At 46.3% G+C, this 112,094-nt stretch overlaps 3 protein-coding genes and 2 pseudogenes across 24 annotated transcripts; 2 read left to right on the top strand and 3 right to left on the bottom strand.

Annotated features, from left to right (window-relative positions):
• Window positions 1-4,458: 4,458 nt before the first annotated feature.
• FTSJ1 (FtsJ RNA 2'-O-methyltransferase 1) lies at window positions 4,459-21,367 on the bottom strand. Of its 15 annotated transcripts, none has more exons than XR_005018393.1 (15): window positions 21,095-21,350; window positions 19,381-19,550; window positions 19,036-19,105; window positions 18,847-18,937; window positions 18,422-18,500; window positions 16,956-17,008; window positions 16,817-16,870; window positions 16,628-16,730; window positions 16,442-16,525; window positions 15,636-15,739; window positions 15,349-15,546; window positions 15,091-15,132; window positions 10,137-10,190; window positions 5,136-5,293; window positions 4,459-4,693 (listed from the first exon to the last, which is right to left on the bottom strand). XR_005018393.1 is itself a non-coding variant. In XM_036840502.1 (13 exons), the coding sequence occupies exons 1-12, from the start codon at window positions 21,232-21,234 to the stop codon at window positions 15,100-15,102; spliced, it is 1,179 nt and encodes a 392-aa protein (XP_036696397.1). In that variant the 5' UTR covers window positions 21,235-21,350; the 3' UTR covers window positions 13,088-13,655; window positions 15,091-15,099. The 15 variants fall into 15 exon arrangements, 11 of the variants coding, with proteins under 11 accessions (XP_036696397.1, XP_036696398.1, XP_036696399.1 ...); XR_005018392.1 differs by having other exon boundaries at window positions 5,136-5,288; XR_005018391.1 differs by having other exon boundaries at window positions 5,136-5,253.
• Window positions 21,368-27,391: 6,024 nt separating this feature from the next.
• Window positions 27,392-36,841, top strand: SLC38A5 (solute carrier family 38 member 5). Of its 8 annotated transcripts, none has more exons than XM_036841087.1 (16): window positions 27,392-27,505; window positions 28,938-28,991; window positions 29,047-29,146; window positions 29,421-29,605; window positions 29,696-29,769; window positions 30,339-30,431; window positions 30,558-30,636; window positions 32,357-32,439; window positions 32,745-32,803; window positions 32,905-33,027; window positions 33,239-33,318; window positions 33,983-34,083; window positions 34,358-34,473; window positions 35,281-35,425; window positions 35,519-35,622; window positions 36,122-36,841. In XM_036841087.1, the coding sequence occupies exons 2-16, from the start codon at window positions 28,939-28,941 to the stop codon at window positions 36,221-36,223; spliced, it is 1,497 nt and encodes a 498-aa protein (XP_036696982.1). In that variant the 5' UTR covers window positions 27,392-27,505; window position 28,938; the 3' UTR covers window positions 36,224-36,841. The 8 variants fall into 8 exon arrangements, with proteins under 8 accessions (XP_036696982.1, XP_036696984.1, XP_036696988.1 ...); XM_036841089.1 differs by having other exon boundaries at window positions 27,394-27,505; window positions 29,071-29,146; window positions 36,122-36,838; XM_036841093.1 differs by having other exon boundaries at window positions 27,400-27,505; window positions 29,071-29,146; window positions 29,490-29,605; window positions 36,122-36,597.
• An 18,330-nt stretch (window positions 36,842-55,171) lies between these two features.
• On the bottom strand, window positions 55,172-61,322 carry LOC118888279 (putative protein SSX9). Its single transcript, XM_036839269.1, has 5 exons — window positions 61,257-61,322; window positions 60,698-60,812; window positions 58,399-58,448; window positions 56,271-56,409; window positions 55,172-55,272 (listed from the first exon to the last, which is right to left on the bottom strand). The coding sequence occupies exons 1-5, from the start codon at window positions 61,320-61,322 to the stop codon at window positions 55,172-55,174; spliced, it is 471 nt and encodes a 156-aa protein (XP_036695164.1).
• A 12,068-nt stretch (window positions 61,323-73,390) lies between these two features.
• On the bottom strand, window positions 73,391-74,338 carry LOC118889161 (annotated as a pseudogene).
• A 17,609-nt stretch (window positions 74,339-91,947) lies between these two features.
• Window positions 91,948-96,880, top strand: LOC118888773 (annotated as a pseudogene).
• Window positions 96,881-112,094: the final 15,214 nt, after the last annotated feature.

Below are 112,094 nucleotides of genomic sequence, written 5' to 3'. Positions count from 1 at the left end.
AGCAGCCAATTCCCAATTCCAACGTGCCCATTGTGCAGATGGAGAAACCAAGGCCCCAAGAGGTGACTTCCCCCAGGGAGCCCCACAGTCACCTGATGGGAATTCATCTTTCCTTGTGCTCCTCCCCGCTTTGTCCTCTGGGCCCCAGGATCCCCTGGGTGGTAGCCACAGGGGTTCCAGAGAGAGTGAGCCAGACACATCCTCACTGGCCAGGGATCTGACTCACTGATCCATCACCCAGGGAGCACTTGCTAGGTGTCTTAGCCCAGGATGGAGAAGCTGGGCCCTGCTAGGCCAGCATCTGGAAGGGGTCCCAAGCATCCTTTCTAAGATGTTTGCCATTGGAAGTTCTGCAAACAAACAGACCTAATGACTGGCAGCTGACATTTATTTAGTCCTTGCTCTGTGCTGGACTATTTAAAGAGCTTCTCATTCATTATCTCGGTTAATCTGCTCCGCACCACTGTAAGGCAGGAACCATAATTACCTGCATTTCATCGATAAGGCAGCTGAGACTCAGCTGTTGAAACAACCTGCCTGAGAATAAAGCCCTTCCCACTGGTGTCACCAGCCCAGCAGCCCAGGATGGCAAGGGGGCATTTCAGCACCTGTGTGTCCTGAATAAGTCCAACACAACTGGCACTGTCCAGGACGGGGATGGGGAGCTGGCTGTGCCTTAGATCTGAATCAGGGCACAGCACTGAAGGTGGGAACCAACAGGGGGGCCCTCACCCCAGAGGGTCATTCCACATCCTCAGGGTTGGGGGGTGTTACAGCCCCCCTTTTCCACACCCTGTGCAAAGCACAGCCCCTCCCCCTCCAGGAGCAGGGCAGAGCCCAGGATGGCCTGGATTCAGCTGTCTCCCCACCCCAGCCCCTGAGGCTCCCTTCACGCAAGACCCTTCCCCTCTCACCTCTGTACCTTATGTGTACTATGACCTGGCAGATGCGGTTAAAGAAAAAGTTCCAAAATGGTAATGTCACGACTCATACACATATAAAGTAAACACACGTCAAAGATTTTACTTAGGGCTTTTAGTAATGAGAACTGCTAAGACGTTACAATCAGCTCAAAGGAGAATCCGCAGAATAGATATATATAGATGAATTTGCCAACTGATGCCCTAGGATATTTGGAGTCATCCTTTCTACAGGGTAGAAAGCACTCGTATCTTGACAGGACAAAATTCACTTGCATGTTTAATAATGGGACTTCTCAGTTCTGCGCATGTTAACTACTGTCTCTATAGAGTTTCAAAATGGCCCAGCCAGAGACAAGGGTGCTGCCCCTGTGGATCAGATAAGCCATAAATGTCCCCTAGACACACGAGTGTTCCATTGAAACGACACCTGGGAATAGTTCTGCCCATTTAAAAGCCTCCCACAGTTTTTCCTGACAATGTATAGCACTGAACTAGACATTGGCTGAGACTTTTTGCAGCTCAGAGGCCTTCTTGGGTTAAGGCATGCCCAGCCCCTGTGGTTATATCCGCTTTCTGACTCATCTATCTCCTCACTTCTTTGCTTTTGAGACCTGGACGCTGAGGGGCGCCACTAGCTCACCTAGGACGTTTGTGAACTTCAGGAAAGGACGCCCCTTCCTCCTGACGGACATGGCCCCAGGTCAGGACCCAGGGATGCAAGAGGAGCCCAGGCCGCATCTCCGTCCCCACTTGCCTCCTTGGCCGGGTGTCCCTGGTCAGGGCACAGCCTGCCCAGCTGTGCACGGTGGCCTGCTGCCCCAATATTATACAGTCAGTAGTAGCGACCCCCTTACTAAAAGGATCTAGAAGAAAGCGATCAGCTTGGGGTTGAGGTGGGGGCCCTGACACTACACCTGAGGGGCTTTTTTGGGGTGAAGGGCTAGGGTGCTGAGACTAGAAGGGAGACCTCTCTGCTCTCTGCAAACCTGCTGTACACTTGGGCCAGCCTTGGAATTCAGGAGCAGCAGTCCCCCTGCCCAGCCAGAGCCAGGAGGAGGGTTGGGGGTCCCTGTGCCTCCCCCTCTCTGTCTGGGCAAGTTGGTGGGGGACTGGGGCTGGCGGTGGAGCTGCCCCCTCCTAGCCCAGGGTGGCTGGCCCGCCAGGCCTGGCCTCCCCACTGCTGACAGGCCAGCGGGCATGGCTCCCTCAGCCCATTTCCGAGCCTTGCCCCATGAGGAAGGGTGTGAAGACTCAAAGGTAGCAGAGGAGCAGGACAGGGGCCCAATGCTGGGGAGCCGCTCTTCTGCCCGCTCACTGTCCGTGGGCTACTCTTTCAGGCTAAATGCTTCCCTGGGCCTGGGCTGCAAGCAGGCAAGCCATTTGACAGCAAAGAATACTGAGGCCCGGGAAGGATGGTGGCTTACCTGGGCCCCAGTGGCCCTGGGAACCCTAAACAGCTTCCTAAGTGTAAGCTGCCCATTCCAGGGACAGATCAACAACTCCCCCACCTACCAACCTTAATCCATCTCTAGGCCCCTCCCAGGCCTGGCCTCTGGGTCTCCTACAAGCGATGAGAGAGCCAGATGCGGCTTCCTGACCGAGTGAACACTGCCTTCCTGCTCCTAGGCCTTGGCCTTCTGAGTCAAGGCCTTTGCCTTGACTTCTGTCTCCCTTTTCCTGTCCCTGCATGTCCAGGCCCTCCCTTGCCCTGGGCCCTCTTCCCTGCACCTTCCTACCCCACCCTCTAGGAAGCCTTACCTGAGTCTCTGCTCCCTGATCTGAGCAGCTTGCTGGCACTTCTGCTTTGTATCATGGAGGCTTATAAGCATTGCTCATCTTTCCTGGAGTCTGGAGTTTGGTCACATCGTCTCCAGGGTGCCAGAGCCCACCACTGTGCTCAACTCGGCTGAATGAAGGAAGGGGCGGTTTCCCAGCTCTAGCTTTGTCCCAAGTAACAAGGTTGGAGAAAAGCAAAACGGTCCTGAATTCCACTCCCCGGCCTCTGCCAAAACCTGGATTCCTAGAGAAAGCACATTTCTTGGTTTCTCTTACAATCCCCAGCCGGGTGTAGGTGGAAGGGAAGCAGCACGCCCGTCCCCCACACAGATGCCATAAGTGTGCCCCCAAGGAGACATGTGCACAGACACCAAGATCCAAGCTCATGGGCACATCTGAACACCTGAGCACATGCCATGCATGGGCCCCTAGGGATACACGTATACACATGCCCTTACCCAGGCCCATGTCCACACATGAAACCATGCACACACATGTGCATGGGCCCCCAGAGTTGTACATGCACAGACAGTGAGGCCCAGGACTGTGGGCACACCTGCACCCATCCACACACACACAGGCACATTTATACAGGGCCCATGGACCAATATGCACCTGTGTACACACACATTTATGGGTGCCCGGGGTACGCGTGCACAGACATCACAGTCCAGGCTCCTGGGCACTTGTGAGTCCATACAAACACAGATGTGCCTTCACGAACCCCCCCAGGGGACATGAGCACAGACGGCCAGGCCCAGGCCGATGGAAATAACTCCAGCCATGCCTACACACATGCCCAGGCCCAGGCTCTCAGCGGTACGTGCTTACTGACACCCAGGCCCAGCCCCATGTGTGCACCTGGTCAATCACACTGGCAAATGCACCGGCACCCGGGGTACACAAGCACAGACACTACACACACAAGCCTGGGCCAATGGGCTCCTCTGTACCTGTGCACTTACACACAGCCACGCATGTGCACCCTAGGGTACGCCCATACACACACAGACACAAACACTCAGGCTTGCGCCCATGGTAATAGGGGTTTGAACACGAAATCTCCTGCATGAGCACATCCCGGTGTGTGTACACTAGTGCTATTCACATGCACCCTGATCAGGGTACAGGCCCCCGTGTCCCTGCTGGGCTCATCTGCACCCTAGCATCTCCACAGGTGCACACTCGCACCTGTGTAATGCACGTACACACCTGCACCCAAACCAGCAAAGCCTGAATGCACATGCATGTACCACATATGCGTGCACGTGTGAACACTGTAAATGTGCACACACAGACATAAGCACACCAGGCACGCATGCAAATAATTTCACACGTGCTGGAATGCACACTGTGCACACACACGTCCATGTGGGCGTGCACACCCAATCACCCTTGGAAGCTTTCAATCACCAACTCTGCCTGGCTGGTAATTGCTTTCAGCTCCTGCGTCTGGCAGAACCTTCTTGTGAGATGCGGTCTGTGATCTATGATCCACCCCAGCTTTCCCCAGCCCCTGCCACCTAGAGAGATTCAGACATTTGTCCCTAACCTTGGGCTGCCACCAAGCCTGAGACGACACCATTACAGCTACTCTCCCAAACCACGGCACCAGTGCCTCTGAACTGCATACGTGTTATGTGGGAGAACAGCCTGGCGTGAACCAGGTTTGGGTGGGGCTTTAGAAGGAGGCTTAGGGCGGTTCTGAAAACTCCCCAAACAATTCTTTTTTAAAAAATTTTTTTATTACCCCCAACAATTCTTACTCATCTTGCAGTGTGGCTGAGGAGGTCCTGTGGATACAGCCCCCAGAATCCGATCTGTGGGAGTGCTGTGGATTTCACCCTGCGTTTCTCTGGCTACACATCCCCTCTCTGAGCTTCAGAGCCCCGTTCAACTAGACAGGGAGACCGTGCTGAATTTTCGTTCTTTCACTTGAATGCCCGCTGTCCTCAGACATGGCCAAGATGAGTCTCCTGGAGTCAGATCTGAAACTGAGAGGCAAAGTATTAGTTTGCTCAATGTATTAGGGCTGCCATAACAAAATACCACTGACTGGGTGGCTTAAACAACAGACACATTTCCTCAAAGTTCTGGAGGCTGGAAGTCCAAGATCAAGGTGCCATTCGAGTTGGTTTCTGGTGAGGCATCTCTTCCTGGCTTGCAGATGGCCACCTTCTCACTGTGTCCTCACATGGCCTTTCCTTTGTGCACGTATGCATGGAAAGAGCTCGCTGGTGTCTCTTCCTCTTCTTATAAGACTCCCCCCAGTCCTATTGGATTAGGACCAACTCCTATGACCTCATTCCTCATTTAATTATGACCTCCTTAAAGCCCCCATCTTCAAAAACAGTCACACTGAGCGTTAGGCCTTCAACACATGAATCTGTAGGGGGACACAGTTCAGGTCCTAACAGTCAACAAACAAAGCGCTACCTTGAGCTGTGGCAGGATGGCTACGGCTCCTCCTCTTCCTCAGATGCGTTCCTGAGACGTGTCTGTGCAGAAACCAGATGGAGAGGAGGAGTAACAACAGGCACGATCACAGCCCGTCCTGTAGCCATAGAATTCCTTACTGCTTGCAAAGTACTGCACTTAAAAAAAAGTCATATTTACTGAGGTATATTTTACATACAGTAAAATGTCTCCTTTGTAGCATATAGTTCTCTGAGGCTTGACAAACGAAACTAGTTGGTTAACTGCCACTAGTAGGAGAGAAGTTCTCTCACTTCAAAATAGTTCTTTGTGTGGCCACGCTGAAGTCAGCCCCTCCCTCCACCCCTAACCCCTCCCTGGCAACCACTGATCTGTGTGCTATCCCCCCAGTTTTGCTTTTTTCCAGAACGCCATATAGGTGGAATCGGACAGTATGTAGCCTTGTTATTCAGGCTCCTAGTGCATTTGAGGGTCATCTATGTTGGATGCATCAGTAGTTTGCTTTTCATTGCTGAGTAGTAAGTGAGGATGTATCAGTTTCTTTATTTATTTGCCAGCAGTTGAAAGACACGTGGGTTGTTTCCAGGTTGGGGTGATTGCAAACAAAGCTGTTACGGATATTTGTGTATAGGTTTTTGTATAAACATAAGTTTTCATTTTCTTGGATAAATACCTATGAGTGGGATTGCTGGGTTGTGTGGTAGGTGTATGCTTCACTTTATAAGAAACTGCCAAACTGTTTTCCAAAGTAACTTAACCATTTAACATCCCTACCAGCACCATAGGAGAGTTTCAGCCTCGTCAACACTTAGTATGGTCAGTCTTTTTAAGTTTCACCATTCTAATAAGTGTATAATGATATCTCATTGTGGTTTTAATTTGCATTTCTCTAATGATTAATGATGTTGAGCGTCTTGTCACATGTTTCTTTTTTTTTAAAATTCAAAGTTGGAGAATTCCCTGGTGGCCCAGTGGTTAGGGCTCTGCGCTTCCACTGCAGGGAGCACGGGTTCACTCCCTGGTGGGGGAACTAAGATCCTACATGCTGTGCAGCATGGCCAATAAATAAAATAGGCTTTAAAAAAATTGAAAGTTGTTTCCTCTCCTATCCCATGAGCATCCATCCAGCTGCCTGTCAACTGTTAAGATGCATGACTGCGGGCTTCCCTGGTGGCGCAGTGGTTGAGAATCTGCCTGCTAATGCAGGGGACATGGGTTCGCGCCCTGGTCTGGGAAGATCCCACATGCCGCGGAGCAACTAGACCCGTGAGCCACAACTACTGAGCCTGCGCGTCTGGAGCCTGTGCTCCACAACAAGAGAGGCCACGATAGTGAGAGGCCCGCGCACTGCGATGAAGAGTGGCCCCCGCTTGCCGCAAATAGAGAAAGCCCTAGCACAGAAACGAAGACCCAACATAGCAATCAAGCAATCAAGCAATCAATAAATTAAAAAACTTAAAAAAAAAAAAAAGAAAAGAAAAAAAAAAAGCTCCAAACTTTATAAAAAAAAAAAAAAAAAAAAAAAAGATGCATGACTGCTGTCATAAACGCCCATATATAAGAGAGACTGACTGACCTTGACATCTTCAGGGTAACGCATTTGCCTTTGCTTAAAACTTCTTGCTCCCTGCGCTGTAGCCAGTACCTCTCTTGACACCTTTATATAAAAGATCTCCAAAATTTGCACCCCAAGCAAGCCACCCATGGATAAAAAACGTGTACCCAGGATCAAAAAGTTGGCCCGGACGGGTCAAGGATTCAAGTCCACCCCTTCAACTTTCAGCTTAGTGCCTACATAGTGCTTAACTTCCTGCATAGTGCCTGTTTGCCCATGGATACAGCATTAAGCTTGTGCTTTAAGACCCCAGCAGCGGTTCTCATCCCTTTGGTACACAACTGTCCACCAGAAGCCATCAAAAGCCACATTGCATTCATGCCTGGCACCCATGCCAAGAGCTGTCTCGTACCTTCTAAAGACCTCACATGTTTATTTGCCATCTGTATTTCCTCTTTGGTGCAGGATCTGTTCAAATCTCTTGCCCATTTTTTAATTGGGTTGTTGGTTTTCTTATTATTGAATTGTGGGAATTCTTTATATATTCTGGATACTGGTCCTTTGTCAGGTAATGCATTTTGAAAATATTTTCTCCCAGCCTGTGGCTCATCCTTTCACTTTTGCATTATACATTTATATCTATTATTTTGATTCATTTATACTTTCAGCAAGTATTTATTAAGTGTGCCATGCACTGCTCTAGGTACTAAAAACACAGAAGAGAACACAACAGGCACAAACACCTGTCTTCAGGGACCTCCCATGCTCAGTATTATTCAGTAGGCAATGGAAAACACTAAACTAACATGTTGGATATTCTACTTGTCCCCTCACCCCCGGCAATCCATTCTCCCTCCTTCCCCGTCCTGCCCTGTGTCCCCGTGTGGACTTCATCAGCCATGCTCTGCCCCACCTGGCTTCCAGCTGGGTTGGCCAATGAGAGACCCCGGTAGGTGACTGGACAACACAAGGACAGAGAAAGCCAGGTGTTCACTGGCTGGGGCTGGGTTCCAGCTTCTCCTGGGTTTCGGGAACACTGTTCCCTTTCCTGCCCCTTCAGGCCTAGGAATGGTGGCAGCACCCCTCTGATGCCAGTCCCTGGGTAGCTCAGCAACCTTACTGGTCTCCTGAACTCTCTGCACCTCCGTAATGGTCCCTTCATTCAGGTCTCTTCGAAATTCCACCTGTGTGTGCTTTGTGTCCCTCCACCCCCACTGCAGGGCCCTGGCTGACTCAACAAGTAGATATATAACATACTATTAGGATGTACTAAGTGCTATGAAGAAAAACAAAGCAGGATGCAGGGATACAGAGGTGCTATTTTGGGTAGTCAGGGAAGGCTTCCTAAGGAGATGATCTTTAAGCAGAGAAAAGAAAACGAAGGGGGAAGCCATGAAGCTGTGAACGATGTACATATCTTGGGACGAGTGTTCAAGCAGAGGGGAAACAGCAGGCGCATAGGCCCTGAAGTGGGAATAATGCTTTGGTGTGTTTGAGGAACATCAAGGAGGCTAGTGTGGTTGGAGAGAATAGGTGAGTAGAGATGCTGGAGAGATTGGCAGGGCAAGAATTATTATACTCATCTGCCAAAGGCGGAAACCCAGGGCCCAGGGAAAGGCAAGGCTGGCCTGAGGTCCCACAGTGAGGTCATCTTCATTCAATCCCCATGACTTCTCCCCAATATATCCTGTGTTTCTGGGGAACAGGAGGAGGGCTACCATATGCCCCAGAGAGAATGTACAGCCCCCTGGGGAGGCCTGTCAAGTGGTTATGGTCCTGGCTCCTGGGGCCCCTGCCCTCCATGGCTCAGCCTGATCTCTGGTCTGACTTAAGGACTCCAGTCTGTCCTCACAGCAGCCAGAGGGTCCTTTTACAACCCAAGTCAGCCCACGGCTCTGCTCAGACCCCTGCTCTGAGATCTCTCTCAGAAAAAAAGCCAAAGTCCTCCCCGTGGCCAGAGAGGCCCTACAGAACCAGGCCCCGTAACCTCTCCGACCTCACCTCCTGCCACTCGCGCCTCGCTCACTCTACTCCCGCTCCACTGGTCTCCTCACTCTACCTCAAATGTGCCAGGTATGCTCCTGCCTCAGGGCCTTTGCACAGGCTTTTCCCCTTTGTCTGGATTACTCTTTCTCTAGATGTAACCCCTCCTGGGGTCACACTGACTGGTGTATGGATCCTCCCAGGGTCACGTAGCCTGGGGTGTGGCCACTCCTGGGATCAAACAGATGACGGTGTAGACATTCATGAGGTCACTAGACTTGGGTGTAAGCAATCCTGGGGTCACACTGATTGGGATGTGGACCTCCTGGGGTCACACACTCGGGTGTGGAGGCTCTAGGGGGTCACACAGCCTGGTGTGTGGTCACACAGGATGGGGCGTGGCCACTCCTGAAGTCTCATGGGCTGGGATGTGTTCTCCTAGATTCCTACAGATTGGTGGGTGGACACTCCTGGAGTCACATGGACTATGATCTGGTACCTTCTCACACAGGCTCAACTTCGGGCACCATCCGAGTCACAAACTTTGGGGTGTGGACCACAGGCTGGGACAACGACATGACTGAGGACACATACACTGGGGAGCCACTGTAGTCAAAGGACTGTGGCGTGGACACTGCTGGAGTATCACAGGCAGGCGTGTCCATGCCCCAGTGTATGGAACACCAGGAGGACCCCCAGTCAGCCTGTGTTTATCCAGAAGGAGACCTCTGTAGTCATGCTGCTTGCCGTGTGCCCTCTGCTGGGATCACACCAACCGCAGCAGAGATGCCTCTCAGGACAGGCAGATGGGGGTGGACAGTGGTGTGATCACACCGAATTTGCTGTGGGCATTCCTCTAGTCACACTGAATGGGTCACAGACACTGGAGCGTGGAGACTCCTTTGGTCACACAGATGGGGGGTATCCTCCCCTGGGTCACCCAGACTGGAGTGTAGACCCACCAGCAGTCACAGGCATGGGACGTTCATACTCCTGTGGTCACCCTGATGGGAGCACACCCTCCTGAGGCCACAGGCACTGGGTACAGACACGCTGTGCCAGCAACTGTGGGGTCTGGACAATACTGGGTCACATACACTTGAGATTGGACATTGCTTCTGTCACAGGAACTTAGGTGTGGACATTCCTGGGCCACGGAGACTGGAGTGTGGACACCTCTGTGATCACACAGTTTGAGATAAGCACACTCACGGTGCCACTCAGACTGTGCTGTGGAACCTCCCAAAGTCACCCAGACTAAGCCGTTGCCACTTCTGGACTCTGACTGTGGGGTGGACACTCCTGGGGGTCACAAAGGCTGGGCTGTGGACATTTCTGTAGTCAAACATTGGGATGTGGACACAGCCAGGGTAAAACCCACCGGACCCATCTGGGGTCACAAAGACAAGGGGAGGACATGTTTGTGGTCACACGCACTCAAGTGTAGACACCCCTCTGCTCACCTTGTTTGGGATGTGGACGCTTGTGGCATCACGCAGACCGGAGTTCAGCTACTCCTAGGGTGACAGGGATGACGTAGTAAATGAGCCTGTGGGGCCACAGAGACTGAGGTGGGGACACTCCTCGCTCCCACACAGGGTAGAAAGCTCTGGAGTTGCAGGCTGGGGAGTGACACCCTGGTGGTCACAGAACCCAGAGCATAGAGACTTCACTGATCACACAGCCAAGGGTGTACCATCCTAGGGACACGTGGACTGGGTGGTGGCCACTCCTGTGGTCACACAGAAAGCTGATCATCCTGGGGTCATGCAGACTATTGTGTAGACCCTTCTGGAGAAACACAGGCTGACTGTGGGTGCTCCTGGGGTTACATACACTGGGGTGTGGACACTCCTGGTGTTTCAAGCGCTGAGGAATGATCACTCCTAGGGGACACTGACTGGCAGGTGGAAAGGCAACAGTGACAGACTGGGGTGTAAACAAACAATGCTTTCGCAACACAGACCAGGGGTGTGCTTCCCTCAGGACACACATTGGCGTCTGGAGACTCCTGGGGTCAGACAGAGGGGGTGGACATTTCTATGGTGACAAAACCTGACATATGACATTGGTGAGGTCACCCAGACTGGGACGTGGGCACTGCTGCTGACTGACATACTTTGCAGTGGGCACCCCTGTGGTCAAATAGACTGGAGTTTTTACAACACTGCGGTCAGAAGCTTTGGGATATGCACGCTTATGGGGTCACACAGACTATATTTTGATTACTCCAGGTGTCACACAGACTGGAGTGTATACCCTCCTGTGGTGACACAGACTACACTGCAGACACCCTTGGGGGGTGACAATGACTGAGGTGTGGTAACCCTGGGGGTTACAGCGATAGGGGAATGGACACCCATTGTTGTTACACAGTCTTAGCAATTGACAAGCCTGCAGTCATCTGACCAGGGTGTGTACACTTTGGGGGTAACACAGGCTGTGTTGCGGAAAGCCTGGGGTCACAAAGGCTGGAGAATAAACATTCCTGTCATCACAGACTGGGGTGGAAACACTCCAGGAGTCACTCAGACTAAAGTAAGTACCCCACTGGGGACACACGGGCTGGGACGGATGTACCTCTGGTTACAAACTGACTTTGGCGTGGAAAATTCTGGGGTCACACTGAGGGGCGTGGACACTCCTGGAGTCGCAAGACTAGGGCCACACAGGTGGAGAGTGGGCACTCCCGAGCTCAGACAGCAGGCCTAGGCCGGGTGGGCCCCTCCTCGGCCACACACTTGGGGGTGTGGACTCCACTGGTTTGCACAGACTGGGAATTAGACACTGCTCTGTCAGAGACTTTCGGTGTATACTTCTGACGTTACACAGATGGGGGTGGACACCAGGGACACACAGCCCGAGGTGAGTATGCCCACAGGGTCCCAAAGGCTGGTGTGTTTACGCTCCTGGGAATTGAGACGAGGATACTCCTGGGATTATACAAACTGGGCTGTCCACACTCCTGGGGCGTCACTGACTCTAGTGTGGACACTGCTGAATTTACATGGTGATGGGTGTGGACACACCACCTTTTGTGTGGATACTTCTGTTTTACATTCCTGGAGTCACACAGACTGGGGTGTGGACATTCCTGCGGTCATACTGACGTCGGTGATAAGACTCCTGGGTTAACAAGCTGTGGTGTGGGCCCCCTGGGGTTAGACTCAGTATGGACACTCCCAGGGTCTCAAAGTCAGGTACAGAAACACCTGGGGTCACAGACTGGGATGTCAGTAGTCCTGAGGTCAATGGATGGTGTGTGGACAAAGAACAGTGATTTTCTAAAGATAAGCGAGTAAGCTGCGGAAACCGGGTCTGCCCATGTAGCTGGTGTTTGTCAGCTCCTGTTCGCTAAAATATAGAAATTCAGGACTGCAGTCATGGCAGACTTTCTGATATTCCTTTAAGAGAGGAGTTCTTAACGTAAAAAATTTGTTCTGGGGAGTTCCCTGGTGGCCTAGTGGTTAGGATTCTGGGCTTTCACTGCCGTGGTCTGGGTTCAATCCCTGATCGGGGAACTGAGATCCCACAAGCCACGCAGCACAGCTAAAAAAAAAAAAAATTTGTCTGGGGAACCCTTTGGCATCTGATCTGATCAAGTCTGTGGACCCCTTCACAGAGTATTTTTGAAAGCATGTGTGTGCATGTGCATACACACACACACACACACACACACATACACTCAAATACACAGGATTATGGAAACTAAATAAACAGCATGGAGGTTCCTCAAAAAATTAAATAGAACTACCATATGATCCAGTATTCCCCGTATCCCAAATATATACTTCTGGGTATATATCCAAAGGAGATGGAATCACTGCCTCAAAGAGCTATCTGCACCCCAATGTTCATTGCAGTATTATCCACAATAGCGAAGATGTGGAAACAACCTAGGGATCTGTTGACAGATGAATGAATAAAGAAAATGTGGTATATGCATATGATAGAATATTATTCAGCCATAAAAAAGGAAACGCGCCATTTGTGACTATGTGGACAGACCTTGAGGGTATTATGCTAAATGAAATTAGTCAGAGAAACACAAATACTGTGTGATCTCACTTATATGTGGAATCTAAAAATGGGTGAAGGTGGTCAAAAGGTACAACACTTCTAGTTATAAATAAGTTCTGGGGATGTAATATACAGCATAGTGACTATACTTATCAATATTATATTGTATATTTGAAAGTTGCTAAGAGAGCAAATCTTAAAACTTCCCATCACAAGAAAAAAAAACTGTAACTATGTGAGGTGATAGATGTTAATTAAACCCACGGTAGTCATCTTGCAATATATACATATATCACATCATTATGTTGTACACTTCCAACTTATACATTATATCAATTATATTTCAATAAAACTAGAAAAATAGTTACCATGTTAAAATGAAACAACATTGGGATGCTATATGAACTTTTTTTTATTAATTCATCAAATTTTAAGATCTTATTCAAAGTAGTGACCAATGTGAACAATATTTTAAGATGCCTGCAACGACTGTAACATAACATAAAAAAGTAACTGTGATCTGTATTGGTGGAAGTTGCAGGCACTGCTTTTACTATTGTGATTTGATGCCAGCATTCAGATCCGGGAGTATAGCTAAAATTTCACTTATATTAGTGAAAATAAAGATGTAATGTTTCCCTCCATCAAATCCACACATAACCCTGACTTCTACCCAGGTTAAGAACCCCCGCTCTCAGGGTAAATTCTGGACATAATCAGGACACGGCTGGAAAGATTTAGAGAAGAGGCAAGACCCCACTCAAGAATCCCCTCTGCAGTGCAGACGGACATTCCGTGATGCTTCTTTCCTCGCTGTGTTCCTGGTGGTTGCTGCAGGTTCCCACTCGGAGCTTGTATGTTCAGGACCGGTTGATGAGATATTTGAAAACAAGTTCATCAACTCAAGTTCTGGTTTTCCTGACAGCAAACAGCTTCCGAGTCCTTATCAGATTGCCAGCTAACTAAAGGTCAAAGTAAAAGGAAGTTTTAAACCAAAATGTTTCCCCACTGTCTTCTACTATAATCATTGTTTGCTCAGCTACTAACATTTTTTTGAAGTTTTTCCCTTTACTTTCATTGTGAACCATAACACACAGAAAAATGCATAAAACATATAACGTTCATTCTCTTTGTTGTGTAGCTCTCCACTGCGAATAAACCAGGATTTAACGATCCATTCTACAGCTGATGGATATTTGGGCTGTATCTAGTCTGGGGGTACTACAAATAGTGCTGGCTAGGAACATTCTAGTACTCACTTCTTAGGAGTGGAACTGGCACACATGCAGCTTTAGCAGATAATGCCTCACAATTTTCCAGTGGCTACACCATTATATGCTGCCATGGGCGTCTTCAAGAGTTCCAATTGCTGCACATCCTTCCAGACGCTTAGTATTGTCAATCTTTTTAGTTCTAGCCTGCATTTCCCTGATGAGCAGCTTTTCATGTGCTTACTGGCCATTCTCATATTTTCTTTTCCTTACTGATTTATAGCAGTTTTTTAAATATCAAGGATACTATATATAGGGATTATAAATATCTCTTCCCATTGTGATTTGCCATTTCATTTTTTAAAAGATGTCTTTTTTACTTCTTATTTTAATGGAAGGCTTGGTCTGAATAACCTGCAAAGCCATTGCCAGACAGGGATGTCCTCTGATGTGGTATCCTGAGGATGAGAAGCCCTCCAGCACTGATAGGTTTAGCCCAGACTGTTCCAGGCAAACTGGCTCCTCACTGCTCCCTCACATACCAGGCAGGGTTCCACCTCAGGGCCTTTTTATTTGCTATTTCCTCTCCCTGGAATGCTCTTCCCCTAGATAAACACACGATTCCCTCCTTCATCTTCTTCAGGTCTCTGCTCAAACATTACCTCAGTGAGACCTTCCATGATAACCTTTTTAAAAACTGCAAACTGCCATCCCCTAGAATTCTTGATCTCTTTACCCTGCTTTAAAAATTTCTTCATATCCCATATTACTTTTACATTTTATGTGTGTGTGTGTGTGTGTGTGTATACATATATAGAGAGATCAAGATAAATAGTTTGTGTATGTGTGGGTGGAAACTCCTGCATTTAGACTGTGTTATTGCTTATCACCTCTTTCCCAAACTAGAAGCTCTGAGGGCCAGGATATTCGCCTGTGTTGTTCCCCACTCTATCTTCAAACCTAGAACAATGCCCAGCACACAGCATGTGCTCAATAAATGTTTACCGAGTGCCTCAATATGTAAAATCCTTAAAGCAGTTCCTGGCACATAAGATCAGGTGTTTTAGTAAAGGTTTGCTGACTGAAATCTTACCAGTTGATGTAAAAGTTTCAAAGGTGAAATTTTACTCAGTTTTTTCTTAAAGGTGCCATTTACTCAAATTCTTAGACAAAAAGGCAAATTTACCTTAACATCTTAAGGCGAACGGTTCATTTCACTGTCTTCCACCTACCCAAGAAAAAAAGAAGGGACTCAGATACTTGGCTAAGCTTTTCCGTTCACTGTACTTGGTTTTACCCATTGATTTTTATAGCTATTGGGAGGCAGGGAAGAGAAGTTTGTCCCAGAAACCACGTGATTTGGGGCAGAAGGAGGCACACGAGGAGGGGGTCACTGTGGGCACAGAGAAAGGGCATTAAGGGCTCTGGGCCCATGTTTCCAGACCTCAGAGGCCAGCAGGGTGTGGCGCTGTGGGGCGGCCAGGGACTGGGGCAACGTGTCCACTGTGCTGATGGGGCAGTCCTGGGGGCGGATCTCCTTGGCCAGCCGCCCCTTCTTCTTCAAGGTGCAGGCCTCCTGGTACGGTGGTGAGATGGGGGGCTGCGTGGGCGGAGTATACTTGTATTCTGAGCCGTCCTCTAGCTGCAGGGACACATGTCGGCAGGGGGTGGTGAGGACCTGGGAACCTAGGACAGCACCCCCCGTCCACCCACTGTTGGCTGGGCGCTTACATCCAGTGGGTAACTGCGGTCCGAATCATAGGCGCTCAGGTCCCCACAGGTCACAAATGGTACAATGATGCGGGTGGGACCATCTAATTGGTTGAAATCTGGATCTGACAAGCAGGGAGAGATGAGGCAGGACAGGGCTGGGGTGTCTGGGACCAGTCGTGACTCAGGCTGCACCCAGGATGGATACCGAGGCCTCCCCAACGTATCCACCAGCTACTCTTGCCCTCCTTTATCAGAAATCCTTCATTTGGTTCAGATCACTTCCTCAGGGAAGCCCTCCATGATCACCTGTTCTAAAACACACCACCCCCCGCAACCCACTTTTCTCCAACTGCACTTATGCCCACCTGCCATATACTGTCTGGACTTTGTCTCACTCAAGTGTGCCTGCCACAAGAGCCGCTCTGTGCTTTTTCCCTCTAGGGGCCAGTCTGAAGGCCCTCACAGGATGAAATTCCCACACAGGGGTGGGGTTTCCACCTGGGGCGTGACTGAGTCTTCTTAGTCTAGAATCTCCGCAAGCAAGTGGAGTCTCCCTTGGGGTAGGACGCAGGATCCTCCCAAGACAGAATTTTCACCAGGTCCAAGAGTTACCACTAGGCCACTGGGCTAAAGATCCTCCTGGAACAAAATATCCATACAGGGGTGGAATTTCCAGAGGGTGGGGCTGAGGATCCTTTTGGGACAGAATTCCCCTAAGGGGCAGAGTTTCCACCAGGGGGTGGGGCTGAAGGCCCTCCTGGAACATAAATTCCATTGGTGGACAGACTCTCCCCAGGGATGGGGCCCAGGGCTCTGGCTCTCACCGTAAGAGTGGTCCAGCAGGGGTTTGGTCAGGTCCGGCAGGAAGCCCTCAGGGGGGTCATAACCCTTACAGACAGCAAAGGCCTCTGTGGGGATAAGGTAGAGTGAGGGGCGACTGCCACCACCACCCTGTGTGGATGGGTCCCTGAGATGCGCACCCCCCAGCCTGGCCCCTCCACCCCACTGACCAATGCTGGAGTTCCGGCTGCTCTTGGGCTTGGCACAGAGCACGGTGGAGAAGAAGACACGCAGCTGACTGTAGATCAGTGTCACATCCCGGCCTCGGAAGATCTGCAGGGTGGGGAGGCAGAGATGGAGGCATGAAGATGACCTTTGGAGACCCCTCTCTACCCCCTACCAGGTTCCCCGAGCCTTACCTTGGCCACAAAGCAGCCCCCTGGCTTCAAGACATGTGTAGCAATGTTCAGAGCCTATAGGCAGGACAGATGGCTAAGGGTGAGGTGGAGACAGCCAGGAGGGGGCCAAACCGAGGCAGGGGCAGCCAGGGTTACTCACGGCTAGGAGGAGCTGGGCCTGCATATACTCATCAACATCATGGAGGCCGGTTACTGCAGCAAGAGAATAGTGTTAGGGGGCCATCCAGTCTAGCTATGCTCCCATTCTAACCTCCCAGAGGTTAGAGCGCTAAAAACATTTCCTAGGCTCTCTTACTGCTAAGGTTCTGCATGCAAATACTATCTGCCAACTAGATGCGTACTCTGAGCTCCTAACCCTTAGGCACTCATTTTCATTCTCAAAACAACCTCAGGCGCGAATACTGTTATCATCATTTCTATCTCCAGTCCAGACTGTTCCTCTTAACTCCAGACTCAGATCAGAACGAACATCTCAGACTCAATACATCCAAAAACAAACTCCCGATCTCCCTGCCCAAACCTGCTCCTCCCATCATCTTTCCCATCTCATCTGATCCTTCCAGTTGTTCAAGCCAAAAACCTTCAGAGTTACCTTTGACACACACCCACCCACCACTCTCTCCTCACACCCACATTTAAGCCATTAGCAAATCTTCTCAACTCCACCTGGACGACTGCAGCGGCCTCCCCTCCCCAGGTCTCACCCCTCACACTGCTCACAGCAGCCAGAGGGATCCTGTCACAACCCAAGTCAGGCACGGCCCTCCTCTGCTCACAACCCTCTCATGGTTTTCCCCACGCTCTCATCTCAGTGAAGAAGCCAAAGTCACCACTGTGGCCCAGAAAGATCCACACAAGGATCTGTTCTCACCTCCTACAACTCTCCTGCTCACTCACTCCAATCCAGCCACACTGATCTCGCTATTCCTCACACATGCCAAGCACCCTCCTACCTCAGGGCCTTTGCATAGGCCAATTCCTTTACCTGGATTGTCCTTCCTCCAGACGTGCCCCTGGTCCACTCCCTTGACTCCTTTAGGTTTTTGTGCTAAAGCCAATGAGGCCTTCCAAGCTTTATTTAAAATTCCTACAGGTACTCCCCTCTTCCCTCTCCTTTTCATTGACATCCCCATGGTACCTATCACCTTTTGACAGGCTACATAGCTCAATCACTTGTTTCTCTTCTGTCTGCTCCCACTAGAACACCAGCTCTATAAGATCAGAGATTAGTAGAATTTTATTCACAAATATTTTCCCAACATGTACAACAGTGCCTGACACAAAACAGGTGCTCAGTAAATGTGCTGAATGGATGGATGGCTGACTGAAAAAAAAAAGAAAAAGAGTGAACACTAAGATGGAATTGGACAGTTGCAGAGAGGTGAGCAATAAGAAGATGAAAGGGTGGACAAAACCCAAATGGTAGAGTATGGGGAGGGAGAAGACAGAGGCAGAGAATAGGAAACAGAAGTAGGGAGAAGTTGCTAGATGTAGGAACAGCTGACAGTGGAGAGGAGAGGCAGTAAAAGAAGCCAACAGAGGCGGGACATACAGAGAAGGACACACATAGGGCCCCCGCCTGGCCCCCCAATCCCTGCTGTTTACCATCAGGAGCCCCGTCACACACCACTAGGTCGGCGGGGCAGCCCTCAAAGTGCTGGATGATCTCCTTGGCAGTGGACAGCTATGGAAGAGAGGGAGGATGAGTGGCCCCAAGGCACCCCCTCCACAGCCCTCTAACCCCACCTGCCCTTGGCCCTGGCCCGCAGCCCCTGGGTCAGCCAAATTCTCAGGCTTTGCCTAAGACCAGGCTCCATCTCTGGGATCATTTTTTGCTGTCTCTCTGTGATGACGACAGGCTGGCTCTGTTTCTCTGCTGTTACACTCTCTTGGGTTCTCTCGGTTACTCTATCTCTGTCTGTCTTTCTCAGTCTGTTTGTCTTTCTCTTTCTCTCTTCCACTTGCCGTAGCCCCCAGGTTGGGGGGCCTTTGCCAAGGATACACCCCAACACCCCAAGCCATGCTCTCACCTGGGTGATATCCCCCTGGATCTGTAACACACCTGGTAGTGGAGCCATAGCCTGAAGATCCACGGCCACGACGTGGCCGGACCCCTGGCCCCTGTGGACAACACGGTCCATGTCAGCCCAGTTATCACTCCTGGTCCACCCTCCATCTAACCTGCCCTCCCACCCTCCCATCTGGGACTCCACACTCACCCAATCTTCTGGCTCAGCACCTGGCTCCAGCTGCCCGGGGCCGCACACAGGTCAACTGCCCGCGTCACACCTGAGCACACACAGGAAGGTGTAGTGGTCAGCTGCACCCACCTCTCCAACCTGGGACCCTGCAGAGTTCACCCCTTTCCCCTGGGCAGCACTCGTATCTGTCTGCTGCCTAGATGCCCAGCTCCTTTCGCGTACCTGCCCATCTTCCTGCCTGGCCCCTGCCCCACAGACCCTCCAAGTCGGCCCACCTACCACAGGGAGCTCTGTAGACCTAGCCCACTTGTCTATTCCCTTCGCCCACCCCATCCCCCAGTGACTCGCCCGCCAAGTGGGGACCTTGGAAGAGTTGGAATTCCTCGTCAAGTTGTAGCAGCTTGAAGGCACTGCGGGCACGCCAGCCATTCTCCTTGGCTAGGCGGTAGTAGACATCCCGCTTGTCCTTTGACGTCCGTCCCATCTCACACACTGTTTGCCCAGGGACCTGCCAACAGCAAGCTGACGCCGCCCTATATCAGTAAGTGGGCCATCACCTACCTCTGCAGGGCAGCGAGAACCACAAAAACTAAACCGGGCTCATCTGACCCGTGTGACAGCTCACTCAACAGGTGGGAAGGCTGGAGCCCCGTCACTAACCCCAATGACCTCACTGAGCCTGAAGGACCCCACCACTGAGCTCTCAGGCTCCATCACTAACCCCACAGATCTCCCCCAAAGAGCCCACAAACCCAACCCTTATCTCATAGATGACCTATTACTGACCCTGTCCACCTCCCACTCACACACCACATATTAAACCCCACTACCAACCCTTCTCTGCCCACCTTATCCCCAATAACATCTCACTGTCTTCCCAGCTCTCCTCATTGCCCCTAGAGTCATACAGCCCTACTAGCCCCCCATTAATCCCTTGCTTTCACCCCATTATCCTCATACTACCTCACTGCACTCCCCACCTCCTTCATCTCTCTTCCCTGAAGAGATTAGGCCCCCAATAATTCCTTTATTACTACATCTTTATCACCACCCCCCCATTAATGCCTGGAGAATCATGGCCTATTAGTCCCCCATCGAGCTCTCAATTACTATGATTTATCAGTCCCCATTAACCTGGCCCTCCAACTGATCCTTCATAGATCACACCACTAGCCCCCCTGTAACCCTTCCCTACCACACATTCATGTTAATCCCTGATAATCATACATCAGTTCCACATTCTCCCCTCACTGCCCACCTTTCTCCCCACCCAACAATCACTTGATGATCACACCCAACAGCTTACTATTACCCCCTCTTTGCTCACTCTGCTCCTATTAATTCTTCAATGATCATACCATCATCACCCACTAAAATCTTTTGATTACAACACCCCTTCAGCCTCTCATTCTCTCTTCTTTGATCACTACTCCCATTAGTTCCTTGATCATGACTTTTACCGGCCTCTATTATTCCCTCCACAGCCGCACCATTATCCTTTCAATCACTATGCCCCACCACTCTTTATTAACCCGTTGAATATCATACCTCCATCAGTCCCTCAAGGATCACACTCCTACCTGCCTCCCATTATCTTCTAGTTGCCCACTCTACCATCCCCTCATTAATTAACGAACACATCCCACTGGCCCCCTTGAACACATCGACTAAAACACGCCTTTTAGCCCTCACTGATTCCCCAATAACACTCCCACCAGACCTCTATTACACCCACGCAGCCCACCAAACCTCCACACCCACCCATTAACAGCCCTCTGGCTACACCGCCGGTCCCTCCTCATCATTACCTGAAAGCCCAAGTCCCCACTGGGACCACAAGACCGGCTCCGCCGGTATCTGGACCTCTGCGCTCCCCGCCCACCCCCAGACCATCCCGCATGAGTGGGCCCCTTCTCCAGACAAACCTTGGGTCTGGAGCCTACCTGGTGCCAGCTGCCCGGACTACGCAGCTGCAGCGCCGAGGGCGAACTTGCCTCCTTCCCTCACCGGCGGGACAGCGCAGGCATGCCTCAACCGTCTTGGCCGGGACCCAAGTCCTCCGCGCCCCAGGGCCTACCTTAAACTTTCGGAGTGGGGAGAAGCGGAACGAAGGAGGCCGGTCCTCAAGCAGCCCGAGCCTCGGCGAGAGCGCAAACCGGTGAGAAGTCGTAGGGCTTCAGTTTGTATTCTTAGTTGATCCGAATGTCTGTCGCGCATGCCTAAGGGCGACCGGAGCGTGGAAAGCCTGTCATCGTGGGACGCGGTGACTCGCGCGAAGCGGGGACCCGACCTGATCGTACCACGTGAGTTCCGGCATCTCGCGCCGACGTAGCCGGTCGGGCGAACTGCCGTTCCCAGCATGCAACGGGCGCGAGTAAAGCCGCCGAAGTCGCGCAAGGCATGGCCGAAACGTCGCGAGGCACGAGAACTGACTTTGTTCTTTTGTTACAAGGCGAAAATCGACGTACTCTCCGCCCCTCCCTTCTTGTACAATAGTATTCCTTGAGCCTGTGGACTACATTTCCCAAGATACAACGCGCACGGCGGCACGTATTTATTTTTCGCGCGCCGCGAAGTGCAATTACCTCTGGCGTAGCGAATTTGAGAGGAAGGAGAGTGCGTTAATTAAGTGCGCGAGCGCGCAGAAGCTGCTCGGCTGCAATTTCAAATCCCACTTCTGCTAATTGATAGCGCCTTCTGACTGTTACCGTCTCAGAACTGCGGTTTCTTCTTCTGTAAAATGGGGGTAACAAGTAGTACAGGCTCCACAGAGAGTCATTGGCAGGATTAAACAGGTGTAGTTCCGCACACTGTCTGTAATTCTGTGTTCTTCAAACACTTTTAACTCGGACCTAGAAAAAAAGACTGCATCTCGACCCAGTGCACAAGCAAATATAGTAATGGAAACATTTATTATAGCGTTTACCATGTGCCAGGCACTCTTCTGAGTGCTCTCAGTGGTGTGCTGGTAAATGGTTAACAATTAGCTCTTTAGGTGGAGAGGGAGAGGAAGCCCTGATTTCTAACATTTGCCAGTTTCCATGGTTTACATACTATCATCTTGTCAGATTTCAACTTACCAAGGTGTAGTCACGGAACACAGAGTCTGGAAGAGATGCACTAGTGCACCATTGTGTATTATTTCTACAGTACAATTAAACTAGGGATGAATGATCTCAGGAGCATAGAAATAATGAAATGTAGTAAAATAATAATTAAGAAGTGATGAGTTTTGAGTATTTATCACCTTTTAAAATCTAATTTAGTTAATTATAAGTTTACATAATTTCATTTTTAATAATAGCTGTGTTTTCCCCAGTTTACAGATGAGGAAAAGGAGGCAAAGGAGAATATATATATATATATATTAGATGTGTAAACATATGCCATTTACTGCATATGTGATGATATAGAAATATATAGTGATGTCTAATATTTACTAGTATGTAAATTACATATTAGCAAATAAATATAATAAATATAAATATGTCATTATGTGGAAATATATAATATATATTTATGCTTTTTTGTATAGTTTATGTATAAAATATACATATCTGATATAAATGTATATGCTGATATATATATATATAAATCTGCTAGTATCTATATATATCTACTTACTAAAGTAACTACTAAATGTAAATATACTATTAAGTATATAAATATGTTATGTCAGGTGGTGATAAAAGCTATGAAGGATAATAAAGGAGGGTGAAAGGACTGGAGAGTAACAGGCGTTGAATTGCTATTTTAGACAGTGTGGTCAGGGAAGGCTTTCTGACGAGGTGACATTTGAGCTGAGACCTGAAGGGGGGCACACCCTAGGAATGTTTGGAAGAAGAGCATTCCAGGCAGAGGGAACACCAAGTGCAAAGACCCTGAAGTGGGAATGAGCTTGGCGAGTATTCAAACAACTGAACGATAGATTCATCATTCCTTAGAAATGTGAGCTTCGCTAGGCAGGGGTTTCTGTTGTTTTGTTCACTGCTGCCTCCCTGGCGCCTAGAGTAGGGCCCGGCACACAGGTGGTGTTCAATAGATGTTTGCTGAATTCACCCTTTTGTTGCTTTGTTCCTTCACTCTTTCCGTAGTGGTGTGCTCTGCATTTATGTGGGGCCCTGGGAGGAGGTGTAGACAGCCGCGCAGAGACCCTGGAGAGCCAGGGAGGAAGCCAGAGCTTGTCAGCGGAGTTCAAGGGCATTGTGGGGGGCGGTGGGAACATGGCTCCCCTGCAGAGGTGAGCAAGTGTGAGGAAGCAAGGGTTCAAGCCACCAGGCGCTGCTCCACAGAGAGGAGGGGGTGCCAGGCATTGGGGGCCCATGTTCACCCTGTGGGACGCTTCCTGTTTTCTTGCCTCTCACAAAGAGGATGTTTAATTTTTTGCAAAGAAACTTGCTTCCTCCAGCAGGGCTGGGGGGATTGGGGGACAGGAGCCAGGCTCTGAACTCCCCAGGCTCTTCCCGAAGTGGGGTGTCCGCCTGCAGCTCCCACCCAGCACCCCACTGAGTGTAAAGGTGTCCTCCCCTCAGCCTCCTGAAAAGGTCAAGGAGAGGGGAGCTGCCAGGCCGGCCCTGTGCCGGAGGGCATCTTACCACGTGAAGGAAAGACGGGGGTGGTCCAGGCGCAGGGGACCAGACAGTGACTCAAAAAGCCTTGCAGTCCAGGGGCTGCTTTGAGGGACGGAAGAGTTATCCGTGGGGAGCCTGCATGAAAGGAGAGATTAGAATCCAAACCCAGCTCAGTGGGGGGATGCCTTCACTGGCAGAGAAGAATTCATTAATTCCTTTCACAAAGATGTTATTGAGCGATTACTGTATGTCAAGCATTGTTCTTAGTGCTTTACCTGTATTCATTCATTCAATCTTCCCCATGGCCCTGAGTTAGGCAGTAGTAAGCCCTGCGGGAAGCTGAAACAGTGAGGTTTCGAAACTTGCTCCTGGCCGCACAGCTCCTAAGTGGCAGAGCTGGGAAAGCTCGCGCTGTTAACTGCTTTGCTCCGTGGCTCCCTCCCCTGAAGACTGCTGAGTAGTGTTTTAATGAAAAGCAGAGGTCTGCTTAGAAGAACTGACAAGATCCTAAACTGACTTTTAATAGATTCGATAGGAATCCCAAATGTCCCACGAGGGTCTGCTTTAATGAACCAACAAAAGCCTTAAATGACCCTGAGAAAGGGCCCTACTTTGATGAACGAACAAAGCGTTCTTATCCCTGGCACGGCCTCAAGGCCTCGGTCAAGCTTAAAGACATCTGTTCCTTCTAAAGCAGGCTGCCTCTGCAGCCAGATTTCACTTTCCCTTTGTTTTTCCTCCTACCAGCATATGTGGAACACCTGCTATTTCCAATGCCCTGAAACTTAGCTGAGCTATGGGGTGCAGAGCTGGATGAAGGTTTGCCCCTCCCCTAGAAGAGTTCACTCGGCAGAAATAAAAATAATGATGATAATATGACACTTGATAAGTAGCATTCATTGACCTCCAGCTGTGTGCCCAGGTGGCCTTGTGCTGGGCAACGCGGGAGGGCAGGGCTGGCCCTTGGAGGGGAAGACAATGATCAGAGGAAGCTGCTGCTGGGAGGTGGTGGGTGAGGGCATCTGTTTTTTGTTGAAGTTTCACTAGTTCTTTGGATGGGACACTTCAAACTTTTCTTGAAGTCTAGACACCTGCCTAGCCAGTCCCCGTCCCCCCGCCCCTTAGTCATTTGGGCCAAGGCCTCTGCTGACAGGTGTCTCTTTCCCTGGCTGGCCTGGAGCACAGATGTTTAATGGCTCTCAGGGGGGAAGAGGAGAGAGATGAGAGATCACGGAGTAGGCCGGGATAGACGGGGGAGTGGTGTGTGTGTGTGTGCGTGTGTGTGTGTGTGCTCCTGCCGGCTTGCGCCCGCGCGCCTGTGTATGAATACCCTGAGGGTATCTCAGCTACCTGTACATGTTCCCAGCAACAAACACACGTATGTGAGTTCCACGTGTGTCTTACTATGTTACTTGCCTGGTTGTGTCTTATGTCTGTCGCTGCCTATCCAACTTGTGTGTTTCCTTTTTGACAACTGTGTGTTGGTCCCATCTGCTTGCACAGTTCATCTACATGGGGCTTGTGTGTGTGTTCCCTGGGTGCTTATGTGTCTCCTTTGTAATGCTCGTGGGTGAGAAGTGTGTTAATCTGTCTCTCCTCTGTGTGTGTGTCTCCGATGTCTGTGTGTCTTTCTTCTCTGGCACCATGTTTGCATCTCTCCTTGGTGAGTGGCTATAGGTGTGTGCTCCCTAAGGGCATTTCTTTTGGTGGCAGTGTATGTTCCCTTGTTTCCTCTTCATGCAGCTTTAGGTGTATTTTCTGCATTTCGTCTTTGTAATGATAGTAAGTGTACTCTCTGCATCCCTGTTTTTCCAGTTTGTGCGCCTATATATGCTTTCCCTGTGCATGTCTTCCCTGACTTGATTTGTGTGAATAGCTGTGTATACACGGCTGTGTGCACCTGTCTGCTTGAATGCAGTTGTGCATGTGTCTGTAACTGCGGCTTCTCTGTCTGTACAATCGTGTCTGCCTGCGGGTGCCTCTCTCTCTGTGACCAGAGCTGTATGTGGTCACAAGTTCATACACAAATTCACATGCACAGAGGTATCATGATAGAGGCTGAACCTGGACGTTGGCCTCCAGGGCCATCTGAACCTGGAATCGTGTGTGTGGGAGATGCTGGGCCTGTGTATGATGTTGTCGGCTCTGTGGAATCATATTTGTCTGTGTGCTCTGGCTCTGTGTGTGGTTGTGAGTCTGTGTGTGATTTGCCTGTTGGTTCTCTTTGGTGTGGCTGTGAGTCCGTGGGTGATGATGTCTGTGAGTCTGTAGTGGCTGTAAAGCAGTGTGAGCCTATCCTTGCATCCGTCTGTGATCTCTGTGTGCGGCTCAGTGGGTGATGATACTTATAAGACTAAGTCACCCTGTGTGGCTATACGTGGCTGTCCCATGGCCTGGGCTCTCCGTGTGCCGTCTGCGCGTGTTCGTATTGGTCAGCCTGTATTCTGTGTGTGTGGCTGGGAGTCTGCATGCGAGTTTGTACCTCTGTGGGTGATGGCGAGCCCGCCTCCATCTCTAAGCCCCTGGATGGGGCTGCGATCTCTGAGTGTGTGGGAGTCTCTCTCCTGCTGTGCGGAAGTGAACGCCCCATCCCACCCTCCTCCCACTGCGAGTGGGGTGGGAGCCTCCAGGCTAGCTTTGAAGTCCCAGCCAGCCCCTGGCCTTTCCGGGAATTCTGTGCTCCCTGTGGGGGGCGGGCAGGTGGGTGGAGGGGCCGGGACAGAGGCCTCTTGTCCACCTGGGCCTCAAACAGCCCAGTTGAGTTGGGCCTGGACCCCATGTCCACCCCGCCTGACTTCCTGCAGGAGACGCAGACATGCCTGTCACATGCCCGAATGGAGTCAACTGACAGACCCCTATTTAAGAGAGACAGGCAGACAGACAGTGGGGCTCCTCCGTTAGGGTGTGGACAGGCTCCACCCAATGCCTAGGCTGGGGTCCAGGACTTCAGGGTGTGCCTAGTTTGCAGACAGTGTGTATCCACACTCCCCGCCCAACTACAAGTGCCCTCCCTGCCTCCCTCTGGGGACCCCCCCCAAGATCTAGGGTCCTCTCTCGGCTGGGCTGTCTGTCTGAGGTCAGCCTCTGGTGGCCTGGCCGTGCCTCTCCCTGCACCTGTCCCACTGCTGTCCCCAGGTCTGTCTGCTCCTCTGCCTGAATCTGACTTTCTCTGCCTGTTGCCACCTGCCCCTCCGTGTGTCTCTCTGCCTCAGCCACTTGCTCTGTCCCTTTGAGCCAATGTGTCTGTTCCTAACCTCTGTTTGGGGATGTGTCTGGCGGTGTCCACCTGTCCATCTGCATTCATCCAGGAGCTTGCGAGAGCCTCTCCTTGCCCACCGTTTCTGAGTCTCTTTCTTTGCTGACTGTCCCTCTGCCTGTCTACCACTCCCTCACACCCTGTCTTTCTGTCCCCTCCTGTTGTCTGTCCTTGTGCTGTTTCTTCTGCCTGCCTGTCTCTATTTGGGATTGTTTCTCTTCCTATCTCTGTCTCTCCTCCTGCCATCCATCCCATCCCACTGTATGTCTGACCCCTGAGTCAGTTCTGTCTGTCTGTCCCTCTCTCTAGGAGTGGATCTACTCCCTTGATCTTTCAGCCCATCTCCCTCACCTCCCCCGAAACCTCTGTTTCCCTCCATGTGGGTTCAGATGAAGGGAGGCACACCCCCGCCACGACTTCCCCCTGCCCAGAACCAGAAGAGGGAAACTGAATTAAAGTTAAAACTTTACAGGAAAAAAAATCCGCCTGCCAGATGGGGCCCGGGCAGTGCTGATTAGCCGCCGAGCAAGCCCGGCGGAGTTGATTGGTCAGAGGGCAGGCGAAGGCAGGGTCTGGCTGAGCGGGAGCCCTGCCGCCCGGCGGGGTCCCAGAGCCCTAGTTCTGAGTTGCTGCCGCTTCAGGAGCTGAGAGGAGCAGGGAGGTGAGGAGGGGGTGCTGGCCATCGAGGGGGGCTCCTGAGTCCCCAAGGCACGAATGGGGGTCCTGGGAGAGGGCTCAGGGGTTCCCTGGAGGCATTTTTAGCACTAGTACAGAATTGAATGGGAGGGGGAATCCTTTTGGTACCCTGATCCCAGGAAATGAATTCAGGAGTGGGTGGGAGGCTCCAGAGGGTGCTCATGGCTGACGATGGGGCTCCTTGAGAGCCTTCCCTGACCCAGGAAGGGGATTCAGGGCTTGGGTAGGGGGTTTCCTGGAGGGAGTTTTAGTCATGATGGGGACCTTGAATGGGGGTTTCTGAGATACGGCATTCCCAGGAAGTGAGTTCAGGGCTGGGGGCTTCTTCAGAGACACTCCATCCAGAAGAGGGAGGCTCCAGGCTTGCGTGGGGATTGCAGAGACACCCCACCCCAGGAAACACATCAGGCCCTGGGAGGGGGCTTTTGATGATTGTCTCAGAGACAGCTTCTCTTCAGGAGGGGAAATTAGGGCTTGGCCATGTTCCTGAGACACCCCAAGCCCAGAAAGGATCTCAAGTCTGGAAGTGTCTCTAAAGTGACTTCTACTGGAATAGGAGTGTTTAAGACTTGACAAGGGTCCCAGAAAATACCTCTCTAGTCCCTAGAAGGGGGATTAAATGAGGGTCCCTGGGTCACTTCTATCCCTGGAGGGGGGTTCAGTTTGGAGAATTGCTTTTGGCCTCTAGTGAGAATATTCAGAGTTGTGGCAGAGAGCAGTTTGCCGCGTCCAGGGGGTGGGGGGCTGGGGTCGCTGAGCCCGCCTCCCATCCTCAGCCCCTCCAACAGGTTGCATCAGCTCTGGGCTCAGGCTGGCGGCCCAGGCGGGGAGGAGGGGGGTAGGGGGCGTTAGGAGGGGTGGGGCAGTCAGGCGGACACGTGTCCCTGTAAGGAGTGAGAGGCATGACCACGCGGTGAGGGTGGAGGGAAGAGGGGGGTGCGCGGGGGACCGGGGAAGGGAAGAGACAGACAGCAAGAGAGAGTGAGTCTGGGGTCTGGGAGGAGAGGCTATCCCAGCTCCAAATGGCCATCTCATCTGCTGAGGGGTCGGTATCTCTCTCTTTCTGTCTCTGTCTCTACCCCTCTATCTCTTGCTGCCCTCTTTTTCTCCATGTCTCAGTGAGTAACTGTTGGCGTCTCTCCCCTGAGTCCCTCTCTCTCTCTCTCTCATCTCTTTCTTTGTCGGCCTCTCCCTCTTGTCTCCAATTATCTCCACTTATCTCCCTGTCTCTCTAATCCCTCTGTTCCTGTTCCCCTCACCTCATCTTTGTGTCTCTGTTTCTATATCTATCTGTCCGTCGCTATCGGACCCCCCCGACCCCCTTCATCTAGTTCTCCCCACCTTGTAAGTCCCCCTGCTCCATCTCTGAGCCCCCCACCCCATTTCTCTGCCCACAGGATGGAACTGCAGGATCCAAAGATGAACGGAGCCCTCCCTGGGGGTGCTGTGGAGTGAGTCGGGGACCCAAGGGGTTGAGGTCAGGGATCAGAATTACCTTCTCATCAGCCTCAATTTCCCTGCCTATTCTAGCTACAGGCAGGAGCACGAGGGCTTCCTGCCCAGCCATAGTCCTTCTCCTGGGAGGAAGCCAGCCCAGTTCATGGATGTGAGTGACCCCACAGGATCTGTCCCAGCTGCACCTTGCCCAGCTCAGCCCCTCCCCTACTGCTCCCTCTTCCCGGTTATTCCCTTCAGCTGTTTTGCCTCTGGTCGCTGCCCCACCCTTCCCTGTTCCTCTCCACTTCCAGCTGCTCCCCTCTAAAATCTCACCTAGCCTTTCCCTTCCCAGCTCTCCTTGTCTTCAAATCTTTTTCCTTCCTCTGATGGCCCTTCCTGGGCTTCTCCTCTGCCCCAGTCACTTCTTCCCTAGTCTTTCCCAGGCCCCGGCACTGGTCTCCTTCCCTGGTCCCCCTCCCCATGTGTGCCCGGGCCTTGCCCCTTACCCGCAGTTCGAGGGGAAGACATCGTTTGGAATGTCAGTGTTCAACCTCAGCAACGCCATCATGGGCAGCGGCATCCTGGGGCTGGCCTATGCCATGGCCCACACAGGGGTCCTCTTCTTCTTGTGAGTCCTAGGCAGTCTGGGGTGGGGGAGGGGTGTGGTGGGCAGGCGGGAGGCCTGGGGGCCAAGTCCAAGCAGTGCCATCTGCCACAGGGCCCTGCTGCTCTGCATCGCTCTTCTGTCTTCGTACTCCATCCATCTCCTGCTGACCTGTGCTGGTGTTGTAGGTGAGACCCAGAGCTCAGCCTAGACCTTGGACCCCAGATCCTGGATCCAGGACCCCAGACACCACGCTCAGCTCTCTGGGCTCCAGACCTCAGAGGGCACCCTGGCCCTCAGACCTCATCTGGGCTCCCAGATTCCCAGCTCCCAATCCGCAACCCTCAGCCCTCAGTCTGGCCATCAAACCAGACCCCCTACCCCAGACCACTCCACTCCACTTCTAGCCCCCACCCCTCAGTCTCCAGCACACGTATCCATGGAAGCCAGCCCCGCAACCCTGAGACTGCCGGTCCTCAGCCCCCAGCTCTCAGACTTCACTCCTGCCATGCCTCAGTCCATATCCTGCCCCAAGACCCCAACTACCCACATCCGGCCCCCAACCTTCTCCCTGGTCACAGATCCACCTACCAGACTCCAACCCCAACTGCTTAGCCCTCACCTCCAGCTCCCAGCAATGAGGCCCAATTAGCCCAAACCCCAGCTCCCCAGCTCCCAGACTCTCTGGCCTCCAACTCACCCCTGGCCTGGCCTCCTCGACCCACAACCTGTTCCTTTCTGGTCCCCTCCCCTCCAGGCATCCGAGCCTATGAACAGCTGGGACAGAGGGCGCTGGGGCCTGTGGGGAAGGTAGTGGTGGCCGCGGTCATCTGTCTGCACAATGTTGGGGGTGAGGACTCTGGGAGGTGGGGGTCAGCTTGTGGGAAGAGGGTGGGCTGAGGTGGGCTTCCCCAGGCTGGGGTGGGAGGGAGATGAGAGGGATCCTTCTGCTTACACCTCCCCCCACCTGCACCAGCCATGTCCAGTTACCTGTTCATCATCAAATCCGAACTCCCCCTGGTTATCGGCACTTTCCTGGACATGGACCCTGAGGGGTGAGTGTGCAACACCCCTTGGCTCTGGCCCACAGACCACTGATTCTGCCCATGAGGTCTGGCTACTAGCTTCAACTGTGTGTCCAGCTGACCCCCAGGTCTTCCATTTTGAGACATTTGGGCAGGCCAGTTTGTTCAGACTGCGATTCCTGTGTGTTGTGATGCCAGTAGTATGTGTGACTCTTGCTCTGGCTGTAGGAGTCCAATAAGACCATGTGTTGATTTTTGTGACTGTTCTGGCTGACTCTGTGTGTTCAGTGTACTCTGATGTTGACCGTGTGGCTGTACCTATCCAGTTGACCTAAACTCTGTCCGTGGGTTTGATTCTGTGACTCTTATACTGGCAGGTTCTCTGGCCATCTGTATGCTAGCTGACTACAGCTGTGTCCTGTATACTGTGGCTCCAACCATGTGTGTTTGACATTTGCTTACTCTGACTTTCTCTGTCCAGTGGATTCTGTTTGATTCTGGGTCCATTAGGCTGACTGAATCTGTCTAGCTATAAGTGTATGGTCACTGACTCCAAGAGAGTATGTGCACGTGTGTGTGCAGTGTACCGTGGTGCCAGCTAAGTATATGTGATTTGTGTTTAACTTTCTGTGTTTAACTTGGTGACCATCGTTCTGGCAAATTCTTTCTGGCTGTTTGTGTGTGATCCTCAACTACAACTGTATATGCCTTCTGTATTATGGTTCTAGCCATGTATGTTTGCCTGTTGTTCTGAGTATGTATCCAGCTGACTGTGTGTTTAATTCTGTATCCATCTGCTGGCTGAATCTTTTCAATTGTTTGTATATGATAGCTGATTCTGTGTATCCTGTTAGATCTTTGGTTTGATCCTGAAACCATCCAGGTAGCTGACAGTCTACGTGACTAGGTGTGTCTAACTATTATAATTAGCTCCCACTGTATGGGGAGCACCCCAATGCACCCCAATGGTGCTTTGTTAGTTTAGGTCTGTGTAACTGTGTGTCTAAGGTAGAAAGAGAATGTGTGAATACCTGGAGCATAGTAAGCACTTAATAAAATTCTTTTGAATAAATGAGCAGTTGTTCAGCCAATTCTGTAGTAACAGACTATCTTGCCTGGGCACCTCCCTCCAATCTCTGTACAGATCCTGCTCTTTCTTTGAGCTTGGTTCCAACTGAGTGGTCAGCTGGCTGATTCTGTCTCTATTTCCATCTTTGACTGTGTGGCCAAATCGGCCCAGCCACTTTCAGGTGCTCAACAAACCTTGAGTTGTTCAAACAACCACACATGTGTGTTTCTGACTTTTTGTCTGACTCTGCATTGTTGCCTGCCTACCAGATCATCAGACTGGTGTTCTACCTATCAGACATACCAGGGTCATGACTCTCTCTGTGTCTGGTACCTTGTGTTGGACTATGTGAGTCTGGCTGATGTGGGGTATTGTTTGCTCATCTGCTTGTATGTCCATCTGAGGTCTGATGGCACACTTTTGTCCAGCTGTGTGTGTGTTTCCAGCTATATCCCTCTGACTGTGTGTGACTGACAGTCCGATAATCCGTCTGGCTGTTTCCGTCAATCATTTTGTGCCATTTGTCTCTGTAACCACCTGGATGACTTCTCATAGCTGAAGGGTCAGCCCATCTCTCCTGACTGCATGCAGAAACCTCTCTGTCCAGCTGTCTTCTATGAGCGTCTGCCTGACAGTTTTCTTTGATAGGCAGCTAGTCACTATGTTTACCTGTCTCCTTAGGGACTGGTTCTTGAAGGGAAACCTCCTCATCATCATTGTCAGTGTGTTAATCATCCTGCCACTGGCCCTCATGAGACACTTGGGTAAGAGGCTTCCTGCGTTGGTCATTGGATGGTGGAATTAGAGAAGGGGAGCCAGATTCAAAGAATCTCCACTTTCAAGGGCTATGGAATACCAGAGGAGAGCTTGTTTGGTGTGGGGTTTTAACAGATGAATAAGAGTTTGCTAAGTGTGTGTGTGTGTGGGGGGGTGGTCCAGGTAGAAGTAGAAGTTTGTGCAAAGTGTGGCAAAATTGGGGTGAGGGGGCCTTGAAGGCCAGCCTGGGGGGTTGATATTTGCTCTGGGGGGATCCCTTGATTTCTGAGGCTCCATATATTGCCCCTTGCAGGCTACCTGGGGTATACCAGTGGTCTCTCTCTGACCTGTATGCTATTTTTCCTCATTTCGGTGAGTCTGAGGGAGAAGGACATGAAAAAGTGTGGAGGGAGTTTGGGGCATTGGGACATAGCCTTCCCCATGACCTCACTTCCACACCCTCCCTCCCCCAGGTCATCTATAAGAAGTTCCAGCTTGGCTGTGCTATAGGCCACAATGAGACAGCAGTGGAGAGGAAGAGCCCCCCAAGCCTCAACACAAGCTGTGAGGCCCAGATGTTCACAGCTGACTCACAGGTTGGTGTGCAGGCATATGTCTATGCCTTGCACCGCACTCAGGTCCTCTGGTTCTGTCACACAGTGCACTCTGCTCAGAGTGGAGCCAGGTATCAGACACTGGGGGCTTCCATGTGTCTGATATGGAGGGCAGTGGTGGGGCTGGGGGGATGGGGAGGAGAGGATTGAACCCTGCAGGCTCTAATCTCTTGTACTTGGGCCACTCCCCCAGATGTTCTACACAGTGCCCATTATGGCTTTTGCTTTTGTCTGCCACCCTGAGGTGCTGCCCATCTACACAGAACTCTGCCGGTGAGTGGGCAGGCAAGTGGGCATGCGTGATGGGGCAGCAGGTGGGGTGATAGTCATAATGTCTGATAAGCCCTACAACAGTCCTTGTGCTGTAGCTTGATTGTGGCTAGATTGTGCCAAGGGAGGTGTTTGAGGTGGCCAGGAGGCCTTGGGAAACGCAGGGCAGTGACTGTTTACTAATTGGGACTTTTAAGTATTCTACTCTTTTAACATCCAGTACAAGTATGAATGGACAAGTGGGGAGGCTGAGAAGATGAGATGGAGGGGTGGCATACGTGGATGGGATGCGGAGATGGAGATGGTCAGATGGAGAGGGATATGGATGGACAAAGGGAGGGCAGGGATGATATGATAGGGGGATGTATGGATGATCAGTCAGAGGGACAGCATGGATGATCAGAATGGAGAGGCTGTGACAGTCTAATGGAAGAGAGAGGCAGAGATGGGCGGAGAGATAGGCCAAGATGGTCATATGGGGTAAGATGGATGGACAGAGAAGGGAGGCGTGGCTAGTACAAGGGAGGCAGAGATGGGCATCCCAGTGTGTACTAGCTGAACATCAGCTCTGGGAGGAGGGGACTCTGGAGGATGGGGGCTGGTTTTGAGGGGCCTGGACCAAGTCCAGGGGTCTGGGCATGACAGTTCTATGACCTCTATACCTCAGGCCCTCCAAGCGCAGAATGCAGGCCGTGGCCAATGTGTCCATTGGGGCCATGTTCTGCATGTATGCACTCACAGCGACCTTTGGCTACCTGACCTTCTACAGTGAGTGGGGCTGGGGCCAGGGTTGGGTAGGGAGCTGGGGTGGGGACTGGGCAGACTGCTGGGCAGGAACCTGAGCACTTTCCCTCCATGCCCTCAGACCTATCAGTTTCAAAAGGGACTTTACGCATCACACATGGAGATTTTGTCACCGTCTGTGTGTGTGTGTGTGTGTGTGTGTGTGTGTGTGCGCGTGCGCGTGTGCACACGTATATGTTTCTGGGACACTGGTCCTGGTGCTCCAGTCACATCCCGTATCCCATGTTCCATGTCCCAGGCAGCGTGGAGGCTGAGATGCTGCACATGTACAGCCAGCAGGATCTGCTCATCCTCTGTGTGCGCCTAGCCGTGCTGCTTGCGGTGACTCTCACTGTGCCAGTTGTGCTGTTCCCTGTGCGTTGGGGGCGAGGGTGGGCCCATGGAGCAGAGGGACATGGATGGATGGGTAGGGGGCATAGACAGGAATGTTTGGATGGACAGTAGAGATGGGAGTGGATGGATGGATGGATAGAGGAGGTTGGGACGGACAGACAGGGAAGGCAGAGTTGTCAAATGGACAGAGAGGGCAAAAATAGATGGTCAGACACAAGGTGGACATAGATGGCAGAGCAGAAAGAATCAGGAGGACAGGGGCAGTCAGTTGGAGGGAGGAGGCACAGATGTCTGGCTAGACAGAAGAGGGAGGCAGGAATGGTCAGACAGGGAAGAGGCACAGATAGACATTCAGGATGGAGAAATAGGGATGGCCAGAAAAAGGGTGGAGGCAGGAGTAGTGAGGTGTAGGAGGGACAAGGCTCTCAGACGGAGAGGTGGGATGACTAGACAGAGGGGGGAGATATGGGGGTTGTCAGATGGAGAGAGAGGGACAGGGATCTCAGGGTGAAAGCACAAGTGGGTGGTCAGACAGGAGGAGGCAGAGATAGTTGGATAGAGGAGGAGGACAAGATTTCAGACAGTGAGTGGAGGAATAGATGGATGATCAGACAGAAGGAAGAGTCATGGGTTGTCAGACAGAAGGGAGGCAGGATGCTCATTCAGAAGGTGGAAACATAGAAGGATGGTCAGACAGGGTGGAGAGACAGTCAGGTGGAGGGGAAATCAGGGATCACAGACTGAGGGCGGTGTTAAAGACAGATGACTACATGGAAGGGGAGGTAGTGCTTGAGCCCTGACCTGTGTCCTACCCTACTCTGGTCACAGATCCGCCGGGCTCTGCAGCAGCTGCTCTTCCCAAGCAAGGCCTTCAGCTGGCCACGCCATGTGGCCATAGCCCTGATCCTCCTTGTCTTGGTCAATGTCCTCGTCATCTGCGTGCCAACTATCCGGGATATCTTTGGGGTTATCGGTCAGTACCCCCAACCCCAGTCCCAGACCCCACCTAATATGGGCCTTGTACCCCAAACTTACATTGATTCTGTCCCTCCTGCTTGTCCTTCAGGGTCCACCTCAGCCCCCAGCCTCATTTTCATCCTTCCCAGCGTCTTCTACCTCCGCATTGTACCCTCTGAGGTGGAGCCCCTCTACTCCTGGCCCAAGATCCAGGTGAGCATTCCAGGGGAGGGCTGGGGAAAGAGGGAGCATTCTGAGGAGGGAGCACTCCAGGATGGCTAGAAGTTGAAGGAACATTTTCAAGAGGAGGCTTGGCGGGGAGGGGGGCAGATGGTCTGGAAGAATGAAGGAGATTGTCATAGGAAGGGCCTGAGCAGACAGAGCACAAGAAGGGTCTAAGAAGACAGGAAGCACTCAAAAGGGGGCTGGCTTAGAGGAAGCATTCTTCAGACAGATGGAAGGAGCACTCTCAGAAGAGGGTTGGAACGTTTTCAAGGAGGATGTGGGAGAGTACTCCCTGAAGGGTTCTAGGAAGATGGAAGGAGGATTCACAGGAAGGCACTGGTTTTAAGGAAGGAGAGGGAGCAGGAAAGGAGGGTCATGAATGAACGGGGCACTCTCTGGAGGGGATGGAGGGCTTGAGGAACATCCTTTGGAGGAGCTTGGGTGTAGGTACCCAACCAGCTCCATCTTTTCTCCCTCACATCCACAGGCTCTGTGTTTTGGTATCCTGGGGGTCCTCTTCATGGCGATCAGTCTAGGTTTCATGTTTGCCAACTGGGCCACAGGCCAGAGCCATGTATCTGGACACTGACCAAGCCCTGCTCCACCTGGGCCCCCGTGTGCATGTGCCTGTGCACGTGGAGTAAGATGGGGCTGCTCTCCCGGGTCCCTCCTGCCTGGAGTGTGGAGGTGGCTGGTTCCCATCAACGTGGCTGTTTCCCATCAACATGGCTGTTGGAGGTAGGGGGCTACAGAGGCTGAAGAGTGGTCCTCTCCCTTCCTCCCCAGGGGATGCCGAGCTTGGATCATGGCCCTAACCCCAACTCCAGCCCCACGGGAGGAGGGGGAGGCCAGGTCCTTGGGGAGCCCCTGCACAACCCAGTCTTTTCTGCCTCCTCCTGGCAGAAGCTGTTTGTCAGGATCACCCTCGAGCTAAAGGGGAAGAATAAAGATGCTGAACTGCAACTCTGGCTTCAGTTTTTTGATCTCTTTCTAGGACTTCTTGGGGGACCTTTCCTAGGTTCACACAGGGGTAAATTGAGGCCCCAAGAGTAGGACTGCCAGCTCTCATCTGTTCACCCATATCTCCACAGTTCAGTAGCTCGCTACCCAACTCATAGATCTGTTCACTTGCTCACTCAGGAAATACCTCTTGAGAGCCTACTGGCTGCCAGGCACTGCTCTAGGTGCTGGGGATATAGCAATGTATCAAGCAGACAATAACCCCTGAAGATGATGTTCTAACACAAGAAAGGGCAAACTATTGCCTGCAGGCAAAATTCAGCCCACTGCCTTCTTGTATGTCCCCCAAGCTAAGAATGGTTTGCACATTTCTAAATGATTGAAAAAAAATAAAAAGAAGAATAATTTGTGACCCTTGAAAATTAATATGAAATTAAATTTCAGTGTCTGCAAATAAAGTCTTATTAAAACACAGTCACGCTCATTCATTTACACATTGTTGATGGTTCTTTAGTGCTACAGCAGCGGAACTGAGGAGTTGCAACAGAGACCATAGGGCTCACAAAGCCCAACCTATTTATTATCTGGCCCTTTTCAGGAAAAAATTGCTGATCTCTGATCTAGTAGGAGAGAGGAAAACAGATAATCATTCCTGATAAAGATAAGCACTATGAGGAAAATGGGTGATGACTGTGATGCCGGGGGCAGTGGCGGGGGGTGGGGGCAGTCAGGGAGACCTCACTGAGGAAAGGACAAGAAGCTGGGTCCTCGATTGGCTAGAAGGAGCAAGTCCCATGGTTATTTAGACAAAGTTCCAGACAGAGGCAGCAGCAAGTGCAGAGGGCCTGAGGTAGGAGCAAGCATAACAGGTCCAAGGAGGAGCCAGGGTGGCCATTTTGCTCTCCCATCAGCCAATTATACCACAGCCTTGCCAACAGCCTAAGTTATGAAACATGGAATTTTGCCCCCCAATAGGTGAAAATGGTATTGCTGTTCAAATTCACATGTGTTTCTTTATGAAAGAAGTTTTCAAGTGTTTAAGAGACATTCATTTGTCTTCTCAGATAATTTTTTTTTAAAGATTTTTTTTTTTAAAAGAGATTGGAGTTTATTTATTTATTTATTTATTTATTTATTTATTTATTTATTTATGGCTGTGTTGGGTCTTCGTTTCTGTGCGAGGGCTTTCTCCAGTTGCGGCAAGCGGGGGCCACTCTTCATCGCGGTGCGCGGGCCTCTCACTATCGCGGCCTCTCTTGTTGCGGAGCACAGGCTCCAGACGCGCAGGCTCAGTAGTTGTGGCTCACGGGCACAGCCGCTCCGCGGCATGTGGGATCCTCCCAGCCCAGGGCTCGAACCCGTGTCCCCTGCATTGGCAGGCAGATTCTCAACCACTGCGCCACCAGGGAAGCCCCTCAGATAATTTTTATGCATATATAAGCCACTACAGTTATATAATCTTTTTTCTCCTCTCCATATTTAGAAATGGGGCAGTTGGCTAGAGTTGATTACTTCTGTATACTCCTTGTTTCACTGTTCCTTCCTTACTGCCACTAAAGTTAAGCACAACAAGCTTGCTTTTTTAAAAAAAAATTTACTTATTTTTAAAATTTATTTATTTTTTGACTGCATTGGGTCTTCATTGCTGTGCACGGGCTTTCTCTAGTTGTGGCGAGCGGGGGCTACTCTTTGTTGCGGTGCGTGGGCTTCTCACTGCGGTGGCTTCTCATTGTGGAGCATGGGCTCTAGGTGCGGGGACTCAGTAGTTGTGGCTCGCGGGCTCTAGGGCGCAGGCTCAGCAGTTGTGGTTCATGGGCTTAGTTGCTCTGCAGCATGTGGGATCTTCCCGGACCAGGGCTCGAACCTGTGTCCCCTGCATTGGCAGGTGGATTCTTAGCCACTGTGCCACAAGGGAAGCCCAACAGGCTTGCTTTTTAATAATAAATGCTAACTTGAAATTCAGTGCCTGGCCTTAAAAATGTAAATCTTCATATTGAACACCACCCAAAGAGATCATCCTCTCAACAGGGTCTCTTGCAGAGTGAAACTTAAATTTTGATGAAGTCTAATTTATCTTTTTTTTTTTTAATGGGTTGTGCTTTTTGTGTCATGTTTAAGAACTCTTCATCATACTTAAGTTTTAAATTTTTATGTTTTACATTTAAATCTATGATCCATTTGAATTAACTTTTATATTAGGTATGAGGTTTAGGTCAGTGTTCTTTTTGGAGAGCCTATGGATATCCAGTTGCTCCAGCACCATTTCTTAAGAAGATAATCCTTCTTCCACTGAATTACTTTTGTAATTTTGTAAAAAAAAATCAGTGTGCAACTATTTCTGGGTTTTCTATTTTGTTCCATTGATCTATGTGTCTATTTTCTCCCCAACATCACAGTTCTGATTCCTTGAAATTTGGTAGGGTGATTCCTTCCACTTTATTCTTTTTCAAAATTGTTTTTAGTTATTCTAGTTCCTTTGCCTTTCCATATAAACTTTAGAATAATCTTGTCTATAGCTACTATATTGCTGGAATTTTGATAAGAATTGCATTAAGTCTGTATATCAAAGTGTGGAAAACTGACACCTTTGCTATGTTGAGTCTTCTCTGGTTCTTTTCCTCAATGTTTTGTAGTTTTCAGCATACAAGTTCTATACATGTTTTCTTAGATTTATACCTAAGTATTTCATTTTCTTTGCAGCAATTGTAAATGGTATTATGTTTTAAATCTCAGTCCTCATGTGTTCATTGCCCACTATTCCCACTATTAATAAATATTCGTCAATATTGATCTGGACATGATGCCCAGTGCAATAAGAGGGGTAAGTATTTTGAAATGATGGTAAATATAATATTTTTTTCAGATGATGAGATTATCTACTTAGGAGGTCCAAGAAAATCAACAGAAGTATTAGAATTAGAAAAAGAATTCAGTAAGTTGGCATGGACACAAAATAAATATCCAAAAATCAACTTGTATTCCTACCTCTTGGCAATAATCAGATAGAAATTATAACGGGGGAAAATATTCCACTTACAACAACAATAAAATGGTAAAAAAAAAAACTCACTAAGAATAAACTGAATCAGAAATATGCATGACTGTAGTAACAACACTATAAAACTGAACTCAAGAATAGAAAAGAAAATAGGAATAAATTTGCAGAAATATTCTATTCCTGGATGAGGAGATTCAATATTGTACAGATATCATTTCTTTTTTTTTTTAGTTAATTAATTTATTTATTTATTTTTGGCTGCATTGGGTCTTCGTTGCTGTGCGGGCTTTCTCTAGTTGCGGTGAGCGGGGGTTACTCTTCGTTGTGGTGTGTGGGCTTCTCATTGCAGTGGCTTCTCTTGTTGCAGAGCACGGGCTCTAGGCATGCGGGCTTCAGTAGTTGTGGCACATGGGCTCAGTAGTTGTGGCTTGCGGGCTCTAGAGCTCAGGCTCAGTAGTTATGATGCACGAGCTTAGTTACTCCACTGCATGTGGGATCCTCCCGGACTAGGGCTCGAACCCGTGTCCCCAGCATTGGCAGGCAGATTCTTAACCACTGCGCCACCAGGGAAGTCCCCAGACGTCATTTCTGATATCTATTTTATACAATTTCTATGTACTGCAATTTTCTACTTAATGCAATTCCTAAACAAAATCCAGGTGGGATTTTCTTTGGATTATGACTGGGTTTTTTTGGATTATACCATATTGATTCTAAAGTTTGCCAGTGGAAAACCAAGTGGCAGAAGAATAAATATATGGGAACAACCAAGAATTATTTTTAGTTTTTATGAATTATTTGAAGTTTAGACAATTATGAAACATTTTTATTTATTCTTTTGAGAAAATACTCAGATGTACAAGCCTGAATTTTTTTTAATTGTGATATAATTGACATATAACATTATATTAGTTTCAGGTGTACAACATAATGATTCAATGTTGGTATATACTGTGAAATGATCACCACAATAAGTCAAGTTAACATCCATTACCACACATAGTTACACATTTTTTTTCTTGTGATGAGAACTTTTAAGATCAGTTCTCTTAAGCCCCACGCGCAGCAATAAAGACCCAACACAGCCAAAAATAAATAAACAAATAAAATTTATTTAAAAAAAAATCAATTCTCTTAGCAACTTTCAAATATACAGTATAGTATTATTAACTATAGTCACCATGCTGTACATTACATCACCAGGATTTATTTATTTTATAACTAAGATTTTTTTGCAAAAGAATAGTAGGGTATTCTTGCCTTAACAAATGCTGAGATGTACTTAAAAATCAGTAAGGGGCCTGGAATAGTACCTCTTCCTACAGAGGTGTCCATATCCTTATCCCCAGAACCTGTGAATATGTTGTTATATGTAAAGGGGAATTAAAATTGCAGGTGGAATTAAGGTTGCTAAACTTTTAAAATAGATTATCCTGGATTATCTGGGTGGGTCTAAGGTAATCACAAGGGACTTTATAAGTGGAAGATGGAAGCAGGAGTCAGAGAAAGAGATGTGATGACAGAAGCAGGGTCAGAGAGATGTTGTGTGTTGGCTTCATGGATGGTGGAAAGGGGGCCATGAGTCAAGGAATGTGAGCAGCCTCTAGAAGCTGGAAAAAGCCAGAAAATGGTTTCTTTTCTGGAGCCTCCAGAAAGGAACACAGCCCTGGGAACACCTTGATTTTAGCCCAGTGAGACTCATTTTGAATTTCTGACCTACAGAGGTATAAGATAATAAATTTGTGTTGTTTTAAGCCACTAAGTATGTGGTAATTTGTTATAACAGCAAGAGAAAACTAATACAGAGAAACAATTAGTGAAACAAAATAGAAAGATGATAAAATAAGCTGACCTATATACAAAACTTTAACATGCATTTCCAAACAGTGGGCAAAAGACAGATTGTATAGTAAATGATAGTTTGACAAATGTCCATCCATTTGGAAAAAATAAAGATTAAATTCTTACCTTTACCACATAAAATAATAAATTCAAGAAAAATTAGAGATTTAAATGTGAAAATTTGAAGTCATAAAGAACTAGAAGAAAATTTAGGAAAATATTATGATAAATCTTGAGGTGGCATGGCATTTCTTGTCATTACACCAAGGGTAAGAGCAACAAATCTGACATATTTAAGATGTAAAAATTAAAGTGTTACCTAAGTCAAAAGACATCATAGACAACCATCTGAAAAGCAAATCTGCAGGAAAATGTTGAAACGTTGTAGGGGAGGAAAAAGATCTTTTCCTTCTACCATTCTAGGTTCTTAGTTGGGGCTCTGTAACAAAAGACATTAATAAGAGAAAAACAAGTGGAAGTTTATTAATATGTGTAAATCGTATACAGATGGGAGAGACTCAGGGATGAGTAACTCAAAGCGATGGCTAGAGCTTGGATTCACATAGCAACTTGTCTTAAAACAAAGGAAAAAGGGGTTTGGGGCTTCCGGTTGAGAGGCAAGGTATGGGAAAATGACCAGGTCAAGTATGGTAAACAAGGATAAGATTTGTTATGCAGATTTAAGTCAATGCTTTCTTCATGGATAAGAGTTTCTTGTGATTTACAGTCATCCTTCTCTTCCTAGCACAGAGAAGGTGACAGTCTTACAAATGGAGATTTCCTTTATAAATGTAAATTTCCCTTACAAAAGAGTAACTTCTCTCCTTCTAGAACTTCTCCAGTGTCCGCTGTTTCTCAGAATAATCAGCTTAATCTTTATGCCAGAGAGGCATATTTTAGGGTGGCATATTCTATTCTCCTACAGTATGCAACAAATTAAAAGCAACTATCGTTAATATATAACAAAGCTTTTACAAATCAGTAAGAGAAATTGGAGCAAACCAATGAAAAAAATGTGTTCGGGTAATGGCATTACTTCACAGTATGGCACAAATGGATTAAGAAGTAGAATGTATGAAAGGAAAAAAAATAAGGGAAATGGAGAATAGATGCCAGAAGTTTCAACATTCATCTAATAGGAGTTCCAGACATAGAGAATAGAAAGACTGGAGAGAAGGCAATACATGAAGAAATAATGTTCTAGAATTTTCTAAGCTGAAGAGAGAAATGAATCTTCAAACTGAAAAGAGACACTAAATTCTGACCATGACTCAAACACACACACACATACACATACACACACGAAATAAAAATTTTAGGTTAAAGATAAAAACCCAGAAGATAAAGGGAAAATCCTGAAAGTTTCCAGGGAGAAAAGGGAGAGAATATAATGGAAAAGTTCTTCAAAGAGCTGATGAGAAATAACTTTGAACCTAGATTTCTAGATTCAGCCAAAATAATCCAGACGAGAGCAAAAATATTTCAGAAAGTTCATCATACACATACCCTTTCTGAAAGTATGATTAAGGTATGTGATCCAGCAAGAAGAAAAAAAAATGGATTTAGGAGGAAGGAGGGGGTTCCAGTAAAGCAATGCTGACGGGGAAAACAATAAAATTTATTGAAAAATCTAAATAAGTTTGATTGTAAATTTTAAAAATTACTATCTTGGGACTTCCCTGGTGGCACAGTGGTTAAGAATCCACCTGCCAGTGCAGAGGACACGGGTTTGATCCCTGGTCCAGGAAGATCCCACATGCCTCGGAGTAACTAAGCCCGTGTGCCACAACTACTGAAGCCCACACGCCTAGAGTCCGTGCTCTGCAACAAGAGAAGCCACCGCAATGAGAAACCCGTGCACGGCAACGAAGAGTAGCCCCCACTCGCCGCAACTAGAGAAAGCCCGCGTGCAGCAATGAAGACCCGACGCAGCCAAAAAATAACAAATAAAAAAAAATAAAAATAAGAAAAGTAAAAAATTACAATCTTGAACTACAATTTCAGGTAATATAAGCATGGAAGATGAGGGGAGGGACAAGAAAGAAAAGAGAAGTTCTTGTGTTGTTTAAGGGATGGATAGAGATGCTAATTAATGGTTGAATTATAGAATAATTAAGAGCATTAGCCTTTTAGAGTGCAAACTCTGAAGCCAGAACTTATGGGTTCAAATTCTGGCTTCGCACGCAACTTACCAGCTGTGTGACCTTGAAGAGGTGAGAAGGTGGTTGGATTTCAGAACAGCTCCCAGCAGCAAAACTCTTGATGGTTTGTGGGAAAAGGCCAGAGGCCACAGATGGAGGATAAGCTGAGATGGAGCTTTCTAATTGCATCCCTTTTTCTCCTCATATTTTCTAGAAGGCTCATTACCTGTCCTTTAAACACCACAGAGCAGAAAAGTGGCTGGGCTGGTCCAGTGCCAGTCCAAAGTGGCATGGTCACATCAAGGCATAGTGGGGTTGGAAAGCTCATAGAATAAGTGCAGTCAGGCTTACTGGTAAATAACCATTCCTTCCCTAGCACTCCCTCCACCCACTGGGCTAGGCAATTCTAACAAATAACAGCCCCACCCCTATCCCCCCTCTACATACCCCTAGACACTGTGAAATGTAAAATTATGAAAGATAAGCAAAAATTGTTTTTAAAACTTTCAGAGAGAAAGAGTAGCTTACTTACAAAGGAAAAATAATTAAACTGACATCAGATCTCTCAGACACCACCGTGGAGGCAAGGAGACAGTGGTGTAGTAACTCCAAAGAGTTGAAAGAAAGGAACTTTTATATTGGGCGGAATAAAAACAGTCTCAGGCACGCAGAGTCTCGGAAGGTTTAAGACAGAGAAAGCACAAGCATTAAAGACAGCACAGCAGTACAATTAATGTATGATGAAGGAGAATTTTTGCACATTTGCTCAATAAAGAATCTGCATTAACCATTCATCATTTGTATGACATATTTAAGGTTTTTTTTTCTCCCAAGGTGAGTATTATCTTAAACTTTAAAATTCATTCTATTGTATTTCTGATGATTGCTTTACTTTGTGTCTTGCTGTGGACTTACTGGATATTTAGGCACTGTAAACTATCCAGAGAAAGGCAGAAATGGCAATGGAGATAATTAAAGAATACTAGTGTAACTATAAAAGAATAACCAAAGGGGAAAATTGTTAGGGTAAATAAACACAAAATTGAATTTTCCCTGTTGTCAAAAGGGAAAGACACTTCCCCTTCATTTTTCATCAAGCATTTCCTTGAGAAACCTAGTATTTGTGAATACTTCCTCTTCCCCTTTGATATGTATGTACATATTTTTAAAAGCTAAATAAGCCTCTTGCCAGCCCATAAGCCAGGAATGTTTTTCTTAAAAGCCTTGGAGCCATCTCTTTGAAATGTGGATGTTGAGGGAGATAAGCGCCCTGGCTCCCTGTCACCTGAGAGTTTAGCCTAGGCGCCTGGCTCCAGGCTGTAAGCACCTGCTAGTCTTAGAGACAGGAGTTTTAATCTTTCCTTCGGATACAGGCAATTAGCTAGCACAGATGGCTTACTCCAACTGCCAGGTGAATTTAGGACTTGCCTGGGAGTATTTAGCTCTCACCCTTAAATGCCATTGCAAAGCCAAGCAAATGAGCAGCACGCCTGGACTTTCTGGCCCCTCCCACCACTTTTGGCTCCTCCCACCACTTTTGGATTGTATGAAACACTACACCTCAAAGTGTGAGATCTGGCTTCCCAAACAGCTGCCCAAGTGGCCAGATGATGCAAGTGTGGGGGAGTTAATGGCTATGGGGTACATTTTGATCTATAAGAAAAGAAACTGGGAGTGAGCCAGGCAGTTAAATTCTCCTTTCTTCCTCTCTCTCACGCACTGTTCCAAGCAGGGTTTCTATGTATAGTCTGTCTGGAGATGTCCTATATGGCCCAAAGGCTGTTTCCTTGGGAACCTGAGCTAAAACAAGAGCATTTAAGACAGTGTTAAGTGTTGAGTGTGGAGGACCCAGGTCTGGAGAGAGTAAAATTGTCCCAATAAGAAAATGGACGTTTTGAGGATTGGGGATAGAAGAAAGCAATAGAAGAACCCAGTTGTAGAATAACTAAGGGTGATATTTTTGGACAAAAAGGAAGTTCAGGTGATTTTTGCAGTGAACTGCTTAGCTTTGTAAAATATATACTTCCTTCACTTCTACCAGTCTTCCCTATGAAATCTTCAATAAAGTATCCTTCTGTAACCATTGCCTTGTGAAATGAATTTTATTTGGAGAATAAAACAGATTGAGTCCTGCACCAAACTTGGTGCAAGGGAACCTGCAGAGCAGAGCCTGGGGAAGCAGCAGGTCTCAGAGGACCTAAGCCTGCTACGTGAAGAAGCCCAGGCTGGCCTGTTGGAGGATAAGACCACAAGAAGCAAGGACTCATCCTAGCTGAGGCCTCAACCCACCTGCCAGCTGACTGTAGTTATATCAGTGATCCCAGGCAAGACCAGCAGAAAAACCACCTGGCCCAGCCCAAATAGCTGACCCACAGGATCCTGAGCAAATCAAATGTTTCTTGTTATAGGTAATAATAATAATAATAATAATAATAATAATAATAATAACCATTTAGAAAATAAAATGGAGAAAAATTACATTCATATAGTGACACAACACACCTAAAAAGAGACAATTGGAGCAAGGTGACAGACACAGCTCATATGCCCACCTCACATCCCATCCAACATCCCATTGATTTGGGAGGAAAAGTGTTTTTAAGGATAAATTCTTAACAGTCCAGGAAAACAGGAAACGGTGCTTGTGGGCACCAGAAATACTGAGGCACTCCTGGGAGATAGAAAGAAGGTGGGATCAGACTTGTAGAGAAATCTGAGGAGATGATATCGCAACTCAAATCACCAGAGGCAAGAGCTGTGCTTTGTAACCAAGCCTCTGAAAAACTCCAAACTTAGAATCAAAAGGGAGAAACAGCAGGAGTGGGCCTTAGAATAATCAGGTTAAGTTAATTTAAAGGTTCATTTGTAGACTCCCCTCCCACACCTCACAGATTGGCTGGTATCAATCACTTTCGTCTCTAAGATGAAACTCCAAGAATTGCTTATTAAAGAAAGTGAAAAATCTGCCCAACCTTCTGTATAATACCCATAATAGGCCATAAATACAATCTTGATAAATTCCACCACCACCAGCACCACTCCTGGCAAAATGTAGAAGAATACAAGGGACATTCTCTGAACACAATGTAATAAAACGAAACCCACTTTTGCTCTAGGAACTTTAAAAAACACCCTTAAAGACTATCTGAAGATGGCTGTTCAAGCAAACTTGTCTACCTCCCCACTGCTCCACTGAAATGATGGAAAAATTTCTTAAAGTACTGGAAAAGAAGAAAGGTGCCATCCAGGAACCAGAAATTGTGAAGAATTCCTAAAAAGAGAAAGCAGTTCAGATAAGATTTACAAGGGTGAAGAGAACCAGAAGCCAAAAGGAGCGGGCAGAAATAACTAAGAAGGTTAAGAGTATATCCAGAGAAACTGTAGGTGGAGGGTAAACGGATAGAAAGAGCAAGAACTACCCCCAGAACTACAGGGCTAGTTGGGTCCTCGACACCCTTACGCGGGGTGGACGGCACTTTAATGACTTCTAATGACAGTGAAATCCCTACCTGCTACCTGGGAAGGGCCCCGAGGATAGGTGTGGGGAATGCTGAGAAAGAAGCAAATTAGAGCCTGAGGTACCTTCAGCCTCCACAGTAATAATGAAAGAGAGAAACACATTTGTAGAGAGGGGACCGCTTCCAGCCTGTTTGTTCCATGGCTAATCACCCCAAAGCCAACAGGATACTCAGATGTCCTACCCACTTATGAAGAGTCTGAACGGGTGATACCTTGATCCATGCATTTTATGAACATAATATTCAGATAAAACTGTAAAACACATAAAATGTTGTCCAAAGCATCATTGGCCTATGTCATGGGCTCAAAAACTGTGTTCCTACAAGACCATGTGTCTCCCTAAGGGAGAATAAATCTTAATTTATTAAGTCAACAAAATAAAGTGAACTGGACTAAATCCAAAGTAATATTATGAAGCCAGTGTAGTTTTCTCATTGTCTCTCAGTCTCCTTTCTGCCTCTGTCCCCCACCCAGTACCTTCCAGATTTCTAAAGTCTAGTGTTGCATTGAAAGTAGAAATATGATTACTGTGGTTCCCATAGAATTTCTTCTACAGTGTGGTTGGTCGGCTGACTTTCAGTGCAAATGGCATCTGCCCCCAGCAGCACACCCCAAGCCCTCTGTCTCTAATGGAAGAATAAATCTGTCCTCTTTTACAGTTCCTTCAGTTGTGAACTGGAGAGTGGGGTCTGGCCACTTCTCTGAATAGAGACAATAACAGAAAATAAATCTAACCAAAAATGTGCGAACTGTGGATGCAATAAATTATAAAACTTTATGGAAGACTTAAGAAAGTTCTTAAAAATGGAGACAAAACCCAGGTTCTTAGGTGGGAAGACTCAACAGCATAAAGATGTCATTAACCCCCAAGTTGATCGACAAATTCAATGAAATTCCAGTCAGAATCCCAACAGGGACCCTTTTTTTCAATCCTGGAACTTGACCGGCAGATTCTAAAATGTACCTGTATGTGCAAAGGACCTAAAGAAGGACAAAGAGGAAGGACTTGCCTTCTGAACAGCCAGTAATATTGTGGGGCTACGGTCCCTGACATAGGGCGGTGCTGGCACAGGGATCAATAGATTGACTGCGGGACAGAAAAGAGAGCTGAGAAACAGATCCATAAGCAGACACCCTTGACATTAAGCTGAGATGGCCCTCAGAGCAGTGGGAACAAGAGGACACATTCACCATCAACTTTCTCCCTTAGGATGACGACAGGAACCCGTCTCTTACCTTGTCAGCCTTTCCCACAGAGTTCTGTACACAGTCAAGGCCTAATAAGTGCCTTGTGATAAATTGACTGACTGAGAAAAACTGTACCATTCTCGTTCTTGCCTACCCTCGCTGAGAGATCGCCTCTGTCTAATGCCTGAAATCTTTCCATTTAAATAGCATTCCTTTAGCCAGGGGTTTCAACCTTGGCACCATTGACATTTGGGGCTGGATAATTTTTCTTGGGGTGGGGGACGACACTGTCCTCTGCGTTGTAAGATGTTTAGCAGCATCCTTGACCTCTACCCACTAGATGCCAGTAACCTTCCCCCCATCAAGTTATGACAACCAAAACTGTTTCCAGACGTTGTCGAATGTCCCCTAGGGGACAAGATCCACACCGGCTCTCCCCCATTGAGAACCACTGGGTTAGGCAGTTCTCCCACACCACACTCTTTTATATGTCACACCCACCTTGTGGCTGACTTTAGAATGTTCACAAATATCCTAGCTCTCTCTGCTCCCAGAGGACCGCACTCTCTCACCCCTTCGAGGGTCAGACTTGACCATTTGATGAGACAGTTCATGCTTAGCCACTCTCTTGTCTCTGCCGGGCCACCCACGTGGCTTCTCTGTGTCCCTGGGACCTAGCATGAGGGTGTTGATAATGTGGAGAAGAGCCCCAGTCTATCTGCGGTGGGCAGGCAGCATGAGTGAGAAATAAACTCTGATTGTCTGTCATTTCTTTTTTTTTCTTTTTTTAAAGTTTTATTTATTTATTTATTTTTGGTTGTGTTGGGTCTTCGTTTCTGTGCGAGGGCTTTCTCCAGTTGGGGCAAGCGGGGGCCACTCTTCATCGCGGTGCGTGGGCCTCTCACTATCGCGGCCTCTCTTGTTGCGGAGCACAGGCTCCAGATGCGCAGGCTCAGAAATTGTGGCTCACGGGCCCAGTTGCTCCGCGGCATGTGGGATCTTCCCGGACCAGGGCTCGAACCCGTGTCCCCTGCATTGGCAGGCAGATTCTCAACCATTGCGCCAACAGGGAAGCCCTGTCATTTCTTTATAACCCAATCTACTCTGAGCTGGTATCCCTCCCCACCAAAAGGATGATGCCTGCTTTGAAATAACAGAAAAAATATATATTGGTCTCTGCCCCTGATTCCTGGCACAGAGCCCCTAAAACCCACATAATTTCCTATGTGATAAGAGCACTAGCAGCACCTTTTGTCCTCATGAGGCGACTCTGGGTGGGCTCCTGGTCACCAGAAAGACCAAGCTATGATTTCAAGCTTGGAATTTTCAGCCCCAGGCCCCCATCCTCCAGAGGAGGGAAAGGGCTGGAAATGGAGTTAATAATTGATCATGCCTATGTGAGGAAGCCTCCATAAAATCCCAATAGCATGGAGTTCCGGAAGCTTCCAGGTGGGTGAACACATCCATGCTGGGAGACTGGGCACCCCAATGCCACAGGGACAGAAGCTGTTGTGCCCCGAACCCTTCCGGACCTCGCCCCAGGTATTTCTTCACCTGGCTGTTCATCTGTATCCTTTATCATGTCCTTTATTATATAATAAACCAGTAAATGTAAGTAAGTGTTTCCCTGAGTTCTGTGAGCTATTCTAGCAAATGACTGAATTCGAGAAGGGGGTCATGGGAACCTCTGATGTGTAGCTGGTTGGTCAGAAGTACAGGTGACAACCTGGGACTATCAGTTGGCATCTGAGCTGGAAGGGGCAGTCTTGTGGGACTGAGCTCTTAACCTGTTGGGTCTGTGCTAACTCCCATTAGTGTCAGGATTGAATTGAATTGTAGGACACCCAGCTGATGACACAGAGAATTGCTTTGGTATGGGGAAAACCCCCACACGTCCCAGAAGTGTTGTGGGTGTGGTAGTACTGTGAGAGTAAAAAAGAGACATAGGAGTGTTTTTCCCAGACATCTGGGATGGCCTACCCCTCCATACACCCCTCCCCCGGTCAGGCCTGTGCCAGGGGAGCAGGAAGCCTCCAGGTCAGCACCTTTCAGGGGACCCTGGATTAGAGGGACATCATGAGGCTTCCTTGAACCTTCCCTGCAGGACCCGGAGCAGCAAGTCACCTGGTGGACACACACTGGGACCCTGGAGAAAGACTTTCCAAAGGTTGTGACTCATGGTCAAGAAAATATTTTATGGATCCTGAATAGAATTGCACATTTTATTTACTTATTTATTTATTTATTTTTGGCTGTGTTGGGTCTTCGTTGCTGTGCACAGGCTTTCTCTAGTTGCGGCGAGCAGGGGCTACTCTTCATTGTGGTGCGCGGGCTTCTCATTGTGGTGGCTTCTCTTGTTGCAGAGCACGGGCTCTAGTTGCACAGGCTTCAGTAGTTGTGGTGCGCAGGCTCAGTAGTTTGGCTTGCGGGCTCTAGAGCGCAGGCTCAGTAGTTGTGGTGCACGGGCTTAGTTGCTCCGAGGCATGTGGGATCTTCCCGGACCAGGGCTCGAACCCGTGTCCCCTGCATTGGCAGGCGGATTCTTAACCACTGCGCCACCAAGGAAGCCCAGAATTGCACATTTTAAATGAATTAGAATGAAATAACATAGCACATCATAAAACAGAATAGAAAATATTGGAGAGTATCACATATTAAGGGTCAGTATTGTTCTGTGAAGCATTTGTTTTAGAGTCACTTGTAAAATGTGTTCTTTACTGTGGGTCTTGGTGAATAAAGCTCAGAACTGTTTTCTTGTGATGGATGTACTGTTCTCTCTCACATGTCCTTGCATTTTCCCAGTTCTCTACTATGAATAGGATTTTTTGTTTGGCTGCGCTGTGCGGCTTGTGGGATCTTAGTTCCCCAACCAGGGATTGAACCTGGGCCCTCAGCAGTGAAAGCGCAGAGTCCTAACCACTGGACCGTCAGGGAATTCCCAGGATTTTGCTTTAGAACCAGTTTTAAAAATTACTGAAAGAGAAACAAAACAGAGACTGGAAATTTAATAAAAAAGTCATTTTGGACCCTCATCATAAGAGCACGTGTGTCCACACTGGGCCCCAGGCTTGATGTGGGGAGGAGGCTGATTGGGGGTGTACTTGGGGGCCACATACAGGCTGACTTCTAGGGTTGGGCAAAACCATAGTCTCCCTGCATCTCAAAATTTGGATCTGTCACATGGAGGAGGAGGAGGAGGAGGGGGAGGAGGAGGGGGAGGAGGAGGGGGGGGAGGAGGAGAGGAAGGGAAAAGGGGAGGGAGGAAGGAAGGGAGGGAGGAAGGAAGGGAGGAAGGAAGGAGCTGTATCTACCTAGGGAACCTAAGGGAAAATGCTCCCTGTCATGACCCCAGAGTGTTTTCAAGCCATCCTTCCCTGTACCCGTCTCCTGTGCTGAGGAATCCAGCTCGTGGATCCCATCTTCCTTGGGAGAAAGAAAAATCAAATCCTTCTGTATCTCTTTTGGATGTCCTCTTCCGTATTTGCACAGAGAATAAGGTATGCAATGTCTATTAGCAGAATATTAAATTTGAGTAAAGAAGAACAGTACTGGGGTAAAATAGAATTTGTTTCCTCTGAGGCACAGGTAGAGTGACCTCACTGACCTGGGCAGCACCCACCTCTCCCTGCAGCACCAGGCAGGGTGTCCTCACAGTTCTGGGGAACCTCTGACCCCAGCCAGCTGACCCCTCATGCCCTCCTTCCTGGCACCCTCTCCCGCCGAAGGCTGTGATAACCCACACTTGGCCCTGGGTCTCCCTTGCCTCTCTGCCAGCCCCTCTTCCACCCACCCTGTGTATCTCTGTCCTCCCCTGCCCTCACTACCACCAAACCTGCCTCTCCCTCTGGACACGCTCCACCTCTAGGGTTCCTTGTCTTGGAAAAATGACTCCACATTCTTCACCCTGAGATTTGGGGCAGAACTCAGAGCTCATTCAAGCCTCTCCACCCCCCAAATACATACCTATCTTCCTTAGTGTCTCTGAAGTCACGGTGAGTTCCAAACTCAGCTCTTCCTGCACATGCCAGCTGTAGGAACTCTGGCAAGAAGCTGGACGTCTGTCTGTGTCTCCATCTCTCATTACAATCTCTCTCTCTAGCTATATGTAACATCTATAGTATCATAATGATGATAGTGTCTGTGCTCAGAGGTTGGTTGTGGAGATAAACAGGAGAATCCATACGAGATGCTTAGCATCAGCCCAGGCACTTTGCAAACATAAGATGATTATTAATTGTACTTTCTATGGTTATTATGGAAGGTGGGCTGAGAGGGGGAGACCCCAGTGGACCACACCTCCCTCATTCCTGCAGATGTTGTTCCTGGCCTGGGATGCAGACTCCTGGGCCTGGGACCCATCTCATGCAAAGGTATGATCCTGAGTGGCAAGACATTATTATTCTTGGAGGAGTAGGTGGGGACTCAGGTAAACTGGGATGCCCTCACCATGCAGCCCCCAGGAGCTGGCTCTGCGGGGAGGGTCACCCCTGTGAGGAAGGCTGTGCCTCAGAACATGGTGGTCAGGGAGGGTTTATGCGGGTGTCCACATCCGTCCATACCCCTGGCCACGCCTCCTTTCCCACCTGTCTGTCACAGTCGATGCCAACTCCCAGGTCTAGAGCTCCACAGAGTGGTGATTCTCTGAGGATCTTCTCAGTCTCCCAGAGCAAGGTCCTCTCGGGCAGGGTCCCCCATCCCTGAGGTCTTTAGGAGACCCAGACCCAGGCCCGGCCCCAGGGCTGCTGTGTGGACAGCAACCTGCGACCCTGCAGCTATCATAGAGTGTTTGTGGGAGGGGGTAGACCCAATTCTGGTCCAGCAACCATGGCTCCAACCTGAGTCACAGTGACCAGAGTCCAAGGAGAGGCTTGATCCTTGCCCTTCTCCAGGAGCCCCTTATCTGCTGGCTTACGGTTCCTCCCGCCTTTGATTCAAATCTGTTGGGGTGAGGGGATGGGTCCAGTGGTGGGATGAAGGCGGAGGTAGGGGAGATGGAGGCCTCAGCAGGAGAGTGGAGACCTTCCAAGGCTGGATGAGAGCCAGGAGGCTGAGGTGATGGGCAGTGGATGGTCAAAATGGTGCAACACTGCCTCCATCTGGGGCTGGTGTTTGATGTCCCATGTAAGTCACCTTGGATCTCCGTTGGTAGCCTTAATGTCCCCCAACACACACAATGGTTTGTTCTAAAATAGACTCCTCTCTTCCCTTCCCCAGAGCCGACTGTTCCAGCTCTGTGGCCTGCAACGGTTCGTTTGGGACAGGACTATCCCATTCTCAGCACTTGACCCCTATCCCAGCTCCCAAGCCCTTGGTTGTGAGATGGGCAATTTCATGCCTTTGTCCAGTGGACTTTTCCATCTGTTGCTCCCCTGAATCATGACTAAGTGGACTCTTCCATTCCTGTCCACCATGGTCCTCACAATGGACCTCTCCTTCCCTATTCCTCCATGTTCCCCAGTTGACAGTTTCATCTCTGTCTCCTCCCACATACTCCCAAATGGATCGTCCCAGCCCCATGACCCTGAAGATCTTAGAAAGAGCAAAGGCCAAGGTGTCCAACCACCTGCAGAATCCTGCCCCAGGACTGGGGTGTATAGCATCCATCAGAATAAAAACTAGCAACATCCCCCACTAGACTGTCACCTCCACATGGGCAGGGACAGTTGTTTATCTTGTTCCCAGACATCTCTCCAGCACCTAGGATGGCCCTTAGTACACAGTACAAACCCATTAGGTGTTGGATGAATGAACCCTTTGACACAGCAATTCCACTTCTAAGAACGTGTCCTAAAGAAACACTCACACAGGTGCACAGGGTTGTGTGCACAAGAACGGGAGGAGCAAACAACTGGGAAAAACTTGTAAATGTTTATTAATTGTCAGTGATTGATGCAGGGTAAATGAATAATGGAGGTTTGTAGCATGGAGCACATAGTGAACAGGAAACAGAGTGAGACAGACTTGTCCAGGACACGCTGCTAGTGGGGAAAAGCAGGTCAGAGATGCTCATAGTGGTACCCTGTGTGTGTGTGTGTGTGTGTGTGTGTGTGTGTTTGTGTGTAAATGCAGAGAAAAACATCTGGAATCAAACACTCAGAACTGCTCTCAGTAGTTGCATCTGGAGAGAGGGAGGTTAGTGTCGTTTTGTACAAAGAATACTTGACAATACTTGTTTTTTTAAGGTAGATGCATGGGTACACAGAGAGAAATACACATTAGGTATATGTCTTGCTCATCAACGCAACTCTAACATCTAGCAACGTTTGGCACATAGTAAGAAAAATCATGTTTAACTTTTCACTGTTGTGAACTCTTTCTTTCACTTGCTATACAGCTGATGGCTAGGAGTTCACAGCCATGCCCATGTTCATGAAAGGCCACCAGGTTCTGCTTCTTATCATGGGCACTTGTCACATCCCCGAGGCTGAGGCACGGAAAGGGAAGACAAGTAAGTGGCGGTGAGCTCCCATTGACTGAAAAATCACTACTTAACTCTGACCTACATAGCCTTGTGCACGCCAATTCCACCTTGCCTTGTGGTCTATGCGCTTCTCCCGCTGCTCCTAAAGACCAAACATCTGCGCAGGCTACAGCGACTCCCTCATCTGTCCTATGAGTTTCTAGGCTAGAGGAAGGTGTGGCCTACACGCCAGTAGCTGACCTGAGGTTTGGGAGCCCACAGCATCCTGGGGAGGGAAGATCTCTGGATATACAGAGCAGGGAGTAGAAAAAGCAAGGGAAACCTCCTCATTTAGCCTCAGAGCTGCACCCCAAGGGACAGGGAGAAAGGAATGATTTGGGAACAAGCAACAAGATGGGATACAAGTACCATAAGAGAACAGTGCATTTTGCAGGGATGTGGGGATGGACTGAAAGGTCACTTACAGAGTTAGTCGTCTTCCTTGGGGTCACTGATCTCTTCATAGATCACCACGTTCTTTCTTTCCCGCAGTCTGTGGGTCCAGACATTAATCTTCCTTCCCTTGGGTCCTGTGGTGGAGAAGAGTTGGTAAATGGGGGTTGGGTGGGTTAGGGAGTGTTGGGCCCTGTTTTGTCAGATAAGGAGATGCCTCCTCCCTCCCAAGTGACCACAGGCCTTTTACATAGTCTTTTTTCCACACCTTCTGGCTCAGAGAGGCTGAGATACTAAACCCGCACCAATACACACCAAACGCCAGTTAGAGTTTTAGCTTCTGGCTCCTTCCATTGTCAGGTTTAGATTCCCAACCTCTTTACTCACCAGAACATTTATTCCGACCTTCTTTCATTCAGCATGTATTTGTTAAGGGCATATTGTGTGCCAGGCATTGAGCTGAAGGTGGGGATAAAACTCCAAGTAAGATATGTTCCCAGGTTATCACAGACGGAATAATGACCTGAGCACCTTTCATGGCGTCAGGGCTTGTAGACTGAATCGAACACTTCTTTTTTTGGTTGCTCTGTGCGTGGCATGCAGGATCTCCACCAGGGATGGAAACCGTGCCCCCTGCAGTGGAAGCGCGGAGTCTTAACCACTGGGCCGCCAGGGAAGTCCCTTGAATTGAACACCTTTGAATAACCTGTGATCTCTGGTTCTTTATTTCCGTTTTATGGACTAGGAACTGGAGCTCAGAGAATTTGGAAGGCTTGCCCCAAGTTACACAGCTTTCATATCGATGAAACTCAAGTCTGTGACGCTGGAAGTCAGTTTTTTTTTTGTCTTGTTTTGTTTTTTTTTAAATTTTTGGCTGTGCCATGCGGCTTGTGGGATCTTAGTTCCCCGACCAGGGATCGAACCTGGGTCCCGGCAGTGAAAGCGCCAAGTCCTAACCACTGAACCACCAGGAAATTCCCTGGAAGTCAGTTCTAATGTTTCAGCTGGAGCTGGGTGAGCTCCTCAGCCCAGCCTGGCCCCAGGCCTGTCCAGGATCCATCTCCCACACCTAGCCCATGCACTTGAACATGGCCAGGGAAGCCAGAGGAGTTGTTCCCAAAGAGTTTCCTCTTACCTGATGTTTTCTTACTCTGCTGACCAGAGGTATCTGCTTTTTCCGGGGAGCGCAGCTGTTTCTGAGCCTGCTCTGAGCCTGATGTTGCTGGTACTAACTTCGAAGGATTTTTTTTCTTTTCGGGTTTCTTGGGCATCACCTTTTTAATGTGAAGGTCACATACAAAGAGTATCAATGGCATTTCTCGAGTGCTTTAGAGCTTACAAAGTGTCTTTGTGCGCAGTACCTTAATTAAAGTTCTCAACAAGTCTGGGAGATCATTATATTACCTGTACCTAAACTACGAGGAACCTGGGAAGTTAGAAGGAAAAGGAATGGTCTACATGAAGGGTGTTTCCAGGACTAGAACGCTTGTCTTCACACTCTTTCCAGACTGACACTCTCGCCAAGAGAAGTCTCCATGTGAGCAGGAGTGTGGTACACGGAAGATTTGGGGAAGCAGAGCACACTAACAATTCACGAGGTCTGTGAAAGTGAGGAGGGGCTTCTATAAAATATAAGGGATCGAATATAAGCTAGTAGACAGCTGCTGGGAGAGTAAATGGAACAATGTACAGAAGGGACAAAACACTGCTGGCAAATGGTGTGGGGGGATGAATATAGGGAAGGGAGAAGAAAGGAGTGGTTCGTGGAAATTCATGTAGGCAGCCAAGAAGGTGGTGCCAGATGTGACATCCTGTCCTACCCTGGCAAGAACATTTCAGGTGGAATTAAGCGAGGTGGTTCCTCTACCAATTCTACTGGTGTCAGGGTGTGTCACTGACCAACAACCTTAAGCTAACCTTCATTCAGCTCCTTTGTTTATGAAACAGTGAGCAATAACAGTGTAACCAGCTCCCTCATTTATGAATCAGTGAACAATGACTGTAAAACAAGCTAAGTGAAAGAACTTTCTGAGCTTACAAATGCTGTTTAAACGTGGTAATAATGAAAATGAATACTTTCTTTTATGATCCTTCTTTGAGTTCTCTCCTCAACCGTGTCCACACTGGCAACCCACCCGCCAGATCCCTTTACCCTCTAAACTAGAGTTTAATCTGCAATTGTGGAAGAACTTATTCAGGAACCCTCTAAGGGTCCCCCTGGGCTGGGACTGAGGCTTCAGAGATGCCTCAGGTGCAGACAAGGCCCCGAAGGAGCTCACAGAAGGGAGGGGCCAACAGTCCAGGCGATTCCCAAGCAATGTGAAAGGGGCCCTTTGACTGAGCAGAGGGGAGCTGGTACTTCCTGTTGTGAGAGTGGGCATCTAAACAGAAGCATCAGCAGCATCTGCGAGTTTAGCCCTAGGGGAAACGCCTGAGCTTCAGAAACATATGAAAAATTCACGAATTTGGAAATGGTTTGGGGCTTTGGGTTAGACTACTGCCACTGCCACTGTGGTCTCCAGCAAATTATTTAACATCTCTGTACCACAATATCCGCATGTTTATTATTATTATTTAGTAATAATAATATCCTCATTATTATTTGGGGATAATAATAGTAGCAATGTCATAGAGGTTTTCTTAGGGACTAAATAAATTAATCCATGTGAATTGCCTAAAATAAATCTGGCATCACTATGAAAACAAAAGAAGTATCAGCTACCACAATTGTTGTTAATTACTATTAAGCTCTCAATACTACATCAGGCATTGTGATAAAGAGATCAGGAAAGGGAGGCAGTGAGGGCCAGGCCATTTTTTTTTTCACACACACACACACACACACTGTATTTTATTTTTACAAGAGATAAATAGACTGACACCAAGCATTGTAAGTGGATGACCACAACAAAAGCAACAATGATTACAATTACCAAACATGAAACACACTCATACTATGTCATAATATTGACATTCAGTCCAGTAATCCTCCACTGTAACAGCTCCTTTACTTTGCAGTGAAAACTGATTTGTATATTCTTTGCCTCTGAGTCCTTGTGGGATTTTTTTTTTAATAATTCAAACAGAAAGTCACAAAAATTATAATCATCCTCATCAGTTCACTCAGTCCCATGTAATTAATTTTTTTTCATCTTGATCTTTTGTTAGCACAGGCCATTTTCAATATTTTCCCACTTTTACCAATATTCACATCCATGGAGAGATAAACGGTCTCTGGTCCTCTGGATTTGGGAGGCACTCACCTTCAGGTGTTTTCTCTCTTGCATGTTGGAAGCCTCCTGAGCAGGTTCGTCTAAAAGAAGGCGACAAATCAGAATTTTTCTTTGTTGGTAAATATTCCCAAACTGCAGAGAGACTCCTGTAGTATCGGTATTCTGCAGCAGAGGTTTATGAGTCCACTCACTGTCAAGGAGTTACTTTGAGACAAGCCTCTGAATTATAACAGTTTATGCATTTATTTGCAGCATCAATTCATAATTTTCCTTCTGATGGTTTATAAAAAGTGAACTAAACCCCATCACTGCCTAATCCTATTCATTACATATTTCTTACTTGTTTCCCCAAAGAATTAAATTGACTGGTCTTTAACCAAAAATCACTGTATACTTAAAATGGTGAATTTTATAGTATGCCTCAATGAAACTGTTAAGTGTATGATGAACCATGGATGATTTAATCCAGCTGTTCTGGAATGTTTCCAGTATAAGAACACCTCTTTAATGTCAAAAACTTTGTAGATACTCAAGCACTGGGTTTTCAGTCCTCTCGCAGTAATTTTGGGAGCTTGTGGAATCTGCCCTGTTTAGCCGGAGAGTCAAAGGTCTATTGGAGGGCTTCCCTGGTGGCGCAGTGGTTGAGAATCTGCCTGCTAATGCAGGGGACACGGGTTCGAGCCCTGGTCTGGGAAGATCCCACATGCCGCGGAGCGGCTGGGCCCGTGAGCCACAACTACTGAGCCTGCGCGTCTGGAGCCTGTGCCCCGCAACGGGAGGGGCCGCGATAGTGAAAGGCCCGCGCACCGCGATGAAGAGTGGCCCCCACTTGCCGCAACTAGAGAAAGCCCTCGCACGAACCGAAGACACAGCATAGCCAAAAATAAATAAATAAATAAAAATAAAAGTAGCTATAAAATTAAAAAAAAAAAAAAAGGTCTATTGGAGACATTTTGAAAATTCTGACCCTGTCTTCTTACAACTGTGCTGTCAGAGCAAAAGAGCAAGTGAACGCATCCTATCCCCTTTTTAAGTGAGTACATACACTGCTGAAATTCACAAAGATATCTAGAATCTGTCACTTTTTTAACCCTACGTTGCCTCTGCTCACTGACAAGTAGGAAAGGTCAATGTGTGGAGGACTGCTCTCTCAAACTCTCTCCCAAACTCAACACATAGAATCAGGTTCAATTAGGAGTGAGACAACTATTTGGTTTTGGTAAAACACAGAGAAATAGCCATATGTCATTACATAATGTGTTAATCACTTTCTCTCTTAAGATAGTTATCCAATACCTATGCTCTATTATTTTAGAAGTTTGGGGTAGATTTACACTTTAAATTTTTCTTAATCATCCTGTGATTCATTAATGGTATTTAGCAAGAACTAGCTCCTTTAAAAAAGAAATGTTTCAAGCATACAGAAAATTATGGAGAATAATATTCGAAATGTGTGCATCTACTACGGAGTCTAGCTGCATTTCAACATTACCTCACAACTACTTCAGATCACTCTGAGCTCTTTATTAAAAATATAACAAGGCATTATGAACAAGTCACAGCTGAAGCCATCTGTGCGGCCCTCACTGATCCTTGCCCTCCCTCCTTCTCCAGTTCTTCACTCCAGAATTTGATGGGTTTTATTCTCATTCAGGTTTTTATACGTTTACCATGTACTTACTATCCTTACAATATATATATTCTTGTTTTGCATGTTTTAGGATTTTATATGAATGGCCTCTGACTGTGCTTAACCTTCTGCATCCAACTTTTTTCACTCAACCATGATGCTTTTGAGGGAACAAACTCCTGAGAATCTTTCCCCATCCAGACCCCAAAGTAGACAGGCTTCAGGAGACCCTTTCCTGTCACTTATGCTGATTCCCGGGGTTCCGACCTTTAGAATCATGCCCGTTGGATTTTGTGGCTCGTTTTTTTAGGACGCATGAAAGTTGGTAGGGTAGCCTTGAGACCTAGAATGATGCAAAATATTTGTTTCTTAACAGGCAACCTGAGAGGAGGGTAGAATGCTGGGACACAGCACCAACAGTAAAGCTAATCAGCTGGGGGAGGGGGGTTCTGAACCAGGGCCAGTGGGAGAGAAATGCACAGGATCCAGGACAGAGTATCTCTGTGGCCACTCCCAGTCCACAGCCTTGCACAGGACATATCAGTAAAAGAGCAGAATGCCTGCAAGCTTCCCTGGGATTTCTTCCCACACAAAAGGACAAATGTGGGACAATTGCCACAGCCTAAGAAGAAGCCATGGCATGTAAAGAGGGATGGTCATTTGTTCCCAGCCTTGTCTGGACCCAGAACTTCCTGTTACCTAGATCAGTCATGATGTAATAGTTTCTCTTCATATACACATAGGTGATTTTCTCTGAGTAACCCAGATCTGCCCACTCTTTCTTAGGGAAGTATTTGGAAATATCCTTGAAAGCCTAGAAAAGAAAGAAGAATAAATCCTAGCAATGACTCAGCTAAACATGTCTGACATTCAGCCAGGAACTCTTCCTTGGCTGCAGGACCTCCAAGTTAGATCTGTAAACTGGAGATAATAATCCTTCCTGGTTGATGTCATGGCTAACTGACAGAACATGGGTAACATTGCCTAGGTTCTCACCTGGCATGCAGTAGGTGCTTAAGGCTGGTGGCATCCTCTCCTCTCACCTTCTGGAATTGACTGAGAGTCAACCAATCCAGTAAAGGTCACTGATCTTGTACCCAGGGATGCTAGGCAAGGACAGAGTGAGGGTGGGAATCTCTGGATGTCCTCGTGACATGCTGCTCCTTGTTCCCAGTGCCTCTGACCTCCCCTCCTCAGAAATCTAGCCACCCTACACTGTCCCCTGGTCCACTCCTCTGCCCCCTCCAGATCACCCCACCTTGGTGTTCTCTGATTTGTGGCTATATTCCCTGGGGCTTTTTGCAAAGGAGCTGCCTCTGTTCATGGTGCTGGGACTGGTCTGATCTAGAAGGAACACATCCTGGATCTGTCCAGCCACAAGGCCAAAAGTTCTGTTGGGAGAGAAAGTGCTGAGGGAAGGCCACACTCAGTTAGTCACCTGTAATTAAGGTTCTACTTTTCTCCATCCTTGGCTTATCTGTCCCTGAGTAAGGACGTGGGGGTGGGGAAATAAGATGAGAATAGGGGGCTGGAGGTCTTTGGGAGAAGGACTGATTAGGGATGACATGTTTTCTGTGGGCATGATCAAAGCAGCATTGAGTCTTTGAGGGGGGTTACTGTTGTTAGTCGTTTTCCTGGAGTTTGGCTTATCCTGAAGGAAAGATATGAAGACCCTTGTTGGGGAAGCAGTGAAGTGAATGTATAGTTTTATTGAGGGGGGATGCTTTGAGGCAAAGCAGGGGAGGTAAGTCCCAGAGACCATATGGTGTCTCTGACTGAAGGGTTTCAGTTTTCAGGAAGAGGGATGTGGGGTTTTGCTCTGTTGAAAAGAAATGAAGATCACTAATATGAGTGAATTTAAAGGCTATTACTAGGCCCAAATCAATAAAGTCAGAAATGAAAAAGGAGAAGTTACAACCAACACCACAGAAATACAAAGGATCATAAGAGATTACTATAAAAACTATACACCAATAAAATGGACAACCTAGAAGAAATAGACAAATTCCTAGAAATGTACAATCTCCCAAGGTGGAACCAGGAAGAAATAGAAAATATGAACAGACCAAATACCAGTAATGAAATTGAATCAGTAATTAAAAACTCCCAACAGACAAAAGTCCAGGGCCAGATGGCTTCACACATGAATTCCACCAAACATTTAGAGAAGAATTAACATCTATCCTTCTCAAACTATTCCAAAAAATTGTAGAGGAAGGAACACTTCTGAACTCATCCTATGAGGCCAGCATCACCGTGATACCAAAACTAGAGAAAGATATCACAAAAAAAGAAAATTAGAGGCCAATATCAGTGATTACTATAGATGCAAAAATGCTCAACAAAATATTAGCAAACCGAATCCAACAATACATTAAAAGGATCATACATCATAACCAAGTGGGATTTATCCCAGGGATGCAAGAATGGTTCAATATCTGAAAATCAATCCATGTGATACACCACATTAACAAATTGAAAAATAAAAATCATAAGATCATCTCAATAGATTGATGCAGAAAAAGCTTTTAACAAAATTCAACATCCAATTATTATAAAAACTCTCCACAAAGTGGGTATAGAGGGAACATACCTCAACATAATAAAGGCCATATATAATAAGCCCATAGCTAACATCATACTCAACAGTGAAAAGCTAGACATTTCTCCAAAGAAGACATACAGATGGCCAAAAAGCACATGAAAAGATGCTCAACATCATTAATTATTAGAGAAATGCAAATCAAAACCACAATGAGGTATCACCTCACACAGGTCAGAATGGCCATCATCAAAAAATCTACAAACAATAAATGCTGGAGAGGGTGTGGAGAAAAGGGAATGTTGGTGGGAATGTAAATTGGTACAGCTACTATGGAGAACAGTATGGAGGCTCCTTAAAAACCTAAATATAGAGTTGCCATATGATCCAGCAATCCCACTCCTGAGCATATACCTGGAGAAAACCATAGTTCGAAAAGATACATACACCCCGATGTTCATAGCAGCACTATTTACAATAGCCAAGACATGGAAGCAACCTAAATGTCCATCGACAGAGGAATAGATAAAGAAGATGTGGTACATATATACAATGGAATATTACTCAGCCATAAAAAAGAACAAAATATGACATTTGCAGCAACATGGATGGAACTAGAGACTGTCATACTGAGTGAAGTAAGTCAGACAGAGAAGGACAAATATTGTATGATACCGCTTATATGTGGAATCTAAAAAAATGGTACAAAGGGATTTATATACAAAACAGAAATAGTCACAGATGTAAAAAACAATTTTATGGTTACCAGGGAGAAAGTGGGGAGGGATAAATTGGGAGACTGAGATTGACATAAACACACTACTCTATGTAAAACAGATAACTAATAAAGACCTACCGTATAGCACAGGGAACTCTACTCAATACTCTGTAATGATCTATATGGGAAAACACTCTAAAAACAGAGTTGATATATGTATATGTATATACACATACACTTCGATGTACAGCAGAAAGTAACACAACATTGTAAATCAACTATACTCAAGAAAAATTTTAAAAAACAGTGAAAAGCTGAAAGCATTTCCTCTAAGATCAGGAATGTGACAAGGATGCCCACTCTTGCTACTTTTATTCAACACGGTATTTGAAGTCCTAGCCACAGCAATAACATAAGAAAAAGAAATAAAAGGAATCCAAATCAGAAAGAAATAAGTAAAACTGTCACTATTTGCAGATGACATGATACTACACATAGAAAATCCTAAAGATGCCACCAAACAAACTAGTAGAGCTCATCAATGAATTCATTAAGTTGAAGGCCACAAAATCAATATACAGAAATTTGTTGCATTTCTATACAATAACAATGAACTATCAGTGGGGACTTCCCTGGTGGTCCTGTGGTTAAGTGTCCACCTTCCAATGCAGGGGGTGTGGGTTTGATCCCTGGTCAGGGAACTAAGATCCCACATACCGCAGGGCAACTAAACCCGTGTGCCACAACTACTGAGCCTGCGTGCCACAACAAGAGAGCCTTGTGCTGCAACTACAGAGCCCACATGCTCTGGAGCCTGCGCTCCACAACTACAGAGCCCATGGGCTCACAACTAGAGAGCCCGCACATTGCAACTACTGAGCCTGTGTGCCCTGGAGCCTGCATGCCACAACTAGAGAATCCCGTGCGCCACAACTACTGAGCCCATGTGCCCCAACTAGAGAGCTGGCACACTGCAACTACTGCGCGCACATGCTCTGGAGCCTGCACACCACAACTAGGGAGAAGCATGTGCGCCGCAACAAAGAGCCCACGTACCACAACGAAAAATCCCATGTGCCGCAACTAAGACCCAACACAGCCAAAAATAAATAAATAAATAAAAATTAAAAAAAAACAATGAAAGAAAGAGAAATTAAGGAAATAATACCATTTACCTTTGCATCAGAAAGGATAAAATACCTAGGAACAAATCTAACTAAACAGGTAGAATACTTGTACTTGGAAAACTATAAGACACTGATGAAAGAAACTGAAGACTACACAAACAGATGGAAAGAATCTTGTATTGGAAGAATTAATATTGTTAAAATGACCATACTACCAAAGGCAATCTACGGATTTGATGCAATTCCTGTCAAAATACCAATGGCATTTTTCAAAGAACTCGAACAAATTAATTAATTAATCATTTATTTATTTATTTTTGCTGCACCACACAGCATGCAGGATCTCAGTTCCCTGACCAGAGATTGAGCCTACACCCCCTGCAGTGAAAGCACAGAATCTTAACCACTGGACCACCAGGGAAGTCCTTAGAACAAATAATTTAAAATTTTGTATGGAAACCCAAAAGACCCCAAATAGCCAAAACATTCTTGAGAAAGAAGAACAAAGCTGGAGGTATCACACTCCCAAACTAGTAGCTGGAGGTATCTTCAGACTATACTACAAAGTTAAAGTAATCAAAACAGTATGGTACTGGCACAAAAACAGACACATAGATCAATGGAACAGAATAGAAAGCCCATAAATAAACCCACGCACATATGGTCAATTAATCTATGACAAAGGAGATAAAAATATACAAGGGGGAAAGACAGTCTCTTCAATAAGTGGTGCTAGGAAAATTGGAAAGCTACATGTAAAAGAATGAAATTAGAACATTTTCTCACACCATATAAAAAAATAAACTTAAAATGGATTAAAGACCTAAATGTAAGACCAGAAACCATAAAACTCATAGAAGAAAACACTATGACATAAATTGTAGCAATATTTATTTGGACCTGTCTCCTACAGCAAAGGAAACAAAAACAAAAATTAAAAAATGGGACCTAGGACTTCCCTGGTGGCGCAGTGGTTAAGAATCTGCCTGCCAATGCAGGGGACATGGGTTCGAGCCCTGGTCCAGGAAGATCCCACATGCCGTGGAGTAACTAAGCCTGTGTGCCACAGCTACTGAGCCCATGCTCTAGAGTCCGCGACCACAACTACTGAGCCCGCGTGCCACAACTACTGAAGCCTGCGCACCTAGAGCCCGTGGCCCACAACAAAGAGAAGCCAATGCAATGAAAAGCCCCTGCTCGCCTCAACTAGAGAAAGCCCACGTGCAGCAACGAAGACCCAAAGCAGCCAAAAAAAAAAAAAAAAAATTAAATAAATTTATTTTAAAAAATGGGACCTAGTTAAACTTAAAAGCTTTTGAGGGCTTCCCTGGTGGCGCAGTGGTTGAGAATCTGCCTGCCAATGCAGGTGACACGGGTTCAAGCCCTGGTCTGGGAAGATCCCACATGCCACGGAGCAACTAGGCCCGTGAGCCACAACTACTGAGCCTGCGCGTCTGGAGCCTGTGCTCTGCAACAAGAGAGGCCGCGATAGTGAGAGGCCCGCGCACCGCGATGAAGAGTGGCCCCCGCTTGCCACAACTGGAGAAAGCCCTCGCACAGAAACGAATACCCAACTCAGCCAAAAATAAAAATTAATTAATTAAAAAAAAAAAAAAGCTTTTGAGCAGCAAAGGAAACCACTGACAAAACAAAAAGGCAACCTACTGAAAGAGAGAAAATATTTGCAAATGATATGACTGATAATGGGTTAATATCCAAATTATATAAAGAGCTTATACAACTCAATATATTAAAAAAACCCAAACAACCCTATTTAAAAATGGGCAGAAGAACTGAATAGACATTTTTCTGAAGAAGACATACAGATGGCCAACAAGCCCATGAAAAGATGCTCAATATCGCTAATCATCAGAGAAATACAAATCAAAACCACAAAGAGATATCGCCTCACACCTGCCAGAATGACTATCATCAAAAAGACCACAAACAGGGGCTTCCCTGGTGGTGCAGTGGTCGAGAGTCTGCCTGCCAATGCAGGGGACACGGGTTCGAGCCCTGGCCTGGGAAGATCCCACATGCCGCGGGGCAACTGGGCCCGTGAGCCACAACTACTGAGCCTGCGCGTCTGGAGCCCGTGCTCCGCAGCAGGAGAGACCGCGATAGTGAGAGGCCCACGCACCGCGATGAGGAGTGGTCCCCGCTTGCCACAACTAGAGGAAGCCCTCGCACAGAAACGAAGACCCAACACAGCCAAAAATAAATAAATAAATAAATAAAAATTAAAAAAAAAAAGACCACAAACAACAAACATTGGGGAGCATGTGGAGAAAAGGGTACCCTTGTACATTGGTGGTGGGAATGTAAATTGGTACAGCCACTGTGGGAAACAGTATGGAGGTACATCAAAAAACTAAAAATAGGACTACAATATGACCCAGCAATTCCACTCCTGGGCATATATCCAAAAAAAAAACCCCAAAAACTTTAATTTGAAAAGACACATGCACCCCAATATGCATAGCAGCATTATTTACACTAGCCAAGATATGGAAAGCAATCTAAGTGTCCATCAACAGAAAATGGATAAAGCTGTGGTATATATATACAATGGACTACTACTCAGCCATAAAAAAGAATAAAATTTTGTCATTTGCAACAACATGTATGGACCTGGAGTGTACTATACTTAGTGAAATAAGTCAGACAGATGAAGACAAACACTGTATGTTATCACTTATATGCAGAATTAAAAAAAATAAAACAAATGAATATAACAAAAAAGAAACAGACTCACAGATATAGAGAACAAACTAGTGGTTACCAGTGAGGAGAGGGAAGAGGGGAGGGGAAAAACAGGGGTAGGAGATTAAGAGATAAAAACTGCTATGTATAAAATAAATAAGCAATAAGGATATATTGTGCAACACAGGGAATATAGTCAATATTTTGTAACAACTTTAAATGGAGTATAATCAATTAAAATATTGAATCATTATGTTATATGCCTGAAATTAATATAATATTGTAAATCAACTATACCTTGATTTTTTTTTTAAATCTGTTCTGCGAATCCATATATTTTTTTTAATTTTTAATTTTATTTATTTATTTATTTATGGCTGTGTTGGGTCTTCGTTTCTGTGCGAGGGCTTTCTCTAATTGCGGCAAGCGGGGGCCACTCTTCATCGCGGTGCGCGGGCCTCTCATTATCGCGGTCTCTCTTGTTGCGGAGCACAGGCTCCAGACGCGCAGGCTCAGTAATTGTGGCTCACGGGCCTAGTTGCTCCGCGGCATGTGGGATTCTCCCAGACCAGGGCTCGAACCCGTGTCCCCTGCATTGGCAGGCAGATTCTCAACCACTGCGCCACCAGGGAAGCCCTACCTTGATTTTTAAATTTATTTATTTTTATTTATTTATGGCTGTGTTGGGTCCTCACCTCTGTGTGAGGGCTTTCCCTAGTTGTGGCAAGCGGGGAACCACTCTTCATCACGGTGCGCGGGCCTCTCACTATCGCGTCCCCTCTTGCTGCGGAGCACAGGCTCCAGACACGCAGGCTCAGTAATTGTGGCTCACGGGCCCAGTCGCTCCGCGGCATGTGGGATCCTCCCAGACCAGGGCTCGAACCCGTGTCCCCTGCATTGGCAGGCAGATTCTCAACCACTGCGCCACCAGGGAAGCCCTATACCTTGATTTTAAAACGGCTATTACTACGTTATTTGAAAATTATTAGAGTGAAGAGAGCTGGAATCTCTGAGATTGTAGGACCACGTATTACTCAGGCTGAGAAGGTAGGAAGTTTCGATGAAGCAATCTGGCGCACCCCAAACTGATGGCATTGGGAGTCTCTGGGGGGGGGGGGAGGGTCTTAGGCTAAGAGCATTGCTTCTTTATCCCAGAGGAGGCGATAAAAGAGTCCCTTAGGCAAAGGCTATTATCTCTGGTTGAGGAAATGTAGGGGCATCTGGCTGATTTGGGGGTTTCTGGGGCTGAGGGGTGTTTTGCTTCCCTTAGGAAGAGCAATTAGGGAGTCTCACAGACTGAAGATAGTTTTATGTCTGCCTGACGGGGATCACCCCAAAAGGCTTTAAGTCGTCTCTCAGTCCTAACGATCTTGAGGATGTTGGAGGGTACAGAAAATACCCAACCACTTTAATTACCAGCAGGAGCTCTTGGTTTTTCTACTTGCTCCCCCCCTTACCCTGTCTAGGGTGGCCCTCAGAGAGAACTTACCTCAGAGGTGAAGCGGCAGTGGAGCATTGCTCGACAATGAGATGAAATCCCAGAATTCAACTGCCCAAGAACAATCAACTAATCAGAACAGTTAATTAACTTGATCTGGTCAATCGGAGGTCAGGAGAGTAGGTGGGGCAAGTGAGGCAGTAGTGGGATTTGTCAGTCCAGAGTCCGCGCCTTTTCGAAGTCAGCGGAGATTTCGAGTTTCCCGCTTGAAGCAAGATTGCGTCCCACCAGAATTGGCCACTCCAGCTTCCGTAGGCCCATTAGCATGCATGCTCAGATGTTACCTTTGCCTTCAGCTTACATTTTTCTACCCTCTGCTGTGTGTTTTTGCTGTTTAATTTTAATAAATGGTATATGTGAGGCAGGCCGCCATCTCAAATCCTTCCCGTCAGTCTCCGATTTCCTCAGATGTGGGGTCTTTCCTAGGGCCTCCTAGGACCTCTCTAATAACTTAAAAATTTTAAACTTAAAGAAAAAAAACCTGTTTTCGATATGTGCGTTTTCGATATGTGCTTTTTCTGGAAGACCCGATAACCAGAAACATGCTTTATCCCTTAATACTATTATTTACAATAATAGTATTAAAAAGAATACCCATGTAATTGGGGCTTGCTGTGTCCCTCAGGGGGCCCAGAAGTCACTTTTTTCTAGGAAGTCTTTCCTATACCCACCCCCAATAGGTCCCCAGTAGTGCCTCCAATAGGTCCCCAATACCCCCTGGGCTTTCCATCGCAGCCCTGATCTAAGTTCCTACTCCTTCTTAGGGCAAGGAGGACAGGGCAATGACCCATGTGCCAAGCACAAAGCCATTTATGTGCATCATCCCATTTAATTTTCACAACTGCTCCTTAAGTTAAGTACTGTTATCATCCCCTGTGTGCAGATGCTGAGACTGAGGTGCTGAGACTTAAGCAACCTGGTCAAGGTCACAGGATCAGTAGGTAGCAGAACTGGAGTTCACCCCCAAGTTGAATTGAGTCCAAAGTCTGTGCTTTTACTTACTCTTCTATATTGCCTCAAATATTTGTTGGTTGGTTGAATGAATGAATGAGTGAATGAATCTTAAAATTACAAAGGACCTTTAACATAATTTACTTAATCTTCTATAATCACACATAATTTTATGTGGCTGCTGTAACAAATTATCAGAAACCTTGTGGCATAAAACAATAGAAATGTATGTATGTATTTTTTTTTGGTTTTTTTAAACATCTTTATCGGAGTATAATTGCTTTACAATGTTGTGCTAATTTCTGCTGTATAACAAAGTGAATTAGCTATATGTATGCATATATCCCCATATTCCCTCCCTCTTGAGTCTCCCTCCCACCCTCCCTATCCCACCCCTCTAGGTGGTCACAAAGCACCGAGCTGATCTCCCTGTGCTATGCGGCTGCTTCCCACTAGCTATCTATTTTACATTTGGTAATATATGTAAATCCATGCCACTCTCTCACTTTGTCCCAGCTTACCCTTCCCCCTCCCCGTGTCCTCAAGTCCATTCTCTAGTAGGTCTGTGTCTTTATTCCCTTCCTGCCCCTAGGTTCTTCATGACCATTTTTTTTTTATTTTTTAGATTCCATATATATCTGTTAGCATACGGTATTTGTTTTTCTCTTTCTGACTTACTTTGCTCTGTATGACAGGCTCTAGGTCCATCCACCTCACTACAGATAACTCAATTTCGTTTCTTTTTATGGCTGAGTAATATTCCATTGTATATATGTGCCACATCTTCTTTATCCATTCATTTGTTGATGGACACTTAGGTTGCTTCCATGTATGTATGTTTTTGAATGTTTCAGTGAAATATTCTGACCTTTATTTCTCACAGTTCTGGAGGCCAGAAGTCTGAAATTAGTTCCTCTGGGCTGAAATCAAGGAGTCAGCAGGGCTGCACTCCTTTCAGAGGCTCTAGGAAAGAATCTTCTTGTTGCCTCTTCCAGCTTCTGGTGGCTGCCAGCATTCTTTGGCTTGTGGCTGCATCATTCTAATCTCTGCCTCCATGGTTATATTGCCTTCTTCCCTCGGTCTGTGCCAAATCTCCCTCTGCTTTCCCCTGATAAGGACACTTATGATACATTTAGGGCCCACCCAGATAATCCAGGATAATCTCCCTATCTCAAGATCGTTAATCACATCTGCAAAGTCTTTTCTATTGTTGTTGAAAGGTAATACTCATAGGTTCCAGGAATTAGGATGTGGCTATCTTTGGAGGGGGGGCTGTTATTAAGTCTCCTCTCTGGTCCCCAAGGATTCATGTCCATCCCACATGCAAAATACATGCACTCCATCCCCAAGTCCCCAAATTCTCAATCCATCACAGTATCAGCTCAAGTCTAAAATCTCATCTAAATATCACCAGCTCAAGAGTACCAAATCTCATCTTCTAAAATAGGTATGGGTGGTACTCTGGGTATGATCCATCCTGGGGCAAAATTCCTCTTTGGACTTGAACACCAGAAAACAAATTAACTGTTCCTAAAATACAGTGGTGGGACAGGCATAGAATAGTAGTTATAGACATTATCATTTCAAATAGCAGAAAATGGAAGAAAGAAGGAGTCATTGGCCCTAAGCAATTTTTAAATCTAGCAGGGAAAATTCCATTGGGTTTCAAGGTCTGGGAATAATCCTCTGTGACTTGAGGCTCTGTCCTATGGGCCTACAGCTCTGCCCTCAGAGTCATTCTTCCTTTCTCTTGAAGTGTGGCATATGTTTGTAATTGAGTAGTTTTATCAGCCTTTTTGATGCCTGTAGAATTTTGGGAGTCTGGCAGTCTTTCCTTCATTTTTTCTTGCCTCTGTTTCGTTCAGTTCAATCTGTCCATGTTTCTGAAGATATAACATCAAAAATTGTGTGGGTCTCCCACGTATGTCCAGAGATTCACACCATTAAACCAGATGGTCCTCCACATATCTTTCCTAGATTATCCTAGCTCTATTCCTGGGTATGGCTGAGATGGTTGAAGAGATTCACGAGTCACACATCTAATCTCTGCAGTACTAGCAAACACAGCCACACTCTTGACTTTCTCTCCAGAGCACACCTTTCTGAGAATGAATCTCTTAATTTAATGTCTTTTGCAATCTCGATAGACTGAGAATTCCCCAAATTATCAAATCCTAGACCCCTTTTGCTTAACCATTTTCCCCTCAATTTACCTAATTCCTTTGACATTTTACTATATGCAGCAAGAATAAATCAGACCACACCTTCAACACTTTGCTTGGAAATCTCCTCAGCTAAATATCCAAGTTCATTGCTTACAAGCTCTGATTTCCACACAACTGTAGGACACAATTCACTAAGTTTTCTGCCAGTGTAACAAGGATTGTCTTTCCTTAAGTTTCCAATAACATGTTCCTCATTTGCTTCTGAGCCCTTATCAACAGCACCTTTAATGTTCATATTTCTACTATTTTGCTTATGACAATATATGTATTCTCTAAGATGATGTAGGTTTTCTCTTCCATGCTCCTCACTTCCTTCTGAGATCTCACCAGAATCACCTTCAAAGTTGTTATTTCTACTGACAGTCTTTTCAATTCAATCTAGGACATTTCTATCAAGCTTCTCAGCATTCTTCTAGCTTCTACCCATTAGCCAGTTCCAAAGCCACTTTCATATCTTTAGGTATTTGTTACAGCAGCATTCCACTTTTAGGTAGCAAAATCAGGTATTAGTTTCTTATGGCTGCTGTAACAAGTGACCACAAACTTGGTGACATAAAACAATAGAGCTTTATTTTCTCACAGTCTGGAGGTCATAAACCTGAAATCAGCATCACTGGCCTAAATTAAGGGTGTCAGAAGGGCTGTACTCTATCTACAGGTTCTAGGGAGAATCCATTTTTTGCCTCTTTCAGCTTCTGATTGCTCACATCATTCCTTGGCTTCAGGCGGCATTACTCCAATCTTGAAGGCCAGCATCCTCAGATCTCTCTCTATTCCATCTTCACATTGCCTTCTCCTCTGTGTATCTCTTCAAATCTCTCTCTACCTTTCTTCCTTCCTTCCTTCCCTTCCTTCCTTCCTCCCTCCCTTCCTCCCTCCCTCCCTTCTTTCCTTCCATGTTCAGTTTTTATTTTCTCTAAAAATTGAGGTAAAGGGAACTCTTTAGAAAAAGAAACAATCTGCATGATTGAAAATGGAGGGCCTAACCTACACAGTGTTATATGTCAATTATATCTCAATAAGGCTGGCAATTTTTTTTAACCTGAAAAAAATAACTGGAAAAAGAAAATGGGAAGGTCCAGCTTCATACAGTGGCTTCAGGATGCTCAGAGGAAGGAACTAAAGTTGGCCAAAGTTAGCCAAGATTTTCCTGAGTTGTCTAGACTCAAGAGATGCGACTAGTATTCCAAAGAGAAAAGAGATCAGTCAAAAGTTTGAGTCTTACAGTCCCTGGAAATATGTAACCCTGATGCTCCTGTCGCCTCAGCTGAAAATGTTGGCTGGCATTTCTGGTATTGATGAAGAAACTGCCCCCAGTTTCCCAGGCTCTTCTGCCTTCCCCATGCCCACCTGGGATCTGCCCAGTCCTCCTGCCCCAAGAGAGCACTCTATTCATGAAATTCTTGGAGAAGAATCCTCTGCAGTTGTGAGCATCTCATGCTGTGAGCCAGCTTCACAAGAGCATTGGGTGTGCCAAGGTTTCCGTAAGGGTCAGGAGAATCAGAACAGGGCAGGCTCTGCAACAGCAGTAAACCAGAAGGAAAATCCTTCAGGATGGTCCTTCTCCTTGGTCCCCTTTCATTATGGCGTGGACTTGGCCTGATAAGGCTGTGGCTCTTCTACCAGCTCTACTCCCACTGGATTTCTAGAAGCTCACAGCTGACGTTCCACAGGCACTCAGCCATTTTGTTACTTCAGGCCCTTGGAGATACCCAGGTCCTCTTGCGGTCATTGAAGTACTTGGCACTCAGGGGCTCCAGGCCCTCAGTTATGGCACAGTGCAGTCTGGTCTGTGCTCCCTTCTCCCACACCAATTTGACAAAGAGGGAGAAGAGCTGCCAGAGCAGGCACAGCAGGAATGAGTATTGAACAAGCTCAGAGTGGACCATGCCTGGGTGCACTGCATAGAGGGTGGCCCCCATCCGTTGGAGCCTCTTGGCCAGCTCCCAAGTAAAAAGTATGTTGGCCATCTTGCTGTGGCAATATGCAAAACCCCAGCTACAGCGCTTCTCACTCTCAAGGTCCTGGAAGCGAATCTTGCCAGCATGGTGAGCCACCGATGACAGGTTCACCATCTGTGCAGGAGCAGACTCCTTCAGCTGCTCCAGGAGAGAGCAAGTGAGAAGGAAGTGGCCCAGGCAGTTGATTCCCAGGTGGGTTTCAAAGCTGTAAGCTGTCTTGGAATATGGACACATCATCATTCCTGTAGTGTTGATCAGAATATGGAGCTGCTTTTGCACTGCCAGAAGGCTTTCAGCAAAAGCTCAGATGGATTTGGTATTGGATAGGTCCAGCTTCCACACCAGCACCTGGGAGTTCTTTGTATTAGCTCAGATTTCACTAGCAGCAGATTCCCACTTCAGTACATCTCAGCAGGCAGTGCATACTCCTCTGCTAGCGAGCTGTCTGGCCGTCTCCTTACTGATGCCCATGTTGGCTCCGGTGATCACCACTATCTTCCCGGGAAGCTGCACATTTGTTCTCCAAATCCCACCAGCAAAGAACTTCCTAATGGACAGAGCTATCACATACAGGAAAGAAAGGAGGGAGGTGAGTAGTCCTAAGATAACCAGCATCTTTTCAACTTCTTTAGTTGCTGCTGCTTTAGCAAAAGCAGCTTCGACTCCAATTCTGGCTCCAGCCCCTGGTCTGGCTCCAATTCTTGGCTGCTTCTCTCTGCTTCTCCCTCCCACTCCTTTACCTCCTCTCTCTCCTGGACTCTGGGCATCTCTTATGCATCTCTTATGAGGATACATGTAATTGCATTTAGGACCCACCCAGATAATCCAAGATAATCTCCACATCTCAACAGCCTTAACTTAATCATATTTACAAAGAACCATTTTCCAAGTAAGGTAATATTTACAGTGTCCAGGGACTATGACCTAATATCTTTGGGGGCCATTATTCTGCCTACTGCAAGGAGTAAGTCAGATACCTTGTTCTGAAGTTCTGGGGTCACTGGGTTTGGAAAGGAGTGACTGGAGCTCTTTGAGGCCAAATGGGGTGGAAGACAGTGCAGCCTGGTGGGAGGGATGTGGGCTCTGTAGGCAGACAGACCTGAGTTCACTTCCCTGCCCCAACACCTGATGACTGAGTGACCTTGGGCAAGTCACTCAACCTCCCTGACTTTCCATTTCCTCCTCTGTGAAATGAGGTAATAACTGCACCTCCCTCACAGGGCTGTTATAACTTGTGCTTGTAAAGCACTTAGCATAGGGCTAGGCACATAGTGAGTAATCTACGAACATTAACTGTTGTTATTATTAACTGATGAACATGGTGATAATAATACCATGCGTGTATTCTGTGCTTACTCTGTTTTGGGTTCACAAGAAACCCAAACGCTCCCAGGAGCATGTGATATAGATGTCACAGATATAGATTCAAGAGGCCAGAATTTGCCTAAGGTCAGACAGTCAACAAATAGTAGAGGGAGGAATGAAGACCATGTTTGGCTAATCCTTCACCACAATGCTAGTCTCCACCCCATGAGGAGATTGTAAACCCCAGCACCTGCAGAGAGCACGTGTAAATGATGAATACATCTACAAGCAGGAAAGCCTGTGGCCAGTTGTGTGGAGGCACTTGCCGACTGTCAGGGCTACAGACTATAGTGTGAGAAACCAGGATGGTGGAAGTCTCTGTGCTCAGCACTTTTCCACCAAGGGAACAGGAGAGACTCTCTGTGCTGGTGGTGGTGACAGACCCCTGTATGAGGGCAAGGCCTGCACCAGGACCCAGGATGCTGTGGACCTTCTGACTCCAGGATGGATGAATGAAAAGGCCAGCATTATGTGGCTGTGGGAGTTTCCCATATTGTCTAGAATACTGTTCATTGAGCTGAAGATTCTTTTGCTCTATAGTATATTTCCACTTCTCTTTTAAAAGAGTAAACTTTATATTGAAGTATAACATAAAGATGGAATTTTGCACAAATCATAACTATATCACTTGAGAGAAGCGGGGGAACTCAGAATCTGAGAGTTGGTGTTAAAGATAAATCATTGCTGCCGGGTATGAGATCAGAAAAATATATCTGCCAGTTTTATATCTCAACATCTTAGACTTTCTTGCATGTATTTCTGGCATGACTGATCATACAGATTGTTGCCATCGATGATGTTTTTAAAAAACAGCTTAATTGAGGTATAATTGGCATACAGTAAATTGTACATATTAAAAGTACACAATTTGATAAGCTTATATTATATATAAATATATTCACCATAATCAAGTTAGTAAACACATTCATCACTCTCTCATGCCCACTTCACTTGTATACACCTAAGCAAGCACTGATTTGCTCTCTGTCACTGAAGAGTAATTTGCATTTTGTAAGGTTTCATGTAAATAGAAACATACTCTATGTACCTCTGGTTGTCTGGCTTCCTTCACTCAGTATAATTATTTTGAGATTTATCCATGTTGTGTTATATGGACTCCAATTTGTTTATTCAGTCACCTGTTTTTTAAAATATTTATTTATTTGGTTGTGCTGGGTCCTAGTTGCGGCAGGTGGGCTCCTTTGTTGTGGCTCGCCGGCTCCTTAGTTGTGGCATGCGAACTCTTAGTTGCAGCATGCATGTGGGATCTGGTTCCCTGACCAGGGATCAAACCCAGGCCCCCTGCATTGGGAGCATGGAGTCTTATCCACTGCACCACCAGGGAAGTCCCTCATTCACCTGTTGATGGACATTAAATTGTTTTCCGTTTTTGACTATTACAAATAAAATTGCCATGCAAATCTTGTACAAGTCTTCATAGGGACATATATTTTCTTTTCTCCTGGGTGAAAACCTAGCAGTGGAATAGCTGTTAAACCCTCCAACTTTGTTTTTATGGTAGGTGCATTGTTAGATTTTAAAGAAACTACCGAACTGTTTTCCAAATTGGTTGTACCATTTTACGTTCCCATCAGCAGTGTGTGGGCATTCCAGCTCTTCCACATCTATGCCAACACCTGCTATGGGCAGTCATTTTAATTTTAGCCATTTTAGTAAGTGTGTAGTGGTATGTCTTTATGCTTTAAATTTGTATTCCCCTAATGACAATGGTGCTGAGCACCTTTGCATGTATTTGTCATTTGTATATCTTCTGCTCAAATCTTTTGCCCATTTTTTATTGGGCTATTTTCATATTGATGAGTTTTGTGAGTCTTTTTTATACTTAGATACATGTTTTTGCAAAGACTTTCCCTAGACTGTGGCTTGTTTTTTGTTTTTTGTTTTGCTTTAACTATAACAATTTCTTGAGTACTTTATTTAATTAATTTATTTATTTTTGGCTGCGTCGGGTCTTCGTTGCTGTGCACGGGCTTTCTCTAGTTGCAGTAAGCGGGGGGGGGGGGCTACTCTTCATTGTGGTGTGGGCTTCTCATTGCGGTGGCTTCTCTTGTCGCGGAGCATGGGCTCCAGGCGCTCGGGCTTCAGTAGCCGTGGCCCGCGTGCTCCACATCGCAGGCTCAGCAGCCGCAGCACATGGGCTTAGCTGCTCCACGGCATGTGGGATCCTCCCGGACCAGGGCTTGAACCCGTGTCCCCTGCATTGGCAGGCGGATTCTTAACCACTGCACCACCAGGAAAGCCCTGTGGCTTGTTTTTTAATGATCTTAACTGTGTCCTTTAAAGAATGGATTTTTCAGCTTTGGTGAAATCTAATTTATCAGTTTGTTCTTTAATGAATCGTGCTTTTGCTGTCAAAACAAAGAAATATTTGCCTAACAATGTCAAAATCTTTTCCTGTGATTTCTTCTAGAAGTTTTATACTTTTAGGTTATACATGTAGGTCTATGATCCATTTTGAGTTAATTTTTGAATATATTGCAAGGTATGGATCCAAGTACATTCTTTTGCAATGAATATCCAATTGCTCCAGCACCATTTGTTGAAAAGGCTATCCTTTCTCCACCACAATGCCTCTGTACCTTAAAAAAATCAGTTGTCTATATACATGTGTGGGTTTTTGTCTGGAGTATCTACTGTGCCCTGTGGACTGGTATACACTGGTACGACCAATCTGGAAAACAGTTTGGTAGTTTCTTTAAAATCTAACAATGCACTTACCATAAAAACAAAGTTGGAGGGTTTAACAGCTATTCCACTTCTAGATTTTCACCCAGGAGAAAAGAAAATATATGTCGCTATGAAGACTTGCACGAGATTTGCATGGCAATTTTATTTCACTGCTTCTCAGCAGTGAAACAGATGTGTTAATGGGGCTGTGTAACCTTGGTCCCTACAACAGCAGCCCAAGCCAGCTGGATCACCAAACCCAGTACCCTTGAAGGGTTGCGGTGATGCCCAGGCTCAGCATCCCTTCCAGGTGGATGTTGAGATTCACACTGCCTCTGGGTAGCAAAATCCAGATGCTGGTCATCAAATCCTGAATAATTCACCAGGTGTTCTTCCTCTGTCCCAGAAGTTCCCATGGCCCCATTGGCCCTTGTACCCTCATTCCTTTCAATCTGCAGAGCTGCAAAGCAAAGCAGCTTAGGCCATCTGCCAAGAAACCTGGGACACACAGTTCTCCCCTTAGGCTTTTGAATCTGCTGGTGCGGCTGGTGTGTCCTGGTACCTGGCTACCGGGAGGCAGGGGTTTGGACAAAATCACCTACTGGGGCATAGACAGCACAGAGGGGAGACACTTTCTGTAACCCAGTTCCAAGGGTGTCAGATGTGGGTCCCTCACTCCTGCCCTGAGGATACCCCAGCTGCTCCTGGGCAGAGAGACAGTTTTTCTGCTTCCCTTAGTCCCTCCCAACCCCCTCCCCAGGCCTGTCCAGTGGGAGGAAGGCATCAGCCCACATTCTGATCCTTTTCCTTGGGAGTGTTCTCCGTAGGTTTCGCTGGACATGTGAATTTATTCTGGAGGGGCAATAGTAGGGACTCAGTGGGCCAGATGAAAGGGCAAGGGCTTCTTCAGGGTAGAGGCCAGGCCAATCCCTGACTTAGATTCTCATAGGTTCCCCTCCAGTTTTGCCTGTGAGTTGAGTGCACATTCCTTGGGCAGAAGACCCTCCTCCATCCCTGCCTCACCAAGTTGCACACTCTGTCTTTTATCTGCTTATCTCTTTCTGACTCTTTCTCTCTCACAGCCTCTCAGATTCCTCTCTTCCTCCCTCACACTCTCCCTCTTCTGTTTCTCTCTCCTCTTTACCTCTTGTCTAAAGGTGTTTGTGGTAGCATCTATAGCCAATGTCCAAACCCTAATACAATCACAAACCAGGGCAGTGACGTAGCCTTTTAGTTGTTGTCATATCTTGGGACCCCAGCAGGACCTGGACACCCTGCTGAGGTCACCAGTGTGTCATCTACTTCCAGCCTCGAATGAAACAACTCACTGCAAACCACCCCTGGAGATGTGACATCAACCACCTGGGAGGCAGCGAGGGATGAAGAACTCTCAGCATCATCTTTCCACTTTGGACCAGGCTCCTGAACTGGAAAGGGCCCATCTGCTCAGCCCTCCCCACTCCCCATGCTGCAGGGTTTTGCAATGAAGTTTTTTTCTTTCCTGATATTGATAACCTTTCTGCTTTTGCAAAACCAAAAATTTTAAGTTAATTTTGCATAATTAACTAGATTTTATTTAGAGGAGAATTTTAATTCATGTTTCTTAGAAAAATAATTTTCTGTAGCCTTTTATTTCCTATTATTGTAGCAAGTACTCTAGAGATAATAACTAAATATTGGCCACACTGGCATACAGGACAAATTTTACCTTTCATTAAACCTAAGTTAAATAAAATAGTGAAACTCCTCAGTCCTTAGGCTGAATAAGCCCATAACTAAGAGCTCAGATGAATCCTCTCAACCTTCAACACACCATATCCAGGGAATCAAGTAGGCAGGGATAATTGCAATCAGGCCTCTAGAGACATTTACTGCAGAAAGGAACTGGAGCATAGACTCACAGGGAACCCCTCTCCCAGGGCCCAACACTTCACTCTGAGCCTGCACATGAGGTAATGAAGGAAATTTGTAATCCAAAGGGAGTGGGGTGGGAACGTGGTGGAAAGAAGGAGGGGATGGGGACTAGGATGGAGCAGGAAGCAATATTTCTCTGAGTATACCTTTTTGCAGAGCTTTGAGTCTTAGAACAATAGTCACGTTTCACAGACTCCAGAAAAAAAATAAGGAAAGTAAGAAAGTGGTTGCAAAATAAATAAATTAAAATAAACTAGGATGAGAGGGGAACCCCAAATGGGATGTAAACAGAAATAATGGAACCTAACTGTATTACAAATGAATAACATAACCACACTGAAGGGCATGGGGGAGAAAATAACTAACCTAAGTAGCTTTGGGAAACAATAGTTATTTTGACCAGATACTATAAGGCTGAAAGCAAAAAGAACTGTACACAAATGTTGTACTTTAGTTAGTAAATTTGTTTTTAAACAGGGGTATGTTTAAGAATTCTGAAACTACCTTATATGAAGATCTGAGCAAACAAATATATCATAGATAACAAGAGTCATGTTTTCCATTGTCAGAGAAAAGCATTTCAAATATGGGAAAGGGATAAGGTTACAATAAACCTGAGGTCTTGGATTGGAATCAGAGATATAAGAATGAATCCAAGGGACAGTCTACAAAACAACCTGCCTATGTTCGACAAAAATGTCAATGTCATAAAAGATGAAGAAAGGCTAGATTTCAAAAAGACTGAAAAAAAAAAAAAGACTGAAAGATGTGACAAGTAAATGCAACACACTATCCTGGACTGGATCTGGGAACAGAAAAAAATGTTTTCTTTTGCTAGTAAGGGCATTATTGGGACTATTGGCACATTTTGAAAAAGATTTGCAGATTAGATAATAGTGTTGAAATGATGTTAACTTCCTGGCTTTGTTTTTATACTGTAGTTATACAAAATAATGTCTAGCTTTTTAGGAAAAATACACTAGTATTTAGGGACATTTACTTTCAAATGTTTCAGGAAAAATATAATTACTATTCTTGCAACATTTTCTGTAAGCCTGAAATCATTTCCAAATAAAAAGTTAAAATAAATGCAGATTATTGGACCTCAACCTTACCGACTGGATCAGAAAATCTGGGTCTAGGGCCCAGGAATATGCATGAAGGGTATTACTCACTGTGTCAAAAAATTCTTGAGAAGAGCTTCGATTTTTTTTAAACATCTTTATTGCAGTATAATTGTGTTACAGTGGTGTGTTAGTTTCTGCTTTATAACAAAGTGAATCAGTTATACATATACATATGTCCCCATATCTCTTCCCTCTTGCATCTCCCTCCCTCCCACCCTCCCTATCCCACCCCTCTAGGTGGTCACAAAGCACCGAGCTGATCTCCCTGTGCTATGCGGCTGCTTCCCACTAGCTATCTATTTTACATTTGGTAGTGTGTATATGTCCATGACACTCTCTCACTTCGTCCCAGCTTACCCTTCCCCCTCCCCGTCTCCTCAAGTCCATTCTCTACGTCTGCGTCTTTATTCCTGTCCTGCCCCTAGGTTCTTCAGAACCGTTTTTTTTTAAGATTACATATATATATGTGTTAGCATATGGTAATCGTTTTTCCCTTTCTGACTTACTTCACTCTGTATGACAGACTCTAGGTCCATCCACCTCACTACAAATAGCTCAATTTCGTTTCTTTTTATGGCTGAGTAATATTCCATTGTATATATGTGCCACATCTTCTTTATCCATTCATCTGTCAGTGGACACTTAGGTTCTTCCATGTCCTGGCTACTGTAAATAGAGCTGCAATGAACATTGTGGTACATGACTCTTTTGGAATTATGGTTTTCTCAGGGTATATGCTCAGTAGTGGGATTGCTGGGTAATATGGTAGTTCTATTTTTAGTTTTTTAAGGAACCTCCATGCTGTTCTCCATAGTGGCTGTATCAATTTACATTCCCACCAACAGTGCAAGAGGGTCCCCTTTTCTCCACACCCTCTCCAGCATTTATTGTTTCTAGATTTTTTGATGATGGCCATTCTGACCAGTGTGAGATGATACCTCATTGTAGTTTTGATTTGCATTTCTCTAATGATTAGTGATGTTCAGCATCCTTTCCTGTGTTTGTTGGCAGTCTGTATATCTTCTTTGGAGAAATGTCTATTTAGGTCTTCTGCCCATTTTTGGATTGGGTTGTTTGTTTTTTTGATATTGAGCTGCATGAGCTGCTTGTAAATTTTGGAGATTAATCCTTTGTCAGTTGCTTCATTTGCAAATATTTTTTCCCATTCTGAGGGTTGCCTTTTCGTATTGTTTATGGTTACCTTTGCTGTGCAAAAGCTTTTAAGTTTCATTAGTTTCCATTTGTTTATTTTTGTTTTTATTTCCATTTCTCTAGGAGGTGGGTCTAAAAGGATCTTGTGGGCTTCCCTGGTGGCGCAGTGGTTGAGAATCTGCCTGCCAATGCAGGGGACATGGGTTCGAGCCCTGGTCTGGGAAGATCCCACGTGCCGCGGAGCAACTGGGCCCGTGAGCCACAACTACTGAGCCTGCACATCTGGAGCCTGTGCTCCGCAACAAGAGAGGCCGCGATAGTGAGAGGCCCGCGCATCGCGATGAAGAGTGGCCCCCGCTTGCCGCAACTAGAGAAAGCCCTCACACAGAAACGAAGACCCAACACAGCCAAAAACAAATAATAAATAATAAATAAATTAAAAAAAAAAAAGGATCTTGCTGTGATTTATGTCATAGAGTGTTCTGCCTATGTTTTCCTCTAAGAGTTTATCGTGTCTGGCCTTATATTTAGGTCTTTAAACCATTTTGAGTTTATTTTTGTGTTAGGGAGTGTTCTAATTTCATTCTTTTACATGTAGCTGTCCAGTTTTCCCAGCACCACTTATTGAAGTGGCTGTCTTTTCTCCATTGTATATTCTTGCCTCCTTTATCAAATATAAGGTGACCATAGGTGCGTGGGTTTATCTCTGAGCTTTCAGTCCTGTTCCATTGATCTATATTTCTTTTTTTGAACCAGTACCGTACTGTCTTGATTACTGTAGCCTTGTAGTATAGTCTGAAGTCTGGGAGTCTGATTCCTCCAGCTCTGTTTTTCTTTCTCAAGATTGCTTTGGCTATTCAGGGTCTTTTGTGTTTCCATACAAATTGTGAAATTTTTTGTTCTAGTTCTGTGAAAAATGCCATTGGTAGTTTGATAGGGATTGCATTGAATCTGTAGATTGCTTTGGGTAGTATAGTCATTTTTACAATGTTGATTCTTCCAATCCAAGAACATGGTATATCTCTCCATCTGTTTGTATCATCTTTAATTTCTTTCATCAGTGTCTTATAGTTTTCTGCATAGAGGTCTTTTGTCTCCTTAGGTAGGTTTATTCCTAGGTATTTTATTCTTTTTGTTGCAATGGTAAATGGGAGTGTTTCCTTAATTTCTCTTTCAGATTTTTCATCATTAGTGTATAGGAATGTTAGATTTCTGTGCATTAATTTTGTATCCTGCTACTTTACCAAATTCATTGATTAGCTCTAGTAGTTTTCTGGTAGCATCTTTAGGATTCTCTATGTATAGTATCATGCCATCTGCAAACAGTGACAGCTTTCCTTCTTCTTTCTGATTTGGATTTCTTTTCTTTTTCTTCTCTGACTGCTGTGGCTAAAACTTCCAAAACTATGTTGAATAATAGTGGTGAGTGTGGACAACCTTGTCTTGTTCCTGATTTAGAGGAAATGGTTTCAATTTTTCACAATTGAAAACGATGTTGGCTGTGGGTTTGTCATATATGGCCTTTATTATGTTGAGGCAAGTTTCCTCTATGCCTACTTTCTGAGGAGTTTTTATCATAAATGGGTGTTGAATTTTGTCAAAAGGTTTTTCTGCATCTATTGAGATGATCATATGGTTTTTCTCCTTCAATTTGTTAATATGGTTTATCACAATGATTGATTTGCATATATTGAAGAATCCTTGCATCCCTGGGATAAACCCCACTTGATCATGGTGTATGATCCTTTTAATGTGCTGTTGGATTCTGTTTGCTAGTATTTTGTTCAGGATTTTTGCATCTATGGTCATCAGTGATATTGGCCTATAGTTTTCTTTCTTTGTGACATCTTCATCTGGTTTTGGTATCAGGGTGATGGTGGCCTTGTAGAATGAGTTTGGGAGTGTTCCTCCCTCTGCTATATTTTGGAAGAGCTTGAGAAGGATAGGTGTTAGGTCTTCTCTAAATGTTTGATAGAATTCGCCTTTGAAGCCATCTGGTCCTGGTCTTTTGTTTGTTGGAAGATTTTTAATCGCAGTCTCAATTTCAGTGCTGGTGATTGATTTGTTTATATTTTCTATTTCTTCCTGGTTCAGTCTTGGAAGGTTGTGCTTTTCTAAGAATTTGTCCATTTCTTCCAGGTTGTCCATTTTATTGGCATATAGATGCTTGTAGTAATCTCTCATGATCCTTTGTATTTCTGCAGTGTCAGTTGTTACTTCTTCTTTTTCATTTCTAATTCTATTGATTTGAGTCTTCTCCCTTTTTTTCTTGATGAGTCTGGCTAATGGTTTATCAATTTTCTTTATCTTCTCAAAGAACCAGCGTTTGGTTTTATTTGATCTTTGCTATTGTTTCCTTCACTTCTTTTTCATTTATTTCTGATCTGATCTTTATGATTTCTTTCCTTCTGGGGTTTTTTTTGGGTTTTTTTTTGCTAACTTTGGGGTTTTTTTGTTCTTCTTTCTCTAATTGCTTTAGATGTAAGGTTAGGTTGTTTATTTGAGAAGTTTCTTGTTTCTTGAGGTAGGATTGTATTGCTATAAACTTCCCTCTTAGAACTGCTTTTGCTGCATCCCATAGGTTTTGGGTCATCATTGTGTTCATTGTCATTTGTTTCTGGGTATTTTTTGATTTCCTCTTTGATTTCTTCGGTGATCTCTTGGTTATTAAGTAGTGTATTGTTTAGCTTCCATGTGTTTGTATTTTTTACAGATTTTTTCCTGTAATTGATATCTAGTCTCATAGCGTTGCAGTTGGAAAAGATACTTGATACAATTTCAATTTTCTTAAATTTACCAATGCTTGATTTCTGACCCAAGATATGATCTATCCCAGAGAATGTTCCATGAGCACTTGAGAAGAAAGTGTATTCTGTTGTTTTTGGATGAAATGTCCTATAAATATCAATTAAGTCCATCTTGTGTAATGTGTCATTTAAAGCTTGTGTTTCTTTATTTATTTTCATTTTGGATGATCTGTCCATTGGTGAAAGTGGGGTGTTAAAGTCCCCTACTATGATTGTGTTACTATTGATTTCCCCTTTTATGGCTGTTAGCATTTGCCTTACGTATTGAGGTGCTCATATGTTGGGTGCATAAATATTTACAATTGTTTCATCTTCTTCTTGGATTGATCCCTTGATCATTATGTAGTGTCCTTCTTTGTCTCTTGTAATAGTCTTTATTTTAAAGTCTATTTTGTCTGATATGAGAATTGCTACTCCAGCTTTCTTTTGATTTCCATTTGCATGGAATATCTTTTTCCATCCCGTCACTTTCAGTCTGTATGTGTCCCTAGGTCTGAAGTGGGTCTCTTGTAGACAGCATATATATGGTTCTTGTTTTGTATCCATTCAGCCAGTCTATGTCTTTTGGTTGGAGCATTTAATCCATTTACATTTAAGGTAGTTATCGATATGTGTGTTCCTATTACCATTTTCTTAATTGTTTTGGGTTTGTTATTGTAGGTCTTTTCCTTCTCTTGTGTTTCCTGCCTAGAGAAGTTCCTTTAGCATTTGTTGTAAAGCTGGTTTGGTGGTGCTGAATTCTCTTAGCTTTTGCTTGTCTGTAAAGGTTTTAATTTCTCTGTCGAATCTGAATGAGATCCTTGCTGGGTAGAGTAATCTTGGCTGTAGGTTCTTCCTTTTCATCACGTTAAATATGTCTTGCCACTCCCTTCTGGCTTGCAGAGTTTCTGCTGAAAGATCAGCTGTTAACCTTACGGGGATTCCCTTGTATGTTATTTGTTGTTTTTCCCTTGCTGCTTTTAATATTTTTTCTTTGTATTTAATTTTTGATAGTTTGATTAATATGTGTCAGCATGTTTCTCCTTGGATTTATCCTGTATGGGACTCTCTGTGCTTCCTGGGCTTGATCGACTATTTCCTTTCCCATATTAGGGAAGTTTTCAACTATAATCTCTTCAAATATTTTCTCAGTCCCTTTCTTTTTCTCTTCTTCTTCTGGGACCCCTATAATTCGAATGTTGGTGCATTTAATGTTGTCCCAGAGGTCTCTGAGACTGTCCTCAGTTCTTTTCATTCTTTTTTCTTTATTCTGCTGTTCTGTAGTTATTTCCACTCTTTTATCTTCCAGGTCACTTATCTATTCTTCTGCCTCAGTTATTCTGCTATAGATTCCTTCTAGAGAAGTTTTAATTTCATTTACTGTGTTGTTCATCATTGCTTGTTTGCTCTTTAGTTCTTCTAGGTCCTTGTTAAACGTTTCTTGTATTTTCTCCATTCTATTTCCAAGATTTTGGATCATCTTTACTATCATTACTCTGAATTCTTTTTCAGGTAGGCTGCTTATTTCCTCGTCATTTGTTTGGTCTGTTGGGTTTTTACCTTGCTCCTTCATCTGCTGTGTGTTTCTCTGTTTTCTCATTTTGCTTAACTTACTGTTTTTGGGGTCTCCTTTTCGCAGGCTGCAGGTTCGTAGCTCCCGTTGTTTTTGGTGTCTGCCCCCAGTGGCTAAGGTTGTTCAGTGGGTTGTGCAGGCTTCCTGGTGGAGGGGACTGGTGCCTGTGTTCTGGTGGATGAGGCTGGATCTTGTCTTTCTGGTGGGCAGGACCATGTCCAGTGTTGTGTTTTGGGGTAACTGTGACCTTATTATGATTTTAGGCAGCCTCTCTGCTAATGGGTGGGGTTGTGTTCCTATCTTGCTAGTTGTTTGGCATGGGGTGTCCAGCACTGTAGCTTGCTGGTCGTTGAGTGGAGCTGGGTCTTAGCATTGAGATGATGATCTCTGGGAGAGCTATCGCCGTTTGATATTATGTGGAGCCGGGAGGTCTCTGGTGAACCAATGTCCTGAACTCGGCTCTCCCACCTCAGAGGCACAGACCTGACACCCAGCTGGAGCACCAAGACCCTGTCAGCCACGTGGGTCAGAAGAAAAGGGAGAAATAAATAAAGAAAAAAATAATAAAATAAAATAAAGTTATTAAAATTAAAAAAATTATTAAAAATAAAAAACATTAAAAAGTCATTAAAAAAAAGAAAGAAAGAAGGGAGCAACCAAACCAATAAACAGATCCACCAATAATAACAAGTGCTAAAAACTATACTGAAAACAAAACAAGACAAAAAAAAAATTCAGAGAGAACCCTAGGACAAATGGTAAAAGCAAAGCTATACAGACAAAATCACACAAAGAAGGATACACATACACATTCAGAAAAAGAGAAAAAGGAATAAAAAATATCTATATATATATTAAAAAAAGGAGGAGAGCAACCAAATTAATAAATAAATCTACCAATGATAATAAACTCTAAATACTAAACTAAGATAAACATAAAACCAGAAACAAATTAGATGCAGAAAGCAAACCCCAAGTCTACAGTTGCTCCCAAAGTCCACGGCCTCAATTTTGGGAATTATTCATTGTCTATTTAGGTATTCCAGAGATGCGGGATACATCAAGTTGATTGTGGAGATTTAATCCTCTGCTCCTGAGGCTGCTGGGAGAAATTTCCCTTTCTCTTCTCTGTTCGCACAGCCCCTGGGGTTCAGCTTTGGATTGGCCCTGCCTCTGCGTGTAGGTCGCCTGAGGGCATCTGTAATTTGCTCAGACAGGACGGGGTTAAAGGAGCAGCTGATTCGGGGGCTCTGGCTCACTCAGGCCGGGGGAGGGAGGGGTATGGATGCAGGGTGAGCCTGTGGCGGCAGAGGCCAATGTGACATTGCACCAGCCTGAGGCGCGCCGTGCGTTCTCCCGGGGAAGTTGTCCCTGGATCACGGGACCCTGGCAGTGGCGGGCTGCACAGGCTCCCGGGAGGGGCGGTGTGGAGAGTGACCTGTGCTTGCACACAGGCTTCTTGGTGGTGGCAGCAGCAGCCTTAGCGTCTCATGCCCGTTTCTGGGGTCCGCGCTGATAGCCGCAGCTTGCGCTCATCTCTGGAGCTCATTTAGGTGACGCTCTGAATCCCCTCTCCTCGCGCACCAGGAAACAAAGAGGGAAGAAAAAGTCTCTTGCCTCTTTGGCAGTTCCAGACCTTTTCCTGGACTCCCTCCCGGCTAGCTGTAGTGCGCTAACCCTTCAGGCTGTGTTCACGCCACCAACCCCAATCCTCTTCCTGGGACCCGACCTCCGAAGCCCGAGCCTCAGCTCCCAGCCCCCGCCCGCCCCGGCGGGGGAGCAGACAAGTCTCTCGGGCTGGTGAGTGCTGGTTGGCACCGAGCCTCTGTGCGGGAATCTCTCCGCTTTGCCCTCCGCACCCCTGTGGCTGCACTCTCCTCCGTGGCTCCGAAGCTCCCCCCTCCGCCACCCGCAGTCTCCGCCCGCGAAGGGGCTTCCTAGTGTGTGGAAACCTTTCCTCCTTCACAGCTCCCTCCCACTGGTGCAGGCCCCGTCCCTATTCTTTTGTCCCTGTTTCTTCTTTTTTCTTTTGCCCTACCAGGTACTTGGGGAGTTTCTTGCCTTTTGGGAGGTCTGAGGTCTTCTGCCAGCATTCAGTAGGTGTTCTGTAGGAGTTGTTCCACATGTAGATGCATTTCTGATGTATTTGTGGGGAGGAAGGCGATCTCCACGTCTTACTCCTCCACCATCTTGAAGGTCTCCCCCAGAGCTTTGATCTTAACTTCATGAAAATTCTTAATTTCCAGGGGTCCTGTCATACCTAGTTTCCCACATAATTGAGACAACTCTTAAACATGTACATAGCTTTGTATTATTCTGCTTGGGCTGTCATAACAAAATACCATAGAGTGGGTGGCTCAAACAACAGAAGTTTGTTTTTTCACAATTCTGGAGGCCAGAAAGTCCAAGATCAAGGTTCTGGCAGGATTTGGCTTCTGGTGAGAGCTCTCTTCCTGGCTTGCAGATGGCTATCTCCTCTCTGTGTCCTCACATGGTGTCTCACAGATGTCTCTGGTGACTCTGGCTCTTTTCTAAGGACACCAGTTCTATCAGATCGGGGCTCTACCCTCATAACCTCAGCCTTAATCACCTCCTTAAAGGCCCTATGTCCAATACAGTCACATGGGGATTAGGATGTCAACATGTTGGGGTGGGCCCTCAATTCAGTCCATAGCCACTACTGTATAACACTACTGAAGTCAAGACATGATTGTGGCTTTAGTCAGGACCACACAGAAGATTATGTGTCCCCTGTTGTCCACATTGAATCTGGGTCTTGGGTCAGACTTCTACCATCTATGTCCCTCAGATCTGAACCTTGATCCTGGTCCTCTGTTAACTCTTCCTCTCAGGTCTGACTTGCACCTGGTTCTCTGTTCAATTTTTTCTCTACACAGCCTTCTGTTAATACTTCTGCCACTAATGTGCCACTTGTCGGGACATCTAACTTAGGTCTCTGTTAAGTAACTATTTCATCATCAATTCAGTCTGGCATGAAACCCAAACCTGAGTTCTATTTTTATTTCTTCCTTCATCAATGCCTCTTCTGATCTGTCAATCAAATCCAAGTTTCTTAACACCATTAGTTCCCCTCTCTGATCTGTATATTAAACCCAGATCACAGTTGTAGATTTTACTACCAATGCCCCTCTTTTCTGACCATGAATCTATCTGTTAAATCTTTAATCATCAGTGACCTTCAGTTTTAATCTCAAACCCAGGGCTCTGCTAAGTATTCCACCATCAGTGTGCCTATGTTTTAGATCTTAAACCTGGGCCTCTGTTAATGTGTCCACCATCAGTGCTTCTGTGACCTTGGTCCAGAGTCTCTATTGAGGTTTCTATCAATTTCCTTTGTTCTGATCTTGAACCTGGGCCTTTGAAACAATTCTGACATAAGAGCTCAAGCCCCTCATTGATGCCCATCTGGTTTGAATTCAAACCTGATCTACCATCAATTGTCTTCCCCTATTAATACACTGTGTCTCAATCAGATTTTCCACCACCATTGAGCCTCTGGTTTGACCTCAAAATTGGGCATTATGGTAGACAGAATAATGGTCTCCCAAATATATCCACGTCCCAATCCTTGGAATCTGTAAATCTGTTTTCTTACATGGCAGTAGGGACATGGTAGATGTGATTAAGTTAAGAATTTTGGGACTTCCCTGGTGGTCCAGTGGTTAAGTCTCCTGGCTTCCACTGCCGGGGGCACGGTTGGGAAACTGAGATCCCTCATGCTGTGCGGTGCAGCCAAAAAGAAAAAGAAAAAGAAAAAGAATCTTGAGATGGGAAGATTATTGTGGATTATCCAGATGGGTCTAATGTAATCACAAGGCTCCTCATAAGAGAGAGGGAGGGAGGGAGGAGGGTCAGAGTCTGAGAAGGAGATGTGATGGTGGAAACAGAAGGTCACAGTCAAAGAGAGAGTTGAAGATGCTACATTGCTTGCTTTGAAGATGGAAGAAGGGGTCATTAGCCAAGGAAGCTGGAAAAGGCAAGGAAATGAATTCTCCCTAGAACCTCCAGAGGGAGTACAGCCTTGCCAACGCCTTGACTTCAGCCCAGTGAAACCCATTTTGGACTTCTGACTTCCAGAACTGTAAAGTAATAAACTTGTGTTGGTTTAAGCCAACACAAGTTTGTGGTCATTTGTTAGAGCAGCAAACAAATACAGGTGTCTTTGAAATATTCCACCATTGATTCCCATCTGGTCAATATTCAAACTATGTCCTTGTTAACTCCTCCACCATCCATGCCCTCTGTGTGATCTCAAATCCCAGCCACTGTTAGTCATTCCACCATAAGAATCCCTTATCTATGTCCTCCCAACCTGGACCTCTGTTAACTTTTCCAACCTAAATCAATCTCTGATTTTACCTTGAACTCAGGCAACTGTTATCTATTCCACCATTAATGGGTTCTTATCTAGATATAGAATCTAGGCTTTTGAGGGTAGATAGTTAACAGTCCCTTGTGTCTGTGTATTGCACTTGGAGGTCTGTTCACTTTTTCACTATCAGGGCAATTTATGTGTGAATCTTTTCTCAAGCCTGTTAACTCTTTCCCTATTGTTGCTCCCCAGGGTCTGTACATTGACTACAGGTCTCAGTTAAATCCTCCCCATCTATGCTCCTTTGGTGTGTATGGAAAATCAAACATCTGCTAACTCTTCCATTGTTAGTGCCTCTTCTCCTATGTGCATCAACCCCAGCCCTCAGTTAATGCTTGTATCATGAGTGCCCATTACGTGTGACCTTGAAGTCAGGTCTTTGTTAACTCTTCCACCATCATTGCCCCTTTGGTATAGGTTGTGAGTTGTGGGCCATTGTTAATTATACCACTATTAATGCTTCTCTGGTCTATTTCAGATTTGGGTCTAAGTTAACATTTCCATTTTCAAAGCCTCTCTGAATGACTTTGGAACTGGGCCACCATTCCACTATCAGGGCCCTCCTAATTTGACCTTGAAAGCAAGGTTTTTGTTAAGTTTTCTCCATCCATACACCTTGGTAGAGATCTTGAATCCTAGGACATTCTTAAATACTGCACCATCAGAGATCCTCTATTTTGTAGATATAGAACCTACGCCTTTGTTAACTATTTAATCCCGTTCTGGGCTGACTGCAATCTAGCCCTTTGTTAAGTTTTCTAAAATCAGTGCCCCTTAGGTTTTACCTTGAACCTCTGACTCAACTCTCTGAGCTTTGATATGGGCTGCAAAAGGTCGCTTCTGCCCAATTTAAATGACGCGGGTAGAAAGTCCAGGCTGTGAGTGACAGGAGGGGGCGGGCCCTGACCTGAGGAAGGAGCAATAGGAGGGCAGGAGGGCGGTGACGCTAGGCTCGGAGGAGTGCGCGGGGAGCGTGGTCTGAGCCCCCAAGTGAATACAAACATTATGTCAAGGTACTCTTCACTTTTTCCAGACGCTTTAGAAATGAGGCTTCCACAGAACAGTGTTTCAGGTGGTGCTTCCACTCCCCGCCTCGCCCCCCGGTTCCCACCGAACACCCCAACCAGTCGCATCGCCACGCCTTTGCTCAGGCGGTGCCTCTGCTCAGGGCCTGGAATCTCCCCCCCGGGCCTGGAATCTCCCCCCACCCGGGACAGTCGCGGCGCTTCCGAGCTTCACACTGCTTTCGAGTACCCTGCCTCGGAAATATCACGGGGACTCCCCGAGCTCCAAAACGCATATATCTTCTGGCTGGAATGGCAGCACCCAGAAGCCGTGGGAGGCACTAGCCATTTCCCGGCCGGCGACCGAGTTGCTGGCGCAGAGCGAATGACGCCATTTTTGTTACTGGCAGAGCTGGGCTCGGTGGCTGGTTCTGATCGGGCGAAAGATAAGCTAATGCGCCATCCAGACCCACCGAGGAGGGCTGGAAGGGGAAGGGATTTTCGAGGGACGTTGAGCCCATTTGTGCAAGCGGGGAGCCAAGCCTGGCTTGAGAAGGAGCTTTTGGGTCCTGAGAGCAGAGCCAGGGTGAGGGGCCTGGCTGAGTGATGGGAGGCTGTCTGGTCAGTGATGGGGACATGTGGAAGCTCTAATGAGGGGTCCTTTGGACTGAATGATGTGAACAACAGTGATAGGGGAGTCTGGAGGATCAGGTGTGTGGGATATGCGATGGGGAGTTTATGGGGGTGAGCGATGGGGGATCTGTGAGGTGAGCAATGCTGCCTGTAGGGTGAATGATGGGATTTCAAGGGGGTGAGTAAAGGGGGTCTATAGAGTGAGTGAAGGGGGTCTGGGGTGAGTGATGGAGGGTCTGTTGGGTGAGTGATGGGGGATCTGTGAAGTGGACAATAGGAGGGCTATAGGATGAGTGACAAGGGTCCATGGAGACAGGAATGGGAATGTGAAGGGTCATGTTGGGATTCTTTGGGGTCCATGATTGGTGGCTCTTTGAGATCAACAATACATCCATGAATAAACAAAAATCCCAGCCCTTGTGGTTTCAACATTCCAATGGAGGATTCAGACATTGAGGTTTTGATTTATATTCCCTGATGACTACCTTTTCATATATGTATTGATCACTTGGAGATCCTGTTTTGTGAGGTGCCTGTTCAGATCTTTTGCTCATTTTTATGTTGCATTGTCTGCCTTTTCCTTACTGATTTGTAGGAATTGTTTTCATATATTCGGATACCACTCTTTTATTGGTGATATGTGTTTTGCAACTATCTCCTTAATTTTTGGTTTCTCTTTTCCTTATTGTGGCTTTGAATATTAAGATTTTAAGTTAAACTGTAAAGCACAATGTAAATTTAACATTTTGTTATTCTTGAGTTAAAAACCAAACAACGTTCTCTGTAGTTTAGAAGGAGAATTAATTTTTTAGGGCATCCAGAAGCAGACTGAGGGTTGCATCTCTGAAAACCGTGGTGCCACAACAGCTAGGGAGGAGTTCTCTGCTTTTCATTTTCTCACCACCTCACCCTCTAATCACTGGTTGTGTGATCTCAGACAAGTCACTTTTCCTGTCTAGGCCTCAGTATCCTCTCTAGGAAATGAGGATGATAGCAGGGCCTATCCTGTGAGGCTTGGGATGATAATTAAGTGAGTTAATACATGATTATTATCCATTCCCCATGGTTTTGTAGCACCGATCATGTATATATTTAATGGATCTTCCATGAACTCTATGTCAGAGCTGCTCCTGTGATACCCAAGAAAATCCAGTTAAAGAAATTAAATACCAAGGAATAAGATTGTGTCAGGTAGAGTTGAGCCTTGGAGGGCCGCAAACTATTGTAATATCTTGGGGGACAGATGTTTGTTTGTTATTAAACAATTGGGAGCATGATCTTGTGGCCTGCCTCTTCTTCACTTCACAGCTATCCTTCCATGCCATTAACTTTATTTCCATAGTAGTTTATTTCCAAACTTAGTTTATTTCTGTGGAAGTTTTCAAATATTGAGAACTGTATAATGAAACCCCATTATGCACATCACCCAGTCTCATCAATCATCAACTCTTGGCCAGTCTTATTTCATCTAGACCAGGAGATGGAAAACTGCAGGCAGTGGGCCAAATCTGGCATGCTTTTATACAGCCATAAGCTTAAGAATGGTTTTCACATTTTTTTAATGGTTGGAAAAAAAGTCAAAAGAAGAACAATATTTTGTGATATGTGAAAATGATACAAAATTCAAATCATAGTGCCCATAAATGAAATATTATTGGAACACAGTCAAGGAGCATAATTGTTTTGTGTATTGTCTGTGCCTGCTCTCAACCTGCAATGGCAAAGCTGAGTAGTTGCTGCAGAAACCATAGGCTTCACAATTCTGAAATATTTGCTATCTGGCTCTTTACAGAAAAAGTTTGCCAACCCCTAACCTAGACTACCCATTCATTTCTTCCTCCCAGATTGTTTTTTAATTTGTTTTTAATTGAGGTATAAAATAAAATGCACAAATATTAAATGTACAGCTCAATAAATTTTTACATGTCTGTTATTATTTGAAACAAGTCCCAGACATATTGTTTTATCCATAAATACCCCATTATGTATCTGTAAACGATAAGGACTTAAAGGTCCATACCATTATTCAAGGTAAAATAATTAACAATAATATCTTCAGATCATTAGTGGTTAAATTCCTTAATATCAAATATCTAGTCGGGGCTCAAACTTTAATGATTATCTCCAAGATTTTTTGTCTGTTCAAATTAAGATTCCAGACAAGGTTCATACTTCAAATTTGGTTGCTGTGTCTCTTTAGCCTCTTAATCATCTATAGTGTTACTTTTAATGGTTACCTGCCTTTCCATCCTTTGGAGGTTCCATAACTTATTCTCTCAGTTCTCAGTGATTGGGCATTTAGGTTATTTTCAATATTATGGTTTTAAAGGCAAAGCTGTAATGAAGGTTCCTGCAGTTAAATCTCTGCACACATCCATGATTCTTACCTTAGGACAAAGTTATAGAAATGGAATTGCTGGTCAGATGAGAAACACAAGTTATCAATGAATGAACAAACAACACATTTCACATCCAGCCATTGCAGAGTGGCTAACCCAACTTGGTCTCTGAAGACTCTTCTGTACCCACCCCACCCCCAGTAGCTTTCCAAAGAGGAAAAGAAAATGATTGAGTCTCAGATAGGTTGTTTGTTTCCCACTTGGTTTTCCCACAGCAAAATGGGAAAGGGCAATTAGTTGAAAATAAGAATTAGAGAAATTTAGAGGGAATAGAAGATCAAGAAGCAGGTAAAGTTGCTGTGAAGAGACACAGATCATCTGGCCTTAGTTCAGATAAACTGAGCTGAACATTTTAGCTGTGAGCTTCATGGCAGCCACAGTGAAAAGGGCAAACATGATCAGTTAGATGATTTGTGCTCTCCATCAAGAGAAATCAGTTCATCACTCCAGCTCCTAAGCAAGTCAAAATTTCTGGGCCTTTAGCCTAAGAAATTTTATTGTTGAGTTTTCCTAAGGGCCAATCGTTTTCAGCTCTGTGTGGTATCATTAGTAGTTGTTCCAAAGAGGCTGTTTTTAGTTAAAAATTTCTGGCAGAGCCTTGGAGTGTGAGTGGTTTCCTGGTTTTCCATGGCTCCTTTGCTGTCATCTCAGTTTGTGGGGTCATGCTCTAACTCAAGGCCATCTCCTTTGCTCTTCCATTTTTAGTCTTTATTATTTTTTTCTCCTTGCAAGGGCAATGCAATGTGGGGCAAAGAATGTAAACAATATAGCAAAGTAAAAAAATTAGGAAGTGGAAATATCTCTGTAATCTAACTTCTGCCTTCTTCCCTGGCATAACTAGTATTATGTAGTTTGGGGATGATCCTTCCAGACTCTTTTCTTTATACATTTAACCTCATCCAGGTGTGTAGGTGTGTGTTATAAATATGTGTGAGTGATCTTATTATTTTCATGTATTTTCCTTTACCATACACAAAAAATACATACAATATATCTTCTGTTCTGCACCTTTCAACAGGTGGAAGCTGCTTTTCCTCCATTTCTCCTATGCAAACCACTATATAACCTAGAAACTGGAGAGTTAGTTCTCTCAAGGCAACCAGAAAACTAATCTTGAGCCCTATTAAAAGGGCCCTTGCATCATCCTCTTTACATCACTAACACTGCTGCCAAACCCCGGGGGGTCAAACCCTGGATTGGTGTTTCTCAACTGAAAAGATATTGAAATCTGCTCTAAATGGAAGTCCATCCCAACTGCAGACTCTAAACTGAGGGTCTCCGAAAGCGGTGAGTAAGATGGAAGATGAGGAAGTCCCTGAGAGCTGGAAGGCGGCAGACAGCGGGGAAATCCAAATCTCCTCCCAAAGTGCCCATTGTGATTCAGGACGACAGCCTTCCCACGGGGCCCCTCCACAGAGCCGCATCCTCAAGAGGCCCACCAGCATTGGTGTGGTCAGCAGCCCCAACTCCACCAGCAGGCCAGCCCTTCCCGTCAAGTCCCTAGTGCAGCGCGAGGCAGAGTACGCGGAGGCCTGGAAGTGGATCCCGGGCAGCGCCAGCCCAGAGGAGGAGCAAGAGAAACCCATCCTCGACAGGCCAACCAGGATCTCCCAACCTGAAGACAGCAGGCAGCCCAACAATGTGATCAGACAGCTGTTGGGTCCTGATGGGTTACAAGGCTTCAAACAGCACAGATACATGCGGGCAGGAAAGGATGCCACCGCCACTGCCTCCGTCACCACTTCTTGGGTCGTCTGCTGTGGGTCGCACTGCTGTGGCAGACAGCTGGACTTGAGCAGAGGGAACAACCTGACTTACTTGCAATGTGATTCCCTTTGCTCCGCCCACTGTGACCTTGAACCCCATGCACTGTGACCTCCCTCCCCCCACTGTGATTGGCATGTCTAGAAGGGCTGTCCCAAGTCAATGGAAAGGGAAAGTGTGGGGGTTAGAGGAGGGTTGGGGGGGACCCACCAAGGACTCAGAGAGTCAGACAGTGCCACTTGGCCACTTGGGGTGAAGCCAGTGCCAGCAGTAACAGTTTATCATGCTCATTAATTTGGGATGTCAAAACACAAATGAGAACTCCCATCCACCCACCCTCAAGTGCATGTTTTCATCACTTAAAAGCAAGTTCCATCTGAAAATATCCTTTTTCTTTCTTTGCTTCCTATTTTTGTTTGTTTATACAATATTTGATTTGCAAAAGTAAAAGTGCATGGGAGGGGTTTTAGCAGTTTAATGAATTTTTAATTGAGAAAGGGTAGTTTGGTAGTCTACTTAAAAATGTTTCTGGGCAATTCACTAGAAACATTAACCAATAGGATTTTGGTGAGCTTAGCTTCTGTATTCCTACTGCAGCCCAGAAAAGGGGCAGGGCTCTGCAGCCCCCAGGTCAGATGAGCACCCCATGCCTATACCTCCCTCCCCCCAGCTAAGTCCCAGAGCATCTGGGCGCTACCTGAAGACTGGGCTAGCTCTATAGAATCAGAGAGCCTGGGGAGGGTGCCAACCCCTCACCTCTAGTGTATTTTGGGAGACAGGGAAAGTGAACAGACTTCCCCTTCCAAAACCTCTCAGGAGTGGTTCCCTACCAGCCAGGCTTACTACTTCTAGAAGTGGGCAGGGAGTGAGGCTGCACTTTGGGGCTTTAGGAGTAAGGGCTGCGAGGAACTTCCCTGGTGGTCCAGTGGTTAAGGCTCCGCACTTCCACTGCAGGGGGCGCGGGTTGGATCCCTGTTCGGGGAACTAAGATCCCACATGCCACGCAGTGCGGCCAAAAAGTAGAAAAAAAAAAAAAAAGAGTAAGGGCTGCGAGCCTTGCTCAGTATTTTGCTGTCAGCACAAGGAAAGCCAGGAGAGAGTCTTGACTCCAGGACTCCGAGCCTTCTGCCGAGTGTGGTCAGAAGGTAGGTAGATCTTCCTGCTCTAGCAAGGCTTAGAACTCTCAAGGGTCTGTGGAGTGCCATCTCTGTTGATGGCATCAGCTCCGTAACTCTATCCAGCACATTTCTCTTGTGAAATCACTACCTTGGGAGCAGACCGTTCTCAATACACCTGGGAAGAGACAAGCTGTGCATTGCAAAGATTGGTAATGACAGACTGGTTCCCCATAGGCCTAGGCTATCCTCCACCCCTTCTTCCAGAGCAAGGGCCTGGAATGAAGGCAGTTTCCCCTCTGTCCTTGGAGCCTGGAGATTTGCTTTGGTTCTTTGAGGTGGAAGAGACTTAGGGGGCCCTGCCTAGAGCAGCTGTGTGTGTACAATCTGGCCCCTCTCGGGCTTTCTGATCTCTTCCATCGCATTGCATCTTATATCCCTCAGCCAGCCAGACGGCCTCCTCGCTCAGGAGTGGTTTGGTGTGACATTTGTGCAAGTCTTGGCCCACTACATCTTCCCCTTAGGAGGAAAGTTCAGCTGTCAGTTGAGTCAGCAATTAGTCCACAGGCTTAAAACTACATGAAGGCAGGAAATTGTCCATGAGCAGAGCTGGAACAAAGCTTCAGTCAGTAAGAACCCGCAGGATGTTGAATGGTGTCCACAGGCTGCTCTGAGGGGAAATGACCTCCAGGAGTGGGGACGGGAGAAGGTTGCTGCTGTCTTTACAGTTCTACTGCCAAGACCAAGTTTCTGCATTCTAAATGGATAGTGTCCATCCCTCATGTAATAGTGGTTTCTGGCCCAAGATGAAACTATCCTTTTCAGTTGGAGAAGGTACAGAGGTGGGCCAGGTGGGAAGGCCAGAAGTGCTGATTGCTCAGCCGTCGGGACCACCTGTTCTTGCTCCCCTTCTCTAGTGGGAGCCAAGGGGAGGCTGGCTGATGGGTGTCTGTGGATCAAGGATGTAGTAGGGACTGATGCTCTCACCTCCCTCTGGCCAAAGATGGGGCTCTGCCTGCTGTGTGCCTGTCACCACCCCCCAGCAGTCATATCCTGGCTTCTCAGATGGAGAGGTGGCAGGCAAAATTTTAAAAAGAAAGAAATGAAAACAGGAAACTATGGTGTTGGGGGGAGGTGGGAGGGGAGATGGGAAAACAGTTTGGATTTTGTGTGTGTGTTTGTGGGTGTTTTCGGTTTTGTTGTTGTTTTTAGGCAGTTGTCTGTAACTTTCCTTAAGTGCTTTTTCTTTTTTTTTTATTTTCACATTGTATTCAATACATATAGCAATACATATTAAAATATTTAACAATACGGAGATTTTTAATTTTTTTCTTTTATAAATTGCTTTTCTTTTCTTTTAAAAATTGTTTTTAAAAAAGTAAGCTGCAGGCTTTAGCTTGGAAAACACCAGGGGAGTGGGGGGCAGAAACCTGAGGCTGCTGCCCCTTATCTGCCTTCACGGTACTGTCCCCTTCTCCCAGCTCCTCCCTGACTCTGTGACCCAGGCCTCAGACCTTCCAGCTAACCACTTCCCATGAGCCACTACTGTGATGTCAGCCTATAACCAAAGGAGCTGGGGGTCTGGGCCTGGTGACCAACCCTTCACCACCCACTCAGTCAGGGTGCTCCCCACTTGCAGGCAGGAGGCAACACCCTATCTGCTACCAGCAGCCCCTTCCAGAGCCCACTGCCCCAGTCCTCCCTGTCTAGCCCAGCCATATGCAGCTCTGCCCCACCTGGGGATGATCTGCTCAGAGATGGGCCGGCAGGGCCGGCCCAGCCTCCCTGGTAGGCAAAGACTCTGGAAACCTCTGGGGTCCTGTGTTCGGCCATGTGATCCCAGGGGTGCACATGGGCCCCTTGGGTATCTGAACAGAAGGGCATGGGAGGGAGGGCCGCACCCCTGCAGTCCTGCTCTGCTGGTCTAATGGGCAGCTGCCCACCCTACCCAACCCCGCACCGTGGGCTCCTGAGTCAGCAGATTAAGCATTTTGTAAATTGAATTTTAAATACATGTTTTAAACTTGAAAAAAAATAAACTGAGGGTCTCTCGAGAGCCCCCAGAAGCAGATGTTGCCACAAGGTAGACTGCTTTCCTAAGAACTTCGGACCAAGTAGATGACATCATGAGGTGATCAGCTTCTACCCAAGATGCCAAACAAGACCCTGTAGGATTCTTTTACATACTTCCTAATCTCACCATTTTTACTGTTCTTCTTGCAGTATCATCCTTTTTCTCTATCCCCTCCAGCATCATCTTTGCTATCCACATAACTCCCCCCATTACAACTGCAGCTTTCCGTAATGAGCCTTCATTTGTATTATCTCCTCTTCCCCTTCACCCAAGCTGTTCTCCCCTTTAACAATTCTGCCATCCCTGCAAGGACCCCAGAATCTATAGCGTTCCTTCACTCAACTCATAGTACAGTCTCACAACCTTACTTTAGAATGCTGGTTATGTTCTCCCTCTTCTTCGGAAGCCTCCAGCTTCCCTTAAATTCCTATGCCATCTCATATTTAAGGGCATCCTTTGTGCTATCACTCAGGGTCCCTTTAGCTTTTCCCCCCTAGACTTCAAAAGGAATCTCCTTCAACCTCAATACTCTTCAAAAAGGGCCATCTATGCTTAACCAGATTGCCTTTTTTTCCCACCTTAACTACTCTATTACCTCTGATTTAAGTTTTCCAGACACTAGATGAGGCAAGAGGTCTACAAAACATGTTACAACTACAAGCTTAGGCAGAATCCAAGCCCCAGAAGGAGGCTGTGCTTCTTGTCTCATCAGGTTCTTAAGAAGCCTTAGAACAAGAGGCTAAGAGACTGGGAGTAAATCTAAAAAACTTGCTGCAACAAGTCAACTATGGGCAACCTGCATGCCTAGAGCTGCTGCAGTGTGGGCCACTTAGAAGTTCACCCAACCACCTGCATCTTCTATGCTCTGCTACAGAAAATAACCATGATTGTGGATCTTACCACTAACATCTAAAACCACTAACATCATTGCCAGAGAACTACAGGAACTCCAATGAGTGGATCTTCATAATTGTCTGGCATTGGACACCATCCTGGCCCTTCAAGGGGGGCGCTTTTGTAATGATCGGAAGCCATTGCTGTGCATGTGTTCCCTGAAAGCTCTCTGATGGATATGCCATCACCAAAAACATCCAGACATTCCAGAAAATTCTTCAGATTTCCATTGTCATCTTCACTCCACTATCTGAATACCCTTCAGGCCCAATGTCTAGGAATCTTCTCGACTTGCTCTCTCTGACCCTCAAATCTTGGTTTTACTCGCTTATTCAACCTTTAATAACTATTATTTTATTTTATTCCTGAGTATTTCTCTTGTTAAATGCCTAATCGCTAAGGCCTTCCAACAGCTGTCAGCCTAACAGCACAATCAACAGATGATACAGTAGTCAGTTCTTCAGGAACAAGAGGAACGTGAAGGCCAGCACCCCCTTGAAAACTATTTGGACCTAACTCAGCTTCCCAATGACTCATTCCATCCCTAATAGTGCTCAAGGACAGATTTTGTCTGACTTCAACAACAAGGGGGGACCGACTAAGTGTTCACAATTACCTGTTGCTTACCCTCTGCTTTGTCTTGACCAAACTTTAGTCAGGCTTCTCCCTTCCTACAGGTTCCTGGACTCTGCTTGCCCCCAAGCCTGAGCAAACACAAAAAAGTGAAATTTGCCTCCCTTCTCAGCTTCTCCTGAGAATTGACTGACAACAGCAGGATACTTTCCTGTCAGACCCCACTGGCCATTTCCCCTTGCTTGTCCAACTTCCCTCGAAAGATTCTGCTTTTCTCTGCTTGCCTCCTCCTTACCCTGTGAAAGAAAAGCCTTTCTCTGCTTGATTTTGAGACCCTTGTAGACCTTAAGGTCATAGCATTCTCCCTATTGCAACCAGCCCTCCCCATTACAATAGTCCCTTTCCCTCCCTTCCAATAATCCTTCTGAAAAAAAGTTTCTCCTTACTAAGTCCTGATTTGTTTTTCTTTGACAACCAACATGCAACAAGATGTGTTAATAAGGGCCCAGAAATAGGTAATCTAGAGCTATGCTGTTATCTAACACCATGGCTGCTAAAGTGTGGTGAGATTCAGCCAAGAGTTCCAGTCCTTGGGCAATTTATTTAATTTGTGTGGATAACTCCTAGGACATGACTGGCTGTGTTTCTTTTCATTGTTGTGTGGCGTCCTGCACATACGCTGTTCCTACTGCCCATCCCCTCACCAATTAGTGATCCTAAAGTGGTTAGTATCAGGGGAATATTTGGAAAGATTGTGGCATTGGAGAGTTGTGGCTAGTGTGGTTGGTGAGGGTAAGTCCTTGAGGGGTTCTGTTGCTGAGTAAAAATCTACTGCAATTTTGAGTCAAACCCAGTGTCCAGTGTTGGACAAGGGGAAGCTTGTAATAGGGAAAGCCCTTTACCAGGGATTCCCTTACAGGCCCACCAAGGCTCCCATTGTTGCCTATATTCTGTGTTCCTGTGAAGGCAAGTTGTGCGGCTTAGTGCAATTCCAGGTGGTGTTAATAGGAGCTTATAATGTTTTAGCCAAATAAATGTGCATGTTATCCACCCCATACTCAGCACCTGAGTCAACTCAATTGGTTATGTGCTCAGCCCATGATTGGCCACATATTTGAAGCTAGAGTTGACCCACAGAATTAGAAGGCACCTGTGAGTCGCAAGCCATATCTTAGAGCCTGGCTTAGCCAGAATGGGTGTTGCTGGTAGCAGTAGAGATGGAAGGAGGAGGAGTGCTAGCCTCAGTGGTGGTGTCTGTGGTCATGTTAGTAGGACTGACCAAACTGAATGGCCAGCAGCGTGCTTCCCGTGGTCTCCATCCTGACCCATGTTGTGTGTCTCCCGTGTTGTGCATGTGGCATGTTATTTCCAGGCCTTGTCAACAGTAGGGTGTAGTTTGCCAGGGGAGGGTGACCCATCAATGGGTGTGTAGTCGACACTGGTGAAGGGAGGAACTTCTCAGGTATGGAAGGGGCACAGCAACAGAATAGGGGTGAAAGTCAGAGGTCATCTGTGGGCAGCAGTAGGAGTTCTGATTGTCCCTTGGGTATCGTCCAAATGGTGTTACCCAGTCCAGGGGTAATTAGTTCCACCTCCTGGGTATCGGGAGCTGGTCCAAGATTGATCTATGGTGATTTAGTGGAGTGTGTGGGCAGCAGATGAGGACACCTCTCTCTCCAGATAGTGGTGAGTGGTCTCCTCAGCTTACACTGGATGAGGAGCAGAAGCATGCTGAATGTGGTCCCAGAGTTGGTGGTCCACAGCAGGTCACTGTTGGGCTCAAGGGAGAAGTGGCTGCTAGGCTCCGGAGTTTCTATGAGGGAGAAGGGAAAAAGGTGGAAGTACCAGGTGGATGTTCATTTGCTGTGGGCAGCATGCAAGGCTCCCATGTCCATGAAAACTGGTAATTGGGTTGTGTCCAGTGTGGATGTGTCCACCAGGAGAGGTCACAGCGTCTCTACAGGTGGTCATTTCATTTGTTGTGAATTTTAATACAGTGCAGTTATGTCTTAGGTCTGCACTTTTGAACCTGAGGGACCATCTTCCTCCAGGTTCTCTCAGGAGCCCTTGTTTTAAAATACCATTATGCCTTTCTGTGACATCTGCTGCTGTAGGACAACGGAGCAGGTGAAAACTCACACAATGTGATTTTGTAATGCCCGCTGTTGCGTTGCTTTGCAGTGGGAGCCTTGATCTGTTTGTATAACTGGCAGCACCCCCAAGGGCTGTGAGGCTGCGGTGTTAACACTTCAGTAACATTAACAGAGGTTGGGGCCCCACAAGAGCCATCAGTGGAAGGCCTGTGTGGGCACCCACCACTATTAACCATGTGTTAACATATATGTTCCTGCTGCTGCAGGGGGAGGCCCAATGAAATCAATTTGCCGTCTCTGATGTGGCCCTCCTCTGTAAATTGTCCCTCCAGTGAGGTAGGCCCAATGTCTGGATTTCTGGCTTCTGGTACAGCCACTAATGTTTTGTCTCCCTGCTGAGCCCACTCCTCTACTAACAATCCATTTTCATAACCCTGTGATGCCCCAAAGCCCTGACCTCTCGTGTGCCGCCTGATAGAAGGGGAGGGTGGCTCTTCCCAAAGGTCTGGAGATCTCCCCCTCCTTCCAGAGCCCTAGCTGCTTTGGTGGTTCAGTTAGTTCATCAGGCTTTGAGTCGTAGAGCACTTCCTCTGTGTCTTGTTTGGTATGAGCCGAGGTATGGTGCACCCAGATGGGCAGAGCGGGAGCCAGTGTGGCAATCGGCCCCATACCTCTTTAGCCCAAATATCTTGGCTTGTATTTTCCAGCCCTGATTTTGCCAAAGTCCTGACCAAGTAGTTAGCTCATGAACACCAACCAGGAGTCAGTAAAATATGAACCTTGGGAAAATGTTTGTCAAAGGCATACTCTATTGCTAGGACTATTATATGCGGCTCAGCCCACTGGGCACTTTGGTCTGTGCCCCGTATGGATTTGGGGGTGACAGGCTGTGGCTCTCTATTGTCTGGTCCCTTACACCTTGCGCTCACTCCATTGGTAAAGGAAGACCGTTGCTTTGCTTGTTTTGAGGGTGCTGACCATCCTCCCTCCCGTCCCCGTTGAGCAAGGGGTAGAGGCATTTCTGGGGTTTGGGCGAATGAGCTTCAGTGGCAGGTATGTGGTTATTTCCTCATGGAGTTTGTGACACTCCAGTAGGGCTGGGTTTAGTTCAACCCTGTAGATAGCATTTCGATTTTAATAACGGGGCCTCTGAGGCCAGTCTGATTTTATGGGGAGTTTTTCTTCCATTACGTAGGGCATACGAGGAATCTCGGTCTGTGGGATAACTGGCTCTGCCCCAGAAAGGGCCTCAGTTTCCATAAGTGCCCTGTATGCTGCTAGAAATTGCCTCTCCGGTGGCAAATACATCTGGGCTGAGGCTAGGGGCCCCTTACAGCAAAAGCCCAGGTAGAGGTTTGCCTGCCCATTTGGTCCAGAGGCCCCAGGAAGCAAATTTTGGGGTGGGAGCAGAAACTTCTAAATGTAAGTCCTATCCTTGGGGCACTAGTGGGAGAGCTGAAGTGATAGCCTACTTTAGTTTATCTAGTGCCTGTTGTAGCTCAGGTCCTCACTCAAAATGCAAGACTTGCAGGTGACTCAATACGTAGATAGGGTCTAGCAAATAGTAGATGTGAGGAACGTGTTGGCACCAGAATCCAAACTTTTCTACCGAATGTTGGGCCTCCTTGCTGATGTGGGAGGTTGGAGCACTAGGAGCTTTTATTTTATTGGATTAGGAAGAGTTTGCCCTTCTCAGTTCTGAATGTAACCCCCCAATTTAACAGACTGGTAGGGGCCTTGTACCTTATGGAGGGAGGCAGTTGCCCATCCCCTTTCAGTGAGGTGTTCACTCAGGGTTGTGACAGCCTGGCCCTCAGTGCCTTGTCATATCCTGTACTATGGTGTGTTTACCGCCCACACCAATAACGAAATGGTAACTGGTTCCCACTGGTTGGCGCCCACCAATAGAGTAAAAGCCTTGGGTTTGTTCCATGAAGTTAGCTGCTGACTGAGCCGGTCCAGTAATGGGAACAGGGATAGTCTCCAAGGGAACAACCAGGAAAGAAACATCTTTTAGCAAATCTGGGCCAATTTTAATAGTTAAGTGGGTAATTTTCCTTTTAATTAATTGTCCTCTGAGGTCAGTCACCTCCTTGGGGGGGGGGAGTTCCCTTTAAAGCATGAATGCTCCCTGGGATTAGGAAGGTTTGAGCACCTGTGTCCAACAGAGCCAGCCAATGTGTTTGTGTTCTGGAGCCCAAACTACAGTTAATGTGATACAAGGGCGATTCTCTTCCAGGCGGGGCCCTATATCTGTGACTGCTGGATCCCTCTGTGCGGGCTGTCCTGGCCACTGGTGGAGACCAGAGGCAAGTACTAAAGATGAGGCTGCCTCTGAAAGGGAAGCCTGCCACAGCTCGTAATGTAACCCTAGTAAGTAGTACTATTGCTGCACTGATTTATCAGAGAACCTCCAATTTGGGACCCTCTTGTCCCTTAACCTGTGATGGTTAAGTTTATGTGTCAACTTGACTGGGTCACAAGTGCCAAGACATTTGGTCAAACATTATTCTGGGCATGTCTGTGAGGTTCTGGATGAGATTAACATTTGAACTGGTGGGCTGAGTAAAGCAGATCGCCCTCCCCAGTGTTGGTGGGTCTCATCCAATCAGCTGAAGGTCTGAATAGAACAAAAAGGTGACCCTCTCATAAGTAAGAGGGAATTTCCTCCTGCCTGACTCCCTTGAGCTGGTACTTTTTTTTCCTGCTTTGGGACTCAAATTGAAACATTGTCTCCTCCTAGACCTCAAGCCAGCAAATCTTTGGACTGGAACTATACCATGGTCTCTCCTAGGGCTCCAGCTTGAGGACTGTAGATCTTGGGACTTGCCAGGATAACCCTGTGAGCCAATTCCTTATGAAAAAACCCCTCTTTTTATATATACATCCTATTGGTTCTGCTTCACTGGAAAACTCTGACTAATGTATAACCTGTCTTGTTTTCTCAGAGTTCACGCTTAACCAGAGGCCAAGCTGTAAGTTTGTTTGACTTAGGAGGGGGGAGGCTTCACTCTCGATAGTAATTTTGATTTAGGCCAGGTGGCCTAAACACTTGGATCTGAGTTTGTCTTTCAGGAGTTTCTATTAAATCCAAGGGCAGCTGTGACTTTTGAACTGTTTTCGTGTTAACCATCATTGCCAGTAAAGAGGACTTACCTTTGTCAGGAGCCCCTCTGAGAAGCAACGCTGTGGACTCAGGACTCTATTCACCCTCCTCCCACTTGCCCAGTCATCCTGCTGCACACCATCTGTTACCTGATAAGCCCACTCCAGCATCCCTAGCTGATGGAGGAGATCTTTGGCCTCAGCTGGTGTTTTCCGTTGACAGTCTGCCCAGGTGATTATGAGGCCTCATGTGGGGTGGGTGGCCCTCCAAGCCATAAAAAAAAAATCCATATCAACAAGGTATATGTGAACTAGGGTCCAAAGCTGCCTCTGGGGGTCCTTCCTCCCTTCCTCACTAATTGTGCAAGATCCCTTACCAGGGGCCCATTTTTCCATCCCATTCTGTGGCCGCCAATTGTTTAATTCCAGACCCTGTTAGGTGGAATTCTCGCTCTCTGCCTGATACATTCTATACAGCCAGGCAGCCCCTTTTTCATTTGGTTCCTGGACTCTGTCCTTATGGAGGACTGGGCCTCAGGGAGAAGGGGGATGTGTCGCTTCCCCCAAGTGAGAACCTGTCCCTTTTTTTTGACCTTCCCCTCCTGTGTCTTCTGTCTGTTACTTTGTGGGTGGTCCTGGGTGGAGGGGTAGATTCTCCTCACCATGACCGTGCTGGCGTCGTGCTGCCTGGGCCTCTAGAGGGCACCAGTCCTCTTCTCCAGGGCCCTCCCCTCCATCTGGTCTTCCCGTGAGTGTAAGCTCCTACCTCCTCACCAGGCTGTGGCCTGGTGAGAAACCACCAAGAGGAAGTTCTGGCTTGCCTCTCTCATTCAGCAGGATGGCCCCCTGTTTAGGAGTCCTGGGAGAGGCAGGAAGATAACTTCCTTGTCTTTGTCACTTTAAGTAATGCTTTAGCCACCTCAGCCCAAGAGTTGGGGTCCAGATAGCCCTCCAGGGAAGGGCTAGAATGATGCCACCTGTAACAGCAGATCCAAGTGCGACAGCATCAGAGTCAGGCTAGCTGTTTGCAAAGGCGCCTCCCCCAACTGCACTTAGGGGACTAACCTTGGCCTGATGCCTCTGCCTTATAGGCTTGTTTAGCTGCCACAGTGGTCCCCAGCGACAAGGATGTCCTCTCGTCACAGAGTAACCCTGAATCGCTGGCCATTGTCAGGGAGCTCCTCCCATTACAGCCCATTATGGGGTCAGGGGTATCCACCCCTCAGTCCTGAGGTGTGCACCCCTCCCCCTTTTCTGTTCAGGCCCACAGGTCTTACAGTGTCCACCACCTGCCTAATGGATACCCAGGTGGGCAGGCTGACTTCCTACCGCATGCAGCTGGGCCCCTCTGGCCCCCCCCAAAATTAGTTCCAGTGGCATGTGTTCACTCAAATACTGATGCTATCACTTGGCCAGGCTATTGAAGCACAGGAGGATACCCCCCAAAATATAGAGTGTAATACAGTACAGAGCAGTGCCACGCCAAACCGAAGCAGTGGTATTCCAAATTTTGAATCCCACCCATTTGAGACCATCCAGGATTTTTGCTAATTGATTTTCCTGCTGACTGGGTGGCCTCCATATCTATTTCCTAATTATCTCCCGAAGTTCTCCCCTTATTTCCACTTACGGGGTTTGAGGTATTTGGGGGTTATCAAGAAAAAAATATGACCACGAGGTGGCAGGAGCACACACAAGTGTTACTGGGCTTGCAGGCTGGGGAAGTGCCTCACAGCAGGAGCCTGTAGGAGGAGGAGGGCAAAGGAACTGCTGGGGGCTAAGGGGTTAAGAGAGGGAGCTTTTGTGTCTAGGTGATGTCATTCAGCAGCAAAGTGGGGAGTCACTGGGTCAGAGAGCTCTGAAGGGCAGCAGCAACATGGGTCTTTTACAGCCCGGGCTTACCTTATCTATTGCCAGCAGATGTAGGGTGAGGTTTCGTTGGGTATGCAAAACAGGTAGGCTCTAAATGGTGAAAAATCTACTTGTTTGGGCTATTTATAAAATAACTGGATGTGTACAAATTTAAGTTGGCATCAGCAGGTTTTGAGCTATTGGGTCTCAGCCTGCAGTGAAGAAATAAACAACCTAAGGGCCAATACAGAAAGGCCATCTTTGACCTATCTATATAACAGGTGAAGGCACAACCCACCCCATTAGATCCTTAGGAATTCTGGTGGGATCTTAGTTCCCCGACCAGGGATCGAAACTGTGTTCCCTGCAGTGGAAGCACAGAGCCCCAACCACTGGACTGCCAGGGAATTCCCAGAATTCTGGCATCAAGGTTTAAAGGTAGAGTTACAGTTTCTCATTTAGAGATCATCCCTGCTTCTGGCACCTGCAGTTGTAGCCCCGGTCCCAGGACCACTGCATCAGGTCGGAAAGAAGAAAGTTGAGGTGTTGTAGGGAAAGAATTGTGTAGTGGTAACAGCATCTTCCCTGCCCTCTCTGCCTCAGACCTCACAGAAAAATGGAGGAATCTATCTAGCAGGGACTCTCCCTTGGCCTGTATCATGTTAAATGTGACCATACATTCATGAAGGGGTGTAAGCCAGTTCTTCATGCCTTTATCTCCCCCACTTTAGGCATCTACCTGTTCCAATTCTCTATGAAATGAATACTCTGAGCTATATATGCAACATTATATATTCATTTAAGGCGCTATCTCTTTGCTCATTTTTGGACACTATGAGCTGTAAAGTGTGTTCTATGGTTTGAAATAATGTAACTCAGTGGTCCCAATTGCTACGGTAACTTCTATTCCAGTCCTTTTTTTTAAAAAAATGCACCTTTATTGGAGTATAATTGCTTTACAATGGTGTGTTAGTTTCTGCTTTATAACAAAGTGAATCAGCTATACATATACATACATCCCCATATCTCCTCCCTCTTACATCTCCCTCCCACCCTCCCTATCCCACCCCTCTAGGTGGTCACAAAGCACCGAGCTGATCTACCTGTGCTATGCAGCTGCTTCCCACTAGCTATCTATTTTACGTTTGGTAGTGTATATATGTCCATGCCACTCTCTCACTTCGTCCCAGCTTACCCTTCCAACTCCCTGTGTCCTCAAGTCCATAATCTACATCTGTGTCTTTATTCCTGTCCTGCCCCTAGGTTCTTCAGAACCTTTTTTTTTCTTTTAGATTCCATATATATATATGTTAGCATACGGTATTTGTTTTTCTCTTTCTGACTTACTTCACTCTGTATGACAGACTCTAGGTCCATCCACCTCACTACAAATAACTCAATTTCGTTTCTTTTCATAGCTGAGTAATATTCCATTGTATATATGTGCCACATCTTCTTTATCCATTCATCTGTCGATGGACACTTAGGTTGCTTCCATGTCCTGGCTACTGTAAATAGAGCTGCAATGAACATTGTGGTACATGACTCTTTTTTTTTTTAACATCTTTATTGGAGTATAATTGCTTTACAATGGTGTGTTAGTTTCTGCTTTATAACAAAGTGAATCCGTTATACATATACATATGTTCCCATATCTCTTCCCTCTTGCATCTCCCTCCCTCCCACCCTCCCTATCCCACCCCTCTACTTGGTCACAAAGCACCGAGCTGATCTCCCTGTGCTATGCGGCTGCTTCCCACTAGCTATCTGTTTTATGTTTGGTAGTGTATATATGTCCATGCCACTCTCTCACTTTGTCGCAGCTTACCCTTCCCCCTCTCCATATCCTCAAGTCCATTCTCTAGTAGGTCTGTGTCTTTATTCCCGTCTTGCCCGTAGGTTCTTCATGACCATTTTTTTCCCTTAGATTCCATATATATGTGTTAGCATACGGTATTTGTTTTTCTCTTTCTGACTTACTTCACTCTCTATGACAGACTCTAGGTCCGTACATCTCACTACAAATAACTCAATTTCGTTTCTTTTTATGGCTGAGTAATATTCCATTGTATGCATGTGCCACATCTTCTTTATCCATTCATCTGTTGATGGACACTTAGGTTGCTTCCATGTCCTGGCTATTGTAAATAGAGTAGCAATAAACATTTTGGTACATGACTCTTTTTGAATTATGGTTTTCTCAGGGTATATGCCCAGTAGTGGGATTGCTGGGTGATATGGTAGTTCTATTTTTAGATTTTTAAGGAACCTCCATACTGCTCTCCATAGTGGCTGTATGAATTTACATTCCCACCAACAGTGCAAGAGGGTTCCCTTTTCTCCACACCCTCTGCAGCATTTATTGTTCGTAGATTTTTTTTGATGATGGCCATTCTGACTGGTGTGAGGTGATACCTCATTGTAGTTTTGATTTGCATTTTTCTAATAATTAGTGATATTGAGCATCTTTTCATGTGCCTCTTGGCCATCTGTATGTCTTCTTTGGTGAAATGTCTATTTAGGTCTTCTGCCCATTTTTTAATTGGGTTGTTTTTTTTTCATATTGAGCTCCATGAGCTGTTTGTATATTTTGGAGATTAAACCTTTTTCCGCTGTTTCACTGGCAAATATTTTCTCCCATTCTGAGGGTTGTCTTTTTGTCTTGTTTATGGTTTCCTTTGCTGTGCAAAAGCTTTTAATTTTAATTAGGTCCCATTTGTTTATTTTTGTTTTTATTTTCATTACTCTAGGAGGTGGCTCAGAAAAGATCTTGCTGTGGCTTTTTTTTTTTTTTAAAGAAGAGTACTTTTTCTTTTTTTAAACATTTATTTATTTTAATTTATTTATTTTTGGCTGCGTTGGGTCTTCGTTACTGCGTGCAGGCTTTCTCTAGTTGCGGCGAGCGGGGGCTGATCTTTGTTGTGGTGCGTGGGCTTCTCATTGTGGTGGCTTCTCTTGTTGCGGAGCACAGGCTCTAGCTGAGTGGGCTTCAGTAGTTGTGGCATGTGAGCTCAGTAGTTGTGGCTCACGGGCTGTAGAGCGAAGGCTCAGTAGTTGTGGCACATGGGCTTAATTGCTCCACGGCATGTGGGATCTTCCCAGAACAGGGATCGAACCCATGTCCCCTGCATTGGCAAGCAGATTCTTAACCACTGTGCCACCAGGGAAGTCCCTTGCTGAGGTTCATGTCAAAGAGTGTTTTTCCTATGTTTTCCTCTAAGAGTTTTATAGTGTCTGGTCTTACATTTAGGTCTTTAATTCATTTTGAGTTTATTTTTGTGTATGGTGTTAGGTAGTGTTCTAATTTCATTCTTTTCCATGTAGCTGTCCAGTTTTCCCAGCACCACTTATTGAAGAGGCTGTCGTTTCTCCATTGTATGTTCTTGCCTCCTTTGTCATAGATTAGTTGACCACAGGTGTGTGGGTTTATCTCTGGACTTTCTATCCTGTTCCATTGATCTATATTTCTGTTTTTGTGCCAGTACCATATTGTCTTGATTACTGTAGCTTTGTAGTATAGTCTGAAGTCTGGGAGTCTGATTCCTCCAGCTCCATTTTTCTTTCTCAGGATTGCTTTGGTTATTCAGGGTCTTTTGTGTTTCCATACACATTGTGAATTTTTCTGTTCTAGTTCTGTGAAAAATGCCATTGGTAGCTTGATAAGGATTGAACTGAATCTGTAGATTGCTTTGGGTAGTACAGTCATTTTCACAGTGTTGATTCTTCCAATCCAAGAACATGATATATCACTCCATCTGTTTTTATCGTCTTTAATTTCTTTCATCAGTGTCTTATAGTTTTCTGCATAGAGGTCTTTTGTCTCCCTAGGTAGGTTTATTCCTAGGTATTTTATTCTTTTTGTTGCAAT

The sequence above is a fragment of the Balaenoptera musculus genome, chromosome X (assembly GCF_009873245.2).
Source record: "Balaenoptera musculus isolate JJ_BM4_2016_0621 chromosome X, mBalMus1.pri.v3, whole genome shotgun sequence".
NCBI classification, from domain to species: domain Eukaryota; kingdom Metazoa; phylum Chordata; class Mammalia; order Artiodactyla; family Balaenopteridae; genus Balaenoptera; species Balaenoptera musculus.
Note: the sequence above shows the minus strand (reverse complement) of the source record. Positions and strands in the feature narration are given on the sequence as shown.

What these genes read in the sequence shown, in the direction of transcription:
- FTSJ1 (XM_036840502.1), bottom strand. Translation starts at nt 21,234, where the DNA reads ATGCGCGACAGACATTCGGATCAACTAAGAATACAAACTGAAGCCCTA. An exon ending in TCCAGGGGGATATCACCCAG is followed by an intron (nt 18,501 to 18,846) that starts GTGAGAGCATGG and finishes TCTCTTCCATAG; the next exon opens with CTGTCCACTGCCAAGGAGAT. An exon ending in ACCGCAGTTACCCACTGGAT is followed by an intron (nt 15,547 to 15,635) that starts GTAAGCGCCCAG and finishes GTGTCCCTGCAG; the next exon opens with CTAGAGGACGGCTCAGAATA.
- SLC38A5 (XM_036841087.1), top strand. Translation starts at nt 28,939, where the DNA reads ATGGAACTGCAGGATCCAAAGATGAACGGAGCCCTCCCTGGGGGTGCT. An exon ending in CTGTCTGCACAATGTTGGGG is followed by an intron (nt 30,432 to 30,557) that starts GTGAGGACTCTG and finishes CACCTGCACCAG; the next exon opens with CCATGTCCAGTTACCTGTTC. An exon ending in ACTCCTGGCCCAAGATCCAG is followed by an intron (nt 35,623 to 36,121) that starts GTGAGCATTCCA and finishes TCACATCCACAG; the next exon opens with GCTCTGTGTTTTGGTATCCT.
- LOC118888279 (XM_036839269.1), bottom strand. Translation starts at nt 61,322, where the DNA reads ATGAACAGAGGCAGCTCCTTTGCAAAAAGCCCCAGGGAATATAGCCAC. An exon ending in AAGAGAGAAAACACCTGAAG is followed by an intron (nt 56,410 to 58,398) that starts GTGAGTGCCTCC and finishes CACATTAAAAAG; the next exon opens with GTGATGCCCAAGAAACCCGA. An exon ending in GCAGAGTAAGAAAACATCAG is followed by an intron (nt 55,273 to 56,270) that starts GTAAGAGGAAAC and finishes TCTCCACCACAG; the next exon opens with GACCCAAGGGAAGGAAGATT.